Source organism: Rhinolophus sinicus, linkage group LG04 (assembly GCF_036562045.2).
Source record: "Rhinolophus sinicus isolate RSC01 linkage group LG04, ASM3656204v1, whole genome shotgun sequence".
NCBI lineage: Eukaryota > Metazoa > Chordata > Mammalia > Chiroptera > Rhinolophidae > Rhinolophus > Rhinolophus sinicus.
The window spans coordinates 43,790,279-43,895,382 of NC_133754.1; the positions used below are offsets into that span (position 1 = coordinate 43,790,279).

General features: G+C 45.6%; 1 protein-coding gene across 3 annotated transcripts; it reads right to left on the bottom strand.

The window, feature by feature from the left end:
* Positions 1-1,666: 1,666 nt before the first annotated feature.
* Positions 1,667-104,568, bottom strand: STK24 (serine/threonine kinase 24). 3 transcript variants are annotated; one of them, XM_019756910.2, is made up of 11 exons: positions 104,117-104,568; positions 59,764-59,994; positions 26,745-26,801; positions 21,541-21,649; positions 21,082-21,239; positions 14,484-14,669; positions 12,332-12,477; positions 10,345-10,474; positions 9,251-9,319; positions 6,257-6,393; positions 1,667-2,707 (listed from the first exon to the last, which is right to left on the bottom strand). In XM_019756910.2, exons 1-11 carry the CDS (start codon positions 104,156-104,158, stop codon positions 2,671-2,673), a joined length of 1,302 nt encoding a protein of 433 aa, XP_019612469.1. In that variant the 5' UTR covers positions 104,159-104,568; the 3' UTR covers positions 1,667-2,670. The 3 variants fall into 3 exon arrangements, with proteins under 3 accessions (XP_019612469.1, XP_019612468.2, XP_074185544.1); XM_019756909.2 differs by lacking the exon at positions 104,117-104,568 and adding an exon at positions 61,557-61,692; XM_074329443.1 differs by lacking the exons at positions 59,764-59,994; positions 104,117-104,568 and adding exons at positions 47,623-47,759; positions 49,115-49,166.
* Between the last annotated feature and the right edge of the window lie 536 nt (positions 104,569-105,104).

Sequence of the window (105,104 nt, forward strand, 5' to 3'; positions counted from 1 at the left end):
ATAAACCCCAGCCAGCACAGCCACTGCCTGTTTCCCACGGCAGCAGCTGTGCTGCTGTGAAACCACCCCCACACTAAGCACAGTACCACCACCATCTGCAGTCTCCAGGTGGATAAGCTGTCAACTGCTCGGGTTGGGCGTTGACGGGCTTCCAAGTGTTAATAAAACCATCTTGAATGCTGAGCTCACAGGTCTGGCTAAACACCAACAGCAGTTTATATTGTCGGAGGCAGGTCCCATGGTAGCTCTGGTACGCGGTCTGTCTTTTAATAAAGGACTTAAAGTGGATACACAAATGCTAGCTCCTTGGCTAAATAAGATGCCCTTAAAAACACATCAGCTGAGGTTGTATCTACACCAAATAACAAATCAGAAGAGACTGTAAAAGGAGGTAATCCACATTTAAAATCCAGTCAAACCACATTTTCCCCAAGAAGCTTAGTCAACAGAAGACACTCCCAATAAACTAAGTTAATTTGCTGCTGTAACCGGGACGCGGTGTTGTGTATTCCAGTCTAGTTGATTGCAGAAAATCAACTAACCGTTCCCACCAATATGCTTAATTAGAATACAGTCTACCTAGGAGCATAACCATCACTCGTATTTGAGACTGGCCTCAGCGTCACTGACAAGTCTTGATGTCACTGTCGACTAGGAAATGTTACGAGTGCTCAATCAGAAAGCTGCTGCCTCCGCTGTCTCTCTTAAAACCAGGCAAGCGCTGTACGGGAGCACTGCTCATTCCGGGAGTGATTCTCCTGCAACGAACACAACTGACCTCTAGCTTATGCCTCACAGGGAAACCAACAGTTTCCTCATACCAAACATTCTCAGAAATGACACGAAATACTCTCCAAATGTATTACTGAAGTTAACATTCTTGCTGTAGAATAACACGCACAATAAGAATCAGCAATTAAGTTCTATTTCCCCTAACCAAAATGTATCCTTTAAAGAAATTAATTCAACCCAAATCTACTTCTAATTTTAAAAAAGCACAACTTAATTTTAGAATTTAAAAACTAGACTCTGTTAACAAACCTAAACAATAATCACCCAAAAGTCTCGGGCTCAGGCCTCTGTCCCCTCCCTGTAACTTCCAGGCCACTGGGCCAGCAGATATCAGACCTTCCATCCTGAAGTTTACCCAGTAACGTCCTTGCTTCCAAAGATCCTTTGTCTTCCCCCTCAAGAACTGCTACTCCAACAACAGATGGCAATAATTCGTATCAACAAAAAGTACCACACATATTTAAATCGAACACTCAAACATTGCTGTAAGAACTCTATTTCCCATACCAGAGACACAGAGATGTATTCCCCCCTTGGGCAAGCAAGACCCCGTCAAGGAAAGGACAGACACCTGGCTGACGAGTTAGCAGCCACAGGCTCTTTTAAGAGAACCAAACAACCCTTAATTGAGGTTCTTGTAAAGAGAAAGAGCAATTTCACAAATTGGCAATATTCAGCCGTATCTTCTCAATGACCACTTTGTAAAAGTTGCAAAGGGAACTGAATATTCAGCATTTTGAATGCGGGCACTTCTTCCTGGAGCGTTCTAAAATGTCTCATCACACACACAACCACACACACACATACACACAAATGCATACATGGTTGGTGCACTGCCCTCTGAAGAGTCACGTTTCAAGGAGAGTATGCAGTGTAAGTGTTATAAAATTTATTTGTGTAAGCATTCAGACATTTTTAGGTGGGGAAGATGATATGCAGATTTCACTACAAGGTGCAACAGAAAATCATACTGGAAAGAACGGTACAGCTGGAGCAGGATTGGCAGTGGCACGATTCCAAACGAATGTTAGACGAGAGCACTTCATCGGGGAGAAATTTAAAATAATAATTTAAAGCTTCATGAGGCAAGATATGTTCCAATTTAAAACACTAAGAAAAAGTACCATCAATGAAAAAGGAACTCAACTTCTAAGTGTACCAAAAGGGTTGTAGGGCAAACAAGAGGAAAATTTGCATTTGTTGAGGTACAAGTAGGAGTGTTCCATAAGGGGCATTAATTATTATTAATGGCAAACCCTGCAAATACAAAATAAAACCCAAATCACTGGTCACATAGTTCAAAATTTACATGTAATAAAGGCAAGGCAATAGACTCAAGTTATGGCCTGTCAAATATTTACTCCACTGACATTATCTACAGAAGCACTTGGCCAGTTTGTACACAGTGATTCTTTATGCACGCCAAAAGGGTTTCCGTAAAAATGACACTATATACAAGTCTGTACACTGATCCACCAGCGCGCTCTCCATCTCCCGGGGAGGGGAGTTACAACTTAAAGCAGGATACCTGAGGTTTCATTTCTTCAGTTGCCTTATCATAATCCTAAATATACATTTCAGGGTTTGTTTTTGTTTTTAAAGACACTTTCCTTGATATGTGCACTATGGTTAAAATTAAAAACAAGAATAATAAAATGATCGCTTGAAGGAGCTGACCCTCCCCACCCCATCTAGAGACTTCTCTGACCAAGGCCAGTAAGAAAGGGCCGTGTGGCCCGAGACAGGCAGCCTCAGCGGGGGGACGAACCCCCGATGGCGCATCTTCAGCAGAGTCAGCAAAGGCTCTCGTTGACTTTTTTAATGGAGGAGGATGAAGAAGAAAAAAGGAAAAACAAAACCACAAATGCCAAAGGAATTTCAGTGGGATGAAGTTCCTCCACCACTTAGAGAGTATCTAGGGAAAAAAACAAAAAACAAAAAAAGAAGTAAATATCATTTCTCTAAATTAAAAAACTTGTAAAAATTCAAACGCTAACCAAAATCCTAGTTTTTACAGATAATCCCAAGTCATAAAAACATTAAGTAGAGCAACTATCAATGGATTACTATATAAAAAATAAATAAAAATTAAGAAAATCATGATTCCAACACGAAAATTTTCAGATAAGTTAAATCCAGTCATAAAAGAACTAAAAGCGTGATGAAAAGTGAGAATATGTTCAGCCTTCCAGGAGAGAAAAAAAGATGTAAATAATACACCTTTACTTATAATCAATTTTTCAGTTTAAAAATTGATTATATGTCATAATCAATACCCAATGACATAGGAAGATTCCAGGAATGCAGAAACATGGCTGATTTGAGTGGCAGCGTAAGATACCTTTAGGCCACAATAGAAATGCTTGTTTAAGTAATCCACTTCCTAGAACGGTCTCTTAGGTTTTTTGTAATTATAGTAATTAGAAAACAACTCTAATGTGCAACAATAGAGAAATAGTTGAGGAAACTAAGCAAGCTGAATGAAATTAACAGAGATTAGAACCTGTAATTATATTTAAGCAATATGAAAAATATACACAAGTTTAACAAGTGTGCACAAACCTACCCAGTTTTACCTAATTTCTTTATCCTAAATACATACAAAAGATGTCTAAAACTTATGCATGCACTATAATTTTCAGAAATGTAAAACATTAGGTAAGTTCATGGCGTGTATGTAACCAGGAAGGCGGTGCACCGAGAATGATGAGGACGATGGCAACCGGCCCAGAGTGGGATCACGTGTGCTTTCTTGTTGCCCACTGATTCCCCAGTACTGTCTTGCTTTGAAATACAGAAAAGGGTGAGGGTGGGGGTGCCCTTGTGGCCAAGATCCCCTCAGCCACCTCAAAACTTACCCAGTCACAGGAGATGGCTGAAGGGGTGTTTAATGGGGCCTATGGCAAACACTCCAACCTAGAGCTCCTCTTTTAAGGCATTTAAAATACATGGCACTGTCCCAGAAAACAAATGGTTACAAAAAGATCCTCTTGAAAAACATGCTTCAGCCACAGATGCTAAGATTCACTTTTCAGGAAGCACAAATGCCTACGTCATGGGAGGAGTTGATGCCGCACAAAGGGATCCACACATTAGTTCAAACTGAGAGATACAGGAAGCTTTTGAAATGCTTTGCACAAAAGCCAGCTCTCGTTTTTTGAGATCGTCCAGTGGAGTTATGCACTGGGGAGTAAAACGGGTATGAAGCATCAGCAATGGCCACTGTGGTTTGGCAGCAGCTGGGTGAGGGGGGCAAAGGAAGAGCCTGGGGAGCCCAGGAGTAAATGGACGGCATCAGCAAAGGCCTGCGGGAAGCAGGTGAGGACCCGGGCGCAGGGTCATCTTGGCTGAGGAGGAGACGGTTTACACGTCACAAAGGAAAGAGAAAGAAGAAAGAATGCTGACCTGACCCAGTATGTCTAATGCGTCACTGCGAAGTAAAACTTCAAATGTAATGTAGACAGCAGTAGTACTGTTTGCATTACATATGCTACTAAGCACCTGGAACGTGGCAAGTTCACACTGAGATGCGTGATGTGAAGTGTAAGACATACACTGTATTACAAAGACTCAGCACTAAAACGAATGCAAAATACATTACTGATACTTGTTTATATTGATTACATGTTAAAATAAGATTTTGGATGCAGCGGGTTAAAAAACATATTAAAACTAATTTCACTTGTTCCTTTTGTACTTTTTATTTAATGTGGCTACTAGAAAATTGAAAATTCTATGTGTAGCTCACATTATCTTTCTATTGAACAGTGTTGGCACAGATCAACTCCTACCAGCAACTAAAGAAAGGGAAACAGAGACAGGACACCAGCTGTGCCCTGGAGCTGCAGGGAAATCAAGTCACATATATAAATCACTGATACTAATTTCAGGCAATTTGGGACAATGTGAAAAATATCAGTCCTAAAAGTGACACTACAAATGCAAAAAACAAAACCAAGATGATAATACCACTGGTTTTGGGTTTAATCCAATTTGAGATGTAAAGGCTTTTTTAAATGAGAAATAAATTCCACTAAAATGAGAAGTGATACCAAATTTCTTTGAGAAATCAGAAAATTGGACCATTATTAAGGAATAGTGGAAAAGCTTATGTGATGCTAATATATGATAAAACATTCAATGAATATTCTAACAAAGCTATGTTAGAAATTAACTGCATACACATAATGGGGTAGATACACACAAACATGGTAACAACAACTATATTTGGGTAAGTATATGATGACTTGACTTTTTTGTTATCCTTTATTGCCGTAATTCGTTAGTATCAAGGCAGAGGAGATAACAATTCTGCCTATTGCCTCAAAATTAAAGGCAGCCAAGTAAACAGTTTTTATTCTGTAGCCTAAACTTTTTTTAGGGCAAGTCAGAAAGCTGGGATGTCTTTTACAAAGGAACCTGAGAGTTCAGGAGGAGAAACCTGACGGGTCAGAACCGAGGTTTCCTCTTGAAGCCCCACTTTAGAGGGACTCTTCACAGGACCCTGGGCAGCCCCTCCAACCATCACTCCTAAGAAGCGGCAAACTTCTCTCTGCGCTGTCAAGCTGACAACTCAGCACAGACCTAAACACTTCTAATTCTCATGAAGGCTCAGCCAACCTTTGAAAGGGACTCAAGAGCCTGGACAATTAAACTGGACAGTGAATCTCAAAGCAACGACGTGCCTCGTGCTCCAGAGTGCTGAGGCCGGGGGTGTGGAGGAAAGGCTGCGCCTGCACCGCGGACAGCAGGCCTCCGCTCTGTAAATACCAAGTGACCGTTCCTGTGCTGGGGTGGACGTCACAGTGACGTCCACAAGGACGCTCCTAAAACAAGTCCAACCGAGTGAGTGGGGTGGCCCAGATCGTCACCCCCACTTACTCCTCACCCTAGAGCACATGCGGCAGCAGGGCCACTGGAGGGGACAGGGAACTCACTCCCTGCAGGTTGGTGCTGTCACAACAGGACTTCAGAGCCAGACGCAGAGTGAAGGGCTGCTGGCACAATTACCCAAGGAAAAGAACACCCCCATATCTATTCTCACTGAACTTACCAAGCCCCAATTTCTGGAGCCTTTGGACACTTGACTTCAAAGCATAAAACCAAAAGGAGAGTTGCAAACATCTGGCTGAGGACGAGACTGCTCTGGCTGGTGACCAGGCCGTATCATTAAGAGCAGACACGTATCTTACAGACAGGTATTCTGTTTTGATGTGTCAAGAGCTACAACCGCACAAAGCTCTGTAGTCCTTCCCAGTCGTTTCCAGATTCCTATCATTCTTTCATATTGATTTCTCTAATTCAGAAGACGGGAACAGGAACAGACTAGGAAAAAGCACCACACTGCGAAGTGGAGGACAGACAAGCAGTGTATTTGAAGGCGTTCCCACACCCAGCCTAAGCAAGCCACAGGACAAACGTGTGTGCCCTGCAGGGGGCCCTCCTCCCGGGAGGCAGCGGTTACCTCTGCAGTCGCTGTAGGAGCTGGGCCACCATGGTGTCCGAGATGCCGGGGCACGCCTCCTCTGCCAGGTAGATGGCGCCTCGCAGCTCTTCTATGGACTCCAGGTTCCCTCCACAGGCCTGGCTCTTCTCCTTCAACTTCAAACACAAACAGGAACAGCATGACACACATGAGCACAGGAACCACCAAGCATCTACTTTAGAAAGTAACACACATGTGGACCGTCACCGCTCCACCCAGGTGAGTCCCGGCACGGCTTTGGCTCAGCCCCTGGGCCGCCTGTTCCTCTCAATGAACAGCTCTTTTGAATGCTGAGGACACTGTGTGCGGAGAGCAGGGGCACTGGACCTAAACCACTACCTTCACTAGAGTGAACGGAGACAGCCAGCTTGCTGCGCACCTCTGCTAATCTGATCATGGCCCCTGTGCCCTGTTTTCCCCCATTTCAACCTTAATCTTATACCAGAAGAGCAGCTTCAAAATTACTCAGCACTAGTTTCCACACTACAGCTGCAATCTAATCTAAAGCTTATTAATGTTAATGGGTTGGTTCTTAGATGTTCACAGACTGCCCTTCTGGTACTATTTTGTCAAAATACTCTATTTCATGTGAATAAGCGGCAGCCCTAAATTCCGGGACTCTGCAATGTCCCCCTTGAAGCCTCTACTCCCACAAGAAATCACAAGTGTCTTCAGGCACTTCCTTCATTTCAAGGTCAACTGAGTCTCTTTCTGGGATGCAACCAAAGCATGCCACGGGAAAGGGCGCTGCCCGAGTCAAGATGCAGCAGGGCAGGCAGCCTCTCAGAACAGGCTCCAGGTGGCAGCGGCAGTGGAAACAGACACGGCCTCCGCTTCAGGAGGCCCCCCACTCAATTTCATCTTTAAGAAATAGTTTACGAAAACAGCTTTGACTTTTCAATGCTGTCATTTGCAGCATTGGTCTCATTTTAAAAACAGTGGCTTCTCCCTGCTAAGGAGACACACAGAAGAACTGGGAAGGCCTGGGACGGGTGGGGCCGGGGGGGCTGGCGTCTTCAGCACTTCTGGGAGTGGTTGTTCCTACGTTCCCTCTTATCACAGACTGTAACACAGCCAACCTACACAGAGCCACTTGCGTCTGTCTAGGACTCCAATCATGGAACGACTAAACACAACAGTATTTACAAGTCCTGAGTGAGTGACCTGAAAGCCACTATCTGTGTCCCTGCCATTTCCTCCAGCTACGTTCTTCCATTGCCCATCCCGCCCCATGATCCTACGAGAAAGTTCCTCTGCCCCAAAGCCACGGCTGGACGGACTCTATCCACCTTCAACATGGGTAAGCCACCTGGGGACACACTGCGTGACGTCAGGATATGTCCTGCCGCGGTCTGTCCTTCAGATGCGGGGTAACGATCATTACGTACCGAGTTTTATGAGTATTATATAGAACAACACATTTTAAATGTGAGACTATCAAGTATTAATAATAAAACATATAAGAAAAGCTGCCTGTGAGTTTGCCTTTAGATTAGCTGGGGGAAAAATGAAAACATTGTATTTATGATTAATTCATTAATTATGAATTATTTCAGAAAAGTTTCCTTATGTGCCCCCCCAAAAAAACAAATAGCTTCAGACACATAAGAAAATGTATGTCATCTGCCCTCACTGCCTGACTGAGCTAGTGGAGTGGCAACGGCAGGGGCACAGGAAAGGGAGCACCTAGAAAACCTGAGGACCAATCTCCCAAACATACGAAGAGCACAATGGGGTCTTCTGGACATCCTAGGAAGAGCGAAGGCACCCAGAAAAACGGGCCAAGGCTGGAGCCACAAAGTGACACAGAAGGGGCCTCTACCTGCCCTATGCCATGTAGCCGTCAACCTGAAACCAGCGTGTTCAGGGGTCCCAACCCTGCACCTCAGGACCCGGCCACACCCGTCTAGCTGGGCTCCGCTCTCCCGGGTGGGAGGGCAGGGTCCTAAGGCGAGCTTGTGAAGGCAGACGCTGTGCTGGAAGAGGGCTGGGAAGAGGGAGCAGCACAGAGGCTGGCCTGCAGCCCCCGCGGCCCTGCCACCAAGGGAAAGGCCCTGTGTGCCCGAGGTTCGGACCAAGTGGGGCGCGGGGATAAGCCTGTGTGTGCGGCCCTCCTTCCCACCTCCAGTCTGAGGGGCTCCCGACACAGCTTCCCTGGACAACGCTGGGTCACCACACAAACAAGGCACTGACTGGCATAACTCATTCTGAATTATCTTAAAAGCCGCCTGAGCCAGGAAGGGGTCACAAGGCACCAAACAATGAGAGAAAAGGGGAGATTTCCAACTTTTCTTAAATCAGCTACTAACCAGATGAAGAATAATCTTCATTCTTACAAAACCTATTCTTAAAACATCTCAAAATGCAGTCTGCCTATAGATTTCTACAGGAAGTGTGTGTGTGTGTGTGTGTGTGTGTGTGTGCGGGGGTGGGGGGTGGGGGGGACTCCCCTGCGAAGAGACAGGGAAAGACGGCACACGATGCTGTGAGAGAACAAGGCACTGAAATGGGCTGCTGCCCTGGGGATGGGTGGCCCTGCTGGGTGAGCTGACTACTCTGGACACTGAGTAAGGATTCAGGTGAATCTGGGGGCTCAGTGGGAAACATGAGGGCTCCAGGGAATTCATGGCCCCTTTAAAATAAAAATCTACTTTTTACATTGCCATAAATTTGTCTGACGCCGGCTCTACCCAAACAGATTTTGTAGAAAGCAGCACAACTGAAGGTAAAAATCGCCCTGGCAACGTACGGACTTAGGCTGAGTCGCTGACGTCCCACCTGTACCCCAAGGCAGCAACGGGGAGGCCTCCCAGGAGGGGCTGCGTTCCAGCGGCCTCCTGGGAGCACAACGCACAGTCTCCTGCTGCTCGAACCCCCTAATCCTACTGGCAACACTGTCACAGAAGGAAGGAAGGTCCTGCTCGCCTCTTCTTGCCCTCTCACCTACCCCCAAAAGTCAACTGGGTATCTTACCTCTGCAAACAGAGGAGAAATAATTGTAGATAAACACTGAGAGAAAGGCCTCTTTGGGATGTCTTTCATCTTGGGGAAGGAAAAAATACAATTAGAAATATTTAATATTCACATTTGCAGTAATTCAATAAACTTCAGATATGTGTTATGCAAGCAAAGCATAAAGTCTGCAATGTTCTCTGTTCACTATAAAATCTGAGAAAGACGGTCTTACTGTTGGTTCTTCACTAGAAAACAAAATTCCATTAATAGTGACATGCAAAACCCACGCAGGGGCAGAACTACGGTGTTTGGAGTCCATGGGGAAAGGTACTACAGGCCCAGGACGTGGCTTTCATGGGGCTGCAGGCTATGCTGAATGGCACCGCCGAGCTGTCCGTGTAGGAAGACTTCACTAACGAAACCCTGGAAAGGGAAATCAGCTCAGAGCTGGCTACTGCAAGTGGCTGCCGTACAACAGTGGCCTATTTTTTTGCAGCCTCTATGTGACCGCGTAATGACTCCCATCCGCTTATCAAAGCAGGGCTTGTAGGATCACCAAGGGTCAGCCACTGGTCCACACTACCTGAGAGAAACTACACCACTGTGCTTTCAAAAGATCCTAAAACTACAGCTTTTCATCAACTTACAAATAGGCATGAGGTCAACTCATCAAAACTAAAATTTATATACATTTGTCTTTAAGCTCTTTAAATAAAACTTAATTCCAAAATTCTAGTATCTTTTATGAATAACCCTCTATGCCAAACAGGAATCATCCCGTCAAGAGAGCTAGAAAGCCGTTTCATGTGCGACACCTCACCCCACGCCCCACAACCAACGAATCCCACCCCTCGCTTGTCCAAGTGCCAGGACATACTGCCTCCACAGCAGGACAGCGGGCCCACAGAGAGCAGAAATGAGCACTGGAGGTCTGACTCTGAGTAAGCCGACGGAACAGAATCTCTTGCTCTGCCCATTCACTGACAGCAAAATTCCAAAACAGGCTGCCTGGAGGGACCACATCACCCATTACCAGCAGGCTTTGCAGAAAAATGACTGAAACACGCTGCTCACTGGTAAGTGTTAGTCACTATAGTCAGAGCCAACGTTACCTTATTTCTTTCTAAATCCGACGGCTGAAGAGCTCCATTCTCAAGACTCTTTGGATCTTTCTCTCGGATTGTGAAGATCCAGTCCCCAGAGTCGCTGCCTCCGGATGCCTGGCCGTCCGTATCTGTTTCCCTTAACACAGAAACCCAGGAGAACTCCGTGAGTGAACGTGCTGGCTCTGCAGGCCCAAGACCTCACGGAGGAGGCCACTGGCAGCCTCTCTGTCTCCATCTTCTCCAACCCCGACCGAGCGCTCAGCACGGCCCGCCCACCCAGGCACACCTCCTCTCTCTGCCTCACACCCACTCCCAATCTTCTCCACTGCTCACCAATCGCATCCGCCTCCAGTCCCTGCTGGCCTTTCAGAAGACGACCCTCACAGAGCAGACAGACCGTAACTCCCCACCGCGCCAGCTGCACCCACACCCGCCCTCCCACCTCCTCCAATGGAAACAGCATCTCTTCTCCTACAGAACAACCCTCTACTCACTGACAGGCCCTCTCTCTGGGATTTTTCTCCCCGTAGGCTCCTTCCCACCAAACATTCAACACGCATTCCTTTTTGCTCACTCAACACTGCCTCCCTTCTGGCTACAGCCAGTCTCTCCGCCACATTTCTGCAGTGTTGCCTGTGCTCACTGCCTCCCTTTCTTACCTCTCACTCACTCTAAAACTCAGCCCTGCCCCTGCGACGGCTCTGGCCAGGCTACCAATCCTCTGCACATCATGGGATGAGGGGGTTTCTGGTCACTTCTCCTCCTGCGTGAACCCTCAGCAGCACATGGTCGTGCTGACCACCTCCTCGTCCTCTACACTCTCCTGACCCCTGGGCTGCATTCCTCCCCGTTTCCTCCGACCATGTTGTTCTCCGGTTCATCCTTGATGCTGCTGTTTCCCAGGATTCTGTCCTAGGCCTCAGGCCCTTCTCACTCTGAAGATTCACTCTGAGTAACACCACTCGTTCTCACGGCGCCCGTGACCATTTCCAGAGCGGTGACTCTAAATCCGTATCCTCTGCCTACACATCTCTCCTGAACGCTAAAGCTTGATGTCACTGTCAACTGGCCACATCCTGTCAGCACCTCAGTCACGTCCCACACCACACGCAGCTTCCGGGACCTGGCCTCCCCAGATCAGCTTCTTCTCCAACGTCATCACGTCAATGGCACCAGCCACCGAGGAAGCCGGGACTGTCTCAGCCTCCTTTACCCAAATCCATGGCCGCATCGGGACTCCTGCATCTTTCCATCCCCACTGCTAACACCTAATTTCTCAGTGTCACGACCTCAACAAATTCCGAGTCAATGGTTCTCTCTCTTGCCTTTACAATGGAATCATCTGAGGACCTTGAAAACAAACTTGGATCTCATCCCCAAAACTTCAGATTCACACGGCCTGGTTTCCCTTCTTTCACATCGGAGCCGCCCGTCGAGCTTTCCCTGCCCCTATGCACTGAAATGGCTCCCAGGCTTAACTCATCTCTTTAGCTAACAGAATTCCTCCGTGCTTAACTTCACACCGGTTTGTGGTACGAAACTTCCTGATACAGAACTTTTACAATGCCAAGTATCCACCAGAACAAAACACAGAATTACAAAAACAAACATTTATATCATCTTTAAAATATATTTAAAGCAGTTTCACCTGATCAGTATTTTAAGAGCAGGAAGTATAACAAAGGAAAAAGAAACCAAGTTCAGTTCAGTTCACAGTTTTATCACGTAAGACTTTACGCAGAAAAACTCAACTGGCAACAAAAAAGAGGCTAAGACTCCGAAATAGTTCCATACTCTAACACAAGGAGCACCATCAACCTGGATTCTCTTTGTTAAAAATGAGGGGCGGGGAGGGGCCCAAAGCCCACTGCAAAGAAGAGACTAACACACAAGCCAAACCTCGCATACTGTGTGGCTCAGGCACAGTGCAGGGCTCACATGCACCCCTCCCAGCTCACACACACTCGACAAGACTCAGGCGGAGCAGACGTACGTGTCAGAGTCTTCAGAGCTGGAGTCTTCATGGCTCTGTTCGGCCTTCCACCTCTTGTACCTGTCAATGAGCTCGGTCAAGTAGGACGTTTTCTTCGCATTGCGTATTATAAACTTGTGCTTCAGTAACTCCTTAGCAGTGGGCCTCTGGAAAACAAACCACCAAAGAAAACAGGAAAGGCATGAGATGAAGTCCCTACATTCTACTCGATTCTACCCCAAGGGTCAGACTTCTGCCTCAAAATGTCAAACAACCACACTAATACGTAAAGATCAAATTCTACTTCAAAGTTGTTTTCCCTTAAGACTTATTCAAAGAGTAGTCAGTCATTCAGCACCTGGGGTAGACTCTATGTAGAGTATACACACACCATTTAGTAATCTTAACAGGAACCATCCAATAAAAGCCAACAGAACTTCCCCCAGGAAAACTCATTTATACAGAAAATGCTCCAGAGAATTTCAGAGATCATTCAAAAGAGCTAGAGTGTACTTTCCAGTTTTTATGAAACATTTTATTACAAATGCTGGCAAGAGAGAAAATGTTCTGTGTTACCTTGTTAACTTTCTATATTAATGTCTGGCTCCAGCCCCCAAAATAAGAAAAATGTTAATTCAGATCCATCTCTAAGAAACGAGAAAGGATGTCAAGAGATACTCTTTCTTGGATGCTGAGAGTACCCGAGTTCTGTCATCCAGTCCTCCCAATTTAGAAATGCTAGTCTCCCAGGTCTGCTTCCTTCCTTGCCAACTTTATCCAGGCCTTGGGCTTAGCATGACCACAGCCAGAGAGTATGCTTTGAACTTGGCCAACTGTTTTGCCCTTGAGGTTGACAAACCCAATTACAGGGAACATGCCTCCCAAGGAAGCTGAATGAAGCCCCCATCGGGGGGGCAGGAACACACAAATAACATGAGTTGGACTGAGTTCCCACTTATTCCAAATTACTAAAACTTTATTAACAAGAGCCAGCCAGGCATACTTCTCAAATTCAAGCTTGTGAAAAACCGGGGCCACCTCTGGTGTTTCTCTCTCCCTGTCCACGTGACTGTGAAACTCCAAGAACCTCAGAAGTGCTCGTATTCGCAGCTTCTCATCCTTCTCCTCAGTGCATTCGGGGTCAGGGAGGGGTGGAGATGTGTACACTGGGCACGTAAGCCGATACTAGAAATATATTTTTAATGGGAACACGTGCACGCGTATGGGTGTATCTTCTTCAGGGCAGGTGCCTTGTGACTGGGAACTAACATCATGATACGAAGTTCAGAGCATCGTGGCCACGCAGGACAGCAGCCCCACACCCCGGGGCCACGCAGGACAGCAGCCCCACACCTCCTGATGCCTATGTGCTCTGCACCTCCCCCAGTTTCTCAGACAATACCGCACTCCCTATTTAACTCCTCTCCCCAAACTGGCATTAAAAAACCATGGTGCTCTTGTAAAACTAATCACCCATTTTTTGATAAGAGTTCATAAAAGGGAGGATTTACTTTAGCCTTCAGCGAACCCTGCTAGGAAAATTCATACATAAAACAAGGACATATGTAGCTATACACACCACCAAAATACACAAATAAGTTTCAAAGGATTGCCTTAATTCAGAGAGAAAATTAGGCTAAAGCTATGTAAGCATTACTGCACACGGCTCTTCCAGAGTCAATTAAACATGAAAGAAGGGGGGGGGGGGGCGTTTGCAAAGTGGGTGGTTCATTTATATTTTATTTGCCTTTTCTTTCCAAACACATGCCAAAAAGAAAATGAAAACATTTACTTTAAAGACATATTTAGCCATTATTTTTCTGGCCAGACTTTGGGATTACTAAAAACAGCTAATAGTTCACAGCCTGACCTTCCCACTATAAATATTAAAAACTTATGATTCCACATGTAACATTATGGAGAATAGTCTTCAAGCTCCATGAGGTATGAGACCGTATAAAATCTGAAAGAAAAATAATTTTTAAAATAACAGTGAAAACATTATTTGCAATGCAGAGAAATCAATCTGCCTATTTACAAAAAGAAGAGGGAAAAAATGAAACTGTGAAGACAGCTGCCAATAGTGATTAAAGAAATCCCCGTAAGACCGGTCTAGACCACGCCAGGCCACACATGAAGAGATGCCAGCCCGTTTTGATCTCATAAAACTTACAAAGCTTGGCTCCTTATTCAAACAGGCCTCAACAAACTCCTTGAGGGGTTTGCTGTAATTTCCTTCCAGCGTCGGGGGGTTGTTCTTTGGAATGAGGAATAAAACTTTCATGGGGTGCAGCTCAGAATGAGGTGGCTCCCCTTTCGCAAGCTCTATAGCTGTTATGCCCAGGGACCAGATGTCTGCCTGCAACAAAAAAGCATCTTTAGAGACACACCAAGACTAAGTCAAGTAAATAAGTTTCTTAAAAGAAATAATACATCTCAATGTACTTCTAAAGTGTTGAAAACATTATTTGTAACTGAAAATAAAAAAGGTAAGCTTTTGGTTTAATGTCAAAATGGGCAACACACGGGAGAAAATTTAATACACAAAACGTTTTCTACCTCTGTACTGAAGATGGCTTTTATGATTATTTCTCTTCCGCTTACTGTTGGAAGTAAAACACATTCAATGTTAACCGAAATCCCTGAGTCAGCCAACAGCGACAGGTAACCAGGGGTGAGCAGCGAGGGCAGATCTGGGTCGTGGAGGTGTGTTTATGAGCCAAGCAATGCTGAGAACTAATGCTCTGAGGTGGAATGGCCAGCCTGGTCTCAGAGACAGGTTTAAATGCTAACTCCACAACCCAAGTCTTGTGACATTAGACAACATACCTAACCTGTGAGCCTCGTTCTCTCGTCTGTAAAATGGGAGTAACAACAGGGTGGTTGGATCTACTTGGTGAGACTCACTGCTGGCAGGAATCAGGGGGCGCCATGTAGGGGGGTCCAGCTACCCGACCCCGTCCTGCACAGGACACACTGTGGCCTCGCCTGGTCGGTTAGTCAGGTGGATGAATGAACTCCGTGACCGTGTGATATAAATGGAAAGAGCAGGCAGGCAGTCCTGGAGGAGCTAGTTAACAAGGCCTTCTCAGCAGCTGATACCAATCCTCAGCAAAGACAAAAGCTGAGAAAAAGGAAGCAGCACCACACAGGCCCGCAAGGAAACGGGCTGGCGGTGGAAGGCCAAGCCTCTACTGTACTCAGTCCACTACAGCTTTTCTGTCCTCGTCACTGTGCACGATCAACACATCCTAACTCTAAGCAACTCAGTTCACAGCAGACACTCTCCCCCTGGAACAACTGGAGAGGACTCATTTGCCGCAATCCTAGCGAGCATGAGAAACAGTCACCATCGCCCCGGCAGTCGGGGGACTGAGGCCCCACACTTGATTTCCTTCTGTTCTCAGGGAGGCGGGAAGAACTGTCAGCAAGCCTTGTTCTCAACTCTCTGTACTAAGGCCTACTAAGGAGATCGTCAACATGACCCAGTGTTAGGAGTGATAGGTCTCTTTTCCTTCCATCTGCAACTGGGACTCCGCTTTATTTTACATGTGTGTTAGTTTAAAATTCAGCAGAAATGTGACTTGTTCTACAGTCCCCCTACAGACGTGAGTGTGGGTACAGGTACGAAGAGGACCGACTGTGACTCCAGGATGGCAGCGGCACTTCACCCAACAGGTTCCTTTCTGAAGTCTGTGTGATTCCACCCACATCTGTCTGCCTACTCCAGTCCTCTTGGACTTCATTAGAGCTGCGGCCGTTTGCAACGCCAGCTGCTCACCACCAATCTGCCTCCTGGCCGTACAGACACAGGAGCTCGTCCAGATGACCTCCGCTGAATGTACCTCCACCCCCGTATGCAGCCCACTGCACTGAAACACACTCCTTAACCACAAGGCGCAGGCTGACGGTGTCTGCTGGCAGTCTGTCATGGGATGTGCTGGCACTCATGTCCCTTAGCAGTCTGAGGCTTTGCTATTGGGCTCCCGGCCAGACAGTAAGCAGACAGCCAGCAAGACTCAGCACCTGGCACCTGCTTCCGCCTGCCCGGATGGACCAACTAAAGTTGACCAAGGAAACAGCCTTCCCTGAGTCGCCCATTATGCATCTCCGAGGTCTTCAGAGAAGAGGCGCAGGCAACGCTCACCTGCTTCCCCTGGGAGAGTCGCCAGCAGAGTCCTGGCAAGACAAAACATGTGCCGGCGTCCCAGGCAGCACAGCCAAGAACCCAAGGGTCACCCTAGCCTCTGGGGAACTTTTCTTTGGATTCTCCTAAATCAACCAGGTGCCAGTTATGTGGCTCTCGCGCTCTCGGCGCCCTGCGTCCCCCTCTAGCCCTCCTGCCCTGGCTTACTTCTCTCCCTGGAACTTCTGTAAGGGGTCCCAAGTGTCTTCCTGCCGGCAGGCGCCCTCTGCACACATCTAACTTCCTCGCGACTCATTTGGAAACCCTGACTGGCACTTAAATAAATGGCAAGCAATTTGGCATCATGTATCAAAAAGCATAAAAATATCCAAAGTTGTTAAAACCAATTAATTCCACTTCTAGGAATCCATCCTAAATAAATACATTTTAGACTTAGAAAATAGTATTACGTTGCCAAAAACATTCAACAGCAGCATTACTTATGCTATACCCCAGAAGAATGATTAAGTTGCCACAGCACATTAACTTACTAAAATACCACGTACTCAACAACGAGGCTGATAAAGAATCACAAATATAATTGAGTTTGCCTACAACTATGTCTGAGAAATATGGCATCGGATTTACAACATGTCTGCGTTTTAACATAAAAGTTCTGTGGGGGGAGGGCAGTCATTTTCCAAAGCAATTAAAATTCAGGTATAAGAAGAGACCCGTTTTATTACCATTAAAGACATGAAATTAGATATTAAGAGAAAACAGTGTTTTTTAATATAAGCTCAAGTTAAAACTTATGAAGGGCAAGTACTGTGTACTGCAGACATTTCTTTGGAAGCAGGTTTATTCCTGTGTGGATAGTTCTAGGCAGCACGCACCTAAGTGGTCACACAGAGGTGCTTGTTTCTGACGATCAAGGACGCTTTTCCAGTGGGGGTGGGGGAGCGGAGTAGGGTGCTACTAATGTACAACATTCTAAATCCTCACAATACCATGTAAAGTGTAAGTAAGCTGGCTACAAATCTGCAGACAGAATAGAATTTAAGTGATATAAAAAAATTACATATAGAAAATATTCTGGAAGGAATAACTAGTCAAAACAAAACATAGCTCAAAATGGACTTTATATAAACTATTTACTTAATTAGATGCAATATCTAGGAACACATTTATAAGCAGCATCCAGAGGTATAAAAATCATTTGCACTAAAGAGCAATACATGGTGGATCCAAAAAGGCCCAGTCATTTACCACATGCTAAAAAAAGCCTGTTGTTAGTCTCCCGCTGGATGCTTTTCCCATTCACACCCTTCCGCCACCGCCAGGGCTCATTCCAGCAGGTTAATTCCTGATGCTGAACAGGTACCGGGAGGCCATTGGGCTCAGCATCAGCACAGAAAGGGCTGGTCTCCACTGCACTGGACGGGCCAACTGTGCAGATCCCAGCTGCCACTGGGCTAATACCACGCGTTGTCACTCATCGGTAACAATTGTATGGTTTTCCATCAATACATCACCTATTTCCATTCTTCCCCATGGTTAGATGGCAAATGGTTATTTCAGAAATACCTGGACACCAAAACAATTCAGCATGTGCTTAGGGGGTAGGTCTACAGATATTTTTCTTTTCATCTCATTGTTTTTTTCTATATTTTCCAGATTAAAGAGTATGTACTACTTTTGAGACCAAAAAGAGGAAGAATAATTTACAAGCAAGTACTGACACTGTACTCTTAGTGTCTACAGGATATGATTTCACCTAATAAGTTAGTCACTTTCTCTGGCCCCATGTCCTCCCACACTCTTTACCATCTATTAATACAACCCAAATACAAATTTCCCTTCCCTTCCCCTTCCCCTTCCCCCCTTCCCTTTCCTCCCATTCCCTTCCTTCCCCCTCCCCTTCGCTTCCCTTCCTCCCTTTCCCTTTCCTCCCCCTCACCCCCCCCTCCCCACCCTTCCCTCCCCTCCCCTCCCCATCCTGTCCAGTCCCTTCAAAGGGCTGAAAAGCCCTATGTCTGTGACTCCTTGCCCAGCTCCTTCTGATGTCCCTCACTCAGCACCCCTGCACTCCCCACATATCCGTTAGAGTACCTGACACCCAGTACTGCAATTACTCACTGAAGATGTAAATGACTTAACACAGTACCGGTCACAACTATAGTGAAGACTGAATGAATGATACAGAGAAAGGACATGAAATAGGCAAAGTCCTTAGTCAAGTCCAATCCACTTGCTGACACCATCGTAATAACCACAGAAAGAAAGGGGGAAATTGATGAGAGTTCTGCAGCCCAAGACCTTGCTCTAGCATTGAACGCAGAGGCTTCTTTGTGGGAAAGCAGAGTCATCTCCTGGGCACCATCTCCAAAGTTTGGGGGTTTCTTTAACCAAGCTACCCTAAATCACGATGATGATGATGACAGAGGATCGTAAGGAATATGGTCAATCACAACTTAGTTATGAACTGAGATTGACATAAATGCCCTGTACGGGCAAACACATTCAGAACACCTAAGAAGCCCGGACAAATGACACGGGTCAAAGATACTGGTTCAAGAGGGTATTGTGTTTAAACAAGGTTCTAGACAGCCACATAAAACGTATGTATGTATTCCCCTCAGCTCATTGAGATGGAGATGCTGATGAGGCAGGCGCATTCCTTTTCTTTTCCCGGCACGACCTTCCTTTGAGAATCAGTGTGTGAGCCCGAAGATGAAACTGATGGGAGCACGCTCTGCTAACAACAGCAACAGAACCGAGCTGCCCCACAGCTGTCAAACGCTTCACCTGTAATGCAGACGCCAGTGGGGAGAATGTCCAGAACTATATGGAAGGCGGAATTGGAAAGAAGCTGAGTAAGTCACTGGAAGGATATGCCACAAAGCAACCTCTGAAAAAGGCCTTTTGTCAGGCACTGCTCATAACGAGAGCTCCTAGCTCAGAGTCACAACTAATGCGGATGTGAAAGTGTGTGTGTCTGTGTGTGTGCACGTACACGCGTGACATAATCCCTAAGACCCCAGCCTCTGGAACCCTACTTCTGGTAAGCCTCAAAATTCAGACACAGACATTAGCCTTAGCTGCACTTTTCACACCTCCTGGTTCCACAAACCTGGGAAGCAAATTCCACATAAATATATTTTCACACATGGTTTCCAATGAAGAGTCATTGGAAAACTGAAAAAATTTTAAAAATAAGTAAAACCAAAAAAATAGAGTCATTGGGTATGATCCAAGTAAATGAAAGATTTAGCTTTTGACATAAGCCAGAGGAAAAGGTAATTAAAGATTTGAGGAAAATGTGAGTTTCTCGAGCTCCCACACCAAGTGTGCACTCCCTGGGACTTTGAGGTGGCATCGTTTAATCTACCTAAAAAGAAAACTGCAACACCTACTGATCAGATAAGAGTATATTGACCTTGACAAAGACTCTATGAAAAACGGTGGCAAAACTTTACGATGCAGTAAAATCTCTGCTGCGGCTCAGAGACTGCCTTCGGCAAACAGCCAGAAAGGCCCTGCACGGGGAGAAAGACGGGAGGGGAAAGGTCTGGGGAAGGCAAGACCATTGTTGAAGCAGCATGCCTTTGAGGTCATGGCCACCACTACAACGCAGCAGTGACACAGCCAGGTCTACCTCGCCCTGAAGAAACCAAACGCCTGCAACTTCAGCACCATGTCCACACTGTACAAGAGCCGACGGCTCACAATGTCAAGTTTACCGATTACTGCAAAGATTTCCATTGAAAGAGAAGAAACCATGTCTGATATGTAAATGTATCTGAGTTAGTATTTGTTTGCCTAGAAATCCTGGTTCAGAAAAGCCATTTCTCTGTGGACCATGCGGAGATTTTACTGGGTACAGGCTACCGAGGAAGCAGCGTGTGGGAGATGGAAACTAAACCAGAGAGGCAGGGCCCCTAGGTTTCTGAGTCTATACTAAAAAGTTTAAGAAAGTTGAAGGGCAACAGGGAAAAAAGAACACAGGAAAAACTGGGAGAGTGTAGCATATGACAGGTAAAAGAAGTTGGAAAAAGAAATTATGATTTTGCCTCACGCTGATAAGGAGCCTCTGAGAATGAACAATCCTGATTGAGAACTAAAAATAGTAATAGGAAGAATCTGCAGCAATCACTAACAGCATTATTCTTTCCAGATTCTGGTCTGATATGTTTGTGGGCTTTCCATTTCTCTTGTGGGATATTTAATCATTCAGAGTTCTGTCCCAGCTTCAACCACCACCTGTACAGATACCTCCTGACCCCTCTGTGGACCCACAGCCCCCCACGTCTCTACTGGATACTCTGCCTACATGTCTCAACAGGGCGACCTTGGCTGCCACCGTGATCCTGCGTCCCCTACGCACCCACTGTCACACATGCTCCTTCTCGGTGTTCCCCGCCACCACCAAGCATACACTGTTTAAGCTAAAAAACACAACTCATTAACTGTGGACTGGATAAATAAAGGGTATTAAATGATACAGCAGGAGACAGAGAAGAATCCTGTTTTTAACCAAGGCCCGAGAGCTACCTTTCTGACCTACTTCAAGGTACCAACATTCACTTCAACTGGAAAAGCTCTAAGGGGAGAACTCTCTAGATCGTGAGGCACCAGCCCTTACCTTTGAGTCATAGGCTGACTGTTTAATGACTTCAGGGGCCATCCAGAAAGGGGTGCCCACAAAGGTATTCCTTTTTATCTGGGTATCTGTCAGTTGGCCCGCCACTCCAAAGTCAGCCAGCTTCACCTCTCCATGTTCAGAGAGCAGAACGTTGGCAGCTGCAAAACAAAACCAAGATGCCTCCTGATATCATTTGCTGTATTGTTCTGTCCATTGTCATTTTGGGAACGTGTACATTCTCTCCCCAGCAATATCACATGCTCAACAAGAACAGGCACCAGGGTACGCTTTAGGTTAGACACTCCCCAAAGCCGACCCACCCCCAGGCATGGTGAAGACGCTCCACACATTCGCACGGGACAACTTCCCTTGAGAAGAGAAGCACAGGTTAGTAACTCTACAGCACGCTCCGACCTGCCTTAGGCATTTCAAAGGAATAAGAACAAGATGTTTTCTTACCTTTAATATCTCTATGTATTTTCTTCTCCGAATGCAAATAATCAAGTCCTTTCAGTATTTCTCTTAATATAGTAGCAATCTGAGTTTCATCTAAAGGGCCAGGTTCTAACTAACAACAACAAAAAAGTATTAAAGTTACTTAAATGGCTGTAAGAAGTTTGAGATGATAAAACAGAGTCAATACCCAGAGTTATATGGACAAGAATAATTAAAATCTAAGAACTTCTTTACTCCAAAACAGACATTTTGTCCACATAATTAAAACTTACTTACAGTGCCCTAAAACAACAACGATGAACAGGAGAAAATGACTTTGCCGAATGAAGCAAAACTGGCTAAGAATCAAAGTAGGCCAACGAGGGAGCCCGTGGTCAGCCCCACCATGCCTGCAAGCTGAGCTGTGAGAGGTTTTAGTCTGGAAACTCACAGTACTTGCTAGGTAGGGCACGAAGCAGCCCGGCTCTGTTCTAACACGTGTAATGGTTATCAACACAAGTGGTCCAAAAGCAAAAGAGTGGAACCCACTGCTTTCTGAAGCTATCATTACACCAGAATTTCTTAAATCTAAATTTTAAAACTTGGGGGTGGAGAGCGGAAAGAACTCCATTCCTAATGATTTTGGATTCTTTGTTATATTTTACATATATATGTGTGTTACGTAATAAAAATTACTTATTATCCCAAATGAGGTAATAATTGCCTCTGAAAACTTTTATTCTGAGAAACTCAAAGGAATCAATACTGACTCCTTAATACTTATAATTGTATAAAGATGCAAGGTAGAAATGTCAAGTACACAAATCTCCATCTTAAAAGGAAAAACTTCAGGTCTAGAACTTAGTTCAAATTGGATTAAGTCCACCATCACTTGCAGAGCAGGGAATTCAACAACTAATAAGTACGTAAATAACTTCAGCAAAACCCCTGAACGATCCCTAACAAACTAATAATGGGAGAGAGAGGCACAGAATTCTAACAATTTAGTTTTTCATCTGAATGATGATCCTTTGTATTACATTCTCAGTTTTGACAGTGGATGCCATCACTGCCCAAATTCACACACTTTAGTCAACAGGAAGGCATGATCCTGTGACATTCACCAAGTAAGCTTTAAAAAGATGTGCTTTGAACCAAAGGGAGTAAGAACTAAGCTGCTCTTTATAATGCAGCGTTCTGACAGACGCTTGGACACGTTCTTAGAAGGGCAGTCGTGTGTGTGTGTGTGTGTGTGTGTGTGTGTGTCTGTCTGTCTCTCAGGGCCTTCGCTGGGAAGATGGCGACAACAGTTGTTCATGGTGCCCAAGGCAGAGGCAACCAAGACACCCGGCCTCGCTTCATTGCGGCTTTACTCGTGCCTGGCACTGCTTTCTGGTTCGTTTAGCAGCTGTGCCGCCTCAGCTCACAGGCACAGCCTTATCTACACAGAAATCTACCGTCTGGGGGAAAGGCAGGGAGGTTGTTACTCTCCAAGTCGGGGGTGACGGGGAGCAGGGGCTGCCTCGCCTAACTTGTTGGCCTCACTGGGACTCAGGGTGGCCTGGCAGCAGGGAACACCCATGACGAAGCAGCTCCGCAGCTTCCTCCCCTTCACAGCACAGGGGTAAGAGAATGTGCTGCTCACCAGTTTTACCGTGTAGCACATGCTCAGAGAAAGTCGTGTTGCTTGGGTCAGCCAGCCTGCCAGAAACTATCCCAAATTCTAATTAACATATACTATCCCAAATTACCCCAAACAAGGGGACATGCCGCACACTTTGTTCCACAGAACCTAATTTTTCCCAATAATCTGACCAAGTGTCATATTTTTAAGAACCACATATCAAAACTACTGTTCCAAAGAGCATAATCTGGAAACCCTACCTACTTTTCCACATCTGTTTTTAATGTTCATAGCAAGTAGAAATTTTAATACTCAAAGTGAGGAAAAGGCATTTTTCTCATAACCTGGGGGGACGAGGGAGGAGGGCAGGGATGCTGGCGTATTTGTTCTTATTCAAACACCAGAAAGCAAAGCATTAATCCCGTTGTTCAAAATCGTATCACAGAGCACACGTTCCATTTCCTCCTCCAGCAGATAATCAGTAACATTCGGCTAGACTTAGGCTTAACCACCTCCTCCTTCTATTATCAAGTCTCTGGAAAGAAAGAGCAGAGCAGCCTGGTGTCATTAGCCCAGGGGAGACGCTTAAAAAGCCCTGAGAAAAACTAACTGCAGACTCTTCTGCGGGATCACTGAGCGCTGGCCCTGTGATTAATGTGTTTGCGGTTCTGCCCTTTGACATTTGGCCTAAACACCACCCACCAGTGATTTACATGCCACGGGGGGAAGGGAAGAAAGAGAGCTTCTCTATTTACTCCGGGTGGGGGTGCGGGGCTGTCCTTGGTGTCGAAATTCACTACAAAAGGTATTCAGTTGCTGTCTACACCCGAGATCCTCAGCAGTGGTTAAGACCAGGCTGAGCGAAGTTCTCGGAGTCATGTATTAGCATCTCCACCACTGCCATTTCTAAGCAGTATGGACATGGTGCTCTGTATCACTAAGACAACTGGACTCTTCCAACAAGCTTTATGAAAGACTCCCAGGAAAATATTTAGGCTGCATCTCATCTCTAGGTCACTTCTAATTCCCTCCCCCAAGTCTGTCCTCTCCTTCTTCCTCTGCAATAGAGACTGTTAATCAGGCACATGGCCACCCAACAAGAGGCCACATGTGCCAGGCTCTGCAGCAGCACCTTTGTCCATGTGACCAAGTTTTCGGCAGTGGGACATGAGCAGAAGTGACACATGCCCCTTTCCTGGTCTTGGCCTTGAATCACTGGTAACCAGCGAGGGCAATGACTGAAGACCATGGGAAGCCATGGGTTACAGACGGCACAGCACCCACCAGGGCAGGGCCCTGACAACGATGTGGACTAGAGCCCACGGACCCCACATGTAGGAGAGAAAATAAGTGTCTATTTTGTATGAGACAGTGTTCACAGCCACTACAACGGCAGCTTGGCCTAAACCTTAATGAACATACCATCTCATTTTAAAAAAACACGTTGTAGATACATTTTTAAGTTTGTCAAACATCTCTACGTGGTATCAAATTTTCATATGTGACAATTCTCTGTTTTTTAAAGTCTGTTATAAACATATAATAGACCCTCTCAAAATAATACTAATAGTTTTCAACATACAGAAAATAATACTTCTGTTCCATTATTAAAGTGTATCCTCTTCTTTCAGAGTTGAGGACAGGCCAACAGAAGGGGGTAAGAGATGGAGAAAGATACAACAAAGTCAGAGGGAGGGGAAGGGCAGCTTGGGGTCAGGTAAGGCCACAGCTTTGCACCTGGTCACAGGAGGTCCAAAGTCCTGCTCTATTTCGTAGCGAGGACACCTAACCTCTGAGTGTTTCTGTTTCCTCATCGATTAAGATGAGATGACCAGGGACATCCAAAAAAGGATGTCTGTTCTTGTCACCAAGGCCATTGACGTGTAAGGTGGATGGCGGTTTGCTGGGACTCTCATATTATGCGACTTTTTTTTAAAGTGGAGAATTGTGTAGTTCTTCCAACTGCAATGTCTAAAATTTCACAAATTTCAATTCAAAGCTCTAAAGAAAGTTACCACTAAATAAATTAAATGACTGTGGCATTAAGACTGAATAAATTAAAGCATTTAGAGACTAGAATTACTACTCTGCAGGTCTCAATGTTGGAAAAAAGAGTCGCCACAAACAACTTTGAATTTGACACAAATGAAATTCACTTAATAGGAAATCTAATTATACAAAATGAGATCATTTTCTACATTCCTGTACTATTTCCCAAAAGAGTAAAAACAACGATAAAAAGTTCTTTGTGTAATGTGTGTATTTGTGGAAAAGAAGCAAAGCAAGTCATAAAATTTATCCAGCTGTTTTGTGGCTTTTCCTATGTTAATACACCTGTTTATACCACATCAATTTTTTTGTCTTGAAATTTCCTTTGAACATCATTTTGACCAATTGCTCTTATAGTGTTTAAGGCAACATGATTTTTTAAAATTGGGTACATAAGCCTTTTAGAGATATAGTTTTAGAGGTTTACCTTTCCAAAAATCTACCAATTGCTACTATTACTTTGAGAAAAAAAATCTGTAAATCGTGGGTTATTTCTTTCTTTAATGAATAAAAGCTATGTAGAATATAACCACTAAAAAACAGGCTTCTTTCAGCTCCCAGTCAGAGAACAGTGAAAATTGCAGACCCATCATCCTGACAACTTTCTATCAGGCAGGACCCACCCTCTAACACGAAAATGATGGGTTAGGCCTGTCTTGGAAATCACTCACCCAAAAGCCCAGCTTCTACCAGATGGGTAGGGAAAGATGGCTGATTACATTAATTTCACTGTGTGGCCACAGTGGAGACAAGATGTCAAGTGCTAAACAACTGTGTGAGTTCTTTTAAGAACTTATTTTGCATATACTGTGCTTCAAAGACACTTAAGCAACGCCTATGATTCACTGGTGATTTCTGAGCATCTATCTCATCAGAGGCCGTAACATATAACTATTTTTTACCACGAGAAGCACGATGCGGGCTGACTCTGAGGTCGTTCTATACCTAGCTTCCACTATCTCATGTGACAGACAGGGGCACACACTAGTGACGCAGTAGGTCGAGGCCAGGAGGGAGTCCAGCCACAGGGGACAGTTCAGCTTCACCGTAAACGCACTGCATGGCCTGACCACCGCTCTGATGGGTGACACTGTTCTGCAACCATCACACACTACCTGTCTCTTACTCCTGAAGACAAATTTGAATTTTTAAAAATTCTAATTAATTATAAATTAAAATATTATCTGCATGTTTTGGAAGCTAAGTTGTCTTCTGAAATATGAAACAATGATGGGGTATCAGCTCTACAAAAGTTAAAACTAGTTTTGGAAAACAAACTGTTCGTAGGTAAGATAATGCCAGGCAAAATCCTGTGTGGCTTTTATTAATGAATTCATTGGTTTCCCAAGAAACAACAAAACTGGTTTCAAAAGTAGACCTACAATTTTCAGTAATATATCAGAAGCGAAAACATGTATTATAAGAAATAGTTTGGTTCATTTTCCATGGAACTTAGAAGAGAGAAACAGAAAAGGATGAGCACAGAATTATCTTCAGACCCAGGATTCACTGAGAACAGCTTCAATGTGTGTTAGGCACCCAACGTGACACTTACTAGATCTAGCGCAGAGCCTCCACCAAGGTATTCCATTATTATCCACAACTTAGTATCCTACAAAAAAACAAAAGAGGGGGAAATTATTTTAAAAACACGCAAAACCAGAAAAAAATTATAGTAACCTAAGGGTATTTTTCATTATTTTAAAAACTGGAAAACCTTATAAATACATACATACAATTGACAAAGTGTGTCCAGGTGAGTCCTGTGAGGAAACCTACACGTGTTCAAGGGGCTTTCGCCATCAGGCCACAGCCCCTGCGTCACTCTTCTAGGCGGTGTGTTCCAGACCTAATGAACCACAATCTCTGAAGAGGGGACCCGGGTGGCAGGGTCCATTCTAAACAACCTATCAGTGACACACCAGCACAGCAGGGTTTGAGAACCAGTTCCCAAAGCCAGTCAAGGCCAGCAGCAGCCACACAAGTCCCATCCTGGGTGTCAGCCAGGCGATGCCCAGAGCACACAGCTGCAGCCTGCAGCTCTGAGGTGCAGGGACTGACCCTCTGTCCCTGTGAGCAGAGGGAAGGGCAATGCTCCCAAGGGGATGCCCAGCTACCGAGAGTTTCGGAGAAACACAGCCAATTCCAGACACCCCAAAGTCTACCGCTCTGTCTTCAGGGAGCTTTCCAGGGAAGGAGGCCCCTGCTTACCTAAGCATTGTGTGTCCTCTCCAAAGGTCTGAGGTACCTTTGGTGACTCTGTCTTTTCCCTTTGTCTCTCATGAAGCCACTCAACCCCCATGACTTCCAGACTCCTCTTTTTAAACACAAATCCCGAAGTGCTACTCCCTTGAAAGGTAGTAAGCAACACATATGTGGGGACAGAGCCCCAGAGAGCAGTTTCCAGGCTCTCGGCCTCATGTGGAAAGGTGCTGGCCCGGGAGGTAGATGGCCATTAGCTGTGACTCGTTGGCTATCAGCTGTAACCGGTTAGCCATTAGCCACTGATATAACTGCCGTGGCTGAGCTAGCAAGCGCAGATTGCAGCTAGCACGTGGGGTTGGTTGGCAGAGAAGCTGACGGCAGGTTGCGGCTCCTGCTTCCTGCGTCTCCAACCCAGCCTCCAGTGAGACTATAGTGGTATGACTCCCCTACCCATGGCTCCGTGGGTGTTCCTTTTTTGGCCTCACCATGTCCTGCGTTCTTGTGCGGGGAACGGGACCAGCATCCCCACATGACACACGGGCTCGGCAACAAGCCAGACTAGGGTTTGGGTCCTGACACCTCCTTACAACCCAGGGAGGTTATTTCCTCTCTAAGCTTCTGACTGAGCGCTTCCCCAAGGACCAGAACAACAGCTGCTGAACTGCAAATAACCCATCACAGCACCGGAGGTAGAGGTGTCCTGTCGGGGCCTTGCTACCTGGGAGCTCTGGGCTATGTCCGTGGGTGTACTTACATCAGCATACTTCATTGCTAAGGCAATCCTTTATGGTGGCTCTCATAGGCATTGAGAGACAGAATAGAAAAACAAACAAAACCTTTGCAAGGCTTTTCAGAACATCCCCAGGAAGGCCCCTCTACCAGGCGTCCACACTCCATGGTTCTGGCAACACTGACTGACTGAGTCAGCTCTCCTGGCAAGTGTCAGTTTCTCAGGCCTTTGCACCTCAGCAAGTCCCTCCATCAGGAAAACCCTCACTTGCCCCATGCACGGTGCAAACTTTTGCTTTAGCACCCATGGATCTGATTTTCATTTTAGACTTACTTGTCTGCCCCACCAACAGCAAACTAAGTGCCATGGGACACTCAGTGCCCGGCACGCGCAAGCTCAGGAAAGGTGAGTTACAGTGCCCTGCCGTCGGAGAAGGTAAATTACACTGTGCACTCACTTCCGGGAGGCGCTGCTGCATGCACTACATTTGTAAAATAAATTCTGTTTAAAATTTCAAGTAAATCGACATATGAAGTCAATTCCGTAATAGTCTAAATAAACAGTCCAAGTATGACTATACATAGAACACTTTCTCAAGCTTTTAAATGCCTGACATGATAAAGACAATTTCAGTCTAGATTAGAAAAGGCACAGAAGCCTTCAGCCATGGGCTTGGGGTTCACCGTACAGATACAAAGATCTTACTCACTTACTAACCACCCAATCACAGGCACCCGCCTTGGACAGGCTCGATCACCTCCTGGCTCTGATTGAAAGAGCACTTCCTGTAAGAAAGCGTTTTCTCCCACTTGCCTTTCATTTCACAAATACGCCCAGTGGTAGGTTTCTCTAACATTTGCTCCTGGAGGATGTTTGTGCTGCTCCTTCCAGACATTCCGAAAGCATTTTGTCCGATGGAAAATGCTGTTCCAGAAAACAACCAATACCATTTTCGATGACACAGGAAATTTAAACTGTTTTTCTATAAAGGAACTTGGAACTTCAGATTTCTCCTCCCACTGCCTTTTTTTATGGCACTGTTTGACCCAGCTCTCATCCCTTTTATTATTTTATGGGCAGTCAGGGCAAATTTGCTAAGAGCAAGATAAGCTCTCAGCAGGTAGGTAACCTCCCTCACCTCACTCCCATCGGCAGGGAGCTGTGCAACAGGACACCCTGGGAAACAATCTTTGCTGACTCTGGAGATTCGAGTGTCATCACACAGCTTCCTGGAACAGGGAGACTCAGTGACCACACCTCACCTGCCATGCCAAAGCTCCACTCTCCCAAAGCCCTACTGGGCCAACTACCAAGGAAACAAAATAACCCTTTTAAAATAATACATTTTCTTTTCAGGGAGCCACAGAGGGGATAAAGTGACCAATTTTCAGGGGAGGTGCTAATACCTCAGGGGGCATTAAAGCAACAGCAGAATAACTGGCAAACCAGGTGCTCCCCAGCTGAAAGGACAAAGCCCCTGTCATTGTGAAGACTTCATCTTCCTGGAGAGAAGATGGAGTAAAAAGACCAGCCAGCTTCTACTCCCATCCTGATTCCTCAGACCAGACATGCTGAGATATGAACGCTATGCAAACATGAGATCCACCAGCCTCAAGGGCACTTAGGAATCCCAACAGCGTGAGGTCCTTTATTCAGGCCACTGCCTTTTTATGTTGGCCAGGTCCTGTGACTAATGTGTTTTTGTCCCCGATTCCACCAGTACCACTAATGCACTAATCAGAGAAGGGAATGGAAATTGCAGCACGAAAGGCTCCTCTGGCCACCACCTCTTGGCTGAACTTCCTTTCCAACCTCACTGGGTGTGTCGCTCGCTCACTCTGGCCATGGAGACTCTGCCCCTCTAGATGTGGGCTCCTATGCTCTCTGCAGCCCGTCTCCACTCACTCTGGGCTGAGGTCACCTGGACAGCCTCTGCTCGGGGCCTGCGCTGGGAGGCAGCAATACACAGGCGAGCCCCTGCCATTCCCACCCAGAGCTTGCCTTCTAGAGCTAGTCAGACCTCCAACGATTGTCTGATGAGCTACAACTGTCACAAGTGGGCGCTATGAGAGGGTATAGCAGGAGCCTGCCAGATCTCAGTCAAAACCCAGTGCTTTTTAAGAAGAACCTGAGTGCTGAGCTGGCAATGGGGTGAGGGGAGAAGTGGAGGGAGGGAACAAGCTGGTTAAAGTGCAGCTTGGCAACCGGAACGGCACAAGTGAAGTTAAAGGCAGGGAAGAGGCGACATCAAGGAGCTAATGGAGGTAGCACAAGGAGCGAGCCAGGTGCAGAGTAACCTCAAGGAAAGCGACAGAAAAGCCAACCTTGTACAGCCGGGGTTAAACATGTCAGACATTTTCCTAAACATCACTGAGCAGCACCAGAGCAGACGCTCCCTTTGGAACAAGCACTGAGTGTGTGTGGAGAGCGGACTGGAAAGAGTAGCTCACGGCTCCTGCGTGGTGCACGGAGCGGTGAGAGCGGATGTGGCTGTGGCATCACTGGAGAGGCTTGGGAGGCAGAAGTGACGAGACTGGGTGGGACGCATGGAAGTCAGCGCGACTTCCGGAGTCAGCCTCACAGGAAAGGACACCTGGCAGTGCCATCCACTGACAGGGAGCCCAGAGGAAGGAGGCAGAGGGTGGACGACAAGTTTGGATGGGTTGACATAAAACTGTCTACCCAACATTATTGAGAATGAGTCAATATTCCTTCTCTTAAAAACAACAAAACCCACCAGTTTTAAAGTATCTGAGAGTTTCTATTCTAGATGACATCCAAACTTTGGGCTTGGGTGCTATAGTCCTTCACAAGCATGTACTCATCTATCTCATCTCATTTCCACCTGCTCTGCTCCATGCCCCTGGCACGCACCAAAGTGTAACACCTGCGGTCTTCCACACAGCTGCTCCCTCTGCCAGGAGATGCCCTGCCTGCCCTGCCTCATGCGAGTCACAGCTCCCAGGGCGGCTCCTCTGGGGACACTCCTTCAGGTACCCATGTCCCTGCTCCATTCTCTAGGGCCAAATGCCTGTGCTCATTGTTCCTCCAGCCTCGGAGGTCTCGCTCAGCCTCCATCCAAGAACGGCCGTGCAGCTACAGCAGGACTGCTCACCTTGGCATTACCCACATTTGAGACTGGGTGGTCCTTCGCTGTGGGCACTGGCTTGTAGAGTGTTTAGCGGCACCCCCGGCTCTCTACACATCCCCAGTTCTGATGGCCCACAATTTCTCCAGACATTGCCAATGTCCTCTGGGGATCCAAATGGCCCCAACTGAAAATCAAGGAACTACACAATCAATGTTGATGAATTGACGTGGTACTAGGCCAGAAGCGCGGAAAAAGAATTCCCTCCCTATTCTGAGCGGTCAGTTTTGCATGTGCCCTGAAGCCTCCAGCCAGAGATGATCACTAACTCACCATGACGCACCTACACTTCAGATTCCGCCTCCACAACAAGATGGCAACCTCCGTGTTTCTAAACCACATAGTTCAATTGATAATAAAATGAGATCATGAATGTGAAAGCACTTTGCAAAGTTCAAGGTACTAAACACATGCAAAGTGCTATTAGCTTTATCAACATCATCACCCATAAATGCCTTAAAATAACCTAGTAAAACCAAAGGAGTCCAGTTAACCAGACTAAATAATGTTTCCCTGCATGGGCGTTTCTGAGCAAAATAAAATCTGGAACAATGACTCATACACATTCTACACTAGAATGAAAAAAGAATCATTGTCCTACAAGCCTTGAGGCAAGAGCGTCTGGTCTACAGGGACACTCTTTGGCCTGTTGTCCGTGACCAAATGGCCAAGCACTGTCACTGCCCAGATGTAGAATTGCTCTCATAGTACCTTCCAAATGGTGACTTATGAGGCACTCTAAGAAAAGAAAATCAGAGGAGCTCCTAAAACAAGAATAATTTTAATCAGAATAATTTCATTTTTAAAAAATAACCTCAAACAATATGTATCATGAATGATCTTGTGATACAATTTTCTCAGAAGGGAAAGAAATTTGTTTATTTATTGAATAAATGCAGGATTCAAAATGTAAAAGGTACCAAAGTGTATGCAGAGAGAAGTTTCTCTCACCCCTGCTTCCCACCAGCCTCTGCACCCAACAAGTTCCCACCCATCACTTCTTATGTAACCTCAGAGAAATGTTTGATGCAAAACCTATCAACTTTCTCCCGTTTTATTCAAATGGTAACTAACATTCCCTACACTTTTCTATATACCTTGTTTTTCCTTAAAGCATTCTATACCTGTCCATAAAAGTGTTCCTCTTTTTTTAAACCGTAACTAACTTATGCCCTGTTGAACAACGTAAGTTGTTTCCATTTTTTTGCTATTATGAGCCAGGTGGCAAGATTTCCCCAATCCTGCTAGGTCAAAGGAACCGACTGAATTTTAACAGGTAATGACAAATTACGCTTCAAAGAAGCTGTCTTAATTTACACTACCTCCAGCAGCGTATGAGAGTGCTAATTTCCCCTTTCCTTTGTCAACACAGTGTAATAACATTTTTGGGGGGTCATTGTTCCGAGCTGAATTGTGTCCCCCTCCCAAATTCACATATTGAAGTCCTAAGCTCCAGCACTTCATAATGTGGCTATATTTGGAGAGCGGGTCTTTAAAGAGGTGAATCCCTTAAATGAAGTGGCTAGGGTGGGTCCCAATCCAACCTGACCTGTCCTTGTAAAAAGAGATTAGGACACAGGCACACACAGAGGGCAGAGGGAAGACCACGGGAAGACAGAGAAGACAGCCATCTACAAGCCCAAGGAAGGTCTCGGGAAACTGTCCCTGCTGTCGCCTGGACCTCAGCCTCCAGGGTTGTGGGGAAAATAAATTTCTGTTGTTTAAGCCATCCTGTCTGTGGTACTTTGTTATGGCAGAAAATGAAGACAATTGTCTGTTAAGTGGGGAAAGGACACCCCCCCCAAAAAAAAAAAAATAATGGACAGAGTTGTTTGTCAGCGCTTCTGGTAAAGAAACATTTCAAGTTTATCAACATTGATTGTGTAGTTCCTTGATTTTCAGTTGGGGCCATTTGGGCCCCCAGAGGAGATCGGCAATGTCTGGAGAAACTGTGGCCCATCAGAACTGGGGATGTGTTAATGGCATCGGCGGGTAGAGGGCTGGGGGTGCCGCTAAACACTCTGCAATGCATAAGCCAGTCCCCACGGCGAAGGAAGGACCACCCAGTCCCAAATGTGGGTAATGCGAAGGTGAGCAATCTCTGAGTTTATTTCTCACTCTTATTGTAAGGTGGAACATCTTTCTATATTGAAGAGTCACCGTATATTTTCTTTTCTGTGAGCCTTCTATTCATTTCCTTTGTCCATTTTTCTATCCGGTGACAGATGTTTTTTAAATGCAGGCGCTTTTAACATATTAGGAAAGTGAGCTTCCTGTAACAGGAGCTGCAAACAGCATTTTCCTCATTTGCCTTTTGAGTTTGTTTTTTGGTAAAGTTTTTTACTTGGAGAAATTAATTCCATGGGGACACGTATGATCATTCATGATACACATTGTTTGAGGCCATTTTTAAAGTATCAATAATGGTACCACTTCCAGGCAAACTTGCCCTGAATTGTTTGGAACTGCTTCCTAAGAACCTGGAATTAGTGACACAGTAGGGAGAGGGGAGGCTGACCAACATCAGCAGATGACAGAAAGGTTAAATAAAACAAGGTCAACAGGAAGAGGTATATTCCACAGAGTTAACGAAGAGCAAGCTTTTATAAGTAGGAATTCTAAAATGCAATAAGTCTACTTTGCAGCTTCACTCCATTCAGAGGCTGCCAAATTCATTAGCTGTAACAAAAGGCTGAGCCCAAGAGGTTTCTACAATGCAGTGGGTTTTATTAAAACAATTTGGGGCCACAGACTGCCTAAGAATATGCTTTGTAAAGCGAAGGTGCCATTTTCCTAAGACGTGGGCAGAAACACAGAATGCTGCGCCCGGTCTGCATCCCGCCTCGGTCCTTACGCAGAATGCTGCGCCCGGTCTCAATCCCACCTAGGTCCTTACCAGCAACTGCCCAGCATCACAGCCCCTTCCAACTGTCCTCAAGGTACAGAACACGGTTCCTGACCTCACAAAGCTTCTGTAATTGGTCTCCATCTCATGACGTTAGCACTTCTCAGACGATTTAGACATCTAATACGCACAGGATGTCACTGAGGCGGCATAAACCTGAGCCCCACTATGAGGGGCTGTGACAGACCTACTGGGGCAGAGGTGACAGAGAGTGTGTTTCTGGTGACACTGACGGGGAAAAGAAGTGGATGGTCAGGGAGAAAAAACAAGTGATCCTGCTCGTTAGAGGAGCTGAGGAGGAGACAGCATCCCTGAATGCCAGGCAATGGAGTCTCGACTTAATTTAATAAGCAATGGGGAAATCACCAAAACTTTTAGACAGGAAGATAAATAACCGGCAACCACCAACATGATAGAATGAATGGGGAGAGAGAGACAGTTAGCAAGATCAATCAGAAAATCAAAGCAGGAGGTTGGGGCAAGACCGAGAGACATTCCAGCAGCGGCACTGATGAGAGTGTAGAGAAGCCATGGGTTCCACTGTCCTGAGACCCAGGAAGGGGCGACGCCACCACTGGGAGGGTTGGGAAGAGGACAGTGGTGCGGGGGGAGTGAGGGGGTGAAGCAGAGATGGCTCTTCATGCTTTTGTGATTCTGATGGGACATTATGGTAGATAAACCTGAGCAGCAGCTGAAAAATAAGGCTTTGGAAGTTCAAGAGAAAGGCTGGGACCAGCACAGAGACGGTAACTGGTACAGCGACAATCAGTCCCCACTCAGAACCCCAGTATTGATGTGAAGATTGTTTTAAGCTGGAGACTTTGGAGATTCAACAGGTGCAGAAAAAACGCCTTCTTGGAGCTTCCCTTATCTGACTAAAGCAGCAATTTCTGAAACAAGGCTGCCATAAATCCCCTCTTTGGGGTGGGTCTACTCTCAGGAAGAACAGAATAAACCTACCATAAATCCCCCTCAGGCCCTGAAGGAGGAGAAAAGGCCTTTCATATCTATAGAGACAAACATCACAAATTTTCTTATCTCCTGCTTGCGTTTCTAAAATCCCATTTGTCTTTCCTAAAGGGACCCATTTGTTCTTCCCCTCCCTTTCCCTACTAATTAAGCATGTATCTTCAATCATTTAATGACTATGCATACTTAAAAACTTTTCTTCCTGTTAATCTGTCTTTTGTCATTTTAATTTTCAGGGCCTTGTAGTCAAAAAGAGGGTAGAGAAAAATGTATTACTTCCTGACAAGGGATATACCGTAAAAACGTTAACTGAAGAAGTGCTCAGAACATAAGCAAGCCACCCAGGTAAATAAACAAAAGTTCAGTCCCTACCATTTAACTGATTTTCAGTTAATAAACTACCCCTTTAAGTACAGGAGAACATCACATCCCTGAGTCACTCTTCCACTGGCTACCCTAGTTCTCAATTGCATTTTGAAGTTCTGTATTATCTCAGCAACACAACCGAAGCAGTGGAGAAATGATAAATGCTGAGTTCTGGTGGCCTCCAGGGTCAAAGTTTCCACACAATCACAGGTGGCAGCCAGGCCCTCTGGCCTTCCGTTCCCCAGGTGAACATCATCAGAAATAACCAACCCAGCACTGGGCATTGTGGGAAGGCTGCGGATGCTCCTGTTTCCTTCCCTCCATGCGCCAACTCAGGCCCACATAGCAGTTGTGTATCACTAATATTGGTGCAAAATTAATTGCGATTTAAAAGGTTAAAAACAATTCCAAAAACCGCAATTACTTTTGCACCAACCTAATACGATCCAATACAGAAGGAGGCCCTGCATTTAAAAAACAGAAAAATGGAATTTCTATAGGGTCATTTCTGTCAATATTGTCTGAAGAGGCTACCCAGAAAGAAAGAAGAGGTGGGGACCCAGCACAAGGAAGCATTCTGTGGAGGGAACAGGAAAGAGCTGTGACGTGTCGCAGGACAGGGGACTGCAGCACAGAAAGCCTGTGACTTCCCTGGCTGGCGAGCAGAAACACCGTGACTTGTGTACCTTTCATGGGTTAGGCCCTGGGCCTTACATCCGCGTACACTTGCACCAGGCCTCACAACATTCCTTCCTATAAGACAGCTGTGGCAGGCCGGTGCTCTAGAAAAGGACCCTAGAATGCAACAAATCCTGGAGCCTTCACTGAGCCTCACCACCCCTCATTCTGAGATGGGTTACTTAGCACATTGCTAGGCAGCCAGGAAGGTCCCTGGTAAAATAAACAAAGACAGCCATATCCTGAAACTTCAGGTGCTGAAATAACTCCTTCACTCCAGGACAAAATGTAACAGCTCCTTGACATTAATAAATTATCTCGTAGAATTCCTTTTGCCGAACAAACGGAATAGATCTGATAGATAGGAAAGGGTTCGTTAATCCCCTTACGGTGGGCAAACAAACAGGACAAACCCCATAGATGAATTCCATCCGAAGGCACCAGCCCCCTTCCCCAAGCAGACAAGGGAAGATATACAAGTAAGAGCATTTTGCCGCAGTCACTGGGCTTCCCATTCGAGAACCCCCCTCCCGCTCGGGAGCTGTAACCCTTTACTTTTAATAAACTATCCTCTTTTACAGTCCGTGCGTCCATTCTTCAGTTTCACGAGACACGATGCCGGCACACACAGAAATATTCCTACATCAATTCCACCATTCGCACTGCCCTTCCCTGCTCACCTCAAAGCAATCCTGAGCCAGCAACAGGTGGAAGGGAAATCATTCCACATGTTAAGGATAAGCTGATGAGCAAAGGGGTAGGGGAAAGAACCCAGTGTTCCCTCTTTCGGGGCCCTAAAAGGAGGACCAAGGTGCTCCAAGGCAAGGAAAGTTTCTAGTATTGGAAACAGGTATGAAACGGGAGAAAGGCCACTACACAGTAATACAAATATCAACTACAAATAAGGTCGTGCCATAAAACCTGAAACAGCACAAAGAGAAACAAATCAAGTGAAAATTACTGGATGACTCGGCCTTCAGCTGCTTTCTAAACTTGCCTCCCACCATTTCTTCCACTCCCTCCCTGTTCCCTTCTACTCACTGACACTTTTTTTTTCAGTTGCTAGAAATGCTCAGGTTTTATCCCACCTCAGGGTCTGTGTATTTGCTGTTCCCTCTACTTGAGACACTGTTCCTTCCAACGGTGAGGAAGATTATTACTTCCTCACTTCTTCAGATCACTGTTAAAATTTCCCCCTTGCTGGTGAAGTCCTCTTTGATGACCCCACATAAACTAACGTCCTGCAGCATTCTTACCCGCCCTGCAACATCCCATTGCTCTCCACTGTGTGGGTCACAATCTAGTATTTATTTGTAGATTGTTTGATTTGTTCCTAAGAATGCAAGTTCCATGAAGGTAGGGACTCCAAGGTCTATTGCATTCATTGCTATATCCTCTATACCCAGACAAGTGCTTAGCACATGACTGGCACGGGAGAAGACTGAAGCAGGATGGTGTATAGTAACGAGAGTAGCTCGGCCATGATGGAATCCAAACAAAGAGCGTTAGTTCAGGGACATCACAATGACGGCTATGGCTGCGTCATCTTGGCATTTTCATCTCCACTAAGGAGGTACAGCTGTCAAGCAGTAAGGCATATTTGAGTCCACTGCCATGTGTCACCTTCATGGAAAATGCTGGAAAGCTTACGCATTTGTATATTCTGGGAACGCCATTTCTGTATGCATCTTTTCCTCCATTTACTTACACCATACGTCTTTAGGTAGAATGTGGGCCGTCTCAGTGCCTAGATATTTGCTAATTCCAAAAAGAGCCTGCCCGGGACAGAGGTCTGATGGGCCTGCCCACCATTTAATTGGCATATGGAGCCAAGCTACTTCCAGAGATAGAACTCATCATCCAAGACTATTCTCAGAGAAAGTATCATGCTGCTTTGGATATCAAGGCTTTAAGATGCTTTGCGACAAAGTTGGGGGTACCCCTTCTTTCTGTACTAGTCTGTTAATGGGCTGCCAAAACAACAGCTTCACCAACACAATAGCTTAGCTCAGACTCCCTGAAATCAAAACTAAGCCCCCCACACCACAGCCCAGCCACAGAGGACACCTTCCCAAGCAGTGTTCTCTAGCCAGGCCAGCAGGGCTTCAAGGGGGCTTTAAGAATTTCAATTGCTCTTCAATAAAAAAGGAAGGAAGGAAGGAAGGATGGATGGATGGATGGATGGATGGATGGATGGATGGATGGATGGGAGGGAGGGAGGGAGGGAGGGAGGGAGGGAGGGAGGGAGGGAGGAAGGGGAAGGGGAAGGGGAAGGGGAAGGGGAAGGGGAAGGGAAAGAAATTACTGGATCAAATCCTTAGATCAAAAGAAAAAAAATCAAAACCAGCACTACAAATTATTTAAAAATGATGTTGGAAACACTACACACACCAAAAGCTACACAAAACAGCCAAAGATTTACTCAAAGGAAAATTTATAGCATTACATATTTTCATTATCAAGTTAAAAGGGGGGGGGGGGGGGATGTAAGTGTTCAATCCAGAAGTTAGGAAGGAAGAAAAAAACCTAAGAAAAGGACCCAATATAAGGAAAGCAAAGAAAGGAATTAATAAAAAAACAAAGATACATGTATAACTAATGGCAAATATGGAATAAAATAAATCCATTTTTAAAAATAATAATCTCCAGTTACTGTAATCAATGAAAAAAAGCTAACACACTAATTTGCAAATATAACAATATTAATAATACACACAGGAAAAAAATTTTAATGCAAAGAGAACAGATCGCAATATTTTATGGGAACAAACTTGAAAATCCAGAATGAAAAAGGTAAGTTCTTTGTAAATTACAAATTAAAATTTACTCAAGAAAGAGTAAGTAAGTACAGGCAGAAAAGGGTAGGGGAAGAAACAGATCAATAAACCTCCTCTGAATATATGCAAAGATGGACAGATGGACAAACATGTAGCAAGAAGTTCCAATGATTTTTGTCCTTGAATAATTCCAAACCTTGAAAGAACAGAATATTCTAGCAACGATCTGAGGCACAGGACTTTTCCTGACATCACAGTATAATACACCTGAAAAGGCACACGGTCCGGAAGGACGGACGGGGGGAAGGAGACTCCTACTAGGAACGGACGGGACTCCTGGGAAGAGGAAAGGGACGACGGCAGCCAGAGCATTTCTATGTGCCAGGGACGCAGCGTTTAATCGCTTAACTGGTTTCCTTTTAGAAACCAACGAACTTTCTAATCTAACTGACTGAAAAGTACATCGATTTATAAAATATTTGCCTGGAATTTGAAAGATTCTCATGCCCCATTCCATCATGTCCATTTTAATAATTCTTGTCCTAATGTCCTTTAATAAGCTGAGAACACTGGGCATTCCGTGAAAAGCTCTTCTTAGGGTTTAAGTCACAGGACTGTCTCTTCTGGAAGGGGCTGCCTTATAACTGTTTGTGTGCATGTTCATGTGTGTTTTAGTAATTGTTTCCCCAATGGGCAGAGATGTTCCTCTCTTCCATCAATGTAAATTTGACACACACAGTAATACATCTGTTAATTCTGTGCTAATGCCAGCAGATATTAAGATGAATAAAAAGTCTGCTTAAGCTGAAGGACGCTTATAAGGTTATCAGGGAAATACACTCACAAATAATCTCAATCAGAGGGGAAAGAAATAATAGGAAGAAGCATGAACAAAAGTGCCCTGGGAGGTAAAAGAGAAGGGTTTTGCTTTCCTCGCTCACATCTATCCTCACTACAGAGCAAACATCACAATCAATGATGACAAATCGGTACATCCTACAAGTTCTAGGCCATAATCTTGCTATGAAGCTAACAATGTGCTCTTTCTGCAAAAGTGCAACATTTCTAGTAAATACAAGATTATCCTTCTGCTAGACGAAGATCTCAGTGATCACTATGCAACATATGTCAGAAATATCACAAAACCCGTAAAACCAAAAGAAGTGATTACTGAGGACTCAGGACATATAATTACAGGATAAAGACCCAGCCCAAAGACGTCAGACAGCACCATGTCAGAGAGGAAGTGTGGCTGAGAATGAAGACTACATTGCCTTTTGCAGATTTTTTAAGAGGTGCCTTCAGCATTATAAAACAATTTACAGAACTGGTAGGTTCCCAAACAACAAATGCTGTATTTCAAATGCGTGGATGGCAAATTCATATTGATACTATTAATGCCGTGCGTGGAGTTTAGCCTGAAGATAAACAGCTTCGGAAGTTAAGAGACTTTTAAATAGACTTCCGTGCTTGATTGTACTGAGGACTATTTCTGTCATCCGAACCCTCTGCTTCTCTTCCTTCCAACCTTTTGGCCACTTCAGTAAATCTTCATTTTCTGCACAGTTTTACAGGAAACAGACAGGTACATGCACATGTTCTCGACTTACAATAAGCTTGTTACCGGTGAGCTACTGAAAACAGTCACGCTCCGCTTGGATCAGACGCGCACATCCCAGGGTGCCCTCCCTGCAGTCAGGCAGCAGAGGGCTCAGGACCCAAGCTGGTGAGCTGCCCCCACATCCAAACATGGCGTGAACTACTGCCAACCCTGGCTCTTTTTCTGCCCGGGGAAGGAAGACCCTGTTGCAGCACATAAAAAGCCACAGTGCCTGACTACAGACTCCTCGAAAATGGGCAGCTAATTGCTCTGTCTGCCACCTGGCAAGTGGTGGTCAGTCAGGAATGATCACGACGTTATCGCCAGGAAGATTTCAGGAACAGGGCTGGGTTCTAGCAGCCGTTTTTCACATTTGGAAGCAGATGTCTTTATTTACCTAAATGCCTAAAAGTCGCGCCGTGCTGCAGGAACTACTGGACAAAAGAGGGTTTATTTACCTCAAAAGGAATCAGTCTTCTCTTCAATTACATACCAAGCAGCCCCTCATTACGTAATTTGTGATATAGATCACACCGTTTTTTAGAAATTTACTCCGAAATGTAGAAGTTTTTGAAAAGAAAGTATATGGTAAAATTAGTTTGTTTTATTTAAATACATCAGCTGTGTTTAGATATTCCAGACGGAGGTTTAAATATGCAGAATGTATGTCGAGACAAAGAGAACTAGAAATACAATTAATACTTATTTTAAATTATAGGTAGCATTAGCCAGAAAACAGAGTTCAGTTTCTTTCTGGTGAAGTAAAATATTTAGCCTAATTGAAATTTTAATTCATTCAATTTTCTGGATAGAAAAACACAAAATGGAGCTGCCAAATGTCTTCAGGGACTTTCAATGACACTAGGACAGTGTGTTCGGGAGAGAAAAAGGAACCCACAGTCCCCATCCTCAGAAACATTTCAAAACACATCTTTTATATCATCTTTGGCACTGGGCCTACAATTTTCTTCCCATGATTGATTGTGAAATGCAATGTATTCCCTTGTGATTTCAAAGCAAGATTTCCTTGCAGATTTGTTTAGTGCACCCCCCAAAATAAGTGGTTTTGCTTTTACCCACAGTCACCCTGGAGTCCAATACCACGGGCTCCATGTATCCTTTCTATTTTTCCCAGATACACAAGAACAGATACTTCCATACTAAAAATTACTCTCCAAGAAAACAGATGTGGCTTCTCCCTGTCCCAGAAGTTGCAGCTGTTCCAGGCCAATGGGGAACGCTGCAGATGACTTGCAAATGGTGGGGGAGGCCGTGGAGGGCGGCTGTCACTGTGTGGGTGCACGTGGAAGAGGAAGGGGGTCCTGTTATTCCAACCAAGAGCCCCGGGGCTAAGCGACTGCCCCGATGAGCACCCATTCATGCAGGGAAAGGACGACTCTGCTAGCCAAGGTTGCACGCATGCTCGCAAGCACCGAAGACATCCTGACTCAAGTCTGGAATCAGCAAGCAAAAGTGGAAGAGATCGCAACTTAAGTCCCAAGGATAAAGGTTTTGTTTATTGCTCAGAGAAAGGAAATTCTCAGGGAAAAAAGAAGTCTCACTACAACATCACGTCACGCGGCGGGCACAGGGTACAAGCCAAAGGCTACTGCTACCAGTTCTCTGTGCAACCGGGAACAGTGACTAAAACGGGTCAGCATCTGTTAGACCCAAACCCACCACCGCTCCTAAGACAGGCTCTGCCCTGGCAGCATCAGTGGTCTCCTCCGCGTGCACATCAGCCAGTTGGCAGCTCTTGAAGCTGTGCCTCCCCCTCCACAAAATAAAAATTCCATTTACAAACACCTGAGAAACTACCACTCAAAGGAGATTTTAAGGAGTGTGCATCTGATCATGTTTATTAAAATGTGCATAAATTTCTTCTCTTTTCAGAGACTCTTCTTATTATATTCACATCCTTAAATGGAATCATAAGCCCAAAACCCATTTGCTTTAGAGAATACATTAATTAAAGCCAATAAAGAGTGAAAACAGAAATAAGAAGCATAGAAACAGGACAGCTATTTGGAAATAACCCTGAAATCAAAGTAAGTAGCCAAAACCCTAAGAAAACAACCCAAAGGAATCACAAAACAGATGATAAACTGGGGAAAGCATATCATTTCCTGGCACGCGGTCCACTCTTCCTTCCAAATTTTAATACACTACGAGTATAACAATGTTAGGTCGAGCATTTCTAGAAGCAACAAGCATATTCTAGACTCCTCCAACTCCCCGAGACAGACTCTGGCACCGGCCAGGGGAGCGGGAGTCCCAGGTGGAAGCATTCCTTACCTGCCAGGCTGCTCCCCACGTCTCCCTGGCCCAGCGCTCTTCCTGCCTGCCCTCTTCAAGCCTCTGCTCAAAGCCCCCTCCCTGAGACCCTGCCTGACCACACCATTAGGAGCTGCAGCCAACTGCCCCGATGATGGCACTTGCCAGGGTCAGAGCCACCATGTGTCTTCTGTATTGGTTTGTGGTCTCCCGCCTTGAGCACCATGAGGCCCATCAACAAAATTATTTTCGCACACTTCTTTTCCCCACACCTGCCAGATCAACAAAAAGTAAGATGCCAGATGTTTTCTGTCCACCTAGTTTTACTTTCCATACCACAAACACAGTGATGATGCCCCCAGAGAACGCAGGACTCCACAGATTAGAGGCTACCACTTACTGTCCTAGTCTCACATTGTTTACCTCGAATTATGTGTCCCGGTCTTTGAGGAATTGAATTAAGGGCTCCAGAGATATAGATGGGAGTGCTTTTTGCAAAGCTCACAAAGATAGCTCTACCCACAAACATGCCAGGCTCCTGCTGGCCTTTGCCCCTAAATTCTGCAGACCATCCAAATCTCGGCCCTCACCCTGCCTGGTGGTTTGCCCCTCATTTGGATAAAAGGGGAGAAGGAGGCTCCCATCCCTAGAGAAGAGGTGGGTGGACGGCGGGAAGTGTCGAGAAGCCGGCACTAGATGGAAGGACAGCACACAGAACATGGCCCGAGAAGGACAAGTGCTGGAACAGCCTCATCTGACTTCTCCTAACGCAATCCGCATCCCTCAATTACAACAGCCAGAAGGACCAAGGGGCGTGAGCTGCGCAGAGGCTGGACGACTGCTGTCAGTCCCCGCCCCCAAGCGGGGGGGTGGGGGGGTGGGGGGGTGTATAAGAGGCTCTGGAGCCACCAAAGGGCCACCAACTGCGCGAGGGAGCATCAGGGTCAGCAACGCAAGGAAGAAGGCTTGTCTTTCCCATCTCACACCTTCAAAGGGACAGGGACCACTCACTTCAGTCAACCTGCCTGTGATCTCCCACCTGACAGTGCAGAAGACACCACCACAGGAGCAACGCGACAGGAAGGGGCGGGGAAGCAGGAAGTGAGGAGCCACGGAGGCATCCCCAACAGCCAGTGGTGAAGAATGTTCTGGAATCTTTGTCTCCAGATTTTCTCTCTCCTAGAGACCATTGGTTGATTTCATGAGGGCCTTCAATATGGCTCCTCTGAAAACAGCTTCAAATAAAGGCCTTATGTCCTTGACACGCTCACTCTTCCAAAGCACTGAACACATTTCTAAGGTCTCATCAGTGCAGAGACTGAGGGAGATTTGGCCCCGCAGGAATTTAAATTGGGTCATTCATAGACACAGCCAGGCCACGATCCCAGTTCAGGGGTGGGACAGGGCACCTCCGTGCTCCTGTTTTCAGTTACTACCCCTGGATTAAATAAGCACCTTCTAATCACTCCCTTCGTAATGGGAACTTTGGACTCCCTGAGACCCAGCTCATCAGAGAGAACCAGTCACTGCTTTGGACATGCTGGCTGTGAGGTTCCCATGGGCCATTCTAGGGGACTGTCTGGCAGATGCTTCCATAAGTGGATCTGTGGCCCAGGGAGGGGCCAGGCCTGGAGCTGAGATTTGGAAGGTCGGGCAGCAATTAAAAGATCAGATGAGATGAGCATGCCACAAGCAAGCAGGAAAAGCAAGCCAACCAAGGTGAAGAATGGCGAACGGAGACACTAAAAGTTCTGACAGAGAAAGGCTGTCGTGTTCCCCAGACCTGAGGTCAGGGGTCACCACTGCCCTGCCCACTGCTGCATTCTGGCAGCAACAAAATGGCGTATTAACATTCAAGTGGTCGGTAAATGAAGGAAAAGTGAACCACACCCACCGGAGGCAGACAAAGGCTTAGAAATGTCTTTAGAAAGATTTCAAGAAAAATTGAGACAAAAAGATTTTAGGGTACCGTGGTATTAATCAGAACCCCCTCAATCCCCCAATGATTTCTGCTCATTAAAATTTTAACCTACAGTAGATTTCAGCTCACAATTTTGTGTGTGCTAATATTACTTTGTGTTTCCTAAGGAACAGGACAGGACGTGCCCAAGTACTTTTCACCTTATTTTCTCTCAAATTCCAGAAACTATTCCAGAATCACTCAGAAACTATTTAATGAAAAATAAAACTGTTTAAAACATTAAAATGCTAATTCATTAGTTGCCTTTTATGTAATGCTTCATGGTCCTTTGTCAGTTCATCCAGTTTTTAAAACACTAACATTTTAAGGAATGTTTTTCAAAAGATAGCAAAATAGCAGGAGACCAGCAGAAAGCTGGCACCTCCAGCGCTAACCTGGCATCTGCTGACTTAGGCTCTTAACCACGTGATGTGTCCTAAGGCTCAGCTTCCCAAGCATGCTGACTGGAGAACCACTTCAAGAGAGGTCCACCGGGGAGACTGGGTACAGAATTGAAATGTACCGTAAAAATGAGAGAGGGGGGAAAAAAGAGCAGAAGGTCCCACAATGAAATACATTTGGGAAATATTGTATATTTACCTCCCTTAGAGAGTCTCAAAAGCTCTAACGGAACAGAAACCTGCTAAACCAAACATTTCCAAATTTATTTCACCAGGTAGCATCTTCTAATATCTCCAAGAATGGAGACTCTTCCAGAAACGCTACCTTAGCTCAAACCCACAGAGCTGTCCATCAGCTCGCCAGCAGCTCACCCATCAGAGACCCTTTGCGCAACTGCTCATCATGCCTCACCCCACTTCTCCCCATCCAAGGCTCCACCACCATGGGCGCAATGATGTGCCTGTGGTAATAGTGAGATTCGGCACACAGGCAATGGTTGGGTGGGGGCCAATTTCATTACTCAAGAGACTTCTGAGAACAATGGGATGCTCGGGGTTTTTTAATTACACATCTAGACTTTTCAAGTCACACCTCAATGTCTTCAAATGCCATCACCTTTTCTTAAGTTAAGTTTCTTAAATTGAGTCTTAAACCCAACTGCCAAGTAAGGAATCCCAATTTACCAAGAGAGTGCTTTTTAAAAACAAGTTAACGATGGACACTTCTCTGCACACTGTGGTACACCCAGCAGAGGGTTAAGGGACCCGGTAATTATTTGCTCAAAAAAGAAAGCAGCAAGTCAGAGATTAAGAACACGCCACTCTTGTTGACAGCTGCTCCGATGGACCAGTTCTAATTTCCTGAATATAAAATGGAGGCAGAAACTTGATTAAAACCAGAAAAAGTAACATCAAATGTGGTCCCTTATTAAACCAAGAAGTGAAGCTAGAATTAAATTCACTTATTACCTTGAGTTCATAACCTCCTGCTATCACATGAGGTTCACTGTTTGTGTGGCGACCTTTCACTAAAGCTGCAGCTGCCTTGTTCACACAGGCCATAAAAGAAAGAGCAAGGCTCTGCAGATGGCTCAATGCACCTCTTGGAAAGTAAACACAATAGTGAGAGACCTGCAAAGTAAAAGAACATTGAAGAACCAGGAGATAATCCTCCTAATACATTTTACACTAGCCAGAGCCTTCCATGAGCACATGAGCTTAGAAAGGAAATCCCGACAACAATCATAAAGATAATCTTAATGGGTTAGAACAAAAGGCAAAAACAAAAACGGTTAACAATAAAGATTTTTTCCTTTTCTGAAATGTGTACAAGTTGTCGTATGGGAAATGTTTACAGTGAGGTCACTAAAACTGCCATGAGTCTAACCAACCACAGCCAACAGGCAGCAAACACCACGGACACGGGCAGCCCGCTGTCTTACGCTCTGTGGAACAGCCGTGCAGAAAACCACGGCCTTCTTAAACCTGCACCAGCCAGCAAGCCTTGCCACACCCAAACACACTCCTTCACTCTCCTCGTTCGGGTCAAAGGGGAAACTGAGGTTTTTTAAGAAAGTCAGAAAGATCACACTTGTCTTAAATTCAATTTCAGCGGCCATACTTAAACTTCTAAGATTTTACGTTAAACAGTAAAAATGAAACTTCACTCCCAGATTTTCCCAAAGACATAAGTTAAAATTCTCCCCTTTTCAACCCTACAACCTAAGCTCATAATTGAGACAAAAACAATTAAAACAAAAATATGCTAGAAAACAAACTACTTTATTCTGATATATCTATTCCTTTAAGAATAAAGCAATACAACAGGAGGAAGCTGATCTCTGCCAACAACAATCAAGTTCGTCCAGGGTTGCAATCCATTTTCTAGAAAAAGTGTAGAATTGTGGTCCACGGTGCTTTCTCTGGGTCAAAGTCTAGAGCAATACCTCTAGAAAATTCAGAGCATGGTCTCTGAAATCCGCACACTCTAGCACCAGACTCAGGCTGGGGTACCCACTACAGCAACTCCATCAATAATCTCTCCCCTGATACAAGTGAGAAGGGAAACAGACTCTTTGCAACTTGCCCCCAAATGGCAACTATGGCTCATAGTGGCCGGAATCAAGCCAATGTGTGGGGAGCGACAGACACTAAGCCACAGGCCACTGTCCATGATTTCAAGACCACCACCTCAGGGGGATTCCAGTCCTCGACCAAGAGAAAGCTGTCCCAGCTGTCTTTCACTCTACTCATTTCTAAGCCCCTGGTACCCGAGGTTCCAGAACCCTCGCCTTGGCTGGAAGCAAGAGAAAAAGCCTCAGGTCCTCTGAGCAGGTGTGCGCAGGTGCAGAAGGAGGCCGGGCTCGGGACCCACGAGGAAGGAGCCTGTCTGCCCGGGCAGCACTGCCAGAGCGGCTTACCTCCGTGCAGTCGTCGATGTCAGGGCCATGTGCCCACTGTCCATCTGGCTGCCAGCCCTTTGAGGAGAGGGAGACATGGATGGGAATCAAAGGATCTTCTAAAGGCAAGTTCTTACTGCAAGCTGGCCCCAAGGTCCCTGCAATCAAAGAAATTATTGTGGTTTTGCATTTGGCATATTTATGCCCCCTTTCTTCTAGGGACAAGTCTGAAAGCCTCTGAATGGATCTCAACTTTCAAAAAGAAAAGTGTCCAGAAATATAGGTCTACCTAGGCATACAGGAGACGAGAGAAAGGCAAGAAGTCTTCATGCTACACCTCCGTGCAGAAAGCAAACGTGATAGCATTTCCATCCCAAAGAAGAAGCATAAATCATTACTGTTAAAGAACCAGTGCTTTCTACCAAACATTTCAACACCAGCCAACTCATCACATCTTTTAAAATATGTGACAAATAATGGCTCCAAAATCCATCTGCCACTTTACACCAGCCTTGGCTAGAAGCAAGAGAAAAAGCTTGTATGCAAATGAAAAATGGTGATTAGCTTCTGTAAGCCCTGGTCTATAATCAACCTTGCCATTGACCTCTCTCACTGATTCCAGTGATAATGACAGGGAACAGTCATTAGAGTCCATCAAAGCATATAACCAATCACAAAGCCAATCTCACACTAAGTCAACAAGAAATCATCAAAATTCAGTAAACTAAGTTAAGTACCTAATCCAGGGGAACAGTGCTTGGTCTACTTACAGGTTATACAAATTGCTTTTAGCAATTCAATCTGCAGTGAGTCAACAGCCACCCAATGCCAAAATATCGAGACTTCCCAACTAACTGCAGTTAGCAAAGATATTTGTGTCTGTTCTATTATATATCACCCCACAATTTCTTTTCTAAAAAAATAAAAACAATCCTCTTTCCTTCAGGCAAAAAAAAAAAATGCCTAAAGATATTTGATCCTTGCCACCGTGGTAATGCAAATCATAAATCGGAATACTCTGTGTAGTTATCTGTGCATCCAGGATACAAAGAAAGGAAGGAAGAAAAAACAACCTACTCTTAAAAGAGTTTTATGAAGGAGGATGTTTCTGTGTTTTAAAAGTTTGATTCAAATATGTATGTTTTAGATACCGAGTCAAAGAGGATGGAGAAAAGTCACCTACAAATGAATTTACTTCTCTAAAGATGAATCATCACAACAGGGACAAAACGACTCTCAGCCATACCAATAAAACCTGTAGGTTTGGTAGGTTTTCAAAATGAAAATATCTAAACCGCTTCAGCCCCTCCTGAAACGTCCAGGAACTAACTCCACATCAATCAGTCCTTCAGAGCCCAACACGTCGCAACTGTCAGACACAAAAAGCAATGTTACCACAAAGGACCCTTTTCTAGGATGCAAAGGTAAAGAGCAAACAAACACGAGGTATTTCAGGAAGCACTCATTTCTGCCGAAAGCAAGTTTGCTAGTAAGTAACTGGAAGCAATGTCACCTCTGCCAGGCTGTTTTATGGGCCGCCACAGAACCATCCACAGGTGAGGAACGAGGAAGGACGGTGCTGACAAGGAAAGCTACAGGACCACAAAACCAAAATGGGATTCTTGGCAGAGACAGAGTGTAAGCAAAGGAGCCAGAGGGACAAGGGCTGCCCCGCATGGGCTCATGTGACAGCCAGCTTTGGCAGCTGAAGCCGCTGCCCATTTGCCAAGGAGTCCGATTTCCCAGCAACACAAGAAAGACTTTTAGGCACTGGCTATGCTTCTGGATCCATGTCGACGTGGCCCATAGATACTGGAACAAATTCAAACCCAAATCCATTCATCCAACACATACGAGCTACAGAGGTGAACATCATCCATGCATTGAAGACTGGATATATATACATGCTGGGCAAGAACTTCTCCTTGAAATAAGGTAGAGGTCAATACAAATTCAACACTAGGACAATGTTCTTTTGCAGATGTTGCCGAACGGCCTCAGACTCAAGGCCAAGTGTGAAACGGTGACCTTGAGCTAAGAGCCTGCAGGTCCACTGTCTGGAGAATGTGTTCAAGCTTCACACTCAAGAGGAGTGCACACACGTATGCAGGTGCCAGATTCCCCAGGACAGTGGTGTGGCATAGAACACACACTCCGAAAATGGACACACCAAGGGCAGCAACCACCAAAACTCCTTCTCAGACGCGCTGCTGGTTGATCCACTCACCCAACACCTGCCCCTTTCTCTCTCCCCTGACTTTGTGACCCTAGGGATGCCCACCTTTCTCCCAGCTCCAGACGTAAATCCTGTTTGGTGGGAGCCAACGAGGTGGTTCCATCCCACTGGCCAGGGACTGACTCCGTCATCAGCCTGTGACCCAATTCTGCTGAATGAAACATGAGGGGAAGTGGTCTGGGCAGGCTTCTAAGAAAGGTTTTCTGTGCCTGAAGAAGCAAATGCTTTCGGGGGGGGAGCCTTTTATCTGCCCACAGGTAAAGCCTATAAAGAAAGAAGGAAGCTGGATTCTTGATGACACTGCTGACCACCAGCTGTACTACACCAGACGGTGCCCTTCTTCTGGAATTTTTGCTGTGTAAGGAGATGCACGCCCTTGTGGTTTAAACCTGAGATGGTATTTTCTCTCTAACACTAACAGCATCCGTAGCAGTAATTACCTTCTGTGTGCTGGTCTCTGATGATGCCCTTTCTCTCAAGATGATTCTACAGATCAGAGATTTTATTTTCAACCTTGACCTCACATTAGAACCACCTAGGGAACTTTTAAACCTACCCACCCCCTCCATTGTCTAGGCCACAGCCCAAAACAAAGAATTTCAAGGTAGGGTCACACCTCAGGGGTCTGTAAGCTCCCCAGGTGAGACCTCAGGTCCCACTTCTGCAGGTGACCAATCATCCCTCAGGAAACTAGTGGATTCCTTACACGGGATCCCAAAAGCAGCAATCAAAAGATGAAAAAGTGATGGACTTATCTACATTAAAATTAAGGATTTCTTTCATCAAAGGACACCTTGAAGTTAAAAGAAGTACAACAGAGTCAGAGAAGGTACTTGTGATATCTAAAACTGATTTTTAAAAAATCAGTAAGTTAATAGATATATGAAACACTAAAGAAACAGGAAATCCAATGGAAAACTTCACCAAAGATATGAACAAACAATTCAGAATAGAAAACTTCAAGGACTAAGAATATATGAGATGTTCAAACTTACCATTAATAATAGAAATGCAAAAACGTGTAATAAATTCTATATTATACCTATGAGAGTGGGAAAAAATGATGTACAGCAAAGAAAACCATCCACAAAATAAAAAGGCAATCTATGGAATAGCAGAAAATTATTGCAAATCATATATCTGATAAGGGGTAATATCCAAAAGATTTAAGAATTCAAAACAGCAAAAAAGCAAACAATTCGATGAAAAATGGGCAAAAGATCTGAATAGACATTTTTTCCAAAGAAGACATATAAATGGCCAAGAGACACATGAAAACATGCCCAACAACACAACCACCAGGGAAATGCAAATCCACACCACAATGAGATACCACCTCCACCCATCAGAATGGCTATTATCAAAAAGACAACAAGTAAACGTCAACGAGGCTGTGGAGAAAAGGGAACCCCTGTGCACTGTTGGTGGGAATGTAAGGTGTAAACAACTATGGGAAATGGTATGGAAGTTCCTCAAAAAATTAAAAATAGAACTACCAGATGATCCACCAATTCCACTTCTGTGTATTTATTCAAAGAAAATACAAACACTAATTTGAAAAGATATATGCATCCCCATGTTCACTGCAGCATTATTCACAATAGCCAAGGTATGGAAACAACCTCAGTGTCCACTGATGGATAAATGGACAAAGCAATTATGATACACACACACACACACACACACACGGATAAAGCAATTATGATATACACACACACACACAAATATTATTCAGCCCTAAAAAAAGGAATGAATTTTTGCCAACTGCACAACAACATTAATGACCTCAGGGGGATTATGATAATAAGTGAAATAAGTCAGACAGAGAAAGATAAATACCATATGATCTATGTGGAATCTTAAAAAAAAAAAAAAAAAGCTCACAGATGCAAAAAAAAATTGGTGGTTGCAAGAGGCAAGTAGTGGGGGGGTGGAAGAAATGGGTGAACCATTCTTTTTGCTTGTTTAAAAGTTGAATAAATGTTTGCTCTTTTAAAAAAGAGTGGGAAAAATTGGAAAGTTTTGTATCAATGTTAGCAAGAAAGTAGACAGACCATGCATGTTCAACATCATTAGCCATGAAAGAAATGCAAACCCAAACTACAATGAGATACCACTTCACACCCACTAAGGACAGCTATAATCAAAAAGATAACAAATATAATGAGGATGTGGAGAAATTGGAACTCTCAACTCACTGCTGGTGGGCATGGAAAACGGTGCACGTGCTTCAGAAAACAATCCGAAAGCTCCACAAAAGGTCAAACACAGTTACCATATGACCCAATAATTCCAGTCCTAGGCATATATACCCAAGAGAAATTAAAACTTACCATATGACCCAGCAATCCTACTTCCAGGAATTTATCCTAGAGAAATAAAAGCTTATGTTCATATAAAAACTGTACATGAATGTTTATTATTCATAACTGCCAAAATCTGGGGAAAAACCCAATTGCCCTTTCATAGGTCAACATGGTACATCCATACAATGGCATAGCACTCAACAATAAAAAGGAACAAATAATTGATACTCGCACAAACATGGATGAATCCCAAGTGTGTTATGCGAACTGAAGGAAGCCAAGTACAAAAGGCGTGTGATTCCACTTATATGACACTCTGGGAAAGGCAAAAATACAGAGGCAGAAAACAGGTCAATGGCTGCCAAGGGCTGAAGTGGGGGATAGGCTGGGAGTTCTTTGGGACACTGGGATCGTTCTCTATCCTACATGTGGTGGTGGTTATAAGCATCTATACATGTGTTAAAATGCACAGAACTGTACACCCAAAAGTTAATTTTACTATGTTCAAAGTTTTAAAAATCAGTATGTGGCAGGGAGAAATGAACTCATACACAGAACACGGGACGTTTTATCTACTGAGGACTCACAGACCCTAACTCACCAAACCTGTGGTACAAAAGAGACAGGCAGTGAGGGTGAAGGATGAAATAAAATGGATCAAAACAGACACGGGTATTTATTACACAGATCAATGACGATGGTGCCACAAACTAAAAAATATGAAAACAAGCTCAACTCTCCTTGTCTAACGTCCATAAAAGGAAAAGAGGGAAAGAAACACAGTAAGAAAATGACCAACACCTGATTTAACAGCATAAAATAGGTTATTTGATTGGCTAGACAGTTACCCCAAAGCTCAGAGGCTACCGTGGGAAGATCCCTGCTTTGGCCCTGAGAATGCCACATCATGTTTAAAAACAACCTCCAAAACAAAGCAAGACAAGAAAAAGGCAAGATATCAGCATCTCACTTGCTTTTTCATTAGTTAACACTGATGACCATGGTCAAAAGTAAAAAGCAGGCAGTTTAGTTACTTCTGACCGTGGTCATCATCCGTGTGCTAGAAAACATGCAAAACGTCAGCAGGAGGAGGGCCGCCAGCTGTACAGCGTTGCCCCAGACACTGAACGACGTCTCGGAGAATGTTAGCTCTGCCGTACGCCCTCGGTGTCCAAGAAAGGATCACAATTCCCATTAAGACACCCCAGTGGGCGAGTGCTCGCTCTCATCCCGGTGATCCACACCCCCAGGAAAGCAGACCAGCACTGTTTATAACGACCACTAGTCTAGAAAGGGCCCTAGTCACTAACTAGGGAAACCATACATGCTGTGAACCAGCTACTCAGCCCATAGCGCTCTGAGGAATCCAGCTCTGTGCCCTGCCTTAGATCAGAACCGCCACCCAGAAAAGCAGCTTTCAGATACCGTTCTAGATGCCTAGAATGCTGTCTGAGGTTTCCTAGTTTCCGAGCCTAGCACACAAGGCTGGACGGTGTAAACTCACTGTCCCGAGTGTGGACACAACCTGCTCATGATGCCCACCCACAAAGCTCACACTCGGTCTGGTCACAATAATCACATGGGCATAACCGTGGACTCTGAGAGGAGACTCTGTCCCAAGTGGGTTCTAGCCCACGCGTGCCAAACGCCAGCCTTAGAAACACTGGTACTCACACCTATATTCTGAGACAAAGACCACTGTTGGTTCCACAGGGCAGCATTTTCTCACAGCGGCACCGTGGACAGTTGGGCTGCATGGCGCTGAGTGTGGGGTGTCTGGGCACTGCCGGGTGTGGGAACACCCCCGGTCTCCACCCACTACATTCCAGGCGCACTGCCCCCACCCCACTAATGACAAGTAAAATATCTGCAGACGTGCCCCACGTGTACCTTTACTGCAAGAGGGTACATACAGGGCAGTCAGCAAGAGGTACGGAGAGGTACAAGTACTCCATTTAAGGGGCTCAGCCCCAGTGTCTCATGCTCTTCTCTGTTACAACCACAGAAGTGCCTCCAGCTGCACCAAACTTCTCCGTATGGGAGAACCCCGACTTCCTTCTCTGGCCCTTTCCATTTGTCTTGTTGACTCCAGCTGAGATGGAGTCGTCTCTCCACAGGTGCTATACCACAGTATCCTAGTTTCTCCATATGAAGGAGAGCGTGCCAGACTCTGTCTTCAGGAGTAGGAAAAACATGAATGAGAAAGAACCTGTGCTTTGATAAGAACTCTTGAGGCACAGAAGGGTATACATACCAGGCCGATATCTAAACTCAAATGTTGCCCAAAACTAACAATCTATCTATATTCATAACTATGTCTGAAACCAGAGGTAAATTTAAGAGCAGGATTTGTCATGGGGCAGTCGGCAAAAAAGTGTGAGTGAAGATAAAATTCAGATGTCCTGACAGATATGTTTAATATCATGCAGCTATATTAATATTTCTTCTCTGATAAAAGAGAAAAATATCATGAAATTATAAAACAATATGGGCAAGAGAGAGGCTGTAGTTTTGTTTTGTTTTGTTCTGGAGATAAAGCATAACAAGCTGATTGTATTCTATTGTCCAAACTTGGATGCCTCTGACACCCCAGGGGGGCAGCTACTAATAATCACACTGGGATAAGAAGTGTAAACGGAGACCATGGGTGGGCAGTAAGCTACCCAGAAGCCTCCTTCACAAAGATGCCAACCATTTATAGTATTTGTCCTTCTTTTCCTAACGGGGAAACGATACGTTTTTCTTTTTCATCAGGAACTACTATTTTCCCTTTGGGAAAGAAAGAAAAGACAAATCAGAAGTCAAAAAATACAACTTTAAAAAATTACTTTCAGTTGGTTAGAAAGCGAGCTCTGGGCAACGGGGCTGCCGGTTCTATTCCCATATGGGCCAGTGAGCTGCACCCTCCGCGACTAGAATGAAGTCAATGAGCTCCCGCTGAGCTCCCGGATGGCTCAGTTGGTTGGAGCGCAGGCTCTCACCCACAAGGTTGCTGGTTCGACTCCCGCAAGGGATGGTGGGCTGCGCCTCCTGCAACTAACAACGGCAAATGGACCGGGAGCTGAGCTGCGCCCTCCACAACTAAGATTGAAAAGACAACTTGACTTGGAAAAGTCCCGGAAGTACACACTGTTCTCCCAATAAAATCCTGTTCCCCTTCGCCAGTAAAACCTTTAAAAATAAAAAAATTACTCCGAAGTACATACATCTGTAACAGGTATAACACAATCAACCCCTTACCAAAATAACGTGTACATACAGAGAGCACTTAATTTTTTTAAACTCATCAAGGGACTTTCCCGTAACAGTTTTCTAGTGAATCCAATGGGTAAAACCACCCTAAAAATTTTTTAGAAACTGAAGAAAACTTTACTCTGAAGTCGGGGATCTGAGTCCATTATCAGACAACTACAAACTCATGGACATGTTTCCTTAATATTGATACAACAAAAACAACTAAGACCAGTAAACGTTTGGTAAACACACCGTTTTTATTTTGGGTGTTTTTGCCTTGCACCAGATTGGCTTGGGTTAAACTGGCTTGATGTTTGAGAGCACAAAATTTACTGTAAGATGATAATCCTAATTTTTAGCATGCTAATCATCTGTTTTTAAGACTCATGAATTTTAAGTCATTCGGCACAGATAACTTTTCTCTTATTAAAAAAATAATCTATCATTTACTAAAAATTGGCTACACACGTCAGGTACTTTACTTGTGTATCTCAATCTTTATTAGTAACCCTGTAAATTTATTTATCTGCATTTTTATCCTTGAGGAAGTCAGCAGCCTGAAGAACACCCAGATAGGTAAGCACTTACACGAGGATGACTAAAATCCTCGCTTTAACTCTAAATGAATCTCAAAGTGGAGATTTTAATAGTCTTGCAATCTGCACAGAGCAAACTTAAGGGATTTGAATTGCTGAAGAGAATAGGCAGCACTTATAAATGCTGCATAAAAAGGAAACAGACTTAGAATGTGTCACACCATACTTTCCTTCGTTATGATCGTATTATGTCTTCACTGCCAGACTGAAAAATGAAAAAGTTCTATCCTCCTGCCCACTACCCAACCCCCTCCCTAAACACATAGTTTCATTATGGTCTTGTGGGTGGTATTCTGTGGTAGAAAACTCCAGGGGTACAATGGTTGGGACACAGAGGCTTCTGGTTAATTAAATATTCTAGCTGGCTTCATTTCCCAAAAAGTAAACAAAGTACAACAAATGAAGTTCTCCTATGGTATGTGATCATCTTCAAGACCTTTCCAGGCCTCAGATTCATCAAAACAAACACATTTTCACTGTTTTATTATTCCTTCTCTTCCCTAAATTGTTGTCATGGTTTTTGTTTTTAATCTTTGGGGGAAATACATGCTACAAAGCAAATCTGTGCTATGATCAAAGCTACAAAGTCAAAATCAATGCCACTCTCCTGATCTGCAGTAACATTCAACACATTTAGACCACTTACCTACTGTTTTTAAACTTTTGCTAGACTAGATGACTGAAACCAAAACATAATCATATGACCTTCGAAGGCTAACCCAGTGATGAAGAAACCATTTTCTGCTAATTCCTCTTTGCCCTATCTTCTTTGTAAAAGTCCCTTAGCACACGGTGAAATCCAAAGGCCACCCTCTCCCCGGTCACCAGTTAAAGAACTAAGAATATCACCTCTAACTGAGCACTACCAGGAGTTTTTACAAAGGCAACATAAACCACAATTATTTTCAACTTCATGTCAAAGACCCATTTGTCTTACATGTTAGTTTAACTTGTATCTTACTTGACAGTTAGTACTGTACTAATTTAAAATTTAAAATTCAGGAGCCTATCAGATGGAAGGACAGCCTCTGGCTCATTACCGAGGGTCTTCCTCTGGGCCAAGGACGATCACGAAACTCAGTTATACGGGAACGGACAGACAGAATCACAGGTCTGGCTCTTGTCCTGCCCAACTTACAATAGTTAATATAGTTTAAGAGCAAGTCATTACGTTTTTAGTCAAATTAGAATCATCTTTTACGTGGTTTAGGAAATTAAGGGCAACTTTTCACAACTGTGGTATTATTTCTGGCATTCTTGAGGCAGTTATGTTTTCTAAAGGACAATGTGCCTAGTAAAATATGTAAGGCGCTGTAGACAGAACTGTCAAAACTTCTACCTGAAGACAGTCACTAGAGAAAAATCAGTCCATGAGCTATTTCACTTCCTTTACGTCAGTGGCTTTGGAAAGGAGTGGGGAGCTGAGCACTAAGCCCATGATCAGAGGACACTTCCCAGCCGCTGCTGAGTTAGGTGTGGCCGTGTGACTGACTTCTGGCCAGGGCGACGTGTCTAGGCCTGAGCACATGAAAACTTCCCACAGGGGCCCCCATTTTCTCTGTCCCACGATGACTTAAAGCAGATGAGCACAGCCACGTGTGGAAGATGGAAGAAAGAACAACAAGACAGAAGGAACTTGGGCTCCTCGGTCACTGTTTGCAGGAAAAGAGCCCACAAATCAGGGCTACCAGTGAGCAAGAAATAAACTTCTATTGTATTTGAGCCATTATAAATTTAGGGGATTATTCTAGTAGCTGACATTATGTTAACTAAATACATTCATGGGGCAACTCTAGCTCAAGGTTAGGTTGATCTGGAATGTACATTCTAGAATTAGTGGCTCAGGCAAGAACAGGACATACAAGATGGAACCTCTAAATACGTACAGTCAAGGTACCACCATGTTTGGCCACAATAAAGCAATCTAGGCTGGTATGCAGTAAAACATTCTGCTGAGTAGCTGGGGCTGAAGAAGATACTTCGACCCACTGATTCTCAATTTCCATAGTTAAATATTAGCTGACATAAATCACCAACAATTCGAGGATCCTCCACACTTCCTTTGCCAAAGGTACCATAATTCATGCTAAAACAGAACACTAGCGTACCAAGTGAAACCCAACTCTGAAACTACTAAAAGCTATTGTTGAAGTCATTTCTCAAAGGATATTAAGTGATGCAGTAGACAGAGTTCAAGTTGAGTTTCTCCAGGCGTTTGTTTTTTCTCAATAGAAATTTAACATCAAGAAGACCTTTGCTTTCCTGTATGGAAGTCCCATGTGTTCTCTTAGATCATGGCAATGATAAAACATACAGTACTTCCCTTTTCACCCTGTCAAGACTCAAACTGGAGGCACCCCCACAGCAACATGCATTGTTATTGTTGGCCAACTTCCTCCTCCTTGCTTTGACCTCAGCTGGATGCGTCCTGCATTGCAAGGTAATTTCAGAGATGAGGTATGAATAAATTCAATCAATTAAGGAAGGAAATTAACACTCGTTAAGCACCTACGACATGCCAGGCACTTTCACACAATCCCATTAATCTTTGCAAAATTGAGTTCTAGTCCATAACCTGCCATTTTACAAATGGGGAAGCAGCGAAGTTATTAAAAAAAAAAAACACTTGAAGGCCACACACACCAAGTTAAGCAAGATTCAAGGCCAGGACACCTGACTCCAAAACTTATTCTCTCCAATTCAAAATGCTGCATTTGACCTATGATATCCTTTAGGTTATACACCCCCCCCCCCCCAAGAAAAAAGGATTACCACTCAATTTTGATTTCCTTTAAAGATTCATTTTAGTGAATCAATGGTTCTCAAAATTTCCATCCTTGCACTTATACCTTAATTACCACATTTTCACAAAATGAAAGCCTGCACTACCCTTTTGTTCACGAGTAGGTTGCAAGCAGCAACATGGAGAATTTAAATACAGGACGGGAGGAGGCCTGGTCTTACATTATATGGACTTACTGCTGCCTCCCTCAGGAAATAGTTGCTTCTACCTCTGAAGTTTTAGTTTCCACAAGGATTTTTTGAGAATTTTTTTCACCAAGTCTTAAAATGTTCAACCCCCCCATTTTGAAAGATACTGCTAAGTACAGTAAAACAGGCATCTGTCAAGGAACTTGACAAGGGACAGTCTTAATCTCGCTTAGCGGTACGCCAGTTTTACCCTATAGCCTCACGACTGGAAAGCCAGTTTTAATACTATTCTTTCCCATTTCAAGAACTGGGTGAAGATCAAAGACAATGTGTAGTGTTGCACTATAACCACTATTTTATTTACTATTTACTGACCTAGAATTCTTGCAAGTCAAATGTAGATAACCTGCTCACTAATCAACATTACCAACTCTCAGCAGCAGTTTTTAAAAAACAGAATTAAATTAAATCACATCTGATAACCAAAATATCAAAAGACTAATAATATTCTTAGGTTGGCATGAGTTCATATCATAAACCATGCTAAAATTAGGTGATTAACTGTTATCATTATAACTTAAGAAATGTGTTTTTGATGACAAAGTCCCACTCAGAAATACTCTTTCTTGTTGGAAAGGCCATTTCAACATCAAACACGTCTACCAAAAATATATTTCTATAGGTGACATTTAAGATGATAAAACTATCAAAGCCCGGATCTTTTGACTACAAAGGTCGCACCATTTCTCCTTCCTTTGAAAACCTTCTGTGCTATTTACTGAAGTCCTTCACATACCGTGCTCGCGTCTCGCTCAAGCGCTCCATCATGGAAAACGGCATTTTTATTTTTAAGCCTTACCTTCAGATAAGATCCATAGTATTTGGTTACGTATGGACTGTCACACTGACTCAGCACTGTGATTTCTTGTTGAATGTCCTCTATCTCATCTTCAGCTTCTTCCAGATCAATGATTTTTATGGCAACCACTTTCTGAGTCCGATTGTCAATGCCTTTGAACACCTCGCCAAAAGAGCCCTTGCCAATTTTCTCCAGTTTTGTAAAAAGCTCTTCTGGATCTGCTTTTAGGTTCTGCAGGAGAGAAAGAAAAGGGCAACTTCAATAACTCACAATCCTGGGATTGCCTTTTCCTTGTATTTATAACGGATGGGCCCGTCTTTCAACAACCGATCTGTCATCCTCATTTAAAGATCAGGCTGGTTGTGGCCACGGTTCTTCACGTTCAGGACTTAAAGGTTTCTAAGTCTCACCTGCAGGTGTGCAGTAGACAATGAAACACAGCAAGTGTGCAAACGAACACTTATGCAGATTATAAAAACTGGGAAAGGCTACAGCATTTGTACAAAGTAAATAAAAATCAAAACACTTATTTGAATATGATACATGGATTTATTGAATAAACACTCCTGTCTAAGCAAAAATTCTACTTTTCTCCGCAACGTCCCCCCTAATCTTTCTAAATTCAGGTTGGTATAACTAAAACAGACTAACTAGGTGTATCACGTAACAGGAAGAAAACATTTATACCATGATTCAATTGCTTCATAACAGGCCATGTTTTAAAGTCCAACCAATACAGCACTACGTAGTATCTTCACTTAGAGCTACTGACCTGGCCTAAATATTTTAACCAGATCCCAGGAAACAAAGAGTAACCTGTTTTCATTTGTCATGTCAACATCATGCCCTTGAAATAGCTTCTAAGAGCTCTTAGCCACCGACTGGTCAGTGAATAGACACACACAGTGCACATTTCCAAGGAGTCCAGCTGTAGGGACCCAACAACCGTCCTAACAGCTCCCCAACAGGAGCGATGCCAGAACAGCTGAGTTCTCTCCCGGCAGCAACCTGCCACCCCAGGGGTATCCGGAAATGGGGGAGTGGGGGGCGTGCCACCAACTGAGGGGCAATACCGACATTCAGCCAGAAGAGCTGGGGTGCTGCACCTCACACCACGAGAACCCGCCCAGCCCCAAATGCAATGGCACCAGCCCACAAGCCCACAATCAGACAGGACCGGGAGCCACCAGCCCTACAGGCAGACACACCTTCCCTCAGAACATTACCCAACCAAGAGTTTGCCAGGTCAACCCTCAAAGTCTATTACCCCTCCAAAGAAACGAAAATATGGAAAAAGGAGTAAAAGAAGGGAAGGAGAAGGATTGAAAAGGAAAAACAACAGCAGGAAGAGGAAGAACCCATAGATGGGTAAACGTAAGGGGGTCACAGGCACAAAATTATGGCAATTTCAGCAGCACTGTGAGTTAAATGAGCTTTGCGGGCTACCCAGGCACTAACCACTAACTTGCTTTCCAAGGTGAAACACACGGAGTCGCACGCAGCGCTTATGAGAGAACTGCAAAAACCCAGCCAGCCCATTTCTAATGGAGAGGTCTTGGGGCGCGGCAGTTCCAAGGCCGCATAAACAACAGTCACGGGCGGCCTCACTCACTGACGGCAAAGAGGCACCGTTTTGACACGGCATGTGCACGAGCTCGCAAAACCCACCCACCCCATCAGCAAAAACTAAGTGAGAAATTCACTCTGTGGATACCAGAAAGAAGAGACACAGGAGAAACCATGTCCACTCTCAGCAGCTACAAACTCTCCTGTTTTCATACCTTTCCTCTTACCTCCTTCCCTCCAAGACGAGTGAGAGTCGCCTTCCTTTTTTTCAAGACCACTCCTAAGACCTGGGCTTTTGAATCCATCCTCTCTCCTCCAGGACGCGGCTCCATCAATGGCCCTATTGCAGGTACCCCGGCCTGCTGGGCAGCAGCTCAGGTTTCCTGCATCGCTGGTCGCCCTCCCTCCTGTCTCTGCTCCTCAGCTGCCTGAGTCACCCAGACCTGCCCGGCGCCCCGCCCCCTCCGGTCACCACAGCAGTCTGGCTCCTGCTCGGCCACCCCAGGATGTGGTGCAGCACATCTGACTGTCCTCCTGAACGTCCTCCCCTCGTAGGTCTCTGGCCCCGTGACCACTACAACCCTGCTCTCCACATATCTTTCAGTCCCCCTCGTTCCAGAAGTCTCCACGCCCAGACTCTACCTGTATCGGCCCATAATCACATGCCGTCCCCACAAGGTTCCAGAACTGGCCTCCTATTCTTTCTCTACTCCTCCCCAGGACTGTCAGAGAGTTTCATGGTTTGGGACCATGTCTCCCAAACCTGGCTGCTCAGAATCCCCTGCGACACTCAGAGATCCCGAACACTCTCACTGACACGGGGGGTAGGGAGTGTATAACCCACATTTTTAAAAGATCCCAATTGATTCTGATGAATAACCACCTTTGAGGAAAACTGATTTTGAATTATTGTGTATACGGAGACTTCCAAATTGCTGGCTCCAGCCCTGCCTTTTGAGTTTTAACTCCTAGAATCAATTACTCGTTAGATATCTCTTGCTACCAGGACATCACAAGCTCTACGCGTATGAACTGAATTCATCACTTCCCTGCTGACCGGGCCGACCCCCCAGCACACTACCCCCTCTGCCAGGCTGTCAGCCGAGGGCGTTCAGGGGCCATATCTTACTTGCCTCTATACCAATGTTTCTGGAGGGCACAATGGCTGCGGGTCAGTAAATGTCCCCCGAGCAGTAAGAAAACCCCAGCCTTATATTGACACACACAGGATCCAGGGCAGACACTACAAAGAATATCCTAATTCCGAGCGACGGAGACCCTGGAAGGAGGGGTTGGTAGTAGGTAACCAGGGTGAGGAAGAGGTGCTGAGAGCTTTAACACTCAGGAACAGGGGTTCTCAAGTCTTCGGAGCATCAGAATCGCCTGGAGGGCTTGACAGAACAGCCTGCCTGGACTTGCTGATGCAGTGACCTGGTGAGGGGCCCAGGAAGCAGAGTGCCGGGTGACAGAGACGCTGCTGGCCGGGGACCCATGCAGCAGCCCCACACCCAGGCCTACAGCAGAGACAGAGAGAGATGCCCAGCATCCTCGCTGGCCCTACAGAGCCGGGCTGGCAACTCCCCAGCTGACCACACGTACATGAGTGAGCCCAAGCGAAACCTGCAGAATCCCCCCCAGTCAATCTGAGGATTCATGAGAAATACTAAATCATTATCGTTTTAGGCCGCGAAGTTCTGGGGTGATTGTTTCACATCAATACATAACAGATTCAAGAGCCATCACTGATCACCACAGGAGCAAAGTGTCCATTTCTGGGGGGCTGGGATGGTGCAATAGATGGTCTATCCTCTGGACAGGAGAATAAGTTGCCTGATTTTCCTTCCGCCTGGTCTGAGACAGCTTAGAAACAGTCGTTTTCACTACTGCTTGACTAGCTTCCCCCAAAGCCCTTTTTCTGCAGTCTGCACCTGTAAAGCTAGTAGCAGTTGCTCTGTCTCGCATCTGCTCAACTGTGGTGTGTCCAATTCCCCCCTGCTTTTTGTCACTGTTAGCAGCTGTAAACTGGGCTAAAAACTGTCCCTGGCAAGAATGGAGACGTCTGCTAACATGGTGACAGCAGGGCACTAAGCAAGCAGGGTTCCTTGACTCCTGGCAATTCTTGCATAAGCTCATTACCATGCAATGTAGCCCCGTGGCCATTAACAAAATCAATGCCAATGATGACCTATTTAAAAAAGGAACTTCAAGATTCTGCTGCCAGAATCTGTTCTCTGAGGAAAGTAGATTTCCTTGGTAGGAAAGGTGCCACTCTGCCAACCATCTTGAGAGTTTCCTTTTCAGAAAGGTTTATGCTTAACTAAGCACCCGTCATCATTCCAGATTAGAAAGGCCTCCTGGCCTCTCACCCCACCCACCCCACAGCCTGAAGGCAGGAGGGCCTGGCTGCTGAAGTCACAGCGGGCTCCAGGCAGGAGTCAGAGTACTCGGTGGCTCAACTTGCTATGAAGCAAGAGATCGTCGGGCCCCTGCCCCAACATTCCCCTCTCCTACAGCAATGGGGCTGGGGACGGGAGAGAAGGTGGGTGCTGCCAGCTCATAAATGTCCCAGGCCTCAGGTCCCAGGCTCCTCGCCCAACAAGAGCAATTAGATGCCCAGCGCAACTTCCCCTTCCCCCATCTGAGCTAAGAGACCATCATTCTAACTAAGGCAAAAAGGAAGAACCGCTTCTCGTGATGCAGGTAGGAATTTCATGTACACGCTCACTCAACCATGTGACCCCATAAGCTACTCAACATCCATGTCTTTGTTTCCTCCCCTGAGGGAAGGATTGAGGGGACAGAGAAATAATAACAAATAACAATATCTCTGTCATGCGGGAGACCCTGCTCGCTGCGCCATTTTTCAGGCGGGGCAGCCTGCGGGGTCTCTGCTCCAGCTCCCCACACAAGAACGCAGGATATGGTGAGGCCAAAAAGGAACACCCATGGAGCCATAGGTAGGGGAGTCATACCACTATAGTCTCACTGGAGGCTGGGCCCACTGGACGCGCGACCTGCTGTCCGCTCCTCCGCCAACCAACCGACAACTCTCCTCCACTCTCCTTGACTCTGTTCCTCTACTCTCTTCTGCTCTCCTTGGCTCTCCTCGGCAAGCCTCGGCTCTCCTCAGTAGCTGCAGCAGTTATACTAGCGGCCAATCGGCTAACTGGCCACAGCCGACGGCCAACCAGCCACAGCCGATGGCCATCCACCACCTGAGCCAGCACCCTCCCACGTGAGGCCGAGAGCCTGTAAACTACTTTCTGGGGCTCTGTCCCCACAATCTCTCTAGATTAATAATTGCAACTCGCACTGGGGATCTCGCACCTACCCGTCACGGCACCTGACACAGCTAGTGCAAAGTGCAATGTCTGCAATAGAGGCACTCCTAACTGATGTCCCTTCTCCAGTTCCCTCAAAACCTTTACATCTATGTCAAGAAACAGCCCACTTCCCATTTGGGGGACCCTCACTTGGTTTCCCTACTTCTGGTGGCTTTATTTTGTCTTTTTCATCGCTCATCATGACAACACCAGGCCCTCTCTCTTTAAACCTTAGTCAGCTAAATTCTAGGCCTTCCTACAGACTTACACCTTGTCTTGTTTGTTTTTAATTACAAGATTTAGGAAAAGCAAGGAATTCGTTATATTTAATCATATCAAGGTAAGGAACCTTAAAAACTGACCAAAATAGGTAGAAAATGCACCCCCCGATCAACACATGGGGCAGAAGTCTGGCCTCTGGAATGCTAAGCCCCTTCCCAGACAAGCCCAGGAAAACCACTGGGCTCGGGGATCATGGGAAGAGCCAAAAGCCCGGGAAAGTGTCACCAGGAGAATCTGGAATCAACGGTTTCACAGAAGTTTCTCACTGATTATGACATGGAAGTTTTGGGGTGACCACCTACCCTTCTCCTAGAAACCCCGACTATGGGAAATGAACAACTATGTGTACAACACAAGCAGCTGTCACATGGCACCGTGAGAGCAAGCCACCAACAACTTCAGGTTTCCTTTGAAGAGAAAAGCCACGGTTCAATGTCCTGCTCCCCACTTCGAGGCTTGGAGACATTTCAAAGCTGTGCCCTTCTGGAGCTCAGGCTTCTATGATAATTCACTGTATTTCATAATCCCTTGAGAGAATTCATTAAAATGGTTCTATGATGACTTAAGTATTTTATATTTTTAAACCTGAGTAGCTATTACTGTTTTCTTTTGATCATTTCTGGCAATGAAAAACGCATTTGGCATTACTAATCAACTTTCAAAGTTGCTTAGCTTCAGATGTACCGCTTGCGTAGTCACACCACACTACACCACTCTGGGTTGAAGCCAAGCTTTTCACTTTGCTTTTCCATGAAAAGAAAAGGGAATGAAGTTTGATGTGTTCTAATACCCACTACTTATCACATCACGGTCCCTGCAGCAACAGACAAGAGAAGGCTGTGGCGTTCAGCTGGGTCTGCATGAGGAAGGTGAGTGGTGGCAGGTGGCACGCCCCCTCCCCTCTTCTGAGCTTGGCAAGCTGCCTAATAACGTGCAGGACTCTCCTCCTGAGCTGAACTCAGCCTAAGAATCCCTCTCACCCACCACCCCAGGCAGCCACCACGGAGGCAGCTGACCGGGCACACCGGTGGAACCCATTTGCCAGCATGGTGGAGCCCTATTACCAGCAGGTGTCTGCACGGCTGTTGACAGTTATCTTATCCTTCCATATCCTCCCAACTCCCCCACCCAGCTTTCCCTACGGGTTCCACTGTTACCAGTGCTGTTATCTCCCATTTCCAAAGCTGGAAACCCCTGTACCCCGATTCCTCACTGTGGGAACAGAGTCCCAGAGAGCAGTTTCCAGGCTCTCGACCTCACGTGGAAAGGTGCTGGCTCAGGTAGTAAATGGTCATCAGCTGTGACTAGTTGGTCATCAGCTGTAATCAGTTAGCCATTAGCCACTAATATAACTGCCGGGGCTGAGCTAGCAAGCGGGGTTGGATGCCAGAGAGAAGCGGACGGTAAGTTGCAGATCGTGTGGCTCCTGCTTCCTGTCTCCAACCCAGCCGCCAGCGAGAATATAGCGGTATGACTCCCCTATCTATGGCTCCGTGGGTGTTCCTTTTTGGCCTCACCATATCCTGTGTTCTTATGTGGGGAGCAGGACCAGAGACCCCGCATGACACCCCGCATGACACTCGCTTACACCTACATCCAAACTGTGCCCCTCCTTCCAAAACGTCTCTCCATGCGGCCCCCTGCCACCCCTGCCCGACCCCACACCTGGCCCTCCTAAGGCAGCTGAGCCACTCCCACCACCCACTTCAAGACCTTCTCTGCTGGCAGTTCAGCTTCCTCAAACCTCATGGTTTTCGTTCACTGCTTAAAACAACCAGGGACAAGTCACAGTCTCAAGACTGAAGTCACAGACACTCGTGAATCTAAACCCCATAGCTCCTTTCTAGTCCCATTTTCTGCCACTACCCTCGCTTCCCTTCTATCACCCAACTGCTTCATTGTGCACAAGCACCAACAGTTGCATAGTGTATGATTTCATTTCTAGAACATTCTCGAAGTGACAGAATGAGAGTGATGGAGAACAGATGTGTGGCTGCTGGGGGGGGCAGGGTGGGGGGGCGCTGAGTGAGGGGTAACACAGGGAGGGTCTTTGTGGTAATGGAACAGGTCTGTGTTGGCTGGTGATTTTACTCAGATGTGCACGTGATAAAATTCACACAACTACACACTCCAAAAAACGAGCGACATCTGAATTAGGTCCGCACCTGAGGTAACAGAACTATGCCCACATCAATTTCCTGGTTTTACAGTATAAGATATTATCATTGGGGAAAGCCAGGTAAGGGTACACAGGAACTACGCATTGTTATTGCAACTTCGTTTGAGCCTTACACTATCTAAAAATAAAATTATTAAAATTCTAAAAATGCTTAAAAAACAACAACAAAAAATAAACGCCCAATCTCAACTTTTCTTCTGCCCCAAAGAGGCCACTATTGTTTCGCTGTTATAGATGGAAAATCCCCATTTGCTGGCTCAAACCCACTCAGACCTGACAACTGCCTTGAGCAAAGCTAGCAGCGCCAGTCTCCTTTTTCCTGGAGCATATTTTTATGCAGCAGGTTGAAAACTGTATTAACATTTTACAGGCTGTTTTCCCCTCAAGTTTATGATCTTCCACTAAAGAACATAGCTTATAATCTTGCTAACCTCACCCCGCAAACAGGTGGGCATCCTGTGTACCTCCAGGCAACCCCCAAACTTCCGCAGAAGGCTGTCTCAGACATACCCAAGTAATCAAAAACAAACCCCAGCCCAAATGCAGAGCACGACATGAAGGAGACACGGAAAGTACAGCCACAGCCTGAAAAACTGCAACCCAGTGTGCACCAAACAGCCGCTTTGCTCTGATTCTGCAAACTATCTCATTTGGGGAGATTATACAAAGACCTGGAGAGAGGAGACACTAGATACATGCCCAAAATAAGCTATCAGTTATTCAGCACTGCCCCTGTGAATGCTTAAGTTACCTACCCAAAACTATGCTTTCTAGGGGGGGTCTAAACACTAGTGCAGATCTCAGCTCTGCCCAATTACTACCAACTTACTGGGCCACCAGCCTGTCTCCACATCTGTAAAGTGTAGGGTAACACTACTTCTTAGGATGTTGAAAGAATAAAACAAGAACATAAGGAAAGCTCCTTGGATGGTTATCTGCTAAAAATAGATACGAAAATAGACACTGCTTTTGTTGTGGTGATTTTTGGTGTAGTTATACTGAGCTGTTCTTTCTGACAATACTTATTCAAGATTCAGTAGTTTCTTAGAAGCAATTCACTTGAACTAGAGCCAGCAGTAAAGCCCCATCACCTACCTCACAAAACCAGTGTACTTTCCACTGCACTATCCTAAAATCAACTGAAATAATGAGGCCTTCCTCCCTCACAAGAGTCGAGGGGAATTCGAGAAGGCCTGAGTGAGTGTCCTCAAAAAAGAGAAGAAAACATCTGTAAAACTCCTAAGGCGCAGAGGCCACACATGGTGCAGCAATGAACCACTGCCCAGGGAGGCCAGAGCGCCCTGCACCGGCTGACGTCCTGGCAGGCGTCTTCAGAAGGGCACGGAGCCACTGGGGCAATGACCCCACCCTGAATTATCAGGCTTTCTGTTAGGGCTAAGCACGATGCTAGGAACTTCAAACAAAAGACAGCGACGGCTCTGAGAACTTCCCTAACAGGGTGACTACTAAATTCCTTAATATCCAAACTGAAGGGCTCTACTCCGTAGGCAGACTCAGGAGAAGGGACTCGGTTAGAGAGAAGAGACGCAGAACGGAAAAGGAAAGCAGGCCCAACCAAGTCCAGGGAGAATCATGGCAAAGAAGGCCAGATTCAAAAGGCACTAGTTTGGGGGACACGACACACCCACCCAGCCTGTCAGGGGGTCCGTGCCGTCCTCAGACAGAAACGTGCTTTTAGACAGTTTGTGAAAGAAAAACCTTACTACCAATTTCTGAACAGAGACTTGAACCTAAGCGACTGTCGTGCAAAACAATCTGCAGAGGATTGGAATCCATCAGGCAGCGACACTTTGACACCCACGAACAAAAGCTACAGTCCAGGAACCCCTGGCCTTCGCCATGTCACAGATTAGCTGAAACTCTTTGGTGTTGGCTGTGGCCTGGGCAGAATGAAGCCGTAAGAAAAACCACCACCATTTCTGAGCGCTTCTCTGAAGGCAGTATTACCTCCATTTTACAGTAGTTACGCGATTTGTCCAATGACACAGCGCATGCGACAGACCCTGAACTGGAACCCAAGGCCATCTGATTGCCAAGTTTGAGCATGTCACTCACTGGCTCAGGATCTTCACGGCAAAAGAGAAAGCACAAAATTCACTATCAGAAGGCCTGGATTTTCCTCCTGCCGTAATACCTTGCTGCCTGACTCTGAGCAAGTTCTTAACCTCTGAGTAAAAGAGAACAATGATGCCTGAAGTATTTATTTACCTCACAGGGTTGTCAGAGAATCAAATGAACCTAAGGAAAGATGGGAAAAGTGAGGCCACTGCAAAATTCTTTGCAGACACAGGTGGTTGATTTGTTACCTCTGCTGGAACTGGGGTGGACGTTCAGCACGTTTAAGAACAAGTGGGCTCATCTTTAAAATAGCACTCGATTTTGGAGACATTTTTAGAAACCACTGAAACTGGCCAAAACCCCTAGTGAGCACATACCATGTATAACACAATGCAACCCAGTCCCAAAGAGAAGTTAAAAACTACTTTTAAGTGGGGCTGAATTTTTTATACAATTTATTCTTCTTCCCATAGATAAGAAATCGTAAAGCTAATTACAAGCAAATAAAATGCTCTGGAAACCCATCTCCTCAGATTAATCTAATCATTCATTTTAAGAGGCATTCTGTACTGAAAATAGTATTGGATGAGTTGTCTAATCAAGCCTACTAACCTTTAAGTTTTCCTCTCATTCTACAAGTTTAAAGCTCACTCTTGCTCAGGGTCTTTCCCCCACCTCCCCCATCTGAAAATCAAGTGGACCTATATATATAAAATACCTACAGAAATATATACATCCAATGCAAAGCTTATAAACAAACCAAAAAAAGATCCCCCAAAAGCCAAATGCCTCTAATGGGGGTTCTCCCAGCCAGAAGTCCTGTAACCAGAAATCTGTACAAAGTCCAAAAACCAATTCTGGGAGTGGAGACACCAAAGAAACTTTGTTGGCAAATCCCTGGCCTCCTGCCTCGCCGAGAAGCCCCTCCCACACTTGTGGGAAGGGTGTCTTGCTACCAGGAACTGTCACACATTAGTGTGCCCCCCCAATTCAGATCACTGGTATTCCCCCCCAGCAACCAACCTGAGACACATTTTGACATGAACAGAAGAGAGGAGAAAATCTGCCAGAAGCTCCTCATTTTGACTTGATAAGAAAGTCTAAGGTCAGGACTTTTGTTTTTATACAAATGCAGACTCAGATGCCAGGGCTCCTGTGCAGGAGAACAAATTTGCAACACGGTTTCCTACTCAGCCTGCACCCCTCAAAGGTGCAAAGACAGTAATGCGTTCTTGGCTGGAACAAGCAACTAACCACCCCTGGTGTCTGCTGTCACCAAGACGGCCGCCTCCTTCCGAAGTGAGCAAACCACCGGTGCTGTCGCAGCGGGAGAACGCGGGGGAAGGGCACACACACGCAGAACGCAGCTCTATGTGCTTTGGTCTCACGGCAAGTGGCTTACAGGGCGGCCGTCCCCACTGGGTGTGGTTAGTGATGCTCAATGTGGCTGCACTCCACAATCAGCTGGGGGGCCTTAGGCCACGCGGTACCCCAGCCTCACCGGGGACGTTAAATCCAAGTCTTTGAGGATGGGGTGCTAGCATGAGTATTATTCTAAACTGCCGAGAAGATTCCAACGTGCCGCCAAGGTTGGAACCAGAGGTCTCGGCCAGCACCCTGTGCCAAGCTCTGCAGGAAGCTGCAGGGCTCCATCCCTGTGCACACCGCTTTCCCCGCTGGGCGCCGTGCAGGGCAGCTCACATGGTCCATCTCCTGCTCTCCAAGCCCTGCCTCTTCCTGCCTCCCTGACAGCCTGGGACCCCCCCATGGCCATTCTCAGCCTCTGGCCCCAAAGAATGCTTTGCGTATTGACTAATTGGGTAATCTATGGTCTCCAAAATAAGAAATCTTTATTTACCAAATAAACACCTTTAAATAGCAAAGAGCTCCAATTAGCTCAAAGAACTGACCGATTTCTCCAATCCTCAAATATTCTTTAGAAGAAAAGACTAATTCCTAGCTAAATGATGAATATTTTCAAAGTTGAGGCCTAAATCATAGGTTTATACAGAAACATGCTTTCCTCCCCATTACAAGAAATCTACTAATCATTACAAGGTAAGTTCTTCTTGGCCTGTTTCCATGAACAGATTGTTTCCTTTCCTCAGTGACAGCATTCAGTTTCTCTACCTGAACTCTCTTCAGCCTATTACAAACGCCCCCACAATCTGCTTAGTCAACTCATTTCCCCCGGAGCATACACTCTATTTCAACCCTGCAACAATTACATGATCTAGGAGAAATAAGAACTATTCTACAGTGTTTGACAAAAAGAAAATTGAGGCAGAGTTGTTAAATCTTATGAATTTTGATATCTAGACCTACATACCCAAAGTACCAGGAGTTTTAGGGAATCCTAGAGCCAGCATCTGCTCCCCTTTAAATGGATGTTTGTTTACAGTAGAGACAGCTTTACTTATAAAGAAAATGCAAATACACATTTTTTAAACCATAAACAATGACTGCACCCCCGAGGTGAATCTCTTATTCCTGGCCTCCGCGGCTAATAGCCCTCCCCCACTGCCACCCCCACACATGTTTCTCGGTCAGGAAACCACTGAAGCTTGGTGAGGTCAGAGTTCGGGGAGAAGCGGCGCTGCTCCATCTGGACACGTACCCCTGGCCTGTGCCGGGGGAGTCCCGCTGGCAGGCTGCTTGGAGGCTCTGGGGCCCTCACTCTCCCGGTGTCGGGCTCTTTCTCAGCGCGGACAGAACAAAAGGCTCTGAGGCCCCGCTACTGTCCCGCAGACGCAGACGGCACGCCCTGTGCCAAAGGCTCCCATCTGAGGGTCGGCGGAGTCACATCCCTCCAGGTCCACGTGAGGACTGACGGCAGAGGACGGGGACCCAAACCAGCCCTTGGTCACAAAGCTTGGTGCCAGTCCTAGCCCCAGCTAAGCTCCTGTACAGCCGAGTCCCCAGCAAGCTCTCCCAGTGCCTGCTGCGTGTACTCTTCAATGAAAGGCTCCCCAGCTAAAAGCCCAAGGCCTGGGTGTTCTTTGCGGGCAAGGCAAATAGCGAAATCAGGACGTTTAGTGGGGCAAAAATACACAATGCATTCCCAATAAATTATTTAGTTCATTGAGAAATGAATCCTGGCACCCTTTTTATTAACACCCAAACACAAACAACAAAGAAGACATGGAAAAGAATTCTCACCATACCCTACAATACTCAGCCATGACAAACAGCAGCTCCCATTTCCAAACCTTCTCCATCCTAAGGCTCCACACTAAGAATTTCCTTAACTGTCGCTTTCTACACCTCACAACCACCCCAGGAGAAAGGGAGCACGATCTTCGTGACACAGCTGAGAACACCTGGGTGCAGAGGGCAGGTCACTGGAACAAGGTCCCTCACGGGTATTAGGTGAGCGGCAAGCCCACCTCTGTCTGCACATCACGGGTCATCCTCTGGACTAGAAAGTGCTCGTCAACTGCGAGCTTGGCCGGACGCCTGATCAGAGAGGAACCCAGCTGTCAAGGAATGCCCTTGGGTTGTCACCCTGGAATGCCAGCATCATTAGAAGGCGTACAACCTGACACTACCTCCAATTCCCTACAGGTGCACTCACCTTCTGCAGGCATTTAGTAAAAGCTTACAGTAACAAGTGTCGGGGGACTCGGACTCTTCCAAAAATCAGACCAAATTGTCTTGGTGTATGTGTATTTCAATCTATAATCACATTTCCTTTACCCGAAAATCCTTCAGCTTGTACAGGCATCAAGGGGGCAATGTCTGGAATAGAAACGCTGAGGTCATGGACAAAGTTGATCTGTCACAAACCGGAATACACAATGCTGCCCACCACGGAGGAAAGGAAGTGTCACTGAGGGTTCTTGTATCCCTCGGAGGGGGCAGCAAGGGCAAGAGGCAGCGTGAGCTGCACTCAGTTGTCAGCGCATCTCACATTTCACACAAGTGCTGTGGCTCTGCGTCAATCAGGAAAACGACTGCCACCGAGTCAGCTCAGCGATCCTGTGTCACCTGGGGAAGGTTGGAGACTCTAGCCGCTAAGAGCAGGGGCAGCAAACCTTTTCTGTGAGGGGTCAGAGAAAACACCTTAGGCTTTGTGGGCCAAATAGTCTGTTGCACATTCTTCTCTTTTTTTAACAACCCTTTAAAAATATGAAAACACCTTCTTAACTCATGAGCTGACAAAAACAAGCCAAGGTCAGCGGTATGTTTGTCCATCCCCGTGCTAGACCATCAAGATGGTCAATCATAAAACTGTCTGTCACCTCCCATATTCGTAACACTGCCTGATCCCAAAGAAGGAACCAGCCCCCAGAGCAGGCACAGGAGCTGTCTGTGACCTCTCTCAGGAATCATTTCCATGCGTGACTCAGTAGAACCAACAAACACCCCCCTCCCCGTTCTGCCATGCCCTACCCGTCCTCTAGCTGCTCAAAGGGAAAGAAACATGACAGTCTGAGCATGTATAACATTGTATGTAGATCTTTCTTCACTTCAGCGAGTCACATCATCTGCTCACCAACCCTCTGAAGAAGATACTTTCACAGCTAAGAAAATGGAGACAAAGAGTATATATTCTTTTAACATAGCTCTTAGTATCTTTTTCGACATGTCTCTTCAGGCAAGGGCAACAATAAAAATTTTTAATGGGACTACGTCAAACTAAAAAATTTTTGTGCAGCAAAGGAAACTACCAATAAAACAAAAAGACAATCTACTAAATGGGAAAAGATATTCACAAATGATACATCTGACAAAGGGTTAATATCCAAAATATATAAGGAACTCATACAACTTAATACCCAAAAAAAACAAGCAATCCAATTTTTACAAATGGGCAGAAGACCAGCACAGACATTTCTCCAAAGAGAACATACAGATAAACGGCCAACAGATGTTGAAAAGACGCTCAACACCACTAGTCATCAGGGAAACGCAAATGAAAACCACAGTGAGTGGCCCTCCTGCCACCTAACCTCCTAGGCTTATCTCATCGTTACCTTTTCCCCACAGGGCCCCTGGCATCCCTTCTTGCGCCTTAATTAGACCCACACTGAAGTGAAAGAATTTCATCACTACTAAGAAAATCACAGTAAAGATACTACTTTGCTCTGTCCTCCCAAAACCTGTCACAACTACTGGATGATATCAAAAGGAAAATTAAATGTGGAAAACACAGGATTCCAAAGCTGGGAGATGACTGAAAGAAAAGGGCTAATAACCAAAACGTTGATAAAGTTATTCCACAGATCCTGAAACCCACCAAAACAAAACAGACAGGATAAACTGTTTATATTAAATCAACCTGCTGCACACTGTACACAACTTTCAATTTCCATTCTGTTCACTCCAGTCACGCTGCCCTGAACCACACACCTCCGCCATGGCTGAGGTAAGCTGGCTACAACACTAAAATGCCTCCAAAAGAGCAGATAATGTAACACAGCTTTCTGTTGTCATTAGGTTGCTTTTCTCCCTTTTCCCATATGATATGACATACCAATGACAGACACATTGGAGTAGTGGTAAACCTATGAAAACCACACCATGTTGCCCCTGCCCGTAATAAAATGCTGGAGGGATGTGAAAGGGTACAATCACTTCAGAAAGCAGTTCGGCAATTTCTCAAAAAATTAAACGTAAAACTATCGTATATACAACCAGCAAGCCCGCTGCCGGGAGAAGTGAGAACAGGCATGCGCACACAGACACACGTGCTCATGTTCACTGCACCGCTGCTCACAACAGACCAGCACTGGGAGGAACCGGCACGACCATGAACTGGTGAGCAACAGACACAGTGTGACACATCCGTACACTGGATTCCACTCAGCAATAAATGGGGGCGAACTACTGACACACAACACGACATCATGACTTCAAAAACATGATGCTCAGTGGAAGAAGCGAGTCACAAGAGACCGCACACTGCACGATTCCATCATACGAAATGTCCAGAAAAGGCAAATCGATGGAGACAAAAGGCAGATTAGGGGTTTTCTGGGGGGCTGGGGTGGGAATGGAGGCTAACTGTAAATGAGAATGAGGGTTGATGGGGGGGTGAATATGTTCTAAACTGATTTATAGTAATGGGTGCACCACTTGGTAAAGTTACTAAAAATCACTGCACCCCTGAAAGGAGGGCATTTTTATATGTAAAATGCACCACAGCAACGCTGTATAAAAGAAAAAGCACACATTATACACCTATATTCATCTGTCTTCCCCAAAGCACTTCGAGAATTCGGTTCATCTTATCCCAACATCTAGGAAAACTTTTACCTGGCATGGAATGAGGGCTAAAATGTCCAGTGGATGAATGGATTTTTTTGAAAAACAAAACAATGAAATTTTGTCTTTTTCCATAACTTTATGATTTGCCAAAACTTCACATCCCTGTCTACTCTGCCACCCAGTCGAACCCCAAAACAGAACAGCCTGTGTAGGTCACAAAGCAAATGTGTCCCAAGAGCTTCAAGCTGATCAAAACATGACCCCAACACTTCACGATGTGTCCTGACCACTATCTGTCAAGTGCAGCAGTTGTCTCTGTTCAAAGTTTTAAAAGAAAAATTGTTTCCTTATTGTTTACATAATAGCAACATTATGAAAACCTTTGGGGATGTGAGTAGAGAAGAAAGAGCATGATATTAAAGTATCAGATTCAGAAAACGTGACCGTTAGGGAAAATCACAATCTAATTCAAAGCAATTCTTAAATTCTTTCAGGAAAGATGTTGTTTTTCACTTAGCAGCAGCCAATTTAATAAATGCAGCAGATGCCAGCCCAAGGGAATGAAATTCAGAGAGCGACAGGATGGAAGGAATGGGCTGTGACTCACTTGTGCTCTGCGGCATTTCACGTCCACCAAACAGCACCCAAGGAGGGTGTTTCAGCAGACCAGAATGATCAAGGAAGAACTGTATCAATCCTGCTTCGAAAGGCGAGATTTTATTTTCTCAACTAGTAATGGAGCAGAAGTAACGCAGTCGCGAGTAAAAACGTACTGCTTGCTGTATTCCAGGCTACCGAGCACTGACGTGGCACGTCCTACTTAATCCCAGGTTTCATGCCCGTATCTGTCGTTCAGATACAGAACACAATACACTTCCTCACGGTACACATGTGAAGTGTGGTGGTGAAGGGTGCAGGCTTCTGAGACAAACTGGTTCAAATCTTGCCTCTACCACATATTTCTTTGATCTTGGGCAATGCATCTAACCTCTGTGTTGTGGTTTCCTTATCTTTGAAAAGGTGAGGAGTCAGTGATTCAATTTCCTTTCATCACAGGCCATTTATAACTTCTTATTTCATATCCCAGCATGAACACTAAGTCCTTCACAAGACTGCATTATTTTCTGGGCATGGTAACCAGCTCTCATGATTTAATATTTTCTTGGCACACAATCCAAGCACAGTGTTGACTGATGTCAGCCATTTTCAAGCATAATGAACGGGGGCTGGAACAGCAACGTTTTGTAAGGTGTGCAAACCTAAATAAATACTGCTGAGTAAGGGCCTTTCCAGCCAACTCTCTCCTGTCTGTTAGGTAAGGGCAACAGGACTGACCAATACAATACATTCCTCCTCTGCACACTCGGGGGGAAAAAAGATCTCTACTAGTAGTTTGGCTCCAACTTTCTCCCTGCCCTGCATTTTTTACTGATTTTTACTGACAGTAACTAAAATTGAGCAAACCTCCAGATTCAATTTAAAACACAGTAATCCCCATATAGATAGCTTCTTAGATCCAAAAACAGCATACAAGATAGTTCATTTACTTCAGATTAAGAAACAGACACACTAAAACTCACGTGGCTAAGATTAATCTTCAGATTTCCTGGCTTCTAATTTCCACTGCAACTTTCTGTACCAAATCCCCTTTTCACGGAGAGGAAACACTCAGTGAAGCGGGGGGGGGGGGGGGGGGGCAAAGCAGACCATAGCCCCTGGGAAAGTGGGCAGTGGAGTTCACTTTCTAAGGCTTTATCTTTTACTGTATATGTCTATCCACCTGTCCGAGTATTAACACTCACTGGGCACAGCTGCAACAACTCAGTGTAAGTTCAGAGCCCGAAATTCCCAAACTCAGAATCATAACATGCAGCCTGACAAGAACAGGTGTCAATTGTGGAGATAATGGGACAAAAAAATAGCCACTCACAGTAGCTTAAAACCCGCCAGCCAGACAGAGTATAAGGGAAAACCACCTAACTGAAGCCACCTGGGCCTGAAAACTCCCGTAAAGGTAAAAGAGGAGGGAAGACGACGCAGGGCTCTGCTCTCGGGCTAAATAAGAATATCAGCCAGTGATGCTATCCTCCAAAAGTTCACCACTCCAATGAAATCCCTCTCTACCCACATACCCTACAGAGCTGCTGCATTCCCTCAAAACAGAACTACACACTTGAAGGGCAAATCAAATGAATAATGCAAAATTTTGCTCCCCCTGGCTAGACTGCAACAAGAAGTATGCATATATTTAACTGAAGCTCACACAATTATTCAACTATTGTAACTCAACTTTGATTCAGAGGTCAGATTTTAGAAACCTCAACCTTCCAGAAGCACGAAGCAAAAATGTAGGCCTCCAAGCACAGAAAGAGCTGTCGTGAATCCTGAGCCCTGAATTCACAAGCACTGCTCTTTAAAGGAGGGATCTGCAGCCCCTCCCCTCAGAATATTCCGGTCCACAATCAACACACACTCTAAGAAAGGCCAAATACCTGGGTTCCTACCCCACAAGAGAATAGAAGCAACCGAGTAGGTGAGGGTGGGCAGTGACCCTAAGAAATGGCTTTGATTGAAGTAAACAGAGAGTGGAGGCCAGCTATCGGAGGCCCTCCAGTGTAGCAGCAAATCCCTCCAGTCCTGGGGAGTACCCAAGGACAGCCTGAGTTACAGTATGACCCAGGACACCTCCGCAACTGTGAGAGGAAATGCCAGCCAGCCCCCACTCCATAGGGTCAAGTCTGAAAATATCCTACTAAAATAATAAAGATGCAAGCCCAAAAAAGGATTCGCTTCTGACACAAAAGGCACCAGACACCGCCCCCCCCCCACCCCGTTTCTCCCTAAATTATCCTTTTCTCGTAGTTCTTCAAGTCTAAAATGGAGTCAGGGAGGCAACCTCTGTGAGGCCTCGTCTGTAGGGAAGCTGTGCACGGGCTCCCGGCGGCACTGCGGCAAGACGGGCGGCTGCGTCAGAACCAGTGAGTGCGAAGTTCCTGCTGTCGCAACTGGTACCAATGACACACATGATCTCCCATCAATGGGAAAGGGATCAAAAAACACTGTTGAAGTAAGCTTTCGACCAGGGGCGTCCAAACTGCAGTCCGCGATCCATTGTTAATTGGCCCGTAGCAAATTCCAAAAATATATTTAGTTTACTTAAATAAACCAGGTGAGGCAATACGTACTTCACTTCAAGTGAATGGCCCGGCTGTTTGTGTATTTTACCGCACATGGCCCTTGGTGAAAACCTGAAAACTGTTTGAACACCCCTGCTTTAGACTAACAAGCATGTCTTTGAAGGAGTCCCCCTGTCATGCGGGAGACCCTGCTCACTGCGCCATTTGTCGTGCAGGGAGGACTGCGGGGTCTCTGCTCCCGCTCCCCATACAAGAACGCAGGATATGGTGAGGCCAAAAGGAACACCCACGGAGCCATAGGTGGGGGAGTCATACCACTATACTCTCACTGGAGGCTGGATCCACACTGTCCGCAAACCGCCATCCACGCTTGCCAGCCCAGCCGCCATCTTCTTGCTAGTCCCCATTCTTCCTCTCTTTCCTCTCTAGCGTAGCCACAGCAGTTATATTACTGGCTAATGGCTCAATGGCTACAGCTGACGGCCAACCAGCCCCAGCTGATGGCCATCTACTACCCGAGCCAGCACCCCTCCACATGAGGCCGAGAGCCTGTAAACTACTTTCTGGGGCTCTGCCCCCACTCCACCCCTACAGGCTCTCGCCTCACAATCTACGTGACAAGTGTCTTCCGCGAGGGGCCCTGTGCGAGGAGCCTGGAGGTGAATGCAATATCCTGGACATAGCCAGGCTCTCAGGGCACCACCAGTGCTTCTGGGCACGGCCAGACTTCCTGGACTTCTTAGGGTACCACCTGTCTTCCTGGACACAGCCAGGGTTTCTCAGGGCACCACCAGTACTTCTGGGCACGGCCAGACTTCCTGGACTTCTTAGGGTACCACCTGTCTTCCCGGACACAGCCAGGGTTTCTCAGGGCACCACCAGTGCTTCTGAGCACAGCCACACTTCCTGGACTTCTTAGGGTACCACTAGTTTCCCCGGGCACAGCTAGGATTTCTCAGGGCACCGCCACTCTCCCCGGGCCCCCCGGGGCACCCCGCTGGAACAACAGCAACCCACAATCAAGGTGCCCACACATTCTCAACGGCGGCCAGTCAAGACACAAAAGCAAACATCCCCCAGTTCCACTACACGGCGGCACGCTCCCAAGCAAACAGTCAAGCCGTCCATCAAACTAGGGATGGAAGGCAATTCCCCATAGTCCACAGTCATTTCTCCAGGGCTGTCCTGGGGTGAAGGACGACCCTGACCTCACCCTTATCTCCCACAGAGGACTCAGCAAGCGTTACCTCCTGGGACTATAAGTCCTGCATCCGGGCTGCCCGAGCAGGAACCTCCCGGCCCACAGGGCCGCAACGACCTTTGCTTTCTCCGGCCTGTGCTGGTTGGGGAACCGTCCACATCTTTCCACCTCTCCACGGGGCTCCATCTCTACAGCAGCTGCATGGCTTTTCCTGTGCCGGTGGGAGAACCGTCCACATCCTCCCACCCCTCCACGGGGGTCCAGCTCTCCGGCAGCTGCTCCTCCTGGTCTTCCTGAGACTGAGTGTTCATACACACAAACTGCTCCACCACCCTTGGGAGAGCCTTGGCCAGCAACATGCCCTGCTCGCTACGCCATTTGTCGTGCAGGGAGGCCTGCAGGGCATCCAGAGGGGTCTCTGCTCCCGCTCCCCATACAAGAACGCAGGACATGGTGAGGCCAAAAAGGAACACCCACGGAGCCATAGGTAGGGGAGTCATACCACTATATTCTTTCTGGCGGCACTATACTCTCACTGGAGGCTGGATCCACACTGTCCGCAAACCGCCATCCACGCTTGCCAGCCCAGCCGCCATCTTCTTGCTAGCCCCCGTTCTTCCTCTCTTTCCTCTCTAGCGTAGCCACAGCAGTTATATTAGTGGCTAATGGCTCAATGGCTACAGCTGACGGCCAACCAGCCCCAGCTGATGGCCATCTACTACCCGAGCCAGCACCCCTCCACGTGAGGCCGAGAGCCTGTAAACTACTTTCTGGGGCTCTGCCCCCACACCCCCCAAAATCGTTAACCATGTACTACTACATAGATATCTGGTAGACTCAGTCATCCACGCATTTGTCTAGTCCAGAAAGCACATCTACAGAAGAAACTTCATTTTACTTGCAAGTCCTTCTCGGCCCTATGCCTAACGAGAACAGCACGCAAGAGACGGGCAAGTGGAAATATACTGGCTCTGCGTCGGAGTCAGTCATGTTGGTGGAACCCAAGCTTAAAAATCACTATGAGGACACTTCCAATAAAAGAATGCAAGGCACATGTATGCGCCTCTCCTCTGATCTACACTGAAATAAATAAAAGAAGAAAATGAGAAGAAAACTCCATCTACAGTGAGGCTAGGAAACAGCCATGCCCCGAAACCACAGGTAGCAAACACTATCTGCCAAATACAGTGACCACTGAGCCAACAAGAGGGACGGGAAGAGAGAACAAATGCACAACTTGCAAGGCTGGGCAAGCAGAGGTTTCTCTGAGACTGAGATGCCCTTTTCGAGGAGTGGCAGGAGCTGAGGTTGTGGGCAGGACTCTGGGGCAGCAAGGACCCACCCTATGAGGACCCGGTTCACAGCACGAAGCCGTGCAGTGGCCTGGCTGACGAGGGCCATCTCCGTCAACCTCCCCAACCAGGAAGAGAGACCAGCTTCCCACAGCTGAGCAGGCCGAGGAGCCTGCTTAACGCTTCACCAAGCGAGCTACCTGGATGGAGCCACCCCAAGGAAGAGCGAGAGGAGGCACACCCCGCAGACAGCCCCCCCCCCCAGGCAGGCAGGTGCTCCGAAGGGGCTCCAGGGTCCCCGCATTAGTCCTGGGCGGGCTGCAGGCCCAGACCAGCTGCCACTTCCGACGTGCCTCCTACGCCCAAGGAATCCAGAGGCATGCAGACTCCTTCCTCCTCTAAGAGGGGGCCGTGAAAAGAAATACAGTAAGCCAAAGGGGCAAATGACATGTCAGAGGAAGCCCCAAGGCAGAGGGGAAACATTTCAGATAAACACTTCTCTTGACCTTCAAAGAAATTAAACTGGGACTCTCCTTTTGAAAAATCTCAAAAAAGATCAACATAGTTGGAGATAATAAAAACCATTACCGAAGCAAACATTAAAAGCAGCAAAGGTAGAAGAGACACTGCTGAAAACAATGACAGAGGACAAAAAGAATCACTGAAAAATGAGGCACCAAAGAGATAAAAGTGACCACAGAAGATGCTGCATATGGAAGCAACAGATTCCATATACATATGTACTGTGCCTGAAAATAAGGAAGCAGCAAAAACCTCACTTCTAGTTTATCCTAAGGAAATAATTAGATGATTGGAAAGATTCATATATTCACTGGAGTTTTCCATATTTTTTTTTTTTTTTTGAAGCTGTAAACTATCTAAACAGAAATTCATTTAAGATTAACGACAGGAATTATCCTGCAGCCACAGAATGAAATACCAAGCAGCCACTCAAAATAATGTTGATTTGTCGACATGGAAAATCATCCCAATGTTTAATAAGGAAAAAGCACATTATAGAACAGAACATATAAATAGAATGGCTGTATTTTTGTTGTATGTGAAGGGTAACATAGTCACAGAAAAACTTTAAGGACATACACTAAAATATTAAGTAGTCATCTATGTTTTTTTAGTCGATGTCTTTCTGCATCGTCCCAATTGTTAATAGTCATCTTATTTTACCAACATACTAAGAAAAGGAAAGCTGTAACATTCCATTTTTAATGAACACAGACACACAAACACATGTACACTAAAAGATGAAAAGTCCAGGCCTGACTTAAGGAAGATTTTAAGTTTGATCCAGAATTCTTGGATCAAACCCTTCTGGCTGCCAAAAACCGGTGATCAGACATCTCTAATCCATTGGCCTAAAACAATCTGTATAAGAATAATGAAACTAAAAGCAGCAAATGTCCTTCTATATTAAACATCCTAATTATATTATACCAAACACTGTAATTACTACATTACTTTTAAACAATTCTCTCCAGAAGGAGAGCCAATAAACAAAATGAAAATACTAAAAAAGATAAATCATCTGAAAAAAATCAAGAAAACTTACCGCCAGCTATATTTGCATTTGTTTTAAAACCCATTTAAATTTTTATTCTAAAGGTAAAAACATGAAAGTTTTTTAAAAATTAGGAGCTCATCGGAATTTCTTAAAGATATAACTCAATACTACTCTTAAAACTTCTGCATTTTAGGTTTCACTGAAGAAGATAAGAGAAATCACTTCAAGATATGAAATCATTAAATTTAAAAGCAAGGGCTCGGTTCCTCAGTTTCAGGCAAAGAACAAGTTGTGGCAAGACAGACAGTGACAGTAGCCACAGCTAAGGAGGTTGCAAGGGTCCCCGGATGAGTATGACTGACCTTTCACAACGGACATCGAGTCAAGTGCTAGCCTGAACGTGGCATGGATCAACTTCTCCCTGAAGACCGTGTTCGGCCCCCAGATGTGTCCCTACCCGTCCAGGTAAATCTCACATGGCCTGGCCCATAAGTGAAAAGACCCCCCCCAACCTTTAGTTTCAAAGACCTGCTTACCTTCATTCCACTAAATTTTAGAAAACTCAAATAACATTTGAGAAATTCATCGTAAAAGCCTTTTTATATTTTTGGTTTTGCTTTTCTTTTTAATTATGAAAGTATCAGACCTCCGTCAAAAAGCTGAAACTGTGGATGATTCTGCCATGAGGTGACCAATTCTGCCAAGAATATGGTGAACAAAGACTTTTTCACATTGACTGGCCAACTCAAGTGCTTATCAGAGACACCAAAAGCCTCGCCCACCACCAGACTGCCTGCTGTCTTTCTAGGGCTTTGCACCAACACAAAGATAAACAGGCTGGCCACTCATCTCCCAAATTATCAGCTACAACAGGTCTTATCTCCAGTCCTACAAATACAGGGGACATAACCTCCATCACAGCAAGTTAAATTTCCGTTTCTCACTTCTAAAATGGTGTCAAGAACCAAGCAACAGTCTCAAAAGAGCCAAGAAGATGGATTTTCTCCACTAAAAACGGACGTTAACACAATCCTTTCGTGTTTATCACATGAAGCCTCTGAGAATTATTCATGCCTTGATCTCAGGGGACCTCTAACACCTCAGTTTCCCTTCTGCCTGTGTTTTAAAGCACAATTTTTTCCATTAAAAAAATTTAAAAGTTGATAAAGATTTTTTAAAGTCAATAGGGTGCTGGTTGTGTGTTGTTTTCCCAATATTTACAGAGACACTCGTCCACTGATTCTCGTAAGGGTATGCCACGGGAGTGGGGGAGGGAAATCTGGAGGTGTAATCTTTAACTGCCACTGTTTTCGCTGCAAGGCTCCCAGGTTTGTTCAGCTATCAACCCAGTAATTTTGGCCTTACTATCAACTCTTTGTGACCAATTGAGCAAACTGGGGAAAAAAACAACAAATGCACAGCACATACCAATAACCTTTTCTATACCTCCGTATTAGCGTCAATCACCTGTCCGATCAAATACTCCAATAAATCAATGCCACGCTGTAGTTCTTCTCCATGCAGAACATCTACTGCTAAACCCGCGTGGTAGGTAATGCCGTTTATGGGGCTGGGTCACCGATCTCTCCCTTTTCCATTGAGAACTCAAATGAGAACTTTACCTCTCATTCCAGGAGACGAATCCGCATAAGGCATCTGGCATAAGGTGAGGAAAACAACATGGTGCCAGATGCATATGGGTTCAAGTCCGTCTCCACCTCTTACTAGTTATTTGTTTCTCTAGGCCTTAGTTCTCTGTGAAAGAACTGACCAAAAAATGCATATATACTATAGTTTTCCTGATTCTGACATATGAAAACTATTTGTTTTAAAAACTGGTGCATAGCAGATGTTCCCATTTTCCCATTATAGTTTGACCTGAAGCCTTAGCTGCATTTTTCTTCTGAGTCACAACTGCCAAAATTACAGGCATTATTAGTTGAAACACAGATGAGTGGCACACAGTAAACTTCAACTAATGGCTGGATATGGGAAAATAAATGGTACAAGTGTCAAGGAACTGACCCATCTCAAGAGTTTCTCATCAAAGTACACGTCTGCCCATGTACACACGTCACTGTTCTCCCCTCATGCCACCCCTTTCTCTATGAAAAGTGAATGAACTACTTACTCTGCTATATGACCTTCAATATGACCCTCAATGAGCCCTAAGTAATAATAAATAAGGAGGACCCCAACCATTACCCAGGCTAGGACCACAATGGTCACGATTTAGAGCCCTCTGCAAACTCCCCTGGCAGCTCCATCCTGAGACCACACGGATAACACACACTGTGAAACCCAAAGCTTTCAATGAGGGGAAGCTTCTGCTCCAACCATCTGAAATACAAGCTAATCACACACTAAGCTAATTAACTTCCTCTGTAGCCTGGTGCCACCTGTTCCCTGCTTGCTGATGTCTGGTGGAACCTCAGAGTAGGTCACATCTCACAACCCTCTCATTGAATGACCCTGACCGGGCTACAGGAATCTCACTTGCTCATTTAACTTAATACATTTACTTACAGTGAATAGTTGTAATGTTGCAGGTTTCCTCTCACTGGCCAAATTCCCTTCTCCATAAAGGGGTCCTCAACCTCTGTTGAACACCACTAACACTGTTAGTCACCGCCAGTTGAAGCAGTTCTTCAGAGAAGGTGAGAGTTGGTTTCTTCTGCCTTTCTGTTTTTCCACAGGAGCAGTCTCCTGCATACAAGTTTGTCATCTTCTCCAACGACAAACCACCAGGAACCGTTACTGAACTCCAACTGGGCTTCCTAATGCACCCGTCTCCCAGGAAAGCTCATGGACACGGCCATTCTTTTCCCAGACGAGAAGCCCCAAAGCTCTTGGCTCAAAGGTAAAAACACTCACTTGCATGTTATTTTTGTATAAATTCTACTGTTTAGTTCTAGAGGCCCAAACTCTGAGTGTGAAAATAAAATGAAACTACCTGTACAGCCTATCTGCTTCAAGTTCATTCAACCCAATTAAAAAAAAAAAAAAAAAAAAAAGGCACGCTTCTGAATCAGGAATAAAGATTAAGCTCAACTTTTTAAAAATATGCATATATAATACTGTGGCCAGCCTACAAAAATCAAGACCTAAGTAGGTTTCCAGTCTCTCCTTGTTATGTGTCCCTGAAGCAAATGAGAAATAAACTCACAAGCCCCCAAGGCCACTTTAAGGTTGATGCAGATTACTCACACCCCTTCCTTGAAACCCCCATCAATATTTCCTCTTTCCTTTGTAGCACTTGTATTCTACTCCAAACTAAAATCTTTCTATACCTTTTCTTTCCCATTATCTCAGGTAGGAGGAGGTGAAGGAAAAACTTGAGTCTCACTCATCTACCCTAGTCACCCAAACTACAGCCAATTCTACAAAACAGACTTCATCTGCCTGGAATCCCTTTACCCGCTAGCACCTTACAGAATGGCTTAAATACATACTCAACACCACCTCCTCCAGGAAGGTTTCCTTTCTTTTACCCACTTTGGTTGATATCACCATGTACTCCCAGCACCTGCTTGCTGGAATGTCTGCCCAACCAAGCTGGGCAGGGAGCACATTAAAGACGGCAGGAATAGCTCATCCACTTCCTCGGCCTCTAACACGGTGCGTTAAACATAGCAGACATCCAATAAATCTCTGCGGGCTGAAGAATGAGCATGTCTCATCAGGAGTACAAAAAGCACTTAAGTGCTGGGAGAAATTGGATTGCTTAAGGGGTCTTGGTTAGAGGTTAGTGACATTTCTGATGGAATTGCTGTGATAGGGAAGAAAACATCAGATGGAACTCCCAGCCTTCCCTTCAGTTCTAAATGTAAGACTGAACAATCCTTTGCTTTTAAGGTAACCACAGAACCCATACCCTCAACATTAGTTACCCCCGGGGAATAAAATCATATATTTCTGTACAGTTTGATTTTTTTCTTACAATTAGTTATGTATTATTTCTACAGTATTTTAAATAAATTAAAATTTGTGATAGCTCAACTTAAAAAAAGTCTTTACAAAAAGAATACACATGGGGCCACCGTGCGTATTCTTCCCTCCTTATAATCTCGAACAGTCTTCCACAGGAACTGGAGTTACAGGAAGCAATTCAGAGAGACCCAGAGTACCAAACCAAGCTCAGAACCACGAGAGATGCTGAGGACAGGTCACAAGGTGACAGCAGCTTCACAAGGCCCTCGGAAGCAGGGACACAGGTGGCAGCAGGAGGGGCTCCGAGGCAAACCCCCTGCAAAGGCTAAGGGGGCATCTGTTCCATCCCGAGGGTGGACCTCCTTCCTCTTGACCCAACTGGTGAAGGACAGGGCAAGGGAAATTTTAGGGAGTCACAACAAAAAAGGGGAGATCTACAAAGAGAAAGAGGTACCTCCATTTTTCAGAGTAGACACTTAGCTTTTTAACTTAAGAGTCTCAAAATAATTGGAGGGGCAGAGGACGAAAAGAAATAGGGCAGAACTGCCCTAGTGGAATCTTCCCTTGTAGGGTTGTTGGGTGGCTGCCAAGAGCCACTAACTTCTCAGCCACGTTCACCTTTAGAACCCCAAGTACATGCAGATTTCGTGATGACAGAGACCAAGGGTGATCCAGGCACCACCGCACCAAGAGAAACTACTTTGCTTGAGTGAGAAACTAAAGAAGCCAATAAGGAAAAAAATAATACATATAGAAAAAGATTTCAGTAGAATCAAAATGACATGTTTTTAAAATACTCTTTGATTTTTAGGGAAATGAAATTATTCTGTATGACACTATAAGGATAGATACATGTCATTATATTGAAGATCCCAGCCTTTCCATTGGATGGCACTCAGCCGCAGAATTCACTGTACTTTGTGATCACAACAGAAAGGTTCGGTGTCACACACTGCTTGTGGTACAACAATTTCTGCCAAATAAAAGCATTATGGTGTGTCCTCATCCACCTTACTCACTGGATCTGGCACCGTGTGACTTCTGACTCTTCCCCAAAGTCAAAATGATTCAGGACATGGAGGCAGCCACGACAGTGCAACTAAAGACACTCACGAAAGAGAACTTCCAGAACTGCTTCAGAAAGTGGCAGGAATGATGGGATAAGTGTGTTCTAAGTGAGGGGGAGTATTTTGAGGGGGATTAATGGCAACATGTCTTTTACTGTAATAAATTTTTTTTATTTAAACATTCACCATATTGTTTGATCACACCTCATACATCTGTTAAAACCTATAGGATACACAACCTCAGGAGTGAACGCAATGTAAACTATGGACTTCAGGTGATACTGATGTGTCAATGCAAGTTCATCAATTATAACAAACACAACCTGGTGCAGGCTATTGATGGGGTGCAGGCGGGGAGGGGCAATAGGGAAATCTCTACCTTCTACTCAATTTTGTCGTTAACCTAAAACTGCTCTTAAAAATAAAGTCTATTAGAAAAGCTAGATATCCCCATCATTCCAGTTAACTCCCAAAGACACTTAATGCCCATTGCTCTTTACAGAACACAACTTTAAAATGGGCTACTTCACTTTAATTATTAAAATTACCTCTGGCTAAAACAGTCGTAACACAAGAGTCCTGATTTAACCTGCCACATTTTATAAATTTTCATCTCCTGACCCCCAGTTATCTAAAACATCATGACTCTTAGAGATTTGATTAACGAAAAACAAACCACCTAAATGAAACTCCAAAATCCCTTTCTTGTACGAAACTAGTATTTTACAATGCTTAAGTTGTACAAATATTTTTAAAAATTATTTTATTAACATAATCACCCAAAACACCCCACCCCTGACAGTGTTTTCGTTTGTTTTCTTATGACTCCCCAGGTCGCACCAGGCAGGGTAAGAAGCCTCAGCAGAACCCAGCGTCATCCATCTGGGTTAAAATGAAAGCTTGGTTTAGTTAACCAAGAGGCTTCTACACCAATTTTGAGCTTTCCCCACATCTAGCTAAAATCAATTTGAAAACAAGGAATAGGAATTTGAATTGGGAACTACTGCAACCTGCTAAAGGGGATGCAGTAGAGGGTATTGCACTGGAGCCGTGGTATCGAGAAGGCATTAAAGGGGGCAGGAGACGGGGCGGGAGGGAACAGTGAGGGCCAGCCCAGCAGAGCAGGTCAGCGTGAAGGCGGGGACACTGCACGTGCCAGCCCCGCAACGCGAAAAGAAAACTCGTCCTGCTCCTCCACGCCCCTTGTACCAGCAGCTGCCTGCCTTCAGAACCAGAACTTAATTGTTGACGTTATAGTTCACTTAGGCTTTTCTAACCTAGTCTCAACATAATCACCATTTATAAACTCATTTCTTCAAGAAAACATACTGGATTTCTAACCGACAAACCTACAAATGAAATCTGAAATGCGGTTGGGAACTACCCGTATTTTAAACTTTATTTGACAAAAAATTTTGCTTGTTTTTGTATCAAACTGTCACAATGGTAATCATGGGAATAAATTACAATCAAAATATTAATAGATCCCTTATTGATGTTTTAAAAATATCTTAAGGTAAAATGGCCACAAAGTCTTAGTTTCTCAGCTTAAAATAGCAAAGATCTTTAGACACAGTCTGAGAACACTTCCTCTTTTTAAGTGTACTTCTATTCAACAAGTTTCCATTTCCGTGTTCACTCTTATAAGAGTTAAATAACTAAAAAAAATCTTAAAAGAAATCAATTTGAACAAAGAATAAAAGCAAATGGGTTCTAGCAAACTTCAGTAATACTGAATTCTCGTATCCTTGCCTTACATTTCTCCTGAAGTTTTTTTATTCACTAAAAAGTATAGACATATGGTAGAAGGCTAGTAGCACAGGTCCGTGTCCCTTATCCAAAACTCTGAAAACCAGCCGTTTTTCATAACTCCCGTGGAGGGAAGATCTAAACTGATCCGAAAGCACATGGCAGGACATCCGAGGTGACGTGGGACGGCCACAGTCTCAGCGCTAACAGACACCGCTGCTCTGTGCAGCCACCCATCCCGTCTTGTCTCCCAGGCTGGCACCTCTACTGCCAGCACTCCCGCTCCGACGTGCGCCTGTGCGGGAAGAAAGCACGTGCACACGGCATGTATTATTTCAATGACTACTGCCCTCTCACTTAAAATGCATCTACAGTGAAGTTGCTGAAAGCAGACTGGTCCTATTTGGGGGTGAATATTCATTCAGAGCAGTCATTTTAAGTCACAATATTTGCACCTGTCACAGTCCTGACGTGAATTTCCATGTAATCTACAACTTTTCATCAAATGGAAAGACTAAAAAGAAACACACAAGATATAAAAGCTATTTTAAAACTAGTATATTTATCACATATACAAAGTATTCATCTGAAGGCCAGTGAAGAAGAATGACCCAGCCAGGCAGCATGCCTGCTGTCCACCTTCGCTCCATCCAAAGCCTAGAGGCGGCCCAGAAAGGAGAGCGGTTTTGTCGTTCTTAGTTAATGCTCACACTTATGTGCGCGCGCGCGCGCTCACACATGCACACGCGCTCACACACACACGTTCACTCTCACACACACACACACACAGAGTCTTTGTGGGCCCTGGTCCACATGTCGTGTCCTCTGCTGGCAATACAACTGGGCAAGGGGCAAGGAGCCCAGCATGAATTTGTAACACCACTGGGTGAGTGGTCCAGTTTATCCGTGTAAGCAAAGCAATTAACTACACAAACCTCATTAAATAACAATAACAGTGTTTTCCAATAATACTGTTAGGGGAGGAAAAGGATAAACAATTTTTTTCTTTCTCCAAAGGCAAAAGAAAGCAGCAAGGTTATTCTTTCTAACCAGCAGAACCAAACAGGAACATGGTTCTGTCCAGAGCTCTCTGTCCTAAGGATGAGGCATGCCTGCCATTAAAGGAGACAAGGGTCAGTCAGTTAAGACATTAAAATTCTCATTAGGAAAACTGTATGGAAATGCGGGACAACATTTATGATCCATTGCTGAGTGGAAAACATACACGTACACCTAATGTATGACTGCAATTCCTTAGAGAGACATACGTACATAGACAAAGACTGGAAAATGAACAAAATAGAAAGCAGCTATACTCAAGTAGTGGGATTACAGATGCCTTTGCTTTAAAAATCATTTAGATAAGGGCCGGCCCGGTGGCTCAGGCTGTTAAGAGCTCCATGCTCCTAACACCGAAGGCTGCCGGTTCTATTCCCACATGGGCCAGTGGGCTCTCAACCACAAGGTTGCCAGTTCAACTCCTGGAGTCCCGCAAGGGATGGTGGGCTCTACCCCTGCAACTAAGATTGAACACGGCACCTTGAACTGAGCTACCGCTGAGCTCCCAGGTGGCTCAGTTTGTTGGAGCACATCCTCTCAACCACAAGTTGCCGGTTCGACTCCCACAAGGGATGGTGGGCTGTGCCCCCTGCAACTAGCAACAGCAACTGGACCTGGAGCTGAGCTGCGCCCTCCACAACTAAGACTGAAAGGACAACAACTTGAAGCTGAACAGCACCCTCCACAACTAAGATTGAAAGGACAACAACTTGAAGCTGAACAGCACCCTCCACAACTAAGATTGAAAGGACAACAACTTGACTTAAAAATAAATAAATAAACAAATAATTTAAAAAAAAAAAAAATTTAAGCTTTCCATGATTCCAACTTTAAAAAAAAAAAATCATTTAGATAGAGTGTTTTTCCAGTGAGGAGAAAAAGTTCACATTTCTGTACCCATCTCCAACCCCCCCACTTCACATTTTTTAATAAACTATACACAGACAACGTGGCCAGGATAGGAAATGGCGCTCGAACATCAGCAGATAAGCAACTGAAGGCCTTTCCGCTGAGTCTCAAAGGGTCTTACCACCACAAATTCCCCAGCAGAAACAAACACAATTACCACTACTCTGATAAAAAAGGACGAATCAAAGGAAGAACCATTTTTACAGGGTTCCAAAAACAGCCTTATTTGATTACTATAACTAACATATTAAGAAATAATCTATGCAATAGGCCATGTATAAAAACACCGAGAATTTCACCATTTTAAAAAGGCTTAAAATATTTTCTCTTAAGTAACTTTGCACACCAATTATGTTCCAGAATGTTTTGTTCCTTTTGGAAATACAGAGGAAAAATTAATTCTGACTAGGAATGCTATATAGTAAAAGCTTCTTTTAGGCTACTTACTTGATAAAGTCAGATTACAAGGGAGCAAAAAATAAAACAACACATTTTATATGCACACAGGTATGTACGTAAACATATATATACACATACATATCAGGTGCAGGGGTGCTGAGAAAGCCTGCTCTCAGGAAACCACTGGCTCTACATAAATTTAAGTAATTCATCCACGAGGCAAGAATCAGTAGATCACTGGGAAAAACTGCTTTTAACTCAAAACAATTTAAAATTATGTGATCACTTTAAAATGTGCCTCTGCTTCGTGCCAATAGGAAAGAGACATTCCATCCCACAATGCCTGGGGTCGCAGGCTCGGGCTGCTGGCACCAGTGGCCCCAGGCCCATGTGGGAGCAGACCTGAGACACCACCACCAGTAGGTGCTCCTGTTTCGATCACATCCCTGCCTGCCTCACAGATAAATACAGGCAGCCTATGTGACTCGACCAGGAAATGCAAACACTTTCACTTCAAGTGCTTTGTTTTTCCTTGAAGACAACACAGAAGAAGGCATTCTCAATGACACAAACTGGGCGGTTTTTTTTAAAGACTTCAGATTCTTCACTGAAAAGGGAAAGAGGAGCCCAAACCTCACAACTACCTGTCTCGTCCATCCCCTAAGTCTGCCTAATATGCCATTTACCCTTATATTTAGAGAAACCCATACAATAAACTGCAGAAAAATTAGAATGTACTTTAAAACAAAAATCAAGCAATGCCCCCCCCAAAAAGAAAATAATCTCAAATTAGCAAATCTGGTAAGATCAAAGTCCAGCTAATGATAGTACATTCTAATAAAAGACTGCTAATACAGATCATTTTTTTAATTAAAAATCGAATCAACAGGCCGACCCGGTGGCTCAGGTGGTTGGAGCTCCATGCTCCTAACGCTGAGGTCGCCAGTTCAATTCCCACATGGGCCAGCGAGCTGTGACCCTCTATAGCTAAGACTGTGAACAACAGCTCTCCCTGGAGCTGCCAGCGAGCAGCCAGACGTCGGCGTGAGCTGCTGAGAGCTGCCATGGGCTGCCGGTGGCCAGCGTGAGTGGCCAACAGACCGGCGACTGACTGCCTCAGCCAGGGGGGCGCGCAAGGCTCATAACACCAGCATGGGCCAGGGAGCTGTGTCCTGTACAACTAGACTGAGAAACAGCGGCTTGAACTGGAGGGGAAAAGGGAAGCAGAAGAAGGGGGGGAAAAAAAAAATCGAATCAACTACGTACATAAAATACATAAAAGCATAAAACCTGACATCCCAAAGATTAAAAGGTCTACTGGTCTGGAATATTTTTCCTAGTTCAAAGATATATGTGTATCTTCAGTTCAGTGTGAAACAGAACAACTACAAGAAAAGAAAACCAAGTTAGCCCAACGAGAGCCCATTCATTTCCTAACTGGACCCCCACCCTCAGAAGATAGATCCTCATCCAGGGGCTGTTGCCCTAGCAATGTGGGGCAGGCTGGCTGCTTGGTACAGACCTTCTTTGAAGGTCTTTCCTTAAAATCCACTTAAAAAACACAAAGGAACATAATATAAATACCAAGGCTCACGAGAGGTTACCCCACATGGTTCTGAGAGGCCGGAGCAGCACAGGGAGGCAAGGTGAGCCAATGGGGAGAGGGGGCTGGAAAGCTGCACAAGAGGAAGTGGGGGGTTAACACAGACCCTGAATTTTAAACTGGAGTTTACATTTGGTCAGGAAACACAGGAAGCCGCCAGAGCGTCTTCAGCAGGGAGTGACTTGATGAAACCTAGAGAGAGGTCCTGGCCATGCTGTGGGAGATGATGGGGCTCAGGGCTTTCCATCCGGCTCAGGGTTTCCCAAAAGAAGCACGGAACGCTAGTTCTGAGAGATGCGTTTCTTAAAAAATAAGGTTCCAAGGTCAAAAAGCCATGGGAGCAGACATCTTCCTCTGCTCCCTCACCAACCGTTTTATAATGCATGCTGAAATTGTAAAGGCGCTAATAATTCTTACAACTAAAAGCCTATTCAATTGTCAAAGTCAGACCAGTGGCTCCCAGTCTTCTGAAGTACAAGCCAGAAGTCGCAAGCATGATTCTTCCATTGAACTGCCTTTCAGGGGGCATCGCTACAGTACCCTCCACAGCGGAGAGCAACGGCAATTTTAAGGAGTTTTAACTCTTTAGTTCTTAAAGTGTGGTCCCTGAGGCAGCCACACACCAGAAAACTTGTTAGAAATGCAAACGCCATGCCCAACCCACAGCCCAGCAATCTGCATTTTATCAAGCCCTCCAGGTGATGAGATTAAGTGCTAAAATTTGAAAACCACTGTGCTAGATTTACAGGTAGGTACTTTTTCAGTTAATACTGCTTCACAGTTCAAAACAAATCTGGGCACTACCTGGGCGGCAAACAGAAGCCAAAGGCTCCAATCCCACTCCAAGGGAGGGCCTACAGGCTCAGAAGAGAGAAGAGAGATAAAAGGGCAGGGAAAACATCTTCAAGTGCACGTCACTTCCCCACATACCTACAATCCTAAATGCCAAGAAGCCAATTAAAAATACTACTGGAACATGAACAAAATCTTCTTTAAAAAAAAAAAAAAGTGGAAATAAAAGTGCCTAAAATACCATCAGTTACTAGCCCTGACCTGGACACTGGGGGCACAACTTGATCCTCAGGAAAACTGGGGGGAGTGACGGGGGGGATCGAATCTGAAATGCGAGGTAGGAGGCATTCTGGTGTAAAGAAAGAAAGAACACAAATGCTTCCACCAAAAGTTAGGGATGAAATCCCAGCTGGGCTGTTTTCTAGCTGAGGGACCCAGGTCATTTCCGAAGCCTCAGTTTTGTCACCTGTAAAACTAGTGACCAGCCCAGCCCTTCCTGGCAGAGGCGCGAGGGGCGTAAGCAGCCTACCGGCCCGGCCCTTTGACAGGAATGCAGTACAATTCGGTTGCCTCCCTGCACGTCTCCCACTAAGGTCAACCACTTTTCATTGTCTTGACAGACATGGATACAGCAAGGCCAAAGGCACTGTTTACCTGTCCACTTATCTCTTCAGGTAGCACAGTGAAGAAGGAAAAAGGAAACCCACCTACTGGTGGGAACTGCTGAGGAAATGAGTAATTCTCTGTACTTACATATCTTTTCCTTTATAAATCCCCTCTCAAATGTTTAGTGCAATGCAAGTGCATTGTATGGAAAGTTCGGACAATACTTTCTTCAGCAGGTGCGCAGTCCATTGGGAGTTACATAGCAGTTTAACAGCCTGGCACTCACCACACGGAACATGGTTTTCAAGTTCTACAAAACTGTGCCTAAAATAGCCGCTGGCCAACACCTAGTCCCCAAGTTCCGGATTACTTCTCATGTTCACTTAGCAGTTTCTTACTATAAATGTCTACCCCAAAAAAGTCCTTTGCCCTTAAGTAGGAAGTCATTTTATGGCAGTATCCCAAAGGGCAGCTCTCCGTTTACATCCGCACCCTTGAGTCACTACCCACCAATGCCACGTGTTTACAGAGCCGCACTGCGCCCCGCTCTCCACTGCGGAGTCCACAACCCTCCGACACGCGGCAAAGCTGCTCCGTCACACGTGCGCCTGAACCCACCCGGCCAGCTGGTCAGCAGGCGCTGTGCATCCGAGCCCCAGCCCTGGCCGACCAGCAGACATGCTGCCAGGACTGACGCTGACCCCACTCCCAAGAAGCAGACACTCAATTCTGGACCATGGGCTGCGCCCCTAAAACATCAATCAACTTAAGCACGTTTCTCCAAAGAGGGCTCCCTGAAACGGTTCTGTGCCCATTGGAAGTTGGCACCAGGAAGTGAGACAGAATGGAGAAAAGCAGGTTCTCAGTTCAAATTAGGGAGGTGGAGGTCACTGACCAGTAGAGGTGGAAAAACAAGCACATGTGTATATGGCCTTTACTTACAGAGAAGAAACAGAAGGTAAGATCCAGTGGCGAAGGGGAACCAGAGGCTCACAAGTCCTCCCTCAGACTCAGACCCCAAGGAGTCCTGCCTGACCTTGGAATTCAAATTCTATTCATTCTGTTCATTCATCTATAAACTGAAGGACAGTGACCTTCCAGGTGGAGATCACAACGAGCATAAGCATCAATTTTAGTCAATCCTGAAATCCCACTAAAACCATTAATAAAGAAAATTAACAACAACAAAAAAGACTAACCCTCCACATACCAGGAGGGAAGAAAAGACCAACAGCAATGAAACTCAGAAGCTGGAAAGTGGGTGGTGGGAGGAAAGACCGAGGAGGAGGAGGAGAAAACAAATGCTAACAGCGCCAAATCCCCAATCACAGTAACGGGGCACAGGCACCTCCGGGCGGGAGCGCCTCCAGTGCGGAGCTAAAGAAGCCGTCAGACGCCCGACGGCCTTGCCCAGCATCCTAGCAGCCGGCCAACTGCCCTGTGGCTCCCCTACCCAGGGAACAATTGAAACCATATTCCCTGGAAAGGAAAACAGAGGGTTTCTAGAGCAGTGGCACTACACAAGACGCTGTGCCCACACTCTGTCCTTTCCGTCCATCCAGCACTCAGGTGGGCATGAGGCTCAGGCCAGAGAAGAAACCAGGCATCAGCCTGAGGGGTGTGCCCAGTGTGGACAACCACCAGGCTGGACCAGGGTCAGAAAGCTCCAGGGAAGGCTCCCCCAGGAGGCAAAAAGTATAAAAGCTAAAAGAAACTGGCATAACCACTCCTCAGCTGCTCTGTCCAGTAGAAGCACCTGACACCACCATGGTTAAAAAAGCCCCACTCAAGGACTCGCTTTCCAACCAGCTTGCAGCCCCCCACTCTGACCTATCAGTGCACATCCGAAGGTGGTCTCTACCACAAAGAGAGACCAAACCAACAAAAAAGGGGGGGTGGGGTGGAGGAAGAAAATCTGCTGAGGATTAAAAAAAACACAACATAACTACAACTATCATACTCAGGGAGCTAAGAGCAGATATGTCAACTGCAACCAGAAAAAAACACTAAAATAAAGGAGCATTCAGAGAACCAAAAAGAGCTCTTAGAATTTACAAAGCAAAAATGAAATACTCATTAGAGAGCTGGAGGATAATGTTGAGATAATCCCAGAAAGCCAAGTTAAAAAAAAAAAAAAAAAACAGAGATGGAAAGTAGGTTTTAAAGGGTAAGAACATTTGAAGACCAGTGCAGAAAGCCCAACATCCAAATAGCTTACGCAAAAGAGAACAAAGAAGAGGAGTGGGAATCCAAGAAACAATTCATCAACAAGACCTGCGTTGCCAAGTTCAAGGGGCCTACAAAGTACCTGCCACAAAAAAATGAAAACAGACCCACACCAAGATGTCACTGTGAAAATTCAGATCCTGCTAAGTTCAGGAAGAACAAAACAGCTTGTGTACACCGAATCCGGCACTGCAACACGGAAACGTAAAACACAGTGAAGAAATGCCTTCAAAACTCTGGAGGAAAATAACTTCTACCCTATGACTATACACCATGCCAAACTATCAATCAAGGGGAAAGGTGAAAATAAAGACATTTTCAAATAGCCAAAGGCTTCAAAAAAACCTATCTCCCGTGTACCCTATTCACAGGAAGGTATGTTCACCAACACCAGGGTGTAAACCAACAAAGAATGACGGGTGACACAGAAAACAGGCCACCCAGCAGAGGTCAGCAGAGAATCCCGGGGGGAAAAGGCAAAAGCAGCCAGAGGGGCCGGAGCGTGGAAGCACACCGGGCTAGCCCAGGCAGGCTGGAAGGCTCCTGGGAAGATTCTGCAGAAAGGTGAAACAAATAGCCTGTCAGTTCTCCCTGAACTTTCTAAGAGACGGTTTCAACAACTAGGGTGAGTTTGGGGTTGAGTAAGTGCTACTATAGACTGAATGTGTGTGCCCCCCAAAGTTCCTATGTTGAGACACAACCCCTAATGCCATGGTTTAGGAGGTGGGGGCCTTTGGGAAGTGATTAGGTCACGAGCCCTCAGGTTTGGGATCAGTGATTTTATAAAGGAGACCAACCCCAGAGAGCTCCCTTGCCCCTTACGCCACTGACACTCCGTCTAGGAATTACCACAGAATCTGTCCTCAGCTTGATCTTGGACTTCTTAGCGTCCAGACTGTGAGAAATACCAGTCTATGCTATTTTGTTGTAGCAGCCTGAACTAAATACATTACCAAAAAAACAACTCCCCCCCCCAAAATTTCAAAAGTTAATCCTGGTTTACTAGTGGCTGGTTTACAAGAACTATTTAGTCAATTCAGGTACAGGCTGATCTAACCAAAGTTACAATGAAAATAACGACACTAGGGAGAGGGAGGGAAGGTAACATGTGCGTGAATGAGGCAACAAGAGAAATCCTCATCTTCATAGATAATGCCAGAAACGAAGGGGAGAAAGTAGCAGTAATTTTTAAATGTTCTTTATAAACAAAGGAGTAAACACAACAATCAACTAAGAGAGATCAGAGGGACTGCCTTTGGGGAGGAAGAAATGGAGGCAAGAGGCAAGTAATTGCCATCTTTCCAAACCTTATAAGAAGCCATCTGACTCTTTAAAACATGTATATAATTTCTTCAATAAAAACTAAACAAAAATCCTAAATAATTAAAATTCTTAAAAAGGATTTGGGTCTCTATGGTCTTTCAAATTTTAGGGCCTAAAATATTTTTTAAAAACACGAAGAGATTGAAAATAATAGGATAAACACCAGCTACATATTTGGTATTAACATAAAACTTGAAATGTTGCCACAATTTATTCAGATACCAATAGGGTGCTGACCAGATAAGGTTCCTTTTGCTGACCAAGAACCCTCATGAGAATATAATGAAAGGTCTCTAAATAGACTGCCTTTGTAACCCACAACTTGAGATGGTTTATACTTTGTAGCAAACAAAGGTACATCTTGTTTTATTTTTCTCTCATCTCAACCTTGGAAACCAGGGAGCGTTTTAGGATTAGGAAATTCCATAGTCACCCTCAGGAGCCAGGTGTTGCAATAGGCATGTTTTTCTTTTTCCCAAAATATTTGGCACTAAGAGTTTTTAAATACATTGCAATGCAAAAACATGAATTATGGGAAATGACTGGCCCAATGACAGCGGTTGGCTCTAAGCAGCAATAGAGGGATAACAGTGCAACTTCTATTTCCTGCACAAACTCCTTCCTGCCACAAGATTCCATTAATGATAACCCTGCTCAGCTCAAGCAGAAAAAAAGCCACAAGAGGGTTGGCTGGGTGCGGTCCATTTCCTGCAGGTACCAAGTTTCCAAGCAGGCAACTCTGAATCACTGGGAGAAATCACCCAAATAGAGAGTGGAGTAGCATGTTTCTCAAGAGATCACCAGACTCCTGGACTCTGGCTTTAGCATGACTGTAAAAATGCACTAGGGAGAAGCAACAACTACCAAGGGGCTCATTTCTTCAGTAACTATTCACACTGCATCTTGAACCAAGGTCCTAGAAAGATACTCTTCAACTGAAAAGCAGTGTCCACCTGCATCAAATAAGCCAGCTCAGCTACACGCATCAGAGCCGCACCTCAAAGATGAGAACAAAAATTACAAAAAGGAACAAGAAAGCAGTGATGATGATTGCCACTTACCCCTAACTACTCTCTGCTGGAAGATTGTGCTACATTAGCTGCCTAGAAAAATCGAATCTGACCAATTGCTACTTGACGCTCACTAGATTCTATGTGAAATACTATCGGGAACATTCCCAGATCTGGGATTAGAAAAAAAACGTCCTGGACGCCTCTACATTATATTTTATTTTAATTTTTTAAAATCTTCTGACGACCTTACCCCCAAAATATACACTTTTAAGCAAATAAATTCTTAACACTGTTAAGCTTTGGTGACATAGGAAAAGAGGGAATATGAAGTATTATTGAAATGTTATCTTTTTTAAAAAACAGTAACAGAAAACAGGCAACAGTAACAGAAAAATGTGCTTTTACTTATTCTTCAGCATAAAACAGCAAAAAGCGTCAAAATAAGGGGGGGTGGGGAACAGAGTAAATAAAAGAGTAAAATGTTCACTGACAGTTCAAATGACCAAGGTTTAAATCAACCTTGTGAAAAAGTCCACCCTGGCCACCCTGCTGACACCAGCAGCTCCAACCACTCACTCAGGCTCCTCCGCTGAACTCTCACTACCTGAGGTTAACCTCACCTCACTCCCCATAACGCCTCTGCCTTTCAAGCCAGCACCCAGCACTCCCCAGAACCCAACTCCCTCTACCTTCTCCTACCTACCACCCACAACTGAGAAAGCAGGGTTCCTGAAGTACAGAACACTCAACCCTGCCCTACTGCAGCCAGGAACCAGGCCCCCTTTCCCTGGGCCCATGCAGTTCCCTCACTCCCGGCTCTCAACACCATACACCTCTGCTCTCCGCGCCCCTCTGTCCTTCATTTGGATTGGCCCTCATGAGGCTGCGGCCTTCCTGAGGACAGGCCCGAAGGAGGTTCTCTCCTCGGGCTCCCATGGCTGCTGGCACCACACTCTGCAGACAAATATGTTGCCTGAATGCAGGCTCCCCATCTAGTTCAATGTGCTAAGTAAGACACCAGGCCACACTACAGCTCAGCATTTCCTTCAAGGTGCTTTCAGAACCTAACTCTCACAAATACTCGAAAGGTCCACACACTGTAACACACCAACCTTTGCCCTGGGTGCATATGGTAACAGACTGAACATGGGAAGGCCTCTTCCATGGAAACAGGAAAATAACTATGGAAATGTGACACTAAAGAGGAAAAAAAGGGACAAGAGCACTTAAGCCACAATTAAATGCAACTGTCTTTCTGTTTGCCTTCATTGCCCAGAGCACACAGGTTGCAGAGCACACAGGTTGCATCAGGGTAAGCAAGAGCACTTGAGAAAAGCTCCCAAAGCATCCCAACTGGCCATTAACCATCCTGCACTGTGTCCCCACACAAGGGGACTTCTCAGGCAAGGGTTTCTCCAAGCAGCTAGCGCAAAGGAAGGATAATGCTAACCAGTAGAAATTTTAAGTTTTCTCGCTGTTCCTGTAAATTGTCTGTACTTTCAAATATGAGAATATCTTAAGTTTATGACATTTTCAAAACATGCTAACTTAACTCAGGTCTCACTACACGTGACACAGCTAATCAGTACTTTTCAAACTTGGGTCAAACCACTCAGCTGTGAAATCAATTTAGTGTTGCAACCCGCTCCTTTTTCTTAAAATGTATCACATAACAGTACTTCACAAGTATTAAGGATCAGGACTATCTTCCAAAACTTCTGTTTCAGGTCTTGATGTAAAATGTATCTCTTACATGGGTCATAGTCCAGAAAAGTTCAACAGTGACAGACAAAATTCTGTGAGAAATTTATAAGCCAAAATATAATTCTTTGCAAATTACAAGTTGTGAAAACTATGCTGTGATCAGTACTCTTGCCTCCAACTGAAGCTTTATTTCCTTTTAATCTGAATTGAGTGAAGCACCAAATATCCAATGAAGGACAGGGAGGGTTAAATCTACACATCAACCTAATTTCTTTATGTCTATTCGTAGTTACAACATTCAGTTCACGGTTTCTATTTTTTCCCCCTATGCTAATATGAAGCTGGGGTGTGGGAAGTAAAAAAGAAAGGCACCCTGGCACCCTTCATTAAACATTAAAAATGGTAACTCTTTCAGATTTAGTCATCAACCCCTCAGCCAGGACCCGCCACATGAAGTGGTCAATGACTGCTGACTGAATAAAATACCAATCTCATATTTCTCATTTCTTCACCAAACCCAAGTTGGAATGAAATGAATATTAATTTTTGTAAGAGCAGTAATACAGCATGGTATGGTCTTGAAGGCAAGGAAGACCCGGTTTCAAGTCACAAATTTGCCCCATCTCGCCTCGGTCAGTTCAATTAGTCTTTGGTTGATTCCCACATCTAGAAAATAGCACATAATAACTATGTGTCAAGTGGTAACGAGTAAGAATCAAGAGGCAAAGAAATGATTTGCAAGACACTGAAAACTTATGTTTACACTAAAATGTTCTCTCATTCAGGCTTATTTTGTAGGCATCTTTGCCTAGGCTGCCTGAATTCCCTGTACTGTCTTCCTAAAACTTTTAAGCCAGCTCCTTATAAGCCCTGGTCAGGAGATAAGAGAGAAAAAAGGGAGGGATGTGAGATGTATCAGGACAGAGCACAGACGGGTTAGTAGTTCTCCTGTTTTATCCTAAAGAACAGGCCAAGGCGGGTGTGCCTTTAATTTAATCCCCAACAAGACTGAGGAACAGCCTCCCCAGGCAGCAGCAGCAGCTGCTTATTCAAAGTAGGAAATAAATGTGCTTGTTGTTTTTCTTGGGGGGGGGGGCGGGGGGAGAGTTGTTCGTTCCCAAATAGCAAACTAAAAACAATTATCATCCACTTTATAGATGTACTTAAATATAGGGATGACTGTCAAAAGCCACCTTCAACACCTCTACAACTATAACAGATGAAAATTTGGTTGTTTCAACCAAATAAGAATTTATCAGCTTTCATACTGAGAAAGCAAAATAAAAACAGTTCCTTTGTAACACTACCTAGGAAATGCACTGTATTTGGGAGGCAAAATTAAATGAAATTCGCCTTCTTTTCCCAAGATTTAAGAATTTTGGCCCACACTGTTGAAGAAAGAAAAAAGTGAGGACAAAAAAAGTACCTGGTAACCATCTGATACTGACTTCCGGGCACCAGCTAGTGAGGCTTTTAGGTACCTTTTTAAACTGATGCTCTCTCCACAAAGGCGGAATACCTCGGTGGTAAACTCTCAGGGAGGCATTTGTGCTAGACTGCAACCTGATTAAAACAGCATAAAAGTTCGTCTAAAGGAAGGATTGAGTATTTTATCTTTGTCACTACAAGGCCTTCTTGCTCTACTGGTCAGAAATCATTTTTCAGCCAGTTCACCCTGCCTTCCTGCATCTCAGTTCAAACCAAACCAAAGCAGGAACTTTAGGAAATACCAAGAAACCACATCTGATTTTTACCTAGTGGTCAGCAAAAGCTTAGCTTTTAAATGCACGTTAAGTTTAAAAACTCTTTGGATGAGATTCAAGGACAGTTTTCTTCAAGCTCTCTCTTACGGTATTAACTTTAACTGCTACTCCTTAAAAAAAAAAACACACAAAAAAAAAAAAACCTGAGGCTAAAATTCTGGTAACTTTATGTTCCTATATTTCAGTATTGCAAACCTAAACAATGAAATCGTTTTCTTTTTATGGTTTTAATGAGAGAGAAAATGATGTGCGTCGAAAGAGAGGAACAGATTACGGCTTCTAAAAGACCAGGTCCTCCAGTCCCGTTCCTCTCAGCCCTCAGGAGCCAGGGAAGAAGAGAGAAGGAGCCCGTGGCTGTCTGTAGGTAAGTAATCCACTTGGATACTGGGGTTGTTTTTTCACGATCACTCGTTTAGCTAAACTGGGAGAGCAAAATGTTAATGACATACCCTAACTGCATCGTGAGGTTTTTAATCCTAATGATTTTGACACCTTTTACGCGCTTACATACATTACAAATTAGCCAAGGAGGGTGGTTTATTCTTCAAAGGGCTAAAAACGGTGCCCGATAGAGAAAAACTTGAACGCCTTCATGTAATTTGAAATTCAACTTCTCCCCACCCCAAAAAAGTCAATGGTAGGCCAACATGCCACAAAGTATCAGCGGAAAGGTTTACTGGGAAGAACTCATCTGGATTCAATCAAGTCTGAAAGTAGAAGCCTCGTGTCCCAGGACCGGGCGGGTCAGCCTCGGCTCGGGACACTCGAGTGCACGCTGTCCCAGCGAGTCCTTCTGCGCGGTTTACAGGCTCGCACTTTCCCCTGTGTCTGCACCAGAAGGAAACGCGCGCTGGAAGTGGAGCTGGCAATTGCACCTCCCTCCGCCCTATCCCGGCTCCTCCGCCCGGCAGGGCCCAGGACTAGTCCTGACGCGCCCGGGGCTCCCCTCCCGCCTCTCAACTTTACCGCCCGCTCGCAGGGAGGGGACAGGGGCCTCCAGCACCCGCCGCGCGCAGGCAGGGCCCAGAGACCGCGCCAGGGCCTCCAAGGGCATTTCCCCACATCACTTCTCCCCCGGGGCTGGGCCGGCGCTGGGCCTGCAGCTCCGGAGGCGCTGGGGAGACAGGGGAGCGGGGAGGGAGACGGCCGGCACCCCCACATCCCTCCCTGACCACCGCGACTCCCAGGCGGAAAGGGCCGCCTCCAGGCCGCGGCCCCCAGGTCCCTGCGCCGCCCCCGTCCCCGAAACGCTGACCGCCGAGCCGGGCAGGGGCGCCCCGGGCACTGCGAGCGGGACGCGGGAGGCCGGCGCGACCCCGGAAGGGGCAGCGTGGGGGGGGCCATGTTTACACCGCCAAGTTCTCTGCTTCCGCCCCGGCCCGCGCATCCCTCCCGCCCCTCGGCGGCCGGGCTCCTGCTTACCTGCATGCCGGGCAGGCCCGACTGCACCGGGGAGTGAGCCATGGCGGTCAGGACGGCTAATTCCTGGGACGGGACGGCCGGGCCGCGGCGATTCGCGCGGGCGACGAGGCCCGCGGGCCAAGCGCAGCCCTCGGGCGACGAGGGCGGCCGGCCAAGCCCGAGTCGGAGCCCGAGGCCACCCCAGCCCCCGCAGGTCCCGGGCCGGATGGTGGCTCAGCAGCCGGCGGCGGGCGGCGTCTCCATGCACAGCGCCGGGAAGGGGCTGCGAGGGGCGCAGGGCCTCGCCGCGAATAGCTGCTGCTGCTGCTGCTGCTGAGGCTGAGGCTGAAGCTGAGGCTGAGGCTGAGGCTGAGGCCGCCGCGATGCCGCCGCCGCCGCCGCCGCCGCTGGGCTAGAGCCGGGAGGCCTGGAGTCGGAGTGGGCGCGCACAGCCAGCCCAGCCCGCGAGCGCCGAGCGCGCCCCGCCCCGGCCCGGCCCCCGCGCCCGCCCCCGCGGCCCGGCCGGGGACCCCGCCCCGCGCTTCCGGGAGGGGGAGGAGGCTCGCGGTCGCCGGCGGCCCTAGGCCGCAGCCGCCTGCCGGGGCGGGCGGGGATCCGAGTGCTGCTGCGGGCTGCCCTTTGCCCCCAGTTGGCGGCGATAAGCGGGGAGGGGGCCTCAGCCTGAGCGGCCTCCCGGCGTGGGAAAGAGGGAACCGGGTGGGACCCAGGAATTGGCTGTGTGCCCACCCCACCCCCACGCCTGGGCCTGGTGGGAGTCCTAAGGGGGTCTGGACGGCGAGGGAGCGGTGAGCGCCGGCTCTTACTCTCCCATCCTCCTCCTGCCCTCCACGCGAGCCCACCCTTCTCCTTCTGCCCCCAGGAAACGGGCTCCAGGCTACCTCCCCGAGGGCAGAGGCGGGGGCTGGGAGACTTCAGGAGGGAGAATGCCCAGCGGGGCCTCAGCCGGTGGTCAGCTCAGAACTACCAGGGCGGAGTTTCTTCGGTGTCT

Coding starts and splice junctions, on each gene's coding strand:
- STK24 (XM_019756909.2), bottom strand. CDS start 61,661: ATGGAGCCGCGTCCTGGAGGAGAGAGGATGGATTCAAAAGCCCAGGTC. Junction 26,802..59,763: donor ACTATGGATCTTATCTGAAG/GTAAGGCTTAAA, acceptor GTTTTTTTGTAG/GATACTAAGTTGTGGATAAT. Junction 2,708..6,256: donor CTCCTACAGCGACTGCAGAG/GTAACCGCTGCC, acceptor TTTTTTCCCTAG/ATACTCTCTAAGTGGTGGAG.